The 125897-nt window shown below is 37.0% G+C and overlaps 1 protein-coding gene across 1 annotated transcript; it reads left to right on the forward strand.

The window, feature by feature from the left end:
* Nucleotides 1-2462: 2462 nt before the first annotated feature.
* Nucleotides 2463-112352, forward strand: LOC131545870 (complement C3-like). The gene is made up of 41 exons (XM_058785070.1): nt 2463-2618; nt 2696-2891; nt 3037-3205; nt 14841-14914; nt 15006-15094; nt 17846-17928; nt 18021-18108; nt 18364-18466; nt 21263-21383; nt 21476-21591; nt 21826-21972; nt 22116-22319; nt 22461-22652; nt 22738-22890; nt 22985-23114; nt 27690-27761; nt 27968-28165; nt 32715-32829; nt 41067-41155; nt 41261-41403; nt 41811-42017; nt 42157-42217; nt 49643-49726; nt 54202-54405; nt 54571-54646; nt 54797-54956; nt 81717-81812; nt 83261-83417; nt 87784-87947; nt 91297-91455; nt 92627-92686; nt 92770-92860; nt 95081-95126; nt 95561-95651; nt 95796-95885; nt 102744-102849; nt 103737-103826; nt 106158-106238; nt 107221-107304; nt 107467-107602; nt 112007-112352. Exons 1-41 carry the CDS (start codon nt 2545-2547, stop codon nt 112146-112148), a joined length of 4941 nt encoding a protein of 1646 aa, XP_058641053.1. The 5' UTR covers nt 2463-2544; the 3' UTR covers nt 112149-112352.
* The last annotated feature ends 13545 nt before the right edge of the window (nt 112353-125897 follow it).

Consider the following 125897-nt stretch of genomic DNA (forward strand, 5'->3'; position numbering starts at 1 on the left):
GTCCACCCTGTGGGACGCCTACCTTTACTTCACTATTTTACAATTAAATCCTAATCTAATCATGACAAACTATATATCGTTGGAAAGGTCTAAGACTCCTAAATAGGTATTTTACCACTTTTTCTGTTAAAAAATTATGTAGGAAAAGTAATAGATTAATTTATGACCAGAGGTGTCAAATCCAGGGTCAGAAAGTAAAAGTCCTGCCATGTGTTTATTCCACCCATGAACTCAGCAGCTGATTTCACCAGAGGAGGAACCAAGTCATTCCTTTCAAGTCACAAGCAAGTTTTGAGTCAAATCCCAAGACCTCAACGAGTTGAGGTAATTAAGAGATAATTGAGATACTAATTAAATGTTGATTGTGCATTAGTGATGAACACCTGCTGTTATTGAGAATTACAGAGGATCAGATGTTGATGTTTTATTGGTTAAAATGATGCCACCATCATGGAGATCAGTGTTTGCTTTAGTTGGGCTCTTGACCCTTTTAGTAACTGAGAATGGATTGTTTTTAAGCAATTGCAATATTGCTTCACAACAAACATTTGCACATTGCTGAGTTAAAAGCTTGAGGAAGCAGATGAGCTTACACTTTTGGCTTTTATGTCACTTGAATGAACATTATGAAGGTGTTTCTCTTTGGTTTATTTACTGACGTTCAGCTGTTACAGAACTGCAGGAATTTACTATTAAACAAATGCCATCGTAATATTAAATATTGGAAAAAAATAAGAATTATATTGCTCAGGCTTTTAGACATGAACACTTATCATACGATCCTCAACAGTGGTGGCAATAATTATTCATACTGTAGTGTTACCCAGCATGCATTGCAGCATGAAGCATTTTGTTGATTGTCACCATTGTTGAGATTCATACGCTGGTTCTTGATGTCTGTGTGTGTCTGAGTAGGACTGGAGTTTAAATATTTAAATGCATTAGATTTAAAATTCTTTCTCTATAACTGCTACAGCAGTAAATTCATGTTGTATGTTGTAAAAAATGTTGTATGTGTATATATATATATATATACACAGTATATTGGATGCAAACAGGTAAGCACCTGATGATTACCTCATCATATGAAAACAACTAACAGTTGCTCACCGCACAGCACTGATCTCTCCGCTTTACAACAGCACATGCATTGCTACAGAGAGATCTAACACAGGAGTCAAGGGTCAAGAGCCCAACTAAAGCAAACACTGATCTACATGATGGTGGTATCATTTTAACCAATAAAACATCAACATCTGATCCTCTGTGATTCACAGTAACAGCAGGTGTTCATCACTAATGCACAATCATCATTTAATTAGTCTCTCAATTATCTCTTAATTACCTCAACTCATTGAGGTCTTGGGATTTGACTCGAAACTTGCTTGTGACTTGAAAGGAATGAGTTGGTTCCTCCTCTGGTGAAATCAGCTGCTGAGTTCATGGGTGGAATAAACACATGGCAGGACTTTTACTTTCTGACCCTGGATTTGACACCTCTGTTTATGACAAGAGTGCACCTGAAAAAAATCTACATCATGACATGAATTCTGACCTTTGTCACAGAAAGTCTTCTTAGTTGCCTTTTTCTCTATCACGAATTAGAAATCATAAGAAATTATTTATCAGTAGAAAACTTAAAATTTCAAAATTCATCCTTTGAAACCCATTTTAAAATCAGACATTGCATTACCATGTAAATGGTACATTAAAATCATGTTACAAAATATTTTCATTCATGAATTATAAAAAATTAAGTTTGGATAGTGCACTATAATGTCTCTGTTCAAAACTGTGGGTGACAGTTAAGGGGTTAAGAGTTCAGTAATATCTATAATTATTTGTTTCCATCCTGTTTTATTTATTAATTTATTTACTCCAATTTAAGGACCTATAACCCAGCAAAACATTCACAAGAAACTTGTGGGCCGGATTTGTCCAGGGTCAATTTTTAACCAGTCCAGCCCTATAGCCTATATATGCTGTTCACTAATTATTTCAACCCTTACAAGATCAACAGAGCTGCTGCCAATTTACCAAAGGTTGAATTTACACAGTTGGTTTTTGCAGGTCATTTATGGGAAATCTGAATTGGACTGCCATGTACTCTTCAAATCATGTTGTGATTTCTATGAATCTCCTGTTTGGTTCGTAAAACTGAACTCAATTTTACTGACAGCAGCTTTATTTCTACATTAGACACTTAACAAGTATGAATTTGTGTGTTTGATTCTGCATTCTTGATGATATGAGTCAATGGGAAGAATCACAGTTCCTATTTATAAAATGTATGAAAATAAAAGCAGTTATTTGTTGCCTAAATATTACTTGCTATTTTTTAATTCTACATCGGTGAACTGAAGCAACAAATTATTATTATTATTTTTTTTTTTAAATATGTGTTGGTGATTCCAAATGGTATGAAATGCAAACAAACAGACTGAGAGAGCGATCAGTTTGGACTCTGATGGTGGTGGCGGGGGGTATAAATCTGAGCTGCTGCAGGTTCACAGATGCTCACAGGAAGAGACACAGACAGACAGGATGGACATGAAGCTGCTGTTTCTGACTGTTGTTCTTCTCTCCTCACCGCTCCTCACACTATCCACACAACCGCTGTGAGTATCAAACACACTATTTGTTAATGGAGGCACTAATAGATCTGTTCTCAAACGCTCTGATTTGATCTCCTCAGGTATATTCTATCAGCTCCTAATTTGCTGAGGGTGGGTTCCTCAGAGAATGTGCTTGTGGAGGCTCAGGATTACTCTGAAGGAAACCTGAATGTGAGGATCATAGTAAAAAACCATCCAAAGAAGAACCTGGAGATACTGTCTAAAACAGTGACACTGACTGCAGACAACAATTTCCAGGTCCTTACAGATATAAAGGTGATGCCACTTTGAAATACTTTGTCCTTATGTAAGCATATCAGAGGGAAAATTTCATATTTACGTTATTTTTATAATTTTACATTATATTTACAATTAATTTTGCTTTTATCCATGTTGCATTTTATTATTTACTGTTGTTCAGATTCCAATTGATAAGGAGTTTTTCTCTGACGATCCTCTGGAGAAGCAGTATGTGTATCTACAAGCTGAGTTTCCATCCACCACTCTGGAGAAAGTGGTCATGCTCTCATTTCATTCTGGATATATATTTGTACAAACAGACAAGCCCATCTACACACCTGATAGCACAGGTATGATTAAGTACTGAAAACAAGACACATATAGAGTGCATTAATGCACAATGTGAACTTTAAACATGTTACATCAGCATGACATCATTCTGTATATTATTAAGTTGGCTTGAGAAATCCAACTTACTGATCTGCTATTTAAGCTTCTTCTTCTGAGCCTTCAGACTGGTCTGACTCGGAGTGCTATATCTTTTTTAACTGATCCGATTTATGGTTTCCGTAAACCAGACTATCAAATCCACCTAAAATCCCATAGACTTTCATTGAGGGCGTGAAAACTTTTATACAATAAGACTTATTGTGTATTTAAGCTGTCTATTGCTATAGCAAAGCTTAATAACTCCCTACTAAAATAAACAAAAAAAAAACAAAAAAAAACAGCTAGAACCAGCCTAAGCTGGTTGGCTACTTTGGATGGTCTCCCAGGCTGGTTTTAAAGTGGTTTTGGCTAGTGATGGGCAGATGAAGCCTCATGAAGCTTTATGAAGCTTTTCAGCTTTTCAGCCAAGTGGTTCACAAAAGGGTTAATTTCTGGAGGCTTCATTTGCTCATAATACCACTTGGTGGCCAAAGAGTGTAAAACAAGCAGATATATTACAGACAGAGGTGTAAAGTCCAGGGGTCAGAAAGTAAAAGTCCTGCCATATGTTTATTCCACCCATGAACTCAGCAGCTGATTTCACCAGAGGAGGAACCAATTCATTCCTGTCAAGTCACAAACGAGTCCCGAGTCAAATCTCAAGTCCTCAAAGAGTTAAATTTAATGAGATAATTAAGAGACTAATTAAATGATGATTGTGCACTAGTGATGAACACCTGCTGTTACTGAGAATTACAGAGGATCAGATGTTGATGTTTTATTGGTTAAAATGATACCACCATCATGGAGATCAGTGTTTGCTTTAGTTGGGCTCTTGACCCTTGATTTATTGTGTTAAATTTCTCTCTGTAACAATGCATATGTTGTTATAAAGCAGAGAGATCAGTGCTGTGAGCTTTTATCACCTGCTTTTATATGGTGAGGTAGCAGGCGTTTACATCCGTAACAGGTTTTTTTTATTATTATGTTCAAGTAACCTACCTTATAAAACCACAGCATGCAATGAAAGCATTAATAGCTATGTTGAATTGATTTTAAATCTGTGTTATGCACAGATTGAATTCAATTTTTACTATTTAGACACATACAAACATCAATAACCAGCATATGCATCTCAACAATGGTGACAATCAACAAAATGCTTCATGCTGCAATGCATGCTGGCTAACACCATAGTAAAAACTTCCATCATGCACTGCAGCATGAATAATTATTGTCACTACTGTTGAGGATGGTATGATAAGTGTTCATATCTAAAAGCCTGAGCTATACAGTTCTTCTTTTTTCAAGTATTTAAGCATTACGGTGACATTTGTTTAATAGGACTTTTTTGCTGTCCAGTAATGGTTGAATATCAACCAATAAACCAATGAGAAACACCTTTGTGATGTTTATTCAAGTGATTTAAAAGCAGAAAGCTCATCTGCTGTTTATAAGCTTTAAATTCAGCAATGTACAAATACACAAATGCTTGTTGCGAAACAATATTGCAGTTGCTTAAAAGCAAACCACTCTCAGTTATTAACCTTTTGAGCGGAATGGTCCCACATATGGGATTTTCATTCCCGTGGGATTTAGAACGTTCGGTGGCGTCGCATAATTGCCAAATTCAAACTGCGTTTTCGCGCTTTGTCTGACGCTGAGATGCCGCTGCACTGAGACACCCCTCGCTGCAGACTGTAGCGCGGTGACGTCAGGTATGTGTTTACCGCGCATGCGCAAAGTGACATATGGTATGTCTATGGCACGCATGCGCATTGTGTGTGTAATTTGCATTACGTGGTGACGGTAGGTGTTTTCGCGTCGTGCGTGACGTAACACGTCATAAAAACGCATGTGCATACTTAACAGAATACTCTAATAAAATGTAAAAGTATTAAGAATGCTAAGGTGGAAAAAAAAATAAAACAATAAAATGTAATACAGCACATATACATGATTTTAACCTTGTCTCATCTCAGGTAAAATGATACGGAATTACAGAGTTTATTCTGTAATATCTGTGTAGTATATTTATTAACATTCTGTTGCACTTTTCTTCACTGTGTATATTGTAATATTACCCTTTAACGGCGCCTTATATATTTCTTATTAGGCTAGTCAACATTACAAAAGATTTCAGTCGTCACCTCTAGTCGCGCAGATGGTAAAACGCGTGGATTTCACATTTTGACGCGATCGACCCAGGTTCGAATCCGCCTTTTAGCAAAGTTTTTTCTCCCTTTTCAAATTTCAAATCACATCAAAAAAGCATTTATTTTCAATAAAAATTAAGGAAATAATCAAAAAGTTGTGAGGGAGGGCTTTATTGTCCCAATAAGGTGATATACATTTAATAATTTGAATTAAAATTATAATTTACACTCAATAAGTTATTATTGCATACTGTTTTATATTGTAGTACAATACTGAGGTGCAGATAATTACCACTGTTTGCAATAAGTAGTTTAAATAGCAGAAAATCCTGCTATCACTTAGTGCAAATAGCTGCTGCCTTTCTTATTTTAAACTGTCCTCTATCATGGTTCTTGTTTATTTATTTATTTAGTATAGTTTTGGACATTTTTCTTTTGCTTTGGCAATTCTGCATGTGAAATATTTAAGCCAATAAAGTAGTTTTAAATTCAGTTGACTACATACAGTATATTTTCAGTGTCTGCATCCTATTTTATGCATGGTGCCTCCAAAAAACCAAACTGATAACAGTGATCTTTTTTTTTTATTATTATTTCAAAGAACAAAACATAAAATATAATTGTATATACAAATATAGATTAAGACCATAGACTATAAACATGACACATGAGAAAGAAAAAAAAATTGCATCTACTCATTCTGAAATTCACCTCCATCACTGATAAAACAATCAACCAAGCAGTAGCCCTCAAATTCTTTGAATGAATAAAACCCACACAGGACTCCCCTCCTGTCATTCCTGACATACCTAGGTGTGCAGTCTTTAAATACAGTATCTCACTGCACCGTAGGCACTGGGTCATTGAATACGGCACCCGGCACTCCTGTCTATATTGTGCAGAAAATGCACTCCAGTTCACAACACCTAATTTACATAAAAGAACAAACAATATTAAATAATTTTGAAGAAAGGCAAAAGAGCCATACAAGGAAAATATTTTAAATGTATTTTTAAATATTATAGGATGGTGTTAGAAAAAGAGTGTTGTTTGCTTTGTCTGTAAAGTACCTAAGAGGTTTAATTTATAATCAGCATTAACCAACTAAATTAAAAAAGTTTGTCAAGTCAAAATTTAGGTTGGATTGGCTTGAGAAAGCATAGCCTGAAACAATTTGAAAGTTTTACAGTTGAGGGCAATACAGTCTATCAGGAAAACAAACAAACAAACAAAAAAAAAACAGACAGTTGAGATGAGACAGACAGAAAGATGAGAAGAGAGACAGACACTTAAATACGTTTTACAGTATTCGCTACATGTTAAGGAGTTAAAGAACTATCTGTCTAGACATATGAAGTGGGCCTCTTCTCTGAATTTCGTCTCTCTGAACATGAAAGTAAATTTAAGAGGTAACACTTCCTCAAACATACACATTTTTTTCTTTCGAAAAAAGTTTTATTGTCACCATTTTCATTTTGAACATTTTTCACACATTTCTTTTCATTTTTTCAACACACATTTAAAAAAACAAAAAAACAAGCAGGAACAAATACACATGGTTTAAAAGAAAAATACAATTTTGCTAAAAACAAACAATTAAAACCATTGTGTGTCTTGTTAAAATGTCCATTTTGTGTGTGTGTGTGTTAAAAGGTGTGAGTATCTCAAAAGTAAAAGGCAGTTTAAAACAAGCATCTCATTTTTTGTAATAAAAACCAAGTCCAGTTCTAAAACACAATAAAAAATACCAATTAAATGACTTTAAAAGTCATCTGTTGTGCAAGACCGGGGGTGAGTCCTTATCAATCTGTCTTCACCCCGCTCTCCAGAACAGGCGTGTGAGATGTTGTTTTATGGGCTCAGCGGAGACCCCCTCTCCTCCGGCCCGCCGGCCCGCTGTTCCCGTAGCCAGAGTGGTGAGGGTGCATCTACGGGCAGCCAGGAGCAGTGGCGCCCGGGACCTTTCCCGTGGGACCCCGGCCCCCTCCTCCGAATATCGCCGTCCGGTACCCCTGCAGCATTGTTGTTACCTTTAGCTCGCTCGCATGCATGGAGGAGTACCGTAACGCGCTTCCCCACCAGCCCAGATGGCATCCTTGATGACGTTGAGGGTGAGCCAGAGCGAGGTAAATTCCTGTGCTGTCAAGTCCTTCAAGCCCCGGCCCACCCCAAGGATGGCGAGCTGGTACCCTAACTGGGCCCCACCCGCTGGTAGGCACGGGAAAAACAGGGGGCCGGTCTTGGCCCACAGGGCCCGCGCAGCGCCACACTCCCAGAGCAGGTGGTGGACGGTCTCTGGGGAGTTGCACCCGGACCGAGGGCAGGTCGCGTTTTGGCCATGCCTCTGGAGTGCATAACCGCCCTGACCGGGAGGATCTCATGAGCCACCATCCACGACAAGTCCTTGTGCCTGTTCTGGAGAGCGGGGTGAGAAGCGTTCCTCCAAACTTGTTTGGCCTCACCTAGTGTGAGGCCTGGAACTGGACTCACCGGTTCCCGATCCTGCACAAGAGAGACGAGATTCTTGTGGTTAGTTAAAATGGTGACCTCTTCTCTTTCTAAAAGGTATTTCTTTAAAAACTTTTTGATAAAACAATATTCTTTTGGCAGATTAAAAGACACTTGTGTTTTCAGGTCAACAGGTAAAATCTTTAAGGTTCTTAAATAAGACCCCATCCAAAACCGTGTCATGGCTGCCGTCTTGTTATTTTTGGATGGGGTCACAGCATACTTTATGTGGAGGGCGGTGAAGCGGCTGCCTAAAAACAGGTGGGGGTCTGGGAGGCCTTTTCCTCCATTCTCCGGTTTTCTCTTCACGACTTCTCGCTTTAGGCGCTCCCACTTGGACCCCCACAGGAAGTAAAACACCGCCCTCTCCAGCTGTGCCAGGAATCTCAGGGGTGGACTAAAAACAGAACAAACAAGTGACATTAGAGGTAAAATCACGGATTTAAAAATTAAAACCTTGCCCTCAAACGTCAGCTGTCTCAGTCCCCAAAACCCCAGTCTTTGCCTAGCTTTCCCTAACATGTCAGTCCAGTTTCCCCGTCCTCCACCCTCTTGGTCAAATTTTACACCTAAAACCTTAAAATCATTGTCTTTAAAAGCCAAGTTGAGTCCACCTGTGTCCACGTCTCCCCACGGCCCGAAGAGCTGGGCCTCGGACTTGTTCCTGTTAAGTTTGGCGCCTGAGGCCCGACCGTACCAGTCAGTCAAGTCCATTGCTCTTCGTATAGATAAAAAGTCCGTGGCTAAAAGGGTTACGTCGTCCATATATAAAACACAAGTGGCTGTCAGTCCGCCCGTCCCAGGAACGTGAAGTCCTTTGATCCATTTGTCCCTTCTCAAGATCTGTGCCAGTGGCTCGATACAAGCCACGTACAGAAGAGGAGATAACGGACACCCCTGACGGACACCGCTGTTGATATTTACAGCCTTGGAAAGATGCCCATTTACAAGGATTTTGCTGACTATGCCCTCATACAGCAGTCCCACCCAGACTATAAACCTCTCTGGAAACCCCATTTTTTGCAGTACCTGAAAAAGGTACTGGTGCGAGACTCGGTCAAATGCTTTTTCAAAGTCTAAATTTAGGACTATTAGCCGAATATTTCTGTCTCTCGCATAACAGATGGTGTCTCTAATCAGCACTAGGCTGTCTGTTATCTTTCTTCCGGGCACAGCGCAAGCTTGATCCGCGTGGATCACGTCCTCTAAAACAGTCGACATCTGTGTCGCTAAAATCTTACTAAAAAGCTTGCAGTCCAGATTTAAAAGTGTAATTGGTCTCCAATTTTTTAAGTCAGTCCTGTCCCCTTTATTGTACAGTAGAGACACTATCCCTATCCTAAAACTGTCCGGCAGTCTGTCAACAGTCTCAAAGTCTTTAAAAATGGCCAATAACTCATGTGATAAAATATCCCAGAATGTAAGATAAAACTCTAGGGGGAGTCCATCCGCTCCTGGGGACTTCCCCCGTTTAAAACCTTTAAGAGCTTTATACATTTCTAAAATGGTAAAATCTTGGGATAAAAGCGTGTTTTGACTATTGACTGTCTTGGCTAAAAAGTTTAAAACTTCCCTTGCCGTGTCCTCGTGCACCTCTTTTTGGCTGTACAACTCTTCATAAAATCCTTCTACTTCTTTTAAAATCTCTTCTGTTGTACTTACTTCCCTCCCTCCTACCTTAACCTTAGTTACTGCCCCTCCCCTTGTTATTATCTTTTTAAAAATGTATCTTGTGCACTTTTCACCTTCCTCTATTTCTCTTTCTTTACTTCTCATAATGATGCCTTTCATTAGGATGTTGGATAAAGCTGACATTTCTTTTTTTAGTTCTTTAATTTCTCCGCTAAAATCAAACCCATTGTTTAAAAGATTAAAATACCTCTGTAGACGCTTCTGCAGCCCCATCATGTGATTTTTTTCTTTTTTCTTTTTTTCCCTCCCTATCTTACTAAAAAACTCTTTTGTCCGTCCTTTAACCATTTCCCACCATAGTGCTCGTGTCTCATAGAAGTCCTGGAGAGTTTGCCATTGGCTAAACTGCTCCCTGTATTCTCTAACTACCTCCTCATCTTCTAACAGGGAGCAGTTTAGCTTCCACAAACCTCCACCTACCGTCACACCCGCAGGAAGTGATAGAGTGCAGGACAGCATGGAGTGATCTGAAAAAAAGAGAGGGGTTAATCTAGCATCGGTTGGCGGGAAGTCACGTGTAAAAATATAGTCGATTCGAGAGGGTCTGGTACCATCGCCACTAAACCAGGTGTAGCCCTCCTCTCTTTGATGCAGTGTTCTAAAACAGTCCACTAATTTAAAATCCTTGACTAAATTTTGTAATAAAACCGATGTTTTGTCTATTTTAAAATCCTCCCCTACCCTCTTCCTGTCTTTTTTAGATAAAACACAATTAAAATCACCTGCCACCACTAGGGGAGCCCTACCTAGCATGTGGGGCTGCAGGTCTTCTAAAAGTTCATACCTCTGTTCTTTCTCAGTAAAACCATATACATTAAGAACATTAAAGTCTTTTCCTAAAAAGGTCAGGTTTACTAAAATTGCCCACCTGTCTCTCACCACTGTGCTCCCCTTTACCAAGATATGGGGGTTGTTAATTAAAATAGCAAGACCGTCATTTCTGTTAAAATTTGACCCACTCCAAAAGGAAGGGCCTTGGGTCCACATCTCCTCCCACTTCCTGTAATTTTTTAAAAAGGGTAAAACACACTCCTGCAATAAAAACACATCTGCTTCAACAGTTTTTAAAAAGGATAAACATACACATACACATGGTTACAACAACCAGAGGAAAAAAAAAAAAAAACATCTAACACAGAAGTCAAGGGTCAAGAGCCCAACTAAAACAGACACTGATCTCTAACATGGTTACTTCAATTGAAACAATAAATCAACATCTAAACCTTAGTTAATTCTTAATAAGATCTTCTGTAGATGTCTGACTGAAATATGTTCAGAGTATTCATAATTGTTAGTTTTAAAAACTTAAATGTTTTAAGGCAATCGGTTTACGCAAACGGTTTGTTACCCTAACTTGTTGGGTTTTACAGTGATGAACTGTTGCCTAATAACAATAGAGTTAATGTTACTCAATTTTTATAAGTAATTAGTTATGTAATTTAATGAAAAATATTAGGTAGACATTACCTAATTTCTTTTAGTTTGCCATAGCTGTACTCTTTACTCAATACATAGGATAGAATCTACTCAAACAAAGTAAGTGCAAATTGTTACCTCAATTTTATTGAGTAAATATAGTGGATCACTTTTTACAGTGTAGTTAATGTATTAATTAACATGAACTAACAATGAATAATACATTTGTTACAGTATCTATTAATTTTGATAATTTTAATGAAAAAGATGACAAATATACATACATACATACATACACACACACACATATATATATATATATATTTATTATTTTGTTGTCAACCAAATTTCTGTGAATTGGTTGTTAACTGAATGGTTTATTCAGTTAACAACCAATTCACAGAAATTTGGTTGACAACAAAATAATAAATTCAAAAAAACAAATCTACAAAAAAAAAATACTAAGATTTAAAGCAATGGACTCATAAACAAAGCAAAACACAATAAGCAAAAGATAATTCAAATTATATAACGTTATACCACTCGAAAAAGGAACCAGATCAAAATAATGACTGCTGGATGGTTGAGTCACTTGATCCCCCTAAGCGAGAGCAACGGAGGCCATCGTAGCGGATCCGCGGCACGCTCGACCACCAGACAGCCGATACCAGTGTCCAGCTTTAAATAAACACCATACCATAGCAGTACGTGATTGCAGTTCGCGGCAGATTACGCATCCATTCCTGCAGTCAAGCCAGTAAAGTACCGCGAGACGAGGGTCCGTAACGTGACGGTATGCGGCACTACTGAGCAACAATCAGTGGTATAACAGTCGGCATATGCGAAGACAGCCACAAAAGCTCCGTCAAGAAACCCACTGCAATGTTTCTCCCCCGGTCTGTAACTAGAAAGATAGATACAAATTTAAAGTGCTCAATCCAGACCCTTAGTGCAGCAAATAATAAATAACAACCTACCGGTTTAAATGGCTTGCAAGGCACAGGACATTCAAATTCCAGGACGCAAAAGCAATCGGGTACCACATGCGCTGCACCGCAGGCTTCCTCAGTCCACACTAGAAAAATATGCGAGCCCAAATAAGTACGTAAAACCTAGTTTGATTCAAAGTGTTCAGGAATACAGCCGCGACTGCAGCTCCTTACCAAACAAACACTCCCGCGACACACCGGAAATAGATGACGTCACCCGTGACGATGAGACGCACATTCCTACCACATCTATGGCTATCTTTATGGGCCACGTAAAATAAGGCACGCCCCAAAGAGAGATTATCATCATTGGCTACAAATACATTTAGAGTTAGTAAAATACACTCAGATGTTTATGGAAGTAGCAATAACAATCCATTCAAATATATTTTTAAGACGTGTTTTATTAATATCAAATACACATAGTGTAAGTAACTATAAAGTTCACTCTATTCTTCTCCCATTTCACCCGCCACTTACATGTATTTGGCGAGAAATTGATGAATTTACATGATCTAAATCGGACTGACAGGACTCTGAACTGCAGCGCGAACAAACATGGCGGCGCCCATCTCGCATTACAGATCACGAACAAGATCATTTAGAACTGTTTTTAAACGATAAAACACACTCATTTGCACATATTTGTGAATCGGAATATCAGATAGTTGATTACATGGTAAGCAAGTTTATGAATATTTTGAATAAAAAAGGAAAAACGAAATAAAAGCGATCCATCTGTCATACAGTGTTATTGTGGCCGCGGTGTGTCACGTGACAATCATGACGCGTCGCCATGGAAACATTAAGGGGAAAAGTTCTAAAATAACGGTCGCCTAAAAAAAACTCACTCTGGGGGGACCGCTAGAATATTTTAAACTCCCCACTGAAAAAGTTAAAAGGGTCAAGAACCCAACTAAAGCAAACACTGCCATGATGGTGGTATCATTTTAACCAATAAAACATCAACATCTGATCCTCTGTAATTTTCACTAATGCACAATCATCATTTAATTAGTCAATTAATTATCTCATTAACTTTAACTCTTTGAGGACTTGAGATTTGACTTGTAAGGAATGACTAGGTTCCTCATCTGGTGAAATCAGCTGCTGAGTTCATGAGTGGAACAAAAATATGGCAGGACTTTTACTTTCTGATCCCTGGACTTTACACCTCTGTCTGTAATATATCTGCTTGTTTTACACACACTCTTTGGCCACCAGGTGGTATTGTGAGCAAATGAAGCCTCCAGAAATTAACCCTTTTGTGAACCACTTGGCTGAAAAGCTGAAAAGCTTCATGAGGCTTCATCTGCCCATCGCTAGTTTTGGCTACTTTTTTTGATTTTCAGGCTGGTCTTAGCTGCAAGCTGGGAGACATGTTAAAATACCAACCTAAACTTAAACCAGCTATTTTCAGCTTAAACCAGCTAATACTAAACAACCAGCCTAGGCTGGTTTTAGCTGTTTTTTGCTAAATCAGCTGTTTTTAACTGAATTAGCATAGAAACATGCTAATAATGCTAACAACATGCTCGTAACATGCTAATCATGCTAGCAACATCCTAGTAACATGCTAATCATGCTAACAACATGCTAACCCAGTCAACAATTTGATCTCACAGTGATGTCACCATGAGCTCACAGGATACTCGTGATGAGGTCACAATGTGAGGTAACAGTGAGCTAAAAGTGTAACCTCACAGCGCCCTCACTGTGAGCTCATACTAATGTGAGGTCAAAGTGCACTCACTGCACAGAGACTAGGTACCCTGCATGCATTGCAGCATGAAGCTTTTGATTGTCACCATTGTTGAGATTCATACACTGATTCTTGATGTCTCTCTTTGTTTTTAAATGACAGTATTTCAAAGTGTTTGTCTTATCATGCTTTTAAAATTCTTCATAAATGATTATGACACAGCTGGGTCCTATACTGTATAATTACAGAGCTGTTATTAACAACTTTAGATTAATAACACTTCACAAAGACTGTTATAAAGTCAAGGGTCAAGAGCCCAACTAAAGCAAACACTACTCACCACGATGGTAACGTCAAACAAAACAATAAAACATCATCTAAATCTCTGTTAATTCTCAATAAGCACTTTTGTAGATGTCTGACAGAAATAAGAAACCCACTCATCTTTTTGAGTTCACAACGAGTTCATATATTACTCACACTGTGAGTATCACCGTATGAGAATGATGTGATGTCACTGTGATCATCACGTGATCTCACGTGTTGACTGGGATGTTAACAACATGCTAGTAACATGCTGATCACGCTAAAAACATGCTAATAACTTGTTAATAATGCTAGAAACATGCTAATAACATGATAATCATGCTAAAACATGCTAACAACATGTTAAATCATGTAAGCGATGTGCTAAATCAGTGGTTCTCAACTCCAGTCCTCGAGACCCACTGCTCTGCACATTTTGTGTGTATCTTATCTGACACACTCATTGCAGTTCATGGATCTCTCTCCTAACGAGCTGATGATCTAAATCAGGTGTGTTAAAGGAGACATGCAAAAAGTGCAGAGCAGTGGGTCCCAAGGACTGGAGTTGAGAACCACTGTGCTAAATCATGCTAGCAACATGCTATCAACATCAACTTTTACAACTGCTTCAAACTTTCAGGCTAGACTTTCTCAAGCCAGCTCAATGTTTGTTCTCAAACTTTACTCATCTAGTTAAACTGACTGCTGCTTTTATCAGGGTTTGTATACTTGCAGAAAATAAAACCATCAGAACTCAGTAGTTTTAGCAGTTTTACGTCTTTTGCAGTTCAGTACAGAATTTTCTCTCTGATGCCCGATATGACACCACTCGATCAGTATGGAATCACAGTGGAAATCAAGGTAAATACTCTTATTTGCAAATGCACATACAGCATCATTGCACTGACAGTCTTAGCAGTTACAGTGTTAATGCTGATTTCTGTTCCTTAAGAATCCACAAGGCATCACAGTTTCATCAGAGAAGATATTTCCAGTCAAAGGGATTAAGTCCGGACACTACGCCATCCCTGATGTTACCAGGTGTGTAAAATACTATCAGGACTGAAGCTACACAACTTGAGTAAACTGACCGAACCTATATTATTCAGGACAACACCTACACTGTAAAAAATTGCTGTAAAATTTACAGTAACTTACTGGCAATTTTGGTTGCCAGTAAGACTGTAAAATTTACAAGAGTACTGTAAATCAATAATTACAATTGTACTATAAAAATATAGCAAACTCTTGCATGCTGTAAAATTGTTATGATGGTGTGTAAACATTTGGTAAACTTATTTCATTTGATTCTACTAAGAAGGAACATTTCTTAATATAAAACTGCAAACACTTAATTTGTAATAGCAAAGTTATTAAAAACATGACTTTAACTCAAATCGTTGCAGTTTATCATCAGCTGTAGCACACATGCATGTGGTAAATCACTTAAAGAGATCATTACTGTATCAGCAACTCTACAGTTACTGTCTTTAAATAAAGCAGCAGAACATCAGTGTTTGTGGCTCATCATTGACTGAAGCACAGGCTCTACTCTCCACCGCAATGGTGACTCACGAAACTAAATTAAACTAACAGATCTCTCTTGTGCAAAATAATACAGTTCAGTTAAATATTTACTCTCCTTATAGATAACACCTGCTGTTAACAAGCAGAATCACTGAATGAAAGAGAAACAAGAACTACAACTGACTTCAGCCACAGCCTTAGATGAACTCAACTGAAATACAAGACATCATTAAATCTCTGAAGGTCTGATTAAACAACTCCACAAACAGCATTACCAGCTTCACACATTACAATTAGACTTTATCTCTGTCATATGTCTATAAAAATTATTAATTATTGAGAATTAACAGAAGTTTAGTTTTTATTGAAAACATTTATTTTGACCTCACCATTGTGGCGGTCAGGGTTTGCTTTACTTGGGCTCTTGACCATCAAATTTTAGTCTTAGCTTTTTTTCTGGCTGCTGTAACTGTGTTTGTAAAGCGCATTTGTTATAGCATAAAAAGCAAGAAAAATTTGTGATTACGTGTTTTTGATTGATTATTGATAATGATATAATCCTTATCTAGAGGCCTGATTCGCTGATCTCATTCAGAGGCTGATCTTTAAAAACATGGTGTGGATATCTGTTTTTTGTGTTTGTGTGTGTTTACAATTGAATGAGACAAACTGCTAATGAAAAATTTTAAAGATGTCTTATGCACAAAACATTTAGTACTACGGCAGCAGCAGCTAGACACACACAGACATCAAGAATCAGCGTATGAATCTCAACAACGGTGACAATCAACAAAATAAACAGATCAACTCTGAACATCACAAAACATGCTACTAAAACTCAACACAAAAAAATAAAAAATAAAAGCACATAGTAAGAATTAAAGACAATAAGTGGACAATTCAGCGGCATAATTTATTCATGCCGCAATGCATGCTGGGTACCCAGCATGAATTGCAGCATTAAGCTTTTGATTGTCACCATTGTTGAGATTCATACACTGATTCTTGATGTCTGTGTGTGTCTAATTGCTGCTGTAGTACTAAAAGTTTTGTGGATAAGACATTTTTACATTTTTCAGTAGCAGTTTGTCGTCTCATTCAGGGTTATGTAGCAGCTGTAAACACCAAACTAACAAATAAAAGAATCCACATCATGTCTTTAAAGATCAGCCTCTGAATGAGATCAGTGAATCAAGCCACTAGATAATGATTACATCATTATCAATAATCAATCAAAAGCACGTAATCACACATTTTCCTAGCTTTTCATGCTATAACAAACATGCTTTACAAACACAATTACAGCAGCCAGACAAAAACTAAGATTAAAACTTGATGGTCAAGAGCCCAACTAAAGCAAACCCTGACCGCCACAATGGTGAGGTCAAACGAAACGTTTTCAATAAAACAAATAAACTTCTGTTAATTCTTAAATAATTTTTATAGACATATGACAGAAATAAAGTCAAATTGTAATGTGTGAAGCTGGTAATGCTGTTTGTGGAGTTGTTTAATCAGATCTTGAGAGATTTAATGATGTCTTGTATTTCAGTTGAGTTCATCTAAGGCTGTGACTGAAGTCAGATGTAGTTCTTGTTTCTCTTTCATTCAGTGATTCTGCTTGTTAACAGCAGGTGTTATCTATAAGGAGAGTAAATATTTAACTGAACTGTATTATTTTGCACAAGAGAGATCTATTAGTTTAATTTAGTTTTGTGGATCACCATTGTGGTGGAGAGTAGAGCCTGTGCTTCAGTCAATGATAAGCCACAAGCACTGATGTTTTGCTGCTTTATTTAAAGACAGTAACTGTAGAGTTGTTGATACAGTGACGATCTCTTTGTTAAGTGCTTTACCACATGCATGTGTGCTATAGCTGATGATAAACTGCAACGATTTGAGTTAAAGTCATATTTTTAGTAACGTTACTATTACAAATTAAGTGTTTGCAGTTTTATATTAAGAAATGTCCCTTCTTCGTAGAATCAAATGAAATAAGGTTACCAAGTGTTTACACACCATCATAACAATTTTACAGCATGCAAGAGTTTGCTGTATTTTTACAGTACAATTGTAATTATTGATTTACAGTACTCTTGTAAATTTACAGTCTTACTGGCAACCAAAATTGCCAGTAAGTTACTGTAAATTTTACAGCAATTTTTTACAGTGTAGTACAATATTACCCTATTCACGGACTGTTATCATATGTTTTAATGTCATGAAATCAGATGTGCATATGTTTCTGGGTGTGTTCTATGTCAGTCTTGGGGTCTGGAAGGTGGTCACACGGTTCTCAAACACTCCTCAGAAGACGTTTACTGCAGACTTTGAGATCAAAGAATATGGTAAGACCTGAGTCAACAAACTGTGTTGTGAAAGAATACGATAACAAGTCAAAGACTGTATTTACTTATTTGCGTGTCTGGTTTGGTTTTAGTGCTTCCAACATTTGAAGTGAAGTTAAAGCCCAGTAAGTCATTCTTCTATGTGGGTGATGACAGTCTGAAAGTCGACATTGAAGTCAAGTAAGACAAAATATATGATTCTTAATTTTATTCAAAATCTTTCATGTGTGAACACACTGATATGACTGAATCAGTCTGACATCATTGGGTTAGTTGAATTTAATGGTCAGATTGAAGTTAAATGGCTCCTTTCCTTCTTCTGTGGAACTGAAAAGGTCCAAGCTGCACTTTTTCTATGTAATGAAGTGGATGTGGATCAGGGACAGCCGTCGTTACCATTAAGTTTTACAGCAGAAACTGAATGTGGTTTTATAGGTATCTGTTTGGACAGAAGGTGGATGGAAATGCGTTTGTGGTGTTTGGTGTGATGCACAGTGAGAAAAAAACAAGTATTCCTACATCTCTGCAAAAAGTTCAGGTGAGAGACATTAAACGTCTTACAAGTGGGATCAATATCATTTCAGGGGAGGACAGTTTAAAGGTGCCTAATGTAATTCGTTTGACTGTACTAAATCATAAAACCACATAATACATTTGCAGATATTTAGGAAACAAGCAAAATTCACATTCTGGTTTCTCCGAAAAACAATGCTACAGCCAGTTATTCTAGTCATTTTACTACCCAAGTGATTTGAGTCTGAAGAGGAGGGGACGGGAGAAACACAGGGTTTCAGTGGGGTCTTAAAAAGTCTTAAATTTTGTTGTATCAAATTTAAGGCCTTAAAAAGTCTTAAATTGTTCAAGAAAGTCTTAATTATGGTTTCAAGAGGTCTAAAATTTGGGGACGGAAAGACGAGAATTGCGATATGGCTGAATGTGATGATTAAACTTCAAAAGGCTATGATTTCATGAAATAAACATGAGCGCTGTAAGTTCAAAGTCTGGTGCTGCGCTGCTTTGTCTACTGCCTTTACCAGGAAAACTGTTATATTTGTGCCAAACGCGACACCTGCTGGCAGAGAATGAATCAGTTAACATAGGTTATACTAGTGCGCATACGAGTGCCTTCTTTCACTGCACGATTCTTTTGAAATGCATTTAGAATGATCACATAATTTATGATATGGGGGCAGAAAATGTATAGCCTATATTTATATCATTTCATATAGTTAATATCAGACGAAGAGTGCTGTTTTTTCTCCAAAAGTCAGCATGATTACAAATGTGACCTTGTTTATTGAACTGTTCCATAAAATCAATAAGTCAATATTAAGAGACTTACATTTTAGACACCATACTGCTTGCTTTTGCACTATTTTGCCAACAAAAATAATTCCAAACACAGCACTGTTTTTGCGTCACTGAGCAATATGCGGTGTTTCGTTCCTGAATGAATCAACCGTTTAAATGATTCAGTTCAATCGCAATGACTCACCAGAGGTGGAAAGTCCAGGGGCCAAAGAGTAAAAGTCCTGCCATATTTTTGTTCCACCCATGAACTCAGCAGCTGATTTCACCAGAGGAGGAACCAAGACATTTCTTTCAAGTCACAAATGAGTCTCAAGTCAAATCCCAAGTCCTCAAAGAGTTAAAGTTAATGATATAATTAATTGACTAATTAAATGATGATTGAGCATTAGTGATGAACACCTGATGTTAACATTCAACATCACTGAAGAAAAGAGAAACACAAGAAATACAACTGACTTCAGCCACAGCACTGGATGAAATTAACTGGAAGGAAAAAAAGAACAAAACAAATATTGCCATAATAATTGTGGTCAGTATTTGTTTTAGTTGGGCTCTTGATCCTTTTAATAATTAAAACAAAAATTGCTTCTAACCAATTGCAATACTGTTTCACAGCAAACATTTGTGCAGTGCTGAATCAAACCTTGAAGTAGCAGATTAGCTTATGCGTTTGATGAACGAAAGCTCTCGGTTTAAATATTTTTTTGGGGGGTTTATTAACTACATTTGATTATTAAAGAAAAAACTCTTAAGCAAATACCAACACATTGTTTCAATATTGAAAGGAAAAAAAAAAGAACTCGTGTTCAATATTAGGCTTTTAGACATGAACCTTTATCATATGATCCTCAACAGTGGTGAAAATAATTATTCATCATTCCTTTCCAGTCACAAGCAAGTCTCTTGTCAAATTCCAAGTCCTCAAAGAGTTAAAGTTAATGAGATAATAAAGTGACTGATTAAATGATGATTGTGCATTAGTGATGGACACCTGCTGTTATTGAGAATTACAGAGGATCAGATGTTGATGTTTTATTGGTTAAAATGATGCCACCATCATGTAGATCAGTGTTTGCTTTAGTTGGGCTCTTGACCCTTGACTTCTGCGTTAGATCTTTCTCTGTAACAATGCATGTGGTGTTATAAAACAAAATGATCTGTTTTGTACAGTGATCAGATGGTCACCATGAGCTTGTTTGATTATATTCTAAATAACTTTTGTTTCATTGAAACGTTTAGGTTTTGCATAATTAACCATGTGAAACTACAGCATGTAAGCAAAGCGTTTCTCTAATAGTTACAGTGAATTAATTTTAAATCTATTTAACGCATATCACTTTTTTTTCTTTATTGAAGCATTATGCCAGCATCTCTTTAATATGACTTTTTTCAGTTCTGTAAATGAGAGACAAACCAAACCTAAAAAACCAAAGAGAAAAATACTAAAAGCAGAGAGATCAAAACCAAGAATGTTCATTCATGAGTTACAAGCAGAAAGCAAAAGTCAATCTGCAATTTCAAGGTTTGATTCAGCATTACACAAATATTTGCTAAGAAACAATTGCAATTGCTTAAATGCAATTTGAGTTACTAAAAGGCTCAAGAGCCCAACTAAAGCAAACACTGGCCACAATTATGGTGGCAATGTTTTTTTTTTTTTGTTTTGTTTTGTTTTTCCAGTTGATTTCATCCAGTGCTGTGGCTGAAGTCAGTTGTAGTTCTTGTGTTTCTCTTTTCTTCAGCGATGTTGATTGTTAACATCAGGTGTTCATCACTAATGCAAAATTATCATTTAATTAATCACTTAATTAGCTCATTATCTTTAACTCTTTGAGGACTTAGAATTTGACTCGAGACTTGCTTGTGACTTGAAAGGAATGACTTTGGTTCCTCCTCTGCTGAGTTCATGGGTGGAACAAAAATATGGCAGGACTTTTACTTTCTGACCCCTGGACTACCCACCTCTGACCATCACTACTTTTTAATGCATCTTGTAGACTGATTTTAATGTCTATATGAATAGGTCATGAAAGGAGAGGGTACTGCAGAACTGACCAACCAGATGATCACTAAGACCTTTCCAAACATTAACCAGCTGGTTGGACAATCAATCTATGTTTCTGTCAGTGTTTTAACAGAAAGTGGTAAGACTCAACAGATACTGTACATCTGTATACACATGATTGAATGCATGTGTGTGATTGTATGTGAGAAGCTAATCGTTTGTGTGTTTCAGGAAGTGAAATGGTGGAAGCAGAAAGGAGAGGGATTCAGATCGTGACGTCACCGTACACCATCCACTTCAAAAAAACACCACACTTCTTCAAACCTGGAATGCCCTTCAGTGTCTCGGTAGCTGATTTTACACATTAAACTCTATACTGTAAAAGGAAGTGGCACTCATGTGCAAGACACTGAAAAGCAGCGAGATGCGAGTGTTGTTTGCATATAAAAACAGTTAATAAGCAGCACAGTCAAATGTCTTTTACAGTTTTACAGTTAAAGTCCCTGTTAACTAGAGAGTTAAGAATTGTTTTAGAAAATGTGGAACAATTTCATTAATTTTTGGTCTGGGTTCTATAAAAGGTCTATTTAACAAATCCTGACCAAACGCCTGCTAAAAATGTGGAAGTGGAAGTCAATCCTGGAGGGATCAAAGGTCGAACAAAACCCAATGGCATTGCAAAGGTTACAGTCAACACTCAGGAAGAATATTCCACACTGGAGATCACTGTAAGACCTGCCATCTCAACTCCACTAATGTTCAGTCGGTTTCACTGGTGATCTAGTGGAAAATAGATCAGTTAACAGTTGTTGAATAAGCAGTGGAGATAATCGTACACAGCACATCAGAAAACAACGTATTTATTTTCCAGGCAAAGACCAAAGATTCACAATTAAACGATGAACAGCAGGCAGTGAAAAAGATGACGGTTCAGGCCTACGAGACCAAAGGTGGCTCCAAAAACTACCTGCACGTTAGCGTTGATGCTGCAGAGCTTCAGATCGGTGATTCAACGACAGTGAATCTAAACACTGGACAAAGTACAGGATTCAAAGATCAAGACTACACATACATGGTAAAGATAATGGTTATTTCTTATTCAGCTGCTCCACATATATATTAATTTATTTTGTCAGTATTTGATCACTACACTCAGCTTGTGTTTGAAACCATATAGATGTCATATATACTGGTAACTCATCTGTCTCATTTTCAGATCTTGAGTAAAGGTCAGATTGTAAAAGTTGGCAGGTTTAAGCGAAAAGGACAATCTCTAGTGGCTCTGCCTGTGATTGTAACCAAAGACATGGTGCCGTCCTTCCGCTTTGTGGCTTATTATCATGTGGGCTCGTCTGAGGTGGTGTCTGATTCAGTCTGGGTTGACGTGAAGGACACGTGCATGGGAACGGTGGGTCATCTATCACAAAAAACAGTTGATGTGCCAAGCAACTAGATCTGTTTTTCTGACACAGCATCTCTTGTTTTAATAACAGCTCCAGATTAAGGTGAAGGACCAGATGCATATCTATGGTACAGGAGATGAGGTCAAGCTGCAGATAACTGGAGATCCTGGTGCTAAAGTTGGTCTGGTGGTGGTTGACAAGGCTGTCCATATCCTTAACAAGAACAGACTCGCTCAAACTCAGGTGAAGGATCTTCATCAGACTTCATAGAAAAAAACAGTTCATGACCGTTTATGGCATAAAATGTACATAACTGATGTCTTTTTTGTGCTTCTAGATCTGGGAGAGCATAGAGAAGCATGATATCGGCTGTACAGCAGGAGGTGGAAGGGACAGTATGGGGGTTTTCACTGATGCAGGTCTGATGTTTGAGTCCAACACTGCAGGAGGCACCAACACCAGAACAGGTTTTTTGTGGTTGTTGTTGTTTTTCATTTTTTTCAGCTAATGGGCATTTTTATTATATTATTACCATTATAAATATTATTATTTTAGTTTTATTTATTTATTCCGTGCCAGCATGCGTGTGACATCGGGACACTCATTTATCATTTATCATCACTTGTCTGTTATCTGTCTACTAGTTTCACTCTGTCACTGGTCAAGCGTGCTGTTTGAGTTAAATAAACAGAAATATCTGATCATCCTTCATAATGCAATCGCTATTTACATCTCAGACCATATGTAAACACTTGCATTACCAAGGAAACGACTGACGCATTTGAATTACAAGCTCCGTTATCAGCCCCACAGTGGAGAATGAAACCATATCTGTGCTGCCTGGCCTGGATCGGCACAGAATGGAACGGTCAAGCAACAAGAAGAGTTCGGACCAACAGTGGAAAAATGGTTTTGGAGAATGAGGGTTTGTGCCTCATTGTGAAAGACAATACACTCTTGTGAGTGAACTGAGGTAGGGAGGCGCAGTTCCAGTTTTTAAAGTCACCAAAACCTTAAATATTATTCTGGACACTGGAAGCTAGTGGAGTAAGATCAGGATGGTGTAATTTGGGTCCTCTTTGTCTAAATCAGGGGTTGGGAAGTTCGGTCCTTGAGAACCACTGTCCTGCAGAGTTTAGCTCCAACCCTGGAAGGAAAAAAACCTGCCTACAGCCTTAGTAATCCTGAAGACAATCGGCTTGTTTGAGATGAGCAAAATCTGCGCAGAACCGATCACTGTGAAATGCATGCCGGTTAAAAAAAGTGTCTGAGTTACGTCCGCCTTGCTGACGTGTGCCAAAAAACTCTTGCGACGGTGAGGCGGCTGTGTCGGATTGAGCAGTCACGTGAAGTTGCTCTCCACTGACTGCGCTGATCAAAAGCATGATGGGAAACGACTGACTGACGACACAGCTTAATGCTCATTGGTTCAGACAACCGTGATGCTGCGTTCTCTTCTAAAATGTTTTATTTTTTTTAATGTGATTTCATGCTATTATGTATTTAAATTGTGCATGAATATTCCCAAACACTATGACAGTGCGATCTCTTTGTGAGGTATGTGATTGTTATCATATTTTCTATAAAAATCTAAAATACATGTTTGAATTAAAATAAAAATGGATGATAAATACGCATTTCGTATGGAATTAAATAGCAAGCACTTTGAGTGTCTTGTTCATCATATTTATATTCATATAAAAGCAACAGAACTGAAATTATATCATGTTTATCAGCAGCGCAGCATATGAGTGAGAATAATGTGATATCTGCCTTTGATCTCATTGGTATCTGTTCCACTTCGAGAGATCAGAACTGTCTGTCTTGACTGCGCTTATTTCACTCCTCCCCTCACTGCAGCTGCCTACTCTCGCCTATATTTCAGGCAAGGCGAGGCGCATCTCAAACAAGCCTATTGTTCAGGTGTGTTTGATTAGGGTTGGAGCTAAACTCTGCAGGATAGCAGCTCTCTAGGACCGAACTTACCTACCCCTGGGCTAATTGAAGACCAGACCTGCTGAGTAAAGTTTGTGAACAAACTTTGAGATTGGCTTGAGAAAGCCTACACTGTTAACCCTTGCTGTAGATAAATGGCCAAATTCTGACAGTAACATACTATTTTCTATTAAAACAGAAAAATACTGTAGAAAACATTGCATTCTGGGTAATGTTTCGAGAAAAACATTTTTCGAGAAAACAGCCTACAGTAATATACTGTGAATTAGAAGAGCTCAAAGTAGACACTCAGAGGCAGTGTTCAAAATCACACCCTATACCTCCATTCACTATTCCCTAAAGTTAAAGTTAACTATATAATTCATTGATTAATTAAATAATGAATGAACACCTGATGTTAACATTTAACTTTCATACGTCTGATGAATGAACGTTCTTGGTTTAAATATTTTTGGTTTTAGTATTCCTCTCTTTGGGTTATTAACTACATTTGACTATTAAAAAAATAAATAAATCAAACTCCTATCAAGCAAATACGACCGTATCGCATTAATACTGAGAATTTTTTTTGTTTTTAATATTACTAAAATTTTAAGTGACTATTAGAGAAAGACTTTGCTTGCATGAAGTAGTATCACAGGATTTATTACGAAAAACCTAAACACAAATGAAGCAAACAAACAAAAGTTATTTTGGATATAATCAAAAAAGCTTATGATGACTAACTGACTACTGTAAAACACTGATCACTCTGCTTTACAACATCACATGCATTGCTACAGACAGAGAACTAAAACAAAAATCAAGGGTCAAGAGCCCAACTAAAGCAAACACTGATCTACATGATGGTGGCATCATTTTAACCAATAAAACATCAACATCTGATCCTCTGTAATTCTCAATAACAGCAGGTGTTCATCACTAATGCACAATCATCATTTAATTAGTCTCTTAATTATCTCATTAACTTTAACTTTTTGAGGACTTGGGATATGACTTGAAGACTTGCTTGTGACTTGAAAGGAATGACTTGGTTCCTCCTCTGGTGAAATCAGCTGCTGAGTTCATGGGTGGAACAAAAATATGGCAGGACTTTTACTCTTTGGCCCCTGGACTACCCACCTCTGCTCTTCAGACTCTATGGGTGTTTCTCAATATGCGTTCTTCAGCGATCTTGCGTCCTTGTGTTCTCGTTCTACGTCATCATTAACCGTCGAAGTTCAGTTCCAATTTTCAAGAACGCAAGTACAGAGGACGCATGAAAGTTCCCGGATGTGTTCTTGATATCGAGGATGCATCGAGTGCAGACTTGAGAGAATCGAGCGGTTAGAAATCCCAGAAGACGCTGTGGGCGGCCGCTGTACGGAAGCCTGTAAGCTTTAAACTCGCTCTCACAAATACTTGACGGCTCTTGAATTTGAAACATTTAAACATTTATTGTTTTGTTTTGCTTAATTTTAATAAAGTGGTAAGATCCGGAGAAAGTCTGCAGTATTTTTATTGGCATATTAGAATGAATCTTAACATAGTCATAGTTTAAAATATAATGCTGTAAAATAAAACAATATACAATTATATGAAAATAATATTTATATTAGCATTAAATGTTTTAATATGTTATGACATTTGTTTGTAATGTTATGTTATATTTATTATTCATTGGCCGCTGCTTATGCTGTGACTATGCGGTCAGTTAAGCAAGAACGCAGTACATCTCAATTCTCATAAGGATGCTGTTCTGTGTCCTCGCGTCCTTCCGAGTTCGTTCTTCCAAGGAAGCTTGGCAAGACCAGTCTCCACGAGAACACAACTCCGTTCTCTGCGTTCTTGGAACTGAGAAACAGCCTATGTCAGGGATCCTCAAATCTGGACCATGAGATCCACTTTCCTGCAGAGTTTAGCTGTAACTCTAATCAAACACACCTGAACACGCTAATCATTGTCTTCAGGATCATTAGAAAATCACAGACAGGTGAGTTTGATCAGGATTGGAGCTAAACTCTGCAGGAAAGTGGATCTCCAGGGTAAGATTTGAGGAACCCTGCTCTATGTTGATTATGGTTTCAATAATAATAAACATACATTTGCATAAAGCAAATTATAGTATTAAAAACTTGAAAAGTATTAACCTCTTAACTGTCACCGTCCACCCTGTGGGACGCCTACCTTTACTTCACTATTTTACAATTAAATCCTAATCTAATCATGACAAACTATATATCGTTGGAAAGGTCTAAGACTCCTAAATAGGTATTTTACCACTTCTTCTGTTAAAAAATTATGTAGGAAAAGTAATAGATTAATTTATGACCAGAGGTGTCAAATCCAGGGTCAGAAAGTAAAAGTCCTGCCATGTGTTTATTCCACCCATGAACTCAGCAGCTGATTTCACCAGAGGAGGAACCAAGTCATTCCTTTCAAGTCACAAGCAAGTTTCGAGTCAAATCCCAAGACCTCAACGAGTTGAGGTAATTAAGAGATAATTGAGAGACTAATTAAATGTTGATTGTGCATTAGTGATGAACACCTGCTGTTATTGAGAATTACAGAGGATCAGATGTTGATGTTTTATTGGTTAAAATGATGCCACCATCATGGAGATCAGTGTTTGCTTGACTTTTACTTTCTGACCCCTGGATTGTCCGCCTCTGCCTAATGTATGTATGTATGTATGTATGTATGTATGTATGTATGTATGTATGTATGTATGTATGTATGTATGTATGTATGTATGTATGTATGTATGTATGTATGTATGTATGTATGTATGTATGTATGTATAATTAAAATTTGTTCTGCACCATGACAGAAAGATTGCTGCTTTGGTTAAACCTAGTAAAATAAAAAAATTAAAATAAATAAATAAATAAACTGGCATTTTTATGCAATACCAAATCATAGAGGTAAACACTCAAAAAATTAAAAAAATAAATAAGGACATTTAAAAAATGGTCAAACAACCAACTTTACAGTTGACCACCGTTTTGGGATACATTTGATTAGGTTTAATACATAAATATGAGTACTTTAAACTCTGTAAGTGATTTTTACAGTATGCTAATTTATTCAAATTAATTGTCCTCTAGTGCCTGAATGTCTCATCCCTACAAAGAGAAAACGAAGATCTGAGAGTCTCCTGCAGATCACTAGTACACTGGGTGAGAAGCTGGACTTTACTCAGATTTTACTCTTACAGTCCAAATCAGAAAGGATTTTCAGGGCATTTTTGCTGTGTTAAAGATCCTGAAACTTTATCTTTTTAGGTCACTGTTCACATTTTAAGGAACTTTGCTTTTCCACTCAATAGTTTTCCTCATGTTCTTCTAACTCCCCTCATTGCTCTGCACTAACATTGTCTTCTCAGCTGGTAAATACTCCAGTGAACTGAAGCAGTGCTGCACTGATGGAATGAGGAGTAATAAATTTGGCTACACGTGTGAACGGCGAGCCACCTACATCGTAGATGGGCCAGAGTGTGTCAAGGTCTTCCTGCACTGCTGCAACGAGATGAAAACCCACAAAGACACGAAGACCGAAGAGGAGGAGCTGATTCTGGCTCGTAGTAAGTAATTTCACAGATTAAGATTGTCTCAGTAATTATGTCACACGGTAGAATCATACTGCTATGACCATACCAGTATGATCATACCAGAGCAGTAAACAAAGACCATCAGGGGAACTGCATATTTTGTATGACTCCCTCATTAATGCACCTCATTCAACTCATCAGTTCATTAGTAGAGTCTAAAAGACTTAGGCTGTGTTCCACTTTGCTTTTAGACATGCACTCGCAAACTTCCGTACGCACTTCCCCTTGGGGGAATCCCCACTGCCATTTTGAAGTACGTTCCACTTCATGAAGTGGACAAGGGAAGTTTATATGGACAGATTTTGACCGAGGGAGCGATTCTACTTCATATGCACACTTAAGGTCACTCCATAGACCACAATGCAACTCGAATGTGACATCACTACAGATTGTGTTTAATTTATCCCCACCCCATATATATATATATATATATATATATATATATATATATTAGTGATGCGTGGATGACGGTTATATCCGCGGATAATCTGCAGGTCAGGTAATAAAAAAAAAGCATTCTGATTATTTGCGGGTGGATAAGATAAATCATTAATGATGCAAATATTAACTACATTTTCTAAGTTAAAATTGAATTGAATAAACTGTAAATTCACATATTAAAGTTATTCAACAAAACATTACTTAGTCAAGAGCAGTGAGGGATTTCCTCTGTCTTTTGTTGTTTGATTAACATTAATGACAGACGGCACAGCTTTAGTAGGCTCCTGTCACAAGACCTATTTCATGGATCCAATAGGCTACTTATACACATTTGTTTTCTTTCGCAACCGTTTACTTTAACTTAAGACAAAACTGACTGAGATTATGAGGATACTTGACAGGAGGACCATTTTGATGTCATTTTGTGTGTATTTGGCCACTTAAGTGCAACAAGATTTGCTTGCAAACTCAATTTGGTACTCGCAGAGCGTTTTTTGGATGTGACTGCAACACACAGAAAAGCGCTTCTGGAGAGTGCGAGTACCGAGTGGCTTAAAAAGACGTGAAAATTATACGTTTTTGTGACGATGTCACATTTGACATTTCCAAAAGATCAATGCGTGTAGTGGGCACTCAAAAAATATCAAAATATAATCATCACCACCTGATGACTTTTGTTATTTGTTTCTCTAACTGTTATAATTCAGTTATAGCAGCCAGACAATAAATAATATTAAAAAGTCAAGGGTCAAGAGCCCAACTAAAGTAAACACTGACCACTATAATGGTTACTTAAAAATTGTGATTTTCTTCTTTAGTGATTTTGCTTATTAACATCAGGTGTCTTCAATAATGGTCAATCATCACTCAATGAATCTCTTAATTACCTCATTAACTTTAAAGGGGTGGTTTACTGTTTTTTTTCTAGGCTTGATTGTGTTTATGGGGTGCAGTCTAACATGTGTTCATGCTTCGTTTTTTTAAAAACGCATTATTTTTCATATAATTTACCTTTATTCCACACCGCTCTGTCCCTTCTCTGACAAACGCCTCGATTATTTCCGTTTTTATGAAGCCCCTCCCTCAGATATACGTGATGGGCTCTGATTGGTTAGTTGGCTCAGTGTGTTGTGATTCACTAAACCGCCGAACGTGCGTCTAAATGTCCCGCCCCTTCAGCTCAGCTGCATGTGTTCCAGTTGTATTGTAAACAATGGCGTCGTCTATATTGCTTATCAATTTGAGCCCGATTGAGACGCAGAGGATATTAGTGAAGAGGATCGCACAGAACCTGTGCAAGCACGGCTCTTAATGGTATGTTTGTTTGTTTGTTGTCTACGTTTAGATACGCTGTTATTATGCTACTGCTCATGTTAGCTTTTAATATACGGTTTTATTCTGATTAAAGCTTTAATACAGTACCGCAACCGCACACCCGTCGATGTATAACGCTTCTCATAGCTATGTGAAAATGTATAATTGGAACAGTTTGTTGCAGCTGATCTGACGATCTGAATGAGAGAGAGAGAGAGAGAGAGATATGCAGAGCAGGGCGACGCGAGGAACAGTATTAAGAGGCTGTTTTAGAACATCGATTTTGAAACTTGTGATTGTGAATCCATTAGAATCGTTAGAAGACAGAATCGCGATTCATATATGAATAGATTTTTACGTGCACCCCTAGTTTTCTCTTCCTCTTCTCTAAAGCAGCGCAGCATGGCCCCGCCCCCTTCTTACATGTTCCCGAGGGCGGGGTTTATCTGGGTCCGTGACGTGTAAGACCCGGGAAGTAGTTCGTTGTAGTCCCTTACCAGCCGTTTTTGTAGGCATTAAACTTCCAGAATTTTAAAAGACGATATCTCTGTTTGCATTGAACTTTCAGCGCTGCAACTTTGGAGATACTGTTTATGCTCAAACAGCAACATTGCACACTACCTAGTCAACACGTGAGATCACGCGATGATCACAGTGATATCACATCATTCTCATACGGTGATCTTCACAGTGTGAGTAATATATGAGCTCATTGTGAATTCAAAATGTTGAGCAGGTTGAGAGGAGGCAGCTCAAATATCAGTCGCTGGGGGACATTCTACTTCCTGTTTCTCAACACTATCACAGAGATATCACAGTGCTCTCACATGATGAGCTCATGAGTGCACGCCCAGCTAACAGCTTTCTGTTATAAGAACCTTCTCCAAACATACAACTGACTTCCAGACACAGCCTTCGATGAAATCAACTGAAATAAAAGAAGACATTAATCTCTCATGATCTCAGCAGATAATGATTAAACAACTCCACAAACAGCATCACCTGCTCCACTCATTACTAACCAGACTGACTTTATTTCTGATATCTGCAAAAGCGCTTATTGAGAATTAGATGTTTTATTGTTTCGTTTGATGTTACCATCAACGTGATTAGTGTTTGCTTTAGTTGGGCTCTTGACCCTTGACTTTATAACATTATATTTTTTTTGGGCTGCTGTAACTGTGTTTGTAAAGCACATTTGTTATGGCAAGAAAAAACAAAAAAACACTGCAACAAGATGATATTGTTTTGTTGTTGAGTATAACAACAAAATAATCACCTGGATTCAGTACGCAGTCTTTGTGAAGTGTTATTAATCTGAACGCTTTAATTATAACAGCTTTTTGATTATACAGTATAGGGTCATGCAGTGTAATAATTTATGAATAATTTTAAAAGCATAAGTCACAAACATTTTGAACTATGGTGTCATTTAAAAACAAAGAGAGACATCAAGAATTGGTTTATGAATCTCAACAATGGTGACAGTCAAAAGCTTCATGCTGCAGTGCATGCTGGGTACCTAGTCTCTGTGCAGTGAGTGCACTTTGACCTCACATTAGTATGAGCACACAGTGAGGGCGCTGTGAGGTTACACTTTTAGCTCACTGTTACCTCAATTTGTGACCTCATCACGAGTATCCTGTGAGCTCATGGTGACATCACTGTAAGTTCAAATTGTTGACTGGGTAACTATCCTTAAAAAAGTGAAATTGCAATAAACCACCCCTTTAACACTGCTTCAGTGTTACTTTTAACACTCTGTAGTGTGGACCCATATAAACACTCAACAGTGTCAATTTAACACCACTTCAGTTTTACTTTTAACACTCTGTAGTGTGGACACATATAGACACTTGGCAGTGTTAATTTAACACTGGGGATGAGGGAGACATACAAAATGTGCAGTGGTTGGGGTCCCCAGGACATGTTTGAGAAGCACTGCTCTAGGCTGATTCCTGGAGTGCATGATCACACTGGTATCACTAGAGCTGCGTTCACGCTTTGACGGACACTCAGACAGAGGGGAATTACTAGAAAACAGTAATTGTGATAATAGTAAAAATAGATAGTCATTGGAGAATGAAGATGAATATAAATATTGGTTAATATAAATTCTGAAGATGAACACAAATATGATTGATGACATGGCTGTGGAGTTCAAACATTTTTCAGCTGTAGCAACTCCTATTGCCAGAGTTTGACTCAACTTGGTGTGTGTCCTCAGGATGGCCTGTTGACTATGTGTATCAAGTTTTGTTTAGTTTGGACATTGCATTTAGCAGATACTGTATTGGTGAATTCGTAAAATTGTGTGATGATTGTCTGACTATTTAATTTTCACAGTGCTTTGCAATCTTCATATGAATTGGACCAATAGTCTAGGAGGACTATTTTTCAGAAAGTACATTTTTCAGAAATTTCTAAATGGTGGAAAACATTTTCAGGGTGCAATGGAATCATACACTGTGGGCAAGTCAGGGCTTGACTCCAGGATTCAGAGAAAATAGAATTTTGGTTCTAGTGTTCATAGTTCCAGAGTTGTGAACTAAAATGCAAATGTACTTATAGTGCCACCTAGACTTATGGCCTTTTGATGTCTACACACTTTTAGAGAAGAAAAATAATGATTGTCAAAACAATACATACACAATAGGGTTCAGTACCTTTGGTGTTTGGACCCCTAATAATCTGACTTAATGTGATTATCTGATGTGTCCTTTTGCTCTAAAAGTCTATATTTTTATTTTTTTATCTATTACAACAGGTGAAGATGAAGACGACGAATATATAGACTCTGATGAGATTGTGTCACGTACGCAGTTCCCTGAGAGTTGGCTTTGGGAGGAGGTTTATCTACCCACTTGCACAGGAAAACACTGGTAAGTAAGAGTGTGTGTTTCTTTAAACAACAGTATTGTATTGAGCTAAATCAAGTCAGTCTTTGTTGGTGAGATGAAGCATGCCCAGTCAACACGCGAGATCACGCGATGATCACAGTGACATCACACCATTCTCATATGGTGATACTCACCTGTTTTATTTAGCTGTGCGTGTTGTTAAATCAGTATGGTGACGCTTTAAAACAGTGAGACGTATGGTGCAGCCTAGGCCAGAGACCCAGCCCACCCACACGGCACACTTACTATTATTATTATTTTTTTTTTTCCCCCTCATTTTCCTTTCACCTCCTTATATACATACATACATATTAGTGGTCTGCATAGATTAATTTTTTTAATCTAGATTAATCTCACTGTAATCTTGGAATTAATCTAGATTAATCTAGATTAAAATGGCTCATTTGAATTCTGCCAATGTGATAGATGTGACCAGCAAAGGAAAAATATCACAGAGGCAGCAGACTATGGCAAATGCTTAAGGGTTTATTTTCCCCAAAATAAGATCACAAAAGTAACGCAAATGTTAATCTACATGAAATCAACCAAAGAATAATGAAAGAAAAACAAACCAAAAAAAAACAAATAAACAAAAACTTATACAATAAACTTGGATCACTGCGTTTGCCTCTTTAACAAAATACAGAGGTCTAGGGACTACAGGACCTGTTCTCACAAAGAACTCTCACTCACTCACTCACTACAAACACAGCTAACAAACTTATACATTGGTGGCCAGCACCAATTAACAAAAAAAGGAGAAAACATACACATAATGGCCATTACACAGAATAAACAAATATGAAAACAGCAAATATACGCACACAGAAAACACTTCAAACATCATATAACACTAATTACTTCACTTTATAATTGTACTTCCTATATATATACACAAAAGGAGGAGAAACAGTCCTTGGAGTCCCCCTAAGTAACAACACGCATGGTTGTGGCCCAATCGTTGGCTGGAACTGTATATATACGTCCGAAGTTTCCGCTCAAACCCCTTTTGATGGTGCACCAGCTTATGAGACTTGGCCATAACAAACAAGCAAAGAAATGGTAAGAGTAAACAAACTATTCGTTAAAGAGTGTGCGCACTTAACTCCAAACGAAAGTCTAAATAAAGTCTATTGAACCAATACAATGTTATTATGTCTTCTTTGCTATAACAACTTTAGTTAAATACATAAACCAAACTGACCTGCCTGAGGCTCTGTGGTGACCCACCACACACTCCCCCACTTCTTGTTTCATGCCGGCAGGCGAGAAAGAAAGTCTGCCATCACATTATCTCGACCTGGGACATGCTGCATGGAAAATTGATAGGGCTGGATGGACAAATACCAGCGAGTAATTCTGGAATTCGAATCTTTCATACGGTCCATCCATTGTAGTGCTTTATGGTCAGTCTCTAGCACAAACTCACGTCCCAGCAGATAATACTTAAGAGTATCAAGGGCCCATTTCATGGCCAAACATTCTTTTTCAATCGTGGAGTATCGAACTTCTCTGGGGAACAACTTGCGACTGATATAAGCTACAGGATGGCGATCTTCTTGTGCCCCCTGGAGCAGTACCGCTCCTACTCCCACATCGGAGGCATCAGTTTGCAGTATAAAGGGCCTTTCAAAATCAGGACAACACAGAACTGGTCCTTGACACAGGGTATTCTTAATATCCTGAAAAGCCCGCGCTGTCTCCTCTGGCCACCGAATCTGGTTTGGATAATTTTTCCGTGTCAAATCAGTAAGTACAGCTGCCCTAACCGAAAAATTGGGTACAAACCTCCTGTACCAATTTGCCATTCCAAGGAAAGATCTTAGCTGAGACTTTGTCTGTGGCAGGGGACAATTCTGTATCGCCTGGACTCTTTGAACTTGAGGTTTGAAAACCCCGTGACCGATAACATACCCCAAATACTCAGTTTCCGCTCTTGCAAAGGAACACTTGGACGGATTGATGGTGAGCCCAGCTGATCTAATATGATTAATAACCACTTCCAAATGTTGCAGGTGCTCTTCCCAGGTCGAACTGTAGACGACAATGTCATCCAAGTAAGCAGCTGTAAAGTTAGTCACACCAGAAAGTACCTGATCGATGAGCCGCTGGAATGTTGCAGCAGCCCCGTGAAGACCAAAGGGCATCTTACAAAAATGGTAAAGACCCCAAGGGGTCCGGAACGCTGTCAGCTCCCGGGACCTTGCACTCAACGGGACTTGCAAATAGCCTTTAGCTAAATCAATAGTAGTTAAATAGTGGGCCTTACCCAAACGGTCAATAAGGTCCTCAATTCTTGGAGTTGGATAAGAGTCAAACTTTGACACAGAGTTGAGATATCTAAAGTCGATGCAGAATCGCAGACTGCCATCCTTTTTGGGCACTAACACTACTGGGCTGCACCATTCACTTTTTGATGGTTCTACAATATTCATGGCTAACATTTCATCCAACTCCTTCCACAAAGCTTCCAAGAGGCGCTCAGGTATCCTATAACTCATACGCCTTGGGCAAACCCCTTCTCGGAGCACGATGTCATGCTCAACCAAGTCGGTGTGTCCTGGACTCTTCTGGAAAACTTGAGGATCACACAGCCTCTGAATTTCAAACTGTTGACTTTGGGACAGATGACTCAGAGACACGCTAGTAAAAGCTGAAACAGGTAGATACTGGGTCTCCACTTCTTCCTCATCCTCTACCTTCCGAATCAGGAACACCCCTGCTGCATCTCTTGTTCTAGCAAACCACTCTTTGAGATCAGATCTCTTTCGTAGATCAGAATAAATTCAGTACTAGTAGTAAACAACTAGCAGTCATCAAGAAGCAAACATAATATGGTGGTAATTCGTGGTGTCGTGGTAATTAATAGGCTAATTAAAATTACATAACGTAGCCTAACGTTACCTAAAGCGAAGGAGTGAAGTTCCCAGCTGGCATCGATGAGGTGTACAGTAACGCCGAGGTAGTTATCGTTGGGCCGGCAGCTGGTGGCAATCCACTGAGCGAGGAGATTAGTTAGCTTGGCTGATAGAGCTGTGCTAACGGGCTTGCCTTGGTTGCACTCAAACATATTAGTTTGACGACGACTCTTCCCCTCCGCTACATCAGTGCTTGGCATCAGTACTGATATTCTGCCCATAATGGATAGTGGTAAATTCATCCAGCGCTGAAGATCATCATTTATTGTTTTGAGTAATGGGGTGAAATTAAGACTAACCAGCTCTGACAGCCTGGGGGAAATATTAATGCCTAAATATGTGATGTGATTGGTGCATAGAGGGATAGGTGATGTCTGGGATGTCACATCCAAGCTATTGTGATTTAACGAAAGAACAGAAGATTTACTCCAGTTGACTGAGTATTCAGAAATGTGAGAAAATGAATCAATAAGTTTAATTGTCTCATGTAATGATGTTGAGGGATCTTGTAAATATAGTAATATGTCGTCTGCATAAAGTCTGATTTTGTGCTGTATGTTTAATGTTTGGACTCCTTTAATGTAGCTGTTTTGGCGGATGGCTGCTGCTAACGGTTCGATACAAATGGTGAATAATGAGGGAGAGAGTGGGCATCCTTGTCTAGTCCCCCGGTGCAGTGTGAAGCTACGTGGTGTTAGTCCATTAGTGATGACAGTGGCTGAAGGTGATGTATATAGAATTTTAATCCAATTAATGAATGACTCCCCAAAACCAAACCTCTCTAATGTGGAAAACAGGAATTTCCAGTTGACCCTGTCAAAAGCTTTTTCTGCATCCAGAGTGACTATGATGGCTTTTGCTTTTTGAATTGAATAGTACATTAAGTTAAATAATCTGCGTGTATTGGTGGATGCTAGTCTACCTTTAATGAAACTGGTTTGATCTGGGTGTATTATAGATGGTGTGACCTTTTCTATTCTATGAGATAAAACTTTGGCGATGATTTTAATGTCAGCATTGATCAGAGAAATGGGAGGGTAGCTTGATGGTAATTTTGGATCTTTATTGGGTTTGAGAAGAAGTGAAATTGTGACAGTATTCATATTAGCTGGGAGTTTTAATTTATGTTGTGACTCATTTAACATTCTGATGAATAGTGGTGATAAAGTGGACCAAAAGTGTTCGTAAAACTCAGCGGGGAATCCATCAGGACCTGGTGCTTTATTATTAGGCATGTGTTGTAGTGCTGTAAGAAGTTCAGGTTGTGTGATGGGTGATTCTAGGCTGTTTCTTTGGTGTTCATTGAGTTGTGGCAGATTGATACTGTTGAGAAATGAGTTGATGTCATTTTGATTTGGGTCTTTTTCTGATGAGTATAATTTGCTATAAAAATTTTGAAAAATGTGGTTAATTTCTTCCGGTGAGTTGGTGGGTTTTCCTGCTGGGTCTGTAATAACTGAAATTGTTGCTTTTTCCTTGTTTTGTTTGATTTGATTTGCCAAGTATTTACCAGATTTATTACTATGATGAAATTCTTCTTCTCTCGAATTGAGTATGTTTATTGATTATTGCATTTAATTTAAGTTTATATTCTCTTAATTTATTTTGGGTTTCTTCTGTTGGGTTATTAATATTGATGTATTGAAGTTGTTTAATTTTCTGTTCCAATTCTATTTCTTGTTATTTTTCCTTCTTTCTTTTGTAAACGGAGTATGAGATTATTTTCCCTCGTAGTACTGTTTCCCACAGAAGAGAGGGAGACAATCCAGGGGTGTCATTCATTTCTAGAAAGAATGCCCACTCTCTTTTAAAATATTTGTCGAAATCTGGGTCTTTCAAAAGAGATATGTTAAAACGCCATCTGGTAGCAGGTTTATGAGGTTCACTTCTGTTCCGTTTTAATGTTACTGGAGCATGGTCACTAATGACAATTGGATGAATCTTTGATTTCGGAAATGTTTGATATAATAGAATTACTGGTGAGAAAAAAATCAATGCGGGAATATAAGTGATAGACTGGTGAGAAAAACGAGTATTCTTTAGCATTTGGGTGTTGTAATCGCCAGCTATCGCCAAGACCAAAATCACTCATGAACTGTTTTATGGTTTCTGCAGATTGCCACATGCGTTTATTACTTAAACTAGATATATCTATTGCTGGGTTGAGAACTGTATTAAAATCACCTGCTATTATGACTGGACAATTAGAAAGATTTGAAATAGAGGAAAAGAAGTTTTGAAAAAAAGATGGGTCATCTGTGTTTGGGCCGTATAGATTACCAATTGTAACTGGGCTATTATCGATTGAAATGTTTATAATAATAAAACGTCCCTCGGGGTCTATAACAGTGCTATTATGAATAAATGAGATGTTTTTACTTATTAAAATGCAAACTCCTCTTTGTTTTGTATTATATTGAGCTGAGAAAAAATTATTGTATTTTGATGATTTAATTTTATCTTGATCTGCATCTGATAGATGTGTTTCTTGCAAAAGGCATATGTCCGCATGTAGTTTATTTAAATGATTCATGACTTTGACCTTCTCTGCCTGAGAACCAATTCCACGAACATTCCAGGTTAGAAAATTGATAGGAGACATGTTATGGAAGGGAAATTAATATTTCTGTATGAATGTATGAGTGCCGTGTATGTATAGGCGTGAGTGTATATATCCATGGAGTTATGACTGTATGTACATGTGTGTGCATAACATGTTAATGTTGTTGGCAGATGAACAAAACTGAAGAAACACAAATGACAGTGTGTATGAGGCAAAACAACAACAATACAAGGAACATTAAATACTGACATAATGTGAAACAATGATATTATGTTGGGGGTGAGACCAAGGTGCAACATGAGAGCTAATTTCATGAATTAAAATGTGGTAAAGAGAGAGAGAGAGACCGAGAGAGAGAGGAACTGGAGAGCTAGTAAAGGATAAATTCATGAACAACAGTTACTTATTAGGAAATGAGAATGAAGAGTTCAGAAGAGCCAGGGGGTAATGTCTTTATCGCGGTATAACTGTCCATTTATGTAAAGTTTGTCCACAGTGATGATTGCCTTTTTTCCTTCATTCATCATTTGTTTTCGGATAGGGAAGAGATGTTTTCGATGCTTGAGAATGTCCTTTGGATATTGATTGTTGAGTCCATAGTTTGTGCCTTTGAGTTGTCTGCCTTGCCTCTGAACCAGTTCTTTTTGTTCATAATGTTCGAATTTTGCGATGATTGGACGTGGGCGGTTGTTACTGTTCTGGGATCTGATCCGATGCACGCGGTGAAAAGTGATATCCTGTACGGTTTCGACTGGTAATTTGAGCTGTTTTATCGTGAAGTCCTTAACTGATTGATCGGAGTCGTCTGGGGTTTGTTCCGGAATGCCTGTGAAAACTAAATTGTCCCTCATGCTTCGCGATTGTAAGTCCAGAATGTTCTCTTTTATGGCTTTGTTTTGTGTGACAACGGAGGTGAGTTGATCGGTAAGAGAGTGAACGGAGTCCTTTAAAAAATTATTTTCTTTGGTGAGAGTGTCTATCTGTTCTTGGCTGAATTCTAAGGTGTGCCGTAGTTCTTGAAAGTCCTTGTGTATTACTTCTATTAGAGCGATCCTTGCATCAAGTCCGGAAAGTTTATTTTCAATGGAGAGTAGAATGTGGCTTACCTCTGTGCAGCACGGCGGTTTAGGTGATGTGGATGGTGTTGTACCTGTGCTGGATAGTGAATTGGGATGGGGTCTTTTGGAGTTTGGAGTGAGATTGCCTTTACTTTTTTTTTTGTCGTCTGGTTTGTCCTTGTTCATGGTGCTGTAGAGTCTGTTATAATGCGTGTCGATATAATCCTCAAGGTAATCCAGGTTGCAAAGCGTTATAGTCCAGTTTTGAAACGGAAGGAGAAAAAAAACAAAAACAAATGCAAAACGAGAGAAGAAAAAGAGATGCCCCGTACAGCAGCAGAGGACTATTATTTTGCTGAACGAACTGAGGATGACGTCACGGGCTCAGATTTGGTTGGCCAATCGGCGGGAAGTGGCGTGTCATGAGCACCCACAAGGGGAAAACTAATTTTGAAGTTGTTTATCCGTTTTCTACCCGTGAACCAAAAAAAAATCTATTTTTTTAATTTTTTTGAACAAATGAAAAAACGAAAAAACGACCGTTTTCTGGTTTCTGCTTATTTAATTTCAAATTGAAAAACAAGTGATCAAAACGTACACAGACCTTGACCCTTGACTTTATAACATTATATTTTTTGGTGCTGCTGTAGCTGTGTTTGAAAAGCACATTTGTTATGGCAAGGAAAACCAAAAAGAGACTGCAACCAGGTGACATTGGTTTGTTACTGATGCTAACAGCGCAACCATCACCTAGATTCAATCTGATCTCACAGAATTCCGTGTAATGACCACGGACTTAATTAACCCCGAATCTGTGGTGGCATCACGGAATCGCCGAAAATTCCGTGATGGGTTCACAGAAGGCATCAGCCGTGGTCCATGCACGGATTCACTGGTTCAACACCAGCGCTGCATCGGACCACGTAAAAAGAGTGACTTCCGATGCAGTTATACTTTCACTGGAGTACCTGACCCCACCCCTACCCTAAACCTACCCAGTTCTGAACAATAATGATAACGATAAATTATCGCGTCGGCATATTTAAAGTGTTGAACCAGTGGATCCGTGCGTGGAGCACGGCTGATGCCTGTCACTGACTTACATTGGTATCACTTCTGTGAGCCCATCACGGATTTTTTTCTGTGAGCCCATCACGGAATTTTCGGCGATTCTGTGATGCCACCACAGATTCGGAGGTTAATTAAGTCCGTAAACATTACACGGAATTCTGTGAGATCATGTTGCTAGATTCAGTATGCAGTCTTTGTGAGGAGTTATTAATCTGAAGTTTTTATAATAGCTCTGTGATTATACAGAATAATAGTGTCATAATAGTTTCTGAAAGATTTTAAGAGCATGATAAGACACAAACATTTCATACTACTGTGTCATTTAAACACAAAGAGAGACATCAAGAATCAGTGTATGAATCTCAACAATCAAAAGCTTCATGCTGCAATGCATGCTGGGTACCTAGTCTCTGTGCAGTGAGTGCACTTTGACCTCACATTAGTATGAGCACACAGTGAGGGCGCTGTGAGGTTACACTTTTAGCTCACTGTTACCTCGCATTGTGACCTCATCACGAGTGTCCTGTGAGCTCATGGTGACATCACTGAGAGATCAAATTGTTGACTGGGTGTTGGTGCTTTTTCATCTGTCTCTTCATCATATTCCAGTGAAACAACATCATTCACAAAGGAGGTCTTCTTGAAAGACTCTATCACTACCTGGCAGATCTTGGCTGTCAGTCTGTCACCAACACTTGGTAAGGTGAAGCTGCAAACCCAGAATACATGCTCTGAAAAACAACATCATAATAATCCAGGATCTGCTACCTTAAATCTTTCTGTGTCTGTGTTCCTCCTCAAAGGCATCTGTGTGGCAGAACCTGAGGAGATAGTCGTTTTTAAGAGCTTTTTCATTGACCTCAAGATGCCTTACTCAGCTGTGCGCGGTGAACAACTGGAAATCAAGGCCATTATTCACAACTACACCCCAATGGATCTAAAGAAGGTAGATCAGATTTGATATTGAAAATGCTTTCAGAATTTATCATATAAATTAAAACCAAGTGCACAGTAGTGAGCAGTTATGTCAAATAATTTACTAATGACAACATACAGTACATGGATCCTAAGGTTTTTTAGTTGCTGACTCAAACTGAAAATAAGTGTGAGGTACTGTCCTGTGCTAAAACAGAAATCATCATCACACATTTCATATTCAGTTCAAATTCATGTACTTTGTAGGAAGTTTCCTCTAGATTAGGGATGTCAAACTCAGGGTACTGAGTTGTAGCTTAACTCTGCATAACAGTGGCCCTCCAGGAAATGAGTTAGACAACCCTGTTCTAGATATTTGTTTATTTTGGCGATATTAGCTTATTAGCGATTTGTGTCTTACTGTACTGTTTTAACCAGGTGCGTGTGGACTTTATGGAGACCGAAGATGTTTGCAGCTCTGCTAGTAAGAAAGGCAAATACAGAACAACAGTATCTGTTGAAAAAGGCTCCAGTGTGGCGGTTTCATATGTGATTATTCCCATGACTTTGGAAAGTCATTATATTGAGGTGAAAGCAGCAGCATATGACTACTCTGATGGATTGAGAAAGACACTGAAGGTGGTGGTACGTCTGATGAGAATTCTGTCACTTTAAGCACTTCTGTTGCAATTGATTTGGTTATGTGTTAATATAATGACAATAGTTTGTCATATAGATTAACTAAAGCACTACAGGTAGTTATCTCCCTCTCTTTCTCTTTCAGTCTGAGGGTGTGCGGTCTGAACTTCACAGTACAACCTTGGAGCTCAATCCTGCTAAGAATGGTGAGATGAACCACACGATAACATTAGCTGTGTTACACTTCCATTATACAAAATTACACATATTATACTTCCAACACTGTAAAATCCAGTAGTTTACCTTACTTAGATATAATTAGGGTTACACTTTATTTCTATAGTCCAGTTTAGACATTCTGCTAATCATAAGTAACTTATGTGTCAACTAATTATCATTAATTAGCAACTACATGTCTACTAACTCTCAGTAGGGTAGGTTTAGGGTTAGTAGAATAAGTTGACATATAATTGCAAAGTTTCTCATACTCAATATGTTGTATGTTGTGGACCCATCAAAATAAAGTGTTAGAAGATATTAAGCAGACAGTCTACTAATACTCTAATGACTGCTACCAAGCCAACAAACTTATGTGGGGTCCAGATGGGTGGCACCTGGGCTATCTAACTGGGCCCCAGCCAGTTTCAGTCATCGTACAGTAACCAGCAACAACCACCAATTCCTCTTCTCATCGGAGACATGCGATGCAGTGCTAAACAGTCTCTCGCTGACGGTGCTTGTCCCAGCCAACATACTTATGTGTGGCCCAGATGGGTGGCACCTGGGCTATCTAACTGGGCCCCAGCCAGTTTTGTCCGCGGGTTCCATGAGGGCCCCACATGGGTCAGCCCAGATGAAACAATGAAATGAACTCTGCTCAGTATACATACTACAGAGTGCTAAAAATAAGACTGAAGCAGCACTGCAGTTCATTAGATAATTAAGTGATTAAACTAGTACTGATTGAGCATTAGTGACGAACACCTGCTTAAGAAAAAAGAGACGAGCAGAAACACAACAACTACTATTGACTTCCAGCCACAGCCTGCAAAACAACTGCAAATAAAAGACATTAAATCTCTGAAGATCGCGCGTAGATTCCTGATGAATTCCTTTAGGAGTGAAATCTTCGTCATTCCAGCCATGGGTTGATTAGTCCGAAGTGAATCGACAAAGTTACTAAACTTAAAACTACCAGAAGCTCGGACTCCCCCCGGAAGGGGAGTCGTGAGGTTTCCAAGGTGATAACCCAGTCAACACGTGAGATCACGTGATGATCACAGTGACATCACATCATTCTTATACGGTGATCCTCACAGTGTGAGTAATATATGAGCTCATTGTGAACTCAAAAAGATGAGCGGGGTTCTTATTTCTGTCAGACATCTACAAAAGTGCTTACTGAGAATTAACAGATTTAGATGATGATGTTTTATTGTTTTGTGGTGATTAGTGTTTGCTTTAGTTGGGCTCTTGACCCTTGACTTTATAGCATTATATTTTTTGGGGCTGCTGTAACTGTGTTTGTAAAGCACATTTGTTATGGCAAGGAAAGCCAAAAAGAGACTGCAACCAGATGATATTGGTTTGTTACTGATGATAACAGCGCAACCATCATCTAGAGTCAGTATGCAGTCTTTGTGAGGAGTTATTAATCTAAAGTTGTTAATAACAGCTCTGTAATTATTCAGTATAGGACCCAGCAGTGTCATAATCATTTATGAAGGATTTTAACAGCATAAGTCACACACATTTTGAACTACTGTGTCATTAAGCACAAAGACAGACATCAAGAATCAGTGTATGAATCTCAACAATGGTGACAGTCAAAAGCTTCATGCTGCAATGCATGCTGGGTACCTAGTCTCTGTGCAGTGAGTGCACTTTGACCTCACATTAGTATGAGCACACAGTGAGGGCGCTGTGAGGTTACACTTTTAGCTCACTGTTACCTCGCATTGTGACCTCATCACGAGTATCCTGTGAGCTCATGGTGAGATCACTGTGATATCAAATTGTTGACTGGGAAGTGTGTCTCCAGGGCCCCGAAAGTAAAGAGAAGACTTGCCTTTTCGGTGTGGGAGAAGTTTTATCTGTTTTCCCTGTAACACCCATTTTGGTTAGTTTGACCAATAACAAGGCACATAGTTTCAGCGGGAAAGTGTTTCTTTGTCCCACTTGACACCTCATTTGCATGTTTGATGACTGATCTGGAGACTGGTGTAATATTCCCCACAGTACAGTAAAAATAGTGTGATGCATTTCACGATCACATAGTGTACATCATTGTGTGAGGAATAAAGAGCAGATCATTTTGATATCAAGAAAGAGACATCTAAAAGGTATTAAACCAGAGATACATTCATACACCTGAATATGAGTGTTTAGAGCTTACTAATACAAATAATGAGTGGTAACTAGGCTAATATAATAAGGAAACATACAAACAACACATGCATATACCAGATACATTTGTAACTGATTAATTATGGTCTAAATAAAGAAAATGCCTCTATGTGTGTGTTATGTATCTTGTAATCGTGGGGTAGTCCACTGGTCAGCCAGGCCTGGTACCGAGGGTCATTTAGTTCTCTTGGAATGTGTTTGAAGTCCGATGGAGAGACAAGATAGTCGATCTGTTTAGCATCTTTTTGACAGTGGGGGGGACAACCCTTGGCAATTAGCACCCATATAACGGTAGAATGTGGAGCCAGGCTGTGAATTATATGCAAATGTCAAAAGGCTAAAAGGGTCTTTTAAGACATAAAGTCCCAACGACCATCAAGGATCATAAGCAGATGTTACATACGATTTTGAAGTTGGAGGAGAAAAGTGTTGGGAGTTTTTAGACATACCCTGTCTTGAACTGTTGTACACAGACAAAGTACGCATGCGCCTCGCAGAGCTAGACAAGACGAGCATTTGTGGTTAAAAGGTGTATAATTTTATTTTATTTTTTTAAAGAAAATTACCGATGGTTTCACTATTTTATTTATTTAATTCATTATTTGACAGGGACAATAGACAGTCAGAAAACTGCCCCAGAATTAGCTACAGAGCTAAATTTCATCTGCTGTCCCTTGGCAGGAAGATACAAATGTGACAAAAACATCAATATAATACCTTTTACAATAAAATCCCCCCAAAATTTAACAGAAAAAAAAAAAAAACATATAATCCCACATAAAAACTACAATCCAAATTTATACAAATTTATACAAAATATAAGTATTTACATATGTAGACCCCTGTGAGTACTACAAAGTACTACAAAGCATCATCCTAAATTTTACAACTCCCCAAAGTTTCATTCAAAATACAGAAATACTCAATGGTCACATACCTGACTCGTCTTTAACCATATTTTTAAATGTAGCTTAAATTGTGCTAAGGTAGAACACTGTCTTATATTAATTGGTAAATTATTCCAGTTATTAACAGCCCTTACAGAAAAAGCTGAACGACCAAAACCAGTAACTCTAAAATTCACTGTACAATCACCTCTAGACGAGGCTCTAGTTTGTCTTATATTTTCAGTACAAGAGAAAACAAATTCCTTCAAGGGTGAAGGTGCAAGATTGTTAACAATTTTGTACATTAAACAACAATTATAAAACATAATAAAATTATCAAAAGTAAAAAATTTGTACTTGTTAACAATCAAACAATGATGATACCTATTAGGTTTCTTGTCGAATACTTTTAAAGCACGTTTATACAGAGTATATAAAGGTTTGAGAGTAGATTTTCCTGCTTGCGACCATGAAGTAATACAATAAGAAAAATGAGAAAAGATCAAAGAATTCAAAAAGACTCTTGAAGCTTCTATTGAAAGTTGACTCCTTATAAATTTAAAATTTCTAAGTTGAGGTGTCACTGCACAGACTATTTTTCGAACATGTTTTTCAAATGTTAGATGAGAATCCAAAATAACTCCGAGATACTTAAAATCTGATACAATTTGTAATTTTTCACCATTAACTAATATATCTGGTTGGACCTCCTCCTTCTTTTTAATTTTAAAATACATACATGCACTTTTACGAATGTTTAATGTTAAGCAGCACTGAGTAAACCAATCTAAAAATTTTGTCATTGCAATAGATAATTTTTGGGCCACCTTTTCTTTTGTTTTATCGTGTACATAAATCACAGTATCATCTGCGTACATTTGAATATGTACATCAGGACAAACATCTGGAAAATCATTCAGATACAAACTAAAGAGTAATGGCCCTAGGGTTGACCCCTGAGGAACTCCTGTGGGACAATCTCTTAAAGAAGATATACATGTATTAATTCGGGTACACTGTTTCCTTGATGTAAGATAAGACTCAATCCATTTTATTGTATCTTCCAAAAAATTAAAATGTGATAATTTAGATAATAAAATATTGTGATTTAGTGTATCGAATTCCTTTTGTAAATAAAGGAACACAGCACCCACAACCCCACCCTTATCTAATTTTGACCGAATTTGCTCAATAAAATAACATACAGCAGTTTCAGTCGAATGCTGTTTACGAAACCCAAATTGCATAGGACATAATAAATTATTTTGTGTATCTACGAAATTCACAATTTGCTCAGTTACTACTTTTTCTACTATTTTAGACACTACTGATAAAATTGAAATCGGCCTATAATTTACCACATTAGTTGGATCACCTGTCTTAAAAACTGGGGTAACTAACCCCATTTTCCAACAACTTGGGAATATAGATTGTTTATCTAGATAAGTTGTGACTGATAAATTATTTGCGACTGAAGAAAGAGAGACATGAACATCTTGGATGACATGGGGGTGAGTAAATTATCAGGAAATTTTTATTCTGAAAGTGAAGTAATTCTTTTAAAAACTGTTGCTGTCATGTACTCTGTACTGTAGCATGCAAGATACGTTTTGCTTGTTGTAGTTGTTAAGTTGTGTGTGTTGTGTTCGCTCCGCGCACTTTGTAGGTCTCCGGCTAACAGCAAAATAAGTTAGCTCGCAATTGTCTAGAAATGTGTCGATGAATAGTGATAGTTTATCGTTATTATTTGGAGTTCTGATAAAGAATAGAGCAATACTTTGGTGTACAAACTGCAGTGCTTTATCAATACGTTTCTGCACTGGGCTAACGCATATATACCATGGCTGCTTGGGTGTTTACCACTGAGCTGTGGGCTAAGTAATGGTGATGGGCATTCCGTTATTGACATGCGCTACACGCAGTAGACCAATCACAACAGACTGGGTCATCGGACCAATCACCGCAGATTAGCGTCATGCAAAGGCATGCCATTCATTTGGAAAAATGAATCGTTGAGCGAACCGTTTGGGAGTCGTGAGCAAAAAAGGAAAAAAATAAATGCATATTTTAAGACAATGAAAGTGTTTTTTGACCTTGCATGCATGTCACCCTGTTGTTGGGGACTCCCAAAACCAAAATATGAACCTTTCATACCATAAGAGTGAATACTTTTCACTCATTTCCTCCATGTCTGCAGTTATCGTTCACTAGTTGCATTCACTCGTTTCCCATAGTCATTTTGAATGTTGAATTTTCAATACACCTGAAATATTTGAGAGAACATCACATAAGCTGACTTCATAAATTGATGTTGTTTGTCCTAAATTATTATTATTGTTTTTTTTTTTAACTCACCGTTATAGTGCTTAGTGTTCCCTTTGGTTGAGCACTTGGAACTTTGTATATTGCTACAATTTTCTTTTTATTGATGCAGCAATTTATCATGAAATCGGAGTTTTTGATGTCAAGAGAAGAAACTATTAATTTAATTAATTTATGTTCTAATTAAATCATTAGTATATTTTTTGTGTTTGTTAGTGATTTTTTTACAATATCATTATTTTTCATAAACACCTTAAAGATTTTAAACAGGTTAATATAATTCTTTAATGTTTGTAGTAGGGGTGTGTGATATATATTGTCTGTGATAATATCGTAATTGTGGTTTTAACGATGTGCAATTTGACATTGTTGAGTATTTTGCAAAAACCAAACAAAACACCCCTACAGAGAGCATGCTTACATTACGTGAAGTCTAGACTAGAGCGCGTGCGCATTTAGAGTGTGTTCTTTCACTGCCTGTTTCAGTCTAATAAAATGCATTAAGAATGATCACAGAATTCAAGATATGAGGGCAGAAAATGTGTATATATATATATATATATATATATATATATATATATATAATTTCATATAGTTACAATCACACGAAGAGTGGCGTTTTTTGTTAAAAAATAAGCATGATTGTGATATTGATTTTATACAACAGTTAAATAAGCAATAAGTTAATATTAAGAGACTTATGTTTTAGACACAATATTGCATGTTTTTGCTCCATTTCGCCAACAAAAAATAATTCCAAACAGCTACAGCACTGTTTTTTGTGTCTCTGAGCAAACATGATGATGTTTAGTTCCTGAATTAATCAACCATTAAATGATTCGGTTCAGTCACAATGACTCACTTGTTAACAGTGACTTGCTGCCACCTACTGGCGATTTTAATTTCACTTTCAAAGTATCAGTTCATTTTAAAATAATTTCAAATATCAGTATTTAATGTTTTATGTTTAAAATATCAAAACATTATGCATTTGTAACTGCAGATTAAAGCACTCCATGTCCTAAGCAGTGTGTAAATACATCTAAATGCCACTTCAGATGCAACTTCTGCAAAGAGTAATTTTGTTGATACTGCTTCATTTGTTTGTTAACAGCCTAAATGTCTTATTATTCTAATTGACTGATTAAATGTAACAATTTGATTCAAATTATGCATACTTTTAGAAAAAAACTGCCTTTGTTAAAGGTACAGTTGGCCATAAAAAGTACAAATCAACTTAAACTTATATGACAAGATTCATTTCTATCACTGATGTGAACTGAACACACATAATATAAAGAATATCAAAACCTGCAACTGTCCACAGTAGTCAGATATCAGCACAAAATCACACTTGACAAAATATCGTCTAATTGTCGTTATCGAAAACACCCCCCCAAAAATTGAAATAATGCTTTTTTTTTTTTTTCTCAATATCACACACTCCTAGTTTGTAGTAATATGCTTGCGTCACACACAGACTTCAACATTCAGCACGCGAATCACAACAATGGTAACAATTCAATTTTATTTATTTTTATTAATTGTAACAATAACCATTTTATTTGCTCTTTTTGTTGTGCTACTACTGACACAGGACGGCAAATAAAATTGGCAAATAAAAACAACAACAGTAAAACAAAGCAGCTGCATAATTTATTCATGCTGCAATGCACTCTGGGAGTCAATAATTCTGAGTAATTTAGTGATGGCCAGATGAAGCCTCATGAAGCTTTTCAGATTTCAGCCAAGTGGTTCACAAGAGGGTTCATTTCTGGAGGCTTCATTTACTCACAATACCACCTGATGGCCAAAGAGTGTAAAACAAGCAGATATATTACAATATGGAAGAAAAAAAAAGGTATATGAATATCATTATAGTTCCAGCCAATCAAGAGATCATGATCAACTTCTGCTCTGTCCTTTATCAATACTCATCAAAACTGTACAAAATATGACTCATGACTCCTCCTCTAACTTGCTATTCTTCTCTGTTTCTCATCTCAAATGGAACAGGAGAAAAACCTTTAGTTCTTAAAGCTGACATACCAGCTGACTGGGTTCCAGGCACACCTGCTAACAAGTACATCTCAATTACTGGTAAGGAAAAATATGTTTTGAAGAATATGTAGTGATTATTTCTTTGAAGTTGTATGCATTATTTATTTAAAGAGAGAAGCCTCTATCTACAGTCATCTGATTACATGTCTATATTCTTCCATATCCACAACAATTATTTTTTAGTACTTGTATAAAAACAGTACCGCAGTGCTGGGGCTGGTTTGTAATAATTTCAGTGACTTTTTTTTTCTCCACTTCTTTTACCTTAATCTTTTCATTGAGCAGATGGCAATTAGATAGCATTTGAACACATTACAAAACAGATTTAAATGAACCCAGGACACATTGTGATCACAGACCACATTCAGAGGTGGTCAAGAACTGAATCATACCACATTCAACTAAGCAGGGCTCAACAGTGACTACGTTTACATGGACATCAGTAATCTAATTATTTACCTTATTGTACATGTTATAGTACATATATCGATTAATGGATTGCTTCATTACGTCACCACACGACGCCATCCGACGTCCCCTCCAGAATTTCACGTATAAACATATAGTTCATCTTTGTGATGATGCCATATACAGTTTTGGGTGTTTCATTTTCAATTTTATGAAAGCTTCAAGGACAGTTAATTATTTGTACGTGCATACAGATGACAGCTGTGTTGAAGCTATTTTATATGCCATCAAACGGTTGACCACTGCCGTCAAGTCAAGTCACCTTTATTTACATAGCGCTTTTAACAATACAGATTGTTAAGAAAGCACTTAACAGTATCAAAGTGGAGGATAGAGTGTCAGTAAAAAATAATGATAAGATTAAACACTCAATTTTCAGTTAAAGGCATTTCATTATTGAATTCAGAGATGTCATTGTCTAGCTCAGTTTAGTTTAAATAGTATCTGTGCAAGAAATTATAAAATTATAAAATTCTAGCGCTTCTTGCACTAGAAATTAAGTGCCCCCAACTGAGCAAGCCAGAGGCGACAGCGGCAAGGAACCAGAACTCCCTCTGTGACAGAATGGAGAAAAAAACCTTGGGAAAAACCAGTCTCAGTCAGGGGGCCAGTTCTCCTCTGACCAGACGAAAACGGCAGTTCAATTCCAACTGCAGCCATGCCAGATTGTGTAAAGGGCTTTTCTGATTCCCGTGGTCTTGTCCCGATGGAGCATTTTAATTTATAATTTAATATATTTGTTATATTTGTGTTTTATCCTGTTGTGTGTGTATCCTGTCGCAAAATGCGGCGAAAAGTCCTGCACGACGGTAATAGTTTGATTAAGGTGTTTACATGTCTGTACTGCACTTCGATAATGCGACTAAAATAGGAATACTCCACATTAGCGGTCTTCACGAGTCCAAAAATTCGACCCACCCCAACTGGTATTTTATTTGAAAGTGGGACTCGAACCCGTATAGACCTGAGAAATGCCTTAAATGTACTACCCGGACCCGAACTCAGCTGGGAAGACACAGACCTGACGGCACAAATGCTATAAACAAGTCTATAAAAGTATTTTATTGCTATAAAAGTCAATAAACAAGTTGTGGAAACAAACAAAACTTTTTGCCTTAATTACTGTAAGTAGCCCTCTCCCTGACTGCGATGCACGTAATCCTCCTAGCCAATAAATGTCCATCCATGTTAGACTGGTCCTCTCTTTTGTCAACTGAAAAAGCCGTCTTAATTCACTCATTATTCCAGCTTTAAAAGTCTACTTGCTGTCACGGAGACGGTTGACTAATGCAACTTCGCAGTTTTTTTTTTCTCAACTCAAGTCAACTTCGACTATTGTGTTTACGCTAGTGATGGTGAAATGAAGCTTCATGAAGCATTAAGCTTTTCAGCCAAGTGATTCAAAAAAGGGTTAATTTCTGGAGGCTTCATTTGCTCACAATACCACCTGGTGGCCAAAGAGTGTAAAACAAGCAGATATATTACAGACAGCGTTGGATAGTCCAGGGGTCAGAAAGTAAAAGTCCTGCCATCAAATCCCGACTTGAGACTCGTTTGTGACTTGAAAGGAATGACTTGGTTCCTCCTCTGGTGAAATCAGCTGCTGAGTTCATGGGTGGAATAAACACATGGCAGGACTTTCAGTCCTCAAAGAGTTCAAGTTAATGAGATAATTAAGTGACTAATTAAATGATGATTGTGCATTAGTGATGAACACCTGCTGTTATTGAGAATTAAAGAGAAAGCGGCTTACAATAAAGGTGAAATACATGAAAAATAAGGCCGTTTTTAACAAACAAAACACGAAGACATGTTATATTGCACCCTATAAACACAATCAAGCAAAGAAAAAAAGCAATAAACCTCCCATTTAAAAAAATTTTTTGGATGTAACTAGGCCAATGCCTGACGATTATTTCTTCATGTAAAAGCATCTAATAGCTGCTCACTGTACAGCAATTATCACTTTGCTTTACAACACCACATATATTACTACAAAGAGAGATCTAACACAGGATGTCAAGGGTCAAGAGCCCAACTAAAACAAACACTGACCTCCCAGATAGTGGCAACATTTTAACCAATAAAACATCAACATCTGATCCTCTGTAATTCTCAATAACAGCAGGTGTTCATCACTAATGCACAATCATCATTTAATTAGTCACTTGATTATCTCATTAACTTTAACTCTTTGAGGACTTGGGATTTGACTCGAAACTTGCTTGTGACTTGAAAGGAATGACTTGGTTCCTCCTCTGGTGAAATCAGCTGCTGAGTTCATGGGTGGAATAAACATATGGCAGACTTTTACTTTCTGACCCTGGATTGTCCGTCTCTGCATTTTGCACAGTCTTTTTTGGAATTGGGGTTGCATATTGCAGTGGTTTTCAATCCTGTTCCTCAGGACCCACTGCTCTGCACATTTTGCATGTCTTCCTTATCTGACACACTCATTTGAGTTCATGGAGCTCTTTCCTAATGAGCTGATGATCTGAATCAGGTGTGTAAATTAGGGAGACATGCAAAAAGTGCAGAGCTGTGGGTCCCCAGGAACAAGTTTGAAAACCACTGGTATATTGCACATTGAGCTTAAATGCGTGGTTATTTACATAAAAAATGACACCAACACTTTAGTCCAGGGATGCCCAGTTCTGCTTCCGGAGGGCCAACGTCCTGCAGAGTTTAGCTCCAACTATCTTCACCGCTTTTGCTAGTGAGTCTGAAGACCTTGATTAGCTGGTCCAGGTGTATTTAATTAGGGCTGCATGGAGCTAAAGGCTGTTTCTCAAATGGAAGGCTGCATCCTCTGGCGGTCGCATTTGTAGGCTGCATACGTCACAAAGAAGATCTTATTTTAGTATATTAATGGTTATAAATTTTACCATTGTTCTTACTTAAGTGTAAATTGTTGTAATATGCTTTTGACTCGCAAATGTAATGCTCAGTTAACTGAAATAAACCAGGCTTGATGACGTATGCAGTCTACAAATGCGACGTCCGGAGGATTCAGCCTTCCGTTTGAGAAACGGCCAAACTCTGAAGGACAGTGGCCCTCCAGGAACAGGTTTGTTCCAAATGATCGGCCAACGATCGGAATCAGCTGATAATCACTTCCTTTCATTTTACACGTGGTTACAAGGTGTGTGCCAAACTACTTTATTAAATATCTCCCCACCATTCAGCATTAATAATTGCTACTGTTCAATCTGCATACATGTGATGCTGTCCTTCCACTCTCTACTAAAATCTTCCCTCACACCAGAGCACGTTCTCCTTATTAAAGTGAAAGATTGCCTGATATCACAAACACAACAACAAACTGGTCTTATAAATAAAGCAACTGCAGTTATTGTGCTTTGGATAAGAGATAATATTCTAAAAAAATAATGCTTAAAACTGTTGTCAGGATATTGCCTTTTCTAGTATTTTTGAAAGAAAAGGGAGATTTGAGATCGGTCTTTAGTTAACTAATTCTTTAGAATCAAGTTGTGTTCTTTTAATGAGAGGCTTAATAAAAGCCAGCTTGAAGGTTTTTGGGACATATCCTAATGACAATGATGAATTAATAGGAAGAAGAAAATATATGAAAATATATCTTTCAGTGGCTTGTTTCAGATGATTTAACAAGTTTATACAATTCTTCCTCTCCTATCCACCTTTGTCTGAACGTGGACGTCTCGCCCGACTGGAGGAATGATTTACATTTCCGGTCTCTCGTGTTTTCCAAGCCGATAATATAATGTTAAACCTATGAAAATGGTGTTAAAAAGCACATGGAACCATAGTTTCATCACTTTGTTGCAATGACCATCATTTTGCAAGTAACTCACCTGTCACAGTTTTAACGGTTGATGACATGAAGCAAACGGATGGCCTCCAAAAGAATATCCAGATCCACTACAGGGACAGATTACAGGGACATTAAAGTCTAAAAACATTAACAACTGCTTGAGCTGTCAGTTAAAATCATAGTGTTAACAGTGTTGCATAAAGGACAGCTTGTCCTAACATTTCCCATCTGCATTCCTCTTTTATTCCTCCAGGTGAAGAGATCAGTCAGACAGTCGAGCAGGCCATCAGTGGAGACTTCATGGGTAGCCTTATTATCCAACCCAGTGGATGTGGAGAGCAGAACATGATCAGTATGACTCTACCTGTAATTGCCACTCATTATCTGGACAGCACTAATCAGTGGGATGCTGTTGGCATGAAGCGCCGTAATGAAGCCATTAACCATATCAGCACAGGTCAGCACAATACAGCAGATATAAAGAATCTGAAATAAAATTAAAAGGCACACTCAAAGATGTTCTCCCGAATGTGGAATTTAAATGTAATGTTTACATTTCAAATTGTTTCAAAAGCTGAAATAAATACGTAGATGATACAGTAAAGATTCTTTCTATATTAAGGTTATCAAGGTCAGCTGAAATACCGGAAACAAGATGGCTCTTACTCTATCTGGGAAACAACGCCAAGCAGCACATGGTAAAATATTTTCTTTTCAAAGCATTTAAAAAAAAAAAAATTGTATGCCCATTTTCTCCTGACATATGTTATTATTAATTTTTTTTTTTCTGATTAGTAGAAGCAAATTATTACTTGTTGCTAATTTGAACTTGTTTCTGTCTATTAAAGGTTGACAGCATATGTGGCCAAAGTCTTCGCAATGGCCAGTAACTTAATTCCTATAGAGGATAATGTGCTCTGCAGCGCCCTCAAGTGGCTGATTCTCCACAAGCAACTGCCAGACGGCTCCTTTAAAGAGGACAGAATTGTTAGTGATAGAAAGATGATGGTAAGTTGAATGTGGCTGTGACTGACTGCATTTAAAATCATCTGTGGAGGAGAGATTGCAGTGACCTGATATTTGATATTTTGATAATAAAAAATGTTTGTACATTAACCACAAATACATTAACAATGAACATTATTATTTATTATAAAATGTTGCTTACATTTATGTAATAATTACAGTTATATATACTTTTGAATTATGAACCAGAGATACATTAGTAATGCCAATACCTATGGAAGCATATGTGTAGCAAAATTCAATTTGCAATGCAATATGTAAAATGACAATTTATTTCTTTATTTAAATTTACATTTTCCCATACCATATGTGCAACATTTGGTGCAAAATGAAAATTCAATTATATAATTAAAATTTGCCATTTTCTACACTAGTTTGAATATCCAAATTAAAAACATATTTTAAAGCTTTATAAGTTGTAAAATTTAAATTTATTACCCAAATTGATTAGATATGTTTAACGTGTCCAAGCAAAAACTGTAGCAAAATTATCATTTAAATTCTGTTTTTACTAAATGCATTTAGACTTGGGGGTAGGACACTTGGAACTGCATTTTCATCGTGATACTGCGTGATAATTGTAGCAAAATGCAGTGAGAGTTTCAAAATGCATTCTGAGCCAAAGGTGCAGCCACTTACATATATGACGTTTCAATTGCATTTTCATTAAATACCCCGCGATAAATATAGTCATTGTGGATTTGAAAATGCATTCCAAGCTGGGCGCGCTCTCTAGCTGTCAATCATTACATCAAGGCGGGGCTCGGCAACAGGACGATACACTCAAAAAAATGATTTGGTCTAATTTGCGCCAGTGTTCATATGTTTCCACACTACAGACTGTTCAAGTAGAATTGAAGCAGTGCTGGAGTTAAGGAGATAATTATGTGATGATTGATCATTAATGATGAACACCTGCTGTTATCAAGAAGAATCACCGAAGGAAAGAGAAACACAAGAACTACAACTGACTTCAGCCACAGCTGAAGATGAAATCAACTGAAAAAAAAGAAGACATTAAATCTCTCAAGATCTGATTAAACAGCATCAGACTGACCAGATTGACTTTATTTCTGTCAGACTTCTAGAGAAGCTCTTATTGAGAATTAACAGAGGTTTAGATGCTTTATTGTTTTGTTTGAAATCACCATCAAAGAGACCAGTGTTTCCTTTTGTTGGGCTCTGGGCTCTTGACCCTTGACATGTTGGTGGTAATATTATACTGGTTGCTTTAATTGTGTGTTTATATAGAACACACTTCGTTTAGCCAGCAAAGCTCAGAAAAAAAAAAAAAAAAAGAGTTGTGGGCAAATGATCCACTGATCTCATTTCAAGTCCAACATCTGATTGTATGGATGTAGTACTGCTTTAGATTTTTTATATAGCTTCAGATGTAGTAGTCTTGTAAAATCAGAAAATTTAAATAATTTACAAATCACTTTGTGCTCAAAAACTTTTCATCTGTAACAATGCAAAGATCACAGACATCAAGAATCAGCGTATGAATCTCAACAATGGTGACAGTCAACAAAATGCTTCATGTTGCAATGCATGCTGGGTACCAGCATAGTACAAGACTCTCCCATGTATCCCAGCATGCATTGCAGCATGAATAAACAACGCAGCTGAATTGTCTGATTATTTTCTTTTATTCTTACTATTTTATTTTACGTATGCTGTTATAGTTGTGACTTTTAGTAGCTTGTTTTGTGATGTTCAGAGTTTTATCTGAATATTTTCTTGACTGTCACCATTGTTGAGATTCATACACTGATTCTTGATGTCTGTGGTCTTTGTATTGATACAGATGAAAACTTTATGTGCACAAGGTGATTTGTCAATTATTCAAATTATCTGATATTTACAATACTGCAAAATATGAAGCTACGAAAAAATCTAAAACAGTATAATGTCTATATAATCAGAAATTGGACTTGAAATGAGGTCAGTGACCAGTGACAAGATCTACCCACAACTCTTTTTCACTCGGCTTCGCTGGTTAAGCTAAGTGTGTTTTAAATGATCACACAATTAAAGCAACCAGCGTAATATTAACGCCAAAATGTCAAGGGTCAAGAGCCCAACAAAAGGAAACACTGGTCTCTTTGATGGTGATTTCAAACAAAACAATAAAGCATCTAAACCTCTGTTAATTCTCAATAAGAGCTTCTCTAGAAGTCTGACAGAAATAAAGTCAATCTGGTCAGTCTGATGCTGTTTAATCAGATCTTGAGAGATTTAATGTCTTCATTTTTTTCAGTTGATTTCATCTTCAGCTGTGGCTGAAGTCAGTTGTAGTTCTTGTGTTTCTCTTTCCTTCGGTGATTCTTCTTGATAACAGCAGGTGTTCATCATTAATGATCAATCATCACATAATTATCTCCTTAACTCCAGCACTGCTTCAATTCTACTTGAACACTCTGTAGTGTGGAAACACATGAACACTGGCGCAAATTAGACCAAATCATTTTTTTGAGTGTAGGTCAATATTCATCATTAACCAAACGCTTTTCACCTGCATGAACATCTCTCACCGTTTACACTCGGATTGATGCACACAAGCAAACAGACAGTGCTATTCTACACTTATTTACGGTAAACACGGACCACAAGTTATTTTGTTGACCGTGTTTACTTTTTAAACCGAGTAAAGGGACATGGAATGACAGACCCATGGACTTTATTTACAAGTGACAGGTAAGTGCTTTATTATTTGATGAGTATTGTATCGCACATTGTTATGGAGGTGTACGTGGTGCGTTGATAATATTGTGGTGTGGTGTGGTGTGGTGTGTGGATGTCCAGCATTTGTACAGTTTTGCTGCTTTGGTCGCGTCTTCATTTTGGAGTGATGTGAATGTGCATAGTGACCCAGCTAACAGGGAAAGTTCTCAGAAATTGGCTAACATTCTCTCAAGGTTCTCTCAAGGTTATAAACAAACATTCCTCCAGTATATAACGTAATATAGCGTTGGTTCAAAGTTATTTGGTTTTTTATAATGTTCTCAAATGGTTGATAAATAATGATTGTGCATTAGTGATGAAGATCTGCTGTTATTGAGAATTACAGAGGATCAGATGTTGATGTTTTATTGGTTAAAATGATGCCACCATCATGGAGATTAGTGTTTGCTTTAGTTGGGCTCTTGACCCTTGACTTCCTGTGTTAGATCTTTTTCTGTAACGCTGCATGTGTTGTAAAGCAGAGAGAGATCAGTGCTGTGGCGTGAGCAACTGTTAGTTGTTATCACATGATGAGCTGTTTACACCCAATGTGTGTCTATACAATTTTTTTTTTATTTATATGTTCAGATTTTTTGTACATTTACAGCTGTTATAGTGAATTAATTTTAAATATATGTAAAGCATAAAAAATATATAAGCTCCAGTACTATTTAGACACACACAGACATCAAGAACCAGCATATGAATCTCAACAATGGTGACAATCAACAAAATGCTTCATGCTGCAATGCATGCTGGGTAACACCATAGTAAAAACTCCCATCATGCACTGCAGTATGAATAATTATTGTCACCACTGTTGAGGATAGTATTATAAGTGTTTATGTCTAAAAGCATGAGCAGACAAACTCTTCATATTTCCAACATTTAAGCATTATGGCGGCATTTGTTTAATAATAAATTTCTGCAGTTCTGTAATAGCTGACTGTCAGTCAATAAACCAAAGAGAGACACCTTCACAATGTTCATTCAAGTGACATAAAAGCCAAAAGTGTAAGCTCATCAAACGTGCAAATGTTTGTTGTGAAGCAATATTGCAATTGCTTAAAAGCAACCCACCTTCAGTTAAAAGGGCCAAGAGCCCAACTAAAGCAAACACTGATCTCCAAGATGGTGGCATCGTTTAAAATCTAACTAATACAAGTAAAGGGTTGTAACTAGGTTAATATAATAGGGGAATATACATACAACACATGCATATAGCAGACCTTTTACTTTCTGTCCCCTGGACTATCCACCACTGTCTGTAATGTATCTGCTTGTTTTATACTCTTTGGCCACCAGGTGGTATTGTAAGCAAATGAAGCCTCGAGAAATTAACCCTTTTGTGAACCACTTGGCTGAAAAGCTTAAAGCTTCATGAAGCGTCATCTCGACATCACTAGAAAATGGCAAATTTAAATTATATAATTGAATTTTCATTTTCATTTTGCACTAAATGTTGCACACATGTATGGGAAAATTTATTTTTAAATACAGAAATAAATTGCCATTTTACATATTGCATTGCCATTTTGCATATTACATAGCAAATTGAATTTTGCTACACATATGCTTCCATATGGTCCGTGTATCATCTGATCATTTGTTTTTTGATTTAATATTGATAGTAGAGAAATGAGAAAACGGCGCCTATTTTCGTTTGTTCAGAGAAGCGCAAAAACAAGATTTTGGCTCGATTCTCATTTTTTGGTTCACGGGGTAGAAAACGGATAAACGACTTCAAAATTCGTTTTCCCCTTGTGGGCGGTCATGACACGGCCCTTTCTGCCGATTGGTCAACCAAATCTGAACCCGTGACGTCATCAGTCTTTCCTCTGTTCCGTTCAAGAAAATAATAGTCCTCTGCTGCTGTATCAGTATACCGATTCTTAAACTGTACGGGGCAGGTCGTAGATCGGGCTTTCTTCTGTGCAAACTAAGCGTTTTACAGAAATATTTATTTCAGAAATTTTAATCAGCACCTAGCCTGTTTTATTTAGCTGTGCAGAGTTAAATCAGTGTGAAGCTGCACTGTGCAGAGTGGATGAGAAGCACAGAAAAAAAAAAAAAAAAAGACACCAACAGGTTTTGCTGTATTGGAAAAGATTATATAATCACACCTTCATTCCACACAGAACCCCAATATAGAACAACAGGCTATTTAGGCTATATATCTATGCACTCTTGGTTGGCTTGAAAGGGGTGTTTGGTTAGGCTAGTTCTTCACTTATTGAATGAGGAGTTTGTTATCCTTCAGTGACTTGTGTTCTAAATAGCTACTGAACGTAAACAATTTAAGCACGTTATAAATGCCATTCCAAAAAGTTTTATAAATCTATTTATAAACCGATACAAAACTTTTGTTTACATGCCAGATGGATCATGTGAACTCTCATCACTTCTCTTTAATGGTAACGACCTCAAAGCTTCCCAACAAACGTATTCGTTCTTGGTTGTCTATAGACTGGGCTTGCTTCTGTGTAGATATAAATTCTATTCTTTGCATCAGCTGGGCATGGCTGGGTATGATATGACAGCTGTTATACCCTACCCTGCTTAATTGTTTGTTTAATTAAGTAAATAATTACTTAATTCATTTCAAAATAAATATTTTAAACACTAATACGAAAAGGAAAGAATACAATTGGGTGTAATAGGCCTACGTTCACACAAGAAACTGTCATTATGACTGACAACGGAGAACAGAGATATTAAATTACATACTCTCCTGAGTTTTATAATGTAGTCTTGTATGTTATTAAAATTGATTAGAATTTGTATCTCAAAATATGCGCTCGTGCGCGGCGCGAGCTGCTGCCCACTCGCACATAGGAATGTGAGATTTTAAGAAAAGTTAAAACTTGCCATTTTGGTTGTTTCTCACCAAACCCATATGATATACCCTCAGAACGCTTGGAATATACAGCACAAGTTATTTTACGACAGATTTGCACCCGCTTCAAAAAGAAAAGAGAAAAAAAAGAGAGCATTCTCTGCCATTAAATGGGCAAGTGCGAGCGGGATATTGTGTGTGTGTGTGTGTGTGTGTGTGTGTGTGTTTCGAAAAAAGAAGGTAGCTATAGCCTTAAGGATTTAGAACAGGTGAGTTGCCCTAGTTCACACAGTTCCAATACACTGCGATGGGTTAAATCAATAAGCAGACACACGGGACTACAGTCAAGCACAGACCAGTATTGCAGTGCACATGAAATATGCAGCAGTCATTTTAAAGCAGTTTATTTAATTAATATTGAGTATTAATTTATGTTCACTTGTATTTTTTTTTCCTCAACAGGGGAAATAACTAAATACTCTATTTTATTTTTTTATTTTTTTGTGTACATTCAAAATAACTACAAAATGTCATGCCTTTGAAAAATAAAGAGAACAACAGCATGCAACACTTTTGGGCGTCTTGGTCTCCCTGAACATCTTTCTGTTGCAGGCCACCACACGAACCAATCAACAGTGATACTTGACTCGCCTACTTTTAAAAGTCTACATTTAGATTATTTGGCCTTAAATGCATCATATAAGTCACTTTGGAAAAAAAAGTACTAAAAAAAAAAAGTGCCTATACAGTCTGAAAAATATGGTAGGCTATAGCAAATTATTTCGCGGATCACTTTAAGAACCGCTGGTCTACACAGAAAAAAGCCTTGTCTAGAGACTGCCTCGGCATGAGTTGTGTCGAGCTATTCATTAGTCTGCTTGTTTGATGAGAAAAAGAGGAAATGTAGTTGCAATAAAACGGTTATAAATCCGTACACCTGCAGCAGCCGAGGACTACTATTCTGCAGCGCGGAACTGCAGAAGTACTGATGACGGTTTAATTCCCCCCCACATGTAGACATCGAATATTTAAGCTGTTTATTCATTTTTCTATGCCTGAACAAAAAACGAAAAATTAAGCTGAATTCTCCTTTTCTCCTTTTTTTTTGAACAAACGAAAAAACGAAAATAGGCGCCGTTTTCTCATTTTTCTACTATCAATATTAAATAAAAAAACGAATGATCAGATGATACAGGGACCGTCCGTGTACCTTCGGATAATTCATTTTTTCATTTTTTTCTTTAAAACGGGAAAACGAATAAATCAGTGGATTATCGCATAATTAAACCTTCTCCTGGGCATAATAAACGAATTTCAGGTGTTTTCTCGGTCCGTGTACCTTCGGATAATTCGTTTTTTATTTAATATTGAAATCTGAAAAATGAAAAAAACGCCACATTCTTCGTTTTTCATTTGTTCAAACAAAACGAAAAATCAAGAATTCGGCTTCAGTTTTCGTTTTTACGTTCAGGGACAGAAAAGGGATAAACTACTTGAATATTCGATCTCTACAAGTGGGCGGAGTGAAACGCCCCTCTCCGCTGATTGGTCAACCAAACATTACAACATAATAATAGTCCTTAAAAATAATAATAATAGTCCTCTGCTTCTACAGATTCTTAACATGTTTATTTCTGCTACATTTGGTCTCTTTCTCTTCATCAAACAGCAAGATTAACCAATGGCTTGACACAAACCGTGCGAGGCAGAACCTTTCAGTCCTCTGGCACACCGCCTGTTTTATTATATAGCCACCTATCAAAATTTGTGTGGCAAAGCCGCTGACGCACTGCAGCGCTGGGAAAATGTATTGTAGTGAAGCGCAGACCAGTATCAATGTATGTGAACGTACACAGAGTCATAACTTTTGTTTTAGACAATACGCTACGTTTTGGACAATGGAGGAACCTAAATAATATGACAGATATGACAAGATATGACTTTGTGTAATTTACCTTCACATCACATCTATTAGCTATTTTTCTATTTTGAGTTTTATTCACAGAGCACTTTATAGCAAATCATATTGTTATCCCACTGGCATGGGACTATTTGTTCCTCCATGGTGCTGTTTTAGTGAAATGTGAATTTGACGTCATGATTTGAAGGTGAACTCGGTGCTCACACCTCATGTTTGCGGCTAAATGCAAATTATCATAATTGACGGACAGCTATGCCCCTGAAAAGACATCAGCACTCCGGCTGTTGATGTTAATAACGTGTTTTAATGTCGGTAATAATTTCACCACCATCAACGCATCTAATATTCTCGCATCTAATAAGTTTCCATGTTCCCTTACTAAAATTAGCCATGGTTTTAACACGAATAAATACATTTATAGTGGTCTGCGCTAATACAATCTCCCGCGCTGCAGTGCGTTGTATGGGAAGCCAAACAACCAAAAAAATTGAATTTGAAAATCTGGAATCTGATGGTGCAAAAAAAAAAAAAAAAAATCTAAATATTGAGAAAATCGCTTTTGTCCAAATGAAGTTCTTAGCATATATTACTAATCAAAAATTAAGTTTTGATTTATTTGGGGATTTACAAAATATCTTCATGGATGATCTTTACTTACAGTAATATCCTAATGATTTTTGGAATAAAAGAAAAATTGACAATTTTGACCCATACAATGTTGGCTATTGCTGCAAACATACCCTTGCTTTTTGTGGTCCAGGGAATTTTTTTATTTTATTTTATTTTTTTTTTTGGTCTCTAAAGACCAGGGAACATCCAAGGTAATGTTCTTTAACTTTAACAGTGCAATTTTATATAATGGATACGTTTGTCAGGCTTTTCTCTACGCTACATATTAAATAAATAAATAAATAAAATTTAATTAATTGATTTAAAACAAACTCTTTTCAAAATTGTAAATTGTATGTAAATTCAATATGATGTATTTTGAAGTTTGCACTGCATTTATTTTAGGGTTATTAACTTAATACTGATCTTCATTATGTTAACGTGCAGGGAAAAATACGAACTTCTTATGTTCGCTGCGCTGTCAGTTCGGTGGCGCTTAGCAAACACGTCCTCCCTGCGCTGTAGAGTCGGTCGTGCCGCTCGGTCCATTGAGCCTATGACAGGACAGCGCGCAAACTCTTTAAGATCGCACTGTTTCTCCCACTTTTGGGTTGTTTGGCTTCCCATACGTTGCGCAGTTTTGCCACACAGATTTTAATAGGTGCCCTACTAAAAAACAAAAACAATAGAAGCCCATTAGAAACCATCACAGAAATTCCAGTGGTTTACATTAAAATACCATTATGAACCATTAGCTTTTTCCAGTAAAACCATTACAAAATTCCTTTTGTAGTGTGTTTTGGGCATTTTCAATAGGATTTAACATCCCACCAATAGAATCTATCACATACCAGTAGACACCACTATAGTTTCCATTAACACCAATACAATTCCCATCATAACCATTAAATCCATTACATTTTCTATTGTGTTTTGGGCAGGGTTCTATTGTTTTTTCAGCAGGGTGGTTAGCTATAATAAATCAGGCGGCCGTGCCAAAGATGTAGGCTAGTAGGTAGTTGTGTGTGCAGGTACGAATTAAATTAATATTTATGAGATTTCAGGGTAGGTTGCAGAATTTAAGCCTACACAAAAGAAATCTCTGTCTAGGCTCTGCCTCGGTATTGTTTGTGTCAAGCCATTCCTTAATCTGGCTGTTTGTTGAAGAGAAAGAGATCAAATGTAGTAGAAATAAACACTTTAAGAATACATAGTAGCGGAGGACTTTTATTATGTTTTTATGACTATTATTATGTTGTAATGTTTGGTAGACCAATCAGCGGAGAGGGGCGTTTCACTCCGCCCACTTGTAGAGATCGAATATTCAAGTAGTTTATCCCTTTTCTGTCCCTGAAAGTAAAAACGAAAAATGAAGCCGAATTCTTGATTTTTCGTTTTGTTTGAACAAATGAAAAACGAAAAAGGTGGCGTTTTTTTTCATTTTTCAGATTTCAATATTAAATCAAAAAACGAATTATCCGAAGGTACACGGACCTTTCTCACACTTTTAATTTTGTGTTTGTCACACTCCGTTCAAATGCATCAAATGAAAATACAATAAAACCAAAACGAAAAAAATTAAGCTTTTTGATTCACAAATCCGTTTTGGTGTACTTGAAGTTCCCCGTCGCTTTGGCTCAGGGTCGTTTCAGCTATCTTTTTGTCATCTTATAATATTTACTATATATTTAGGTATTGATCACATGATTGATTTGAAGGTTTGGAAGGCTTTGCTGACTCTGCTGTATATGTATGAAATATTCAAATAAATGTAAAAAGTAAATATGCCTCTAACAAGTATATTTTTCTTGTCGTGCAGCTTCTCAATCTATATATAGGCTATACATGGAGCGATTGTATAATATATACAATCAGTGGCGCCTGCAGGTGTGGCTGTATGCACTGTGCATAAAATGAGCACTGACCTGAGATTTGCCCCGCAAACATTCAGCAGTAAATTATAGACCAGTCGTTTGTCCCGCATTTCTGTCGACTGAACCAACATTGCCATTAATTATGAATTTATCAGTCTTTTGCACGCCAAAGTCAACTTCTGCATATAAATATTGAATATAAAAGTAAATTTCTGTGTATAAATATTACGCCAAATAGAAACAGAAAATCGTAGACATACTATACGCATTTTCATGAGATCGGGTTAGACTAAAACAATTAATTTGTAGCCTATTTTACAAATGAGAATTTTAAAGATGTTTTTAAAGCATGTGCTGCATGGATTTTTTTTTTTTATAAAAAAGGTCAATAAATAATTCACATATCAGACAAAATTGCCTTGCAGCAAATCCTTTAAATTTTAAGGTATTCAGAACAGAGCAACATAAAAATCAGAAAATGTAAACATCTATGCAATTCTAGGACAAAGTTTTACATATTATACGGCATTATGTGTTATTTTTTTAATTATATACAATTAATAAAACACAAATTATAATTGGGCCTGTTTTAGGCTTTTCCTTATTTTTATATTTTAGATGGTGATGAAAAAATTACTAGCCATCTCTTCATTGGACGCGCCTTTAGAGAGAAATGCATCTTTACAGATTACATAATGTAAGAGTTTTTGTTTTCGATTTGAATTATTATTTCGTTTTACAGTAGCAATTTAAAACTTTCTATAAATATATATTTTTATCATGTCTGTGGGGCAATTAGTTGAGTTTCGGTTCATCATTGTGAAGCGCTCCTGCTCAAAACTGAGACGGCATTAAGCGAATCCTCTGTTTTCCTATTTATTTTTAAAAAAGTACATTTTGTTGATATTGTGAATGCACACAAATAAAAGTAGACCCTTTACAGTTCCAAATGATGTATTACGGTAACACTTTACAATAAGGTTCATTAGTTAACTACACTGTAAAAAATTGCTGTAAAATTTACAGTAACTTACTGGCAATTTTGGTTGCCAGTAAGACTGTAAATTTACAAGAGTACTGTAAATCAATAATTACAATTGTACTGTAAAAATACAGCAAACTCTGCATGCTGTAAAATTGTTATGATGGTGTGTAAACATTTCGTAAACTTATTTCATTTGATTCTACTAAGAAGGAACATTTCTTAATATAAAACTGCAAACACTTAATTTGTAATAGTAAAGTTACTAAAAACATGACTTTAACTCAAATCGTTGCAGTTTATCATCAGCTATAGCACACATGCATGTGGTAAAACACTTAAAGAGAACATCACTGTATCAGCAACTCTACAGTTACTGTCTTTAAATAAAGCAGCAGAACATCAGAAACTGTGGCTCATCATTGACTGAAGCAAAGGCTCTACTCTCCACCACAATGGTGACCCACAAAACTAAATTAGATCTCTCTTGTGCAAAATAATACAGTTCAGTTAAATATTTACTCTCCTTATAGATAACACCTGCTGTTAACAAGCATAATCACTGAATGAAAGAGAAACAAGAACTACAACTGACTTCAGCCACAGCCTTAGATGAACTCAACTCAAATACAAGACATCATTAAATCTCTCAAGATCTGATTAAACAACTCCACAAACAGCATTACCAGCTTCACACATTACAATTTGACTTTATCTCTGTCATATGTCTATAAAAATTATTTGAGAATTAACAGAAGTTTATTTGTTTTATTGAAAACGTTTCGTTTGACCTCACCATTGTGGCGATCAGGGTTTGCTTTAGTTGGGCTCTTGACCATCAAATTTTAATCTTAGTTTTTTTCTGGCTGCTGTAATTGTGTTTGTAAAGCACGTTTGTTATAGCATGAAAAGCCAGGAAAATGTGTGATTACGTGCTTTTGATTGATTATTGATAATGATGTAATCATTATCTAGTGGCTTGATTCATGATCTCATGATCATTCAGAGGCTGATCTTTAAAGACATGGTGTGGATTCTTTTATTTGTTAGTTTGGTGTTTACAGCCGCTACATAACCCTGAATGAGATGACAAACTGCTACTGAAAAATGTAAAAAAAATGTCTTATGCACAAAACTTTTAGTTCTACGGCAACAATTAGACACACACAGACATCAAGAATCAGCGTATGAATCTCAACAATGGTTACAATCAAAAGCTTAATGCTGCAATTCATGCTGGGTACCAGCACAATACAAAACTCACCCATGAATCCCAGCATGCATTGCGGCATGAATAAATTATGCCGCTGAATTGTCCACTTATTGTCTTTAATTCTTACTATGTGCTTTTATTTTTTATTTTTTTGTGTTGAGTTTTAGTAATATGTTTTGTGATGTTCAGAGTTGATCTGTTTATTTATTTTGTTGATTGTCACCGTTGTTGAGATTCATACGCTGATTCTTGATGTCTGTGTGTGTCTAGCTGTTGCCGTAGTACTAAAAGTTTTGTGCATAAGACATCTTTAAAATTTTTCATTAGCAGTTTGTTGTCTCATTCAAGGTCATATAGCGATTGTAAACACACACAAACACACAAAAAAAATATCCACACCATGTTTTTAAAGATCAGCCTCTGAATGAGTTCAGTGAATCAGGCCACTAGATAATGGTTATATCATTATCAAAAATCAATCAAAAGCATAACAAAAAACATAAACACAAATTTTTCTGGCTTTTCATGTTATAACATATGTGCTTTTCAAACACAACTACAGCAGCCAGAAAAAAGCTAAGACTAAAAATCAATGGTCAAGAGCCCAAGTAAAGCAAACCCTGACCGCCACAATGGTGAGGTCAAACTAAATGTTTTCAATAAAACAACTAAACTTCTGTTAATTCTCAAATAATTTTTATAGACATATGACAGAAATAAAGTCTAATTGTAATGTGTGAAGCTGGTAATGCCGTTTGTGGAGTTGTTTAATCAGATCTTGAGAGATTTAATGATGTCTTGTACTTCAGTTGAGTTCATCTAAGGCTGTGACTGAAGTCAGTTGTAGTTCTTGTTTCTCTTTCATTCAGTGATTATGCTTGTTAACAGCAGGTTTTATCTATAAGGAGAGTAAATATTTAACTGAACTGTATTATTTTGCACAAGAGAGATCTAATTTAGTTTTGTGGGTCACCATTGTGGTGGAGGGTAGAGCCTGTGCTTCAGTCAATGATGAGCCATGAACACTGATGTTCTACTGCTTTATTTAAAGACAGTAACTGTAGAATTGCTGATACAGTGATGATCTCTTTAAGTGATTTACCACATGCATGTGTGCTATAGCTGATGATAAACTGCAACAATTTGAGTTAAAGTCATGTTTTTAGTAACTTTACTGTTACAAATTAAGTTTTTGCAGTTTTATATTAAGAAATGTTCCTTCTTAGTAGAATCAAATGAAATAAGTTTACCAAATGTTTACACACCATCATAACAATTTTACAGCATGCAAGAGTTTGCTGTATTTTTACAGTACAATTGTAATTATTGATTTACAGTACTCTTGTAAATTTACAGTCTTGCTGGCAACCAAAATTGCCAGTAAGTTACTGTAAATTTTACAGCAATTTTTTACAGTGTACATTAGTTAACATTAACTAATAATAAATTGCACTTATACAGGGTTTATTAATCCTTGTTAATGTTAATTTCAACATTTACTAATACATTATTAAAATCTTGTTAACATTAGTTAATGCACTGTGAACTAACATGAACTAACAATGAACATCTGTATTTTTATTAACTAACGTTAGCGAAGATTAGTAAATACAGTAACAAATGTATTGCTCATGGTTAGTTCATGTTAATACATTAACTAATGTTTAACTAATGAACCTTATTGTAAAGTGTTACCAGTATTACTCTTACATTTCTGAGCAAAAATTACGGCGCATTTAAGAAAAAATGCAAGTGATCGTGCTGGAGCCTCCATGTCCTGTAAAGTGCTCTTCAGCTTCCACTCTTCACACAAACTGCTGTGCTGGATATGCGTCAGCGCAAATTTATCTAGGTTAAACTTTAAACTAACATTGTGATGAACTGTTTTATATCTATATATTTTATTTTAGGCAAGTCGTGAAGATTTGAGAAGGCTAAATTGATCAAACCTTTCTGCCTCACTGCTGCCACTGCCATTACTTAAAAAAAAACCCTTACATTTAATGAACAAAAAAAATGCTCCAAACGTTTTTCTAACTTTATAAAAAATACAAATAAAAACTAAACGAAATATAATCACCTTTCCATTACATTCAAAACGGAACTAGTTTCTAGTTTAGCTGAAACAAGCTGGTTTGGGAGAAGGAGAAAACGGGCTCAGGTCGGACTCGGGCTGGTAATTCTGTTAAGCTGCCACCACTTTGGCCACTCAAACGCTCCTCTTCACCGTGCATTAGGACGATATAGACACACTGTCACGAATCATGATATGCTGTTGGAAGAAGCACGAGGGAAACCTGGAGTACAATCAATAGTCTTTAATACACAGGAGAACCATATAATTGTAGCCATTGTGTTATAGAGAAAAATATTTATTTCATAATGTGATTTTCCCCCACTATTGTATTTTATTTTATTTTATTTTTTACTTCAATTAAAGGTTAGATTTTTTTTTGGAAATTTTTTAATGAAAGATCAAATGAATAAACAATGCAGACTTGTTTTCACAGCCTTCTTTGATCATATATACCAAGGGTATGAATAATTTTGAGTACAACTGTATATTTTATGATATTGTATAGGCTGTTATATTCATTTGGGGGAAAAAAAAAAAAACTAAAACAGAATTTAGAGAAATCTAATTATTTCTAGATACATTAATAAAGGTAAGTTAATGGTAAGTTAATATTTACATTTACATTTACATTTAGTCATTTTGCAGATGCTTTTATCCAAAGCGACTTACAATTGGGGAATACATGAAGCGATTCATCTTGAAGAGGCAATCCGACAAACGAAGTGCTTGTAACACCAAGTCTCAGGCATTGTTTAAATAAGTACAAGCTAGCAAGGGAAGGAATAAATAAGGGGAAAAAAAAAAAAAAAAAAATATATATATATATATATATATATTTTTTTTTTATGAGTAAGGTGTAGTCAAGTAGTGTTGAAAGAAATGAGTTTTCAGCTGTTGCTTGATGACTGACAGGGATCCAGTACTCCGAATATGGGTGGGAAGATCATTCCACCAGCCAAGAATGGTGAACGAGAATGTTCTGGAGAGTGATTTTGAGCCTCTTTGTTATGGTACCACGAAGCGTCGCTCACTAGCAGATCTCAGACTTCTGGAGGGGATGTAGATTCTTAATAGTGAGTGCATGTAGGCGGGTGCTGAGCCTGTGGTTGTTCTATAAGCAAGCATCATTGTCTTGAACTTGATGAGAGCTGCGATTGGTAGCCAATGCAATGAGATAAATAGAGGTGTGACATGGGCTCTTTTGGGTTCCTTGAAGACCAGTCGTGCCGCCGCATTCTGAATCATTTGTAGAGGTTTGACTGTGTTTGATGGAAGTCCAGCCAGAAGAGCATTGCAGTAGTCCAGCCTAGAAATGACAAGGGCCTGGACAAGAAGTTGTGCAGCATGCTCCGTCAGAAAGGGCCTGATCTCTCCGATGTTGTGTAGTGCAAACCTGCAAGATCGGGCAGTCTTTGCAATGTGGTCTTTGAAGGTCAGCTGGTCATCAAAGATTACACCAAGATTTCTGACCGAAGTTGATGGGGTAATTGTTGATGAACCTAACTGGATCGTGATGTCATGCTGTAGAGTCGGAGCGGCGGGAAAGACAAGAAGCTCAGTCTTTGCCAGGTTGAGCTGAAGGTGATGTTCTTTCATCCAAGCCGAGATGTCCGCCAGGCAACCTGAGATCCTTGCAGCTACCGTTGGATCATCTGGTTGAAAGGAGAGATAGAGCTGTGTGTCATCAGCATAGCAGTGGTAGGAGAATCCATGTGCCTGTATGATGGGACCCAGTGATGTAGTGTATGTGGAGAAGAGGAGGGGTCCAAGAACCGATCACTGAGGAACTCCAGTGACCAGTGTATGTGCTTTGGATACCTCCCCTCCCCAGGCCACCCTGAAAGACCTACCAGTGAGATAGGATTCAAACCAGCGAAGTGGAATTCCAGCGATGGCCAGTGATGAGAGGGTGGAGAGGAGTATCTGATGATTGACAGTGTCAAACGCGGCAGATAGATCCAGCAGAATGAGGACTGATGATTTGGAATGGGCTTTTGCAATTCGCAGGGCTTCAGTGACCGAGAGAAGTGCAGTCTCAGTTGAATGGCCACTCCTGAAACCTGACTGTTTAGCGTCCAGTTTGTTGTTCTGTGAAAGAAACAATGAGACCTGGTTGAAGACAACACGTTCAAGTGTTTTTGCTATGAATGGAAGGAGAGAGACAGGTCTATAGTTTTCTATAAGAGAAGCGTTTAATGTAGGTTTTTTGAGCAGCGGGGTTACCCGAGCCTGCTTGAACGCAGTGGGGAAGTTGCCTGTGAGGAGGGATGTGTTGATGATGTGTGTGAGTGCCGGTAAGAGCGTGGGAGAGATTGCTTGCAGAAGGTGTGAGGGGATTGGGTCAAGAGGACATGTTGTAGGATGGTTGGAGAGGAGAAGTTTGGATACTTCAGCCTCCGTCAGGGGACAGAAGGAGAAGATGGGAGTTTTAGCAGTGGATGTGGTTGGTTGGGGGTCCTGTGTGCGTGGAGGTGAGAACTGATCACTGATCGATCTAGTTTTGTCTGTAAAAAAAGTTGCAAAGTCATCAGCTGTAATAGAAATGGTGGGAGGTGGTGGAGGGGGACAGAGGAGAGAATAAAATGTTCTGAAGAGATTACGCATGTCTGGAGCGCTGTTGATCTTGTTGTGGAAATGTGAGGATTTGGCAGTGTGGACATCAGCAGAGAAAGATGAGAGCAGAGACTGATACCAACTCAGGTCCGACGGGTTGTTTGATTTGTGCCATTTTCTTTCTGCCGCTCTGAGTTTAGTTCGATGTTCACGAAGAACATCGGATAACCAGGGGTTAGAAGGGGCAGCCCGTGCTGACCTAGAGGAGAGAGGACATATGTCGTCTAGGCAAGAAGTTAAGGTAGAGCATAAACTTTCAGTAGCTGCGTTTACATCCAGAGATGAGAAATGGGTAGGTGAGGGAAGAGAGGAGGATACTACAGAGGAAAGATGGGAAGGAGAAAGGGAGCATAGGTTTCGTCTAAAAGTAGATTTAGATTTAGATTTAGATTTAGTCATTTAGCAGACGCTTTTATCCAAAGCGACTTACAATTGGGGAATACATAGAGCGATTAATCTTGAAGAGGCAATCAGACATACGAAGTGCTTGCAACACCAAGTCTCAGGCATTGTTCAAATAAATACAAACTACCAAAGGAAGGAATAAGTAAAGATAATTTTTTTTTTTTTTTTTTTTTTTTTAAGTTTAGGATGAAGTCAAGTACTGTCGAAAGAGATGAGTTTTCAGTTGTTGCTTGAAGATTGACAGGGATCCAGCATTCCGGATAGAGGTGGGAAGATCGTTCCACCAGCCAGGAATGGTGAATGAGAATGATCTAGAGAGTGATTTTGCGCCTCTCTGTGATGGTATCACGAGGCCGCTCACTAGCAGATCTCAGATTTCTGGAGGGATGTAGTTTGTTAATAGAGTGCAAGTAAACGGGTGCTGAGCCAGTGGTTGTTCTATATGCAAGCATCAGTGTCTTGAACTTGATGCGAGCCGTGATTGGTAGCCAGTGCAGGGAGATAAAGAGAGGTGTAACATGGGCTCTTTTGGGCTCATTGAAGACCAGTCGTGCCGCTGCATTCTGAATCATTTGTAGAGGTTTGACTGTGTTAGACGGAAGTCCAGCCAGAAGAGCATTGCAATAGTCCAGCCTAGAAATGACAAGGGCCTGGACAAGAAGTTGTGCAGCATGCTCTGTCAGAAAGGGCCTGATCTTTCTGATGTTATATAGTGCAAACCTGCAAGATCGAGCAGTTTTTGTAATGTGGTCTTTGAAGGTCAGCTGATCATCAAAGATTACACCAAGATTTCTGACCGAAGTTGATGGGGTTATTGTTGATAAAAGTAACCGGTAGTGGGGTTGGTGGCACACGGGTAGCAAAATGTAGTGTAAATGTAATGAAGAAATGGTCTGAGATATGTAGCGGTTGTACCAGAATGTTATCAGCAGTACAATTGCGTGTGTAAATTAAATCAAGTTGGTTGCCTGATTTGTGCGTGCTAGTAGTGGTAAGGCGTTTGAGATCAAATGAAGCTAGGAGTGAGTGGAAGTCTGTAGCATAAGGCTTGTCTAGGTGAATGTTGAAATCACCAAAGACTAAGAGTGGAGTGCCATCCTCCACGAAAGAGGATAACAACCCATCCAGCTTCTCTAGGAAGGTGGCTAGAATTTGTCCAGGGGAACGGTAGATTACCACAATCTGGATTTTTATGGGAGCTGATACAGTAATGGCATGAGATTCAAAAGAGTTGTAATTGCATAGGGTAGAGCGGGTTGAGTATTTCCAATTGATTGAAACGAGCAGGCCAGTACCCCCACCCCGGCCAACTTGACGCGAAGTGTGAGAGAAAGAGAAATTAGTAGAGAGAGCAGCTGGGGTTGCTGAGTCTTCTGGACGAATCCAGGTCTCAGTCAAGCCCAAGATGCTGAGAGTGGATTTTAAAGAAAAGGCAGAAATGAAGTCAGCTTTGTTGACGGCTGACTGACAATTCCAGAGACCCACAGAGAAAGCCAGAGGTGTAGTGGAAGATGTAGAGATAGGGCGTAGGTTAGCAGGATTACGTTGCCTTGACTTATGTGTTAGATGGTTTTTTTTTTTCTTTGGTTGTTGTAACCATGTGTTCCTCGAACATATTTGTTACAGCTCGAAACCCAGAGGAAATGATCGGTAGTTGGTTGTCATATATTTATAATGACAATCATCTGTAAGTGAACTGATCTCATTGAGAGTAAGTGCAGACTTGTTGTGTGTCTAATCTCTGGTTAAATGAATGTTGCATTGATTACAGTAAAAGTGTTTGTTACAGTGTTAACAAAGGAGTTTCTAAACAGTTTGTCCACAAAAAGTTTCAATCTATGGCAGAAATTGGACTCACACAGACATCAAGAATCAGCTTATGAACCTCAACAATGGTGACCATTAAAAGAAAATAAAAATCATGCTGCAATGCATGCTGGGAGCCATGGATGAGTTTTGTACTATGCTAGTACCCAGCATGATTTTTCTTTTCTTTTAATGGTCACCATTGTTGAGGTTCACAAGCTGATTCTTGATGTCTGTGTGAGTCCACTTACTGCCATAGATTGAAACTTTTTGTGGACAAACTGTTTAGAAACTCCTTTGTTAACTGACTGTCACATAAACACTTTTACTATAAGCAATGCAACATTCACTTAACCAGAGATTAGACACACAACAAGTCTGTGCTCACTTTCAATGAGATCAGTTCACTTACAGATGATTGTCATTATAAACATATGACAACCAACTACCGATCATTTTCTCTGGGTTTTGATCTGTAACAAATATGCTCGAGAAACACATGGTTACAACAACCAAAGAGAAAAAAAACCCATCTAACACAGAAGTCAAGGGTCAAGAGCCCAACTAAAGCAGACACTGATCTCTAACATGGTTACTTCAATTGAAACAATAAATCAACATCTAAACCTTAGTTAATTCTCAATAAGATGTTCTGTAGATGTCTGACTGAAATAAGTTCAGAGCACTCATAATTGTTAGTTTTAAAACCTTAAATGTTTTAAGGCAATCGGTTTACTCAAACGGTTTGTTACCCTAACTTGTTGGGTTTTACAGCGATGAACTGTTGCCTACTAACAATAGAGTTAATGTTACTAAATTTTTATAAGTAATTAGTTATGTAATTTAATGAAAAATATTAGGTAGACATTACTTAATTTCTTTTAGTTTGTCATAGCTGTAAAATTTAGGTACTCTTTACTCAATATATAGGATAGAATCTACTCAAAAAAATTAAGTGCAAATTGTTACCTCAATTTTATTGAGTAAATATAGTGGATTACTCAATTTTATTGAGTAAATATAGTGAATCGTTTTTTACAGTGAGGAAAGCAGAGTGTGTGAGGAAGGAAAAAAATATACTTAAGTGTGTAGCTCGGTGTCGTTGCTTGGTTAAAGTCGCACAGGAAAAAGTCGCAGGTCTTTACACTCCTCGGTCTTCACACGAGGAGGCTGAACACGACGGCTGAACTAGGGATTCAAATCGAAACTAACACTTCACACTTAAGTGCAGCAAAGGAGTTTAAGCTAAAGGGGCAGTTATTATAATGACCAGTAAGTGCAATCAAAAATATAAAGCACAACGAAAAAGCAGAATAGAAATAGGTAGGAAACAGAGTATTCTTTCCTAGCAGTAAGTAATTAATTTAAACAGCAGAACTAAGAACAAGTAGTAAAACACTTACACTCTGCCTTCCGTCTCTTCTGGTGACTAATCGGCTTCTCCCGGGGTCTAACAGTTCCCGAACAGTTTAAATACTTTTTACAGTCGCTGTGGTCGCTTTTAATTAGCACAAACACCAGCCAATCGCAGGGCAATGGCTCAAATCGAAACTAACACTTCGCACTTAAGTGCAGCAAAGGAGTTTAAGCTAAAGGGGCAGTTATTATAATGACCAGTAAGTGCAATCAAAAATATAAAGCACAACGAAAAAGCAGAATAGAAATAGGTAGGAAACGGAGTATTCTTTCCTAGCAGTCAGTAATTAATTTAAACAGCAGAACTAAGAACAAGTAGTAAAACACTTACACTCTGCCGTCCGTCTCTTCTGGTGACTAATCGGCTTCTTATAATATTTTATAAAAACAATAATTATGCAAGCTAATGATGTAGTTGAGTAATTTTGCAGTAATTTTTACCTTTAAAATAGGTAAAGTACCACATATCTTCAAAAGCATCATAAAATGTTTTGTATTATACAATCGCTCTATGTATAGCCTCCCAGTCAACACGTGAGATCACGCGATGATCACAGTGACATCACACCATTCTCATACGGTGATACTCACAGTGTGAGTAATATATGAGCTCATTGTGAATTCAAAATGTTGAGCAGGTTGAGAGGAGGCAGTTCAAATATCAGTCGCTGGGGGACATTCTACTTCCTGTTTCTCAACACTATCACAGTGATATCACAGTGCTCTCACATGATGAGCTCATGAGTGCACGTCCAGCTAACAGATTTCTGTTATAAGAACTTTCTCCAAACATACAACTGACTTCCAGACACAGCCTTCGATGAAATCAACTTAAATAAACAAATCCACAGCTTCACTCATTATTCACTCATGATGTTTTATTGTTTTGTTTGATGTTACCATCATAGTGATTAGTGTTTGCTTTAGTTGGGCTCTTGACCCTTTACTTTATAACATTATATTTTTTGGGGCTGCTGTAACTGTGTTTGTAAAGCACATTTGTTATGGCAAGGAAACCCAAAAAGAGACTGCAACCAGGTGATGTTGGTTTGTTATTGATGATAACAACACAGTCATCACCTAGATTCCATATGCAGTCTTGGGAAGTTGTGGCCTAATGATTAGAGAGTAGGTAGGCCTACACCAAAACGGATTTGTGAATCAAAAAACTTAATTTTTCGTTTTGGTTTTATTGTATTTTCACTTGATGCATTTGAACGGAGTGTGATGAACACAAAATTAAAATTGTAATAAAAACACCTAACATTTGTTTATTATGCCCAGGAGAAGGTTTAAATGTGCGATAAACCACTGATTTATTCGTTTTCCCGTTTTAAAGAAAAAAACGAAAAAACGAATTATCCGAAGGTACACGGACCCCATATATAACAGGGGTTCTGAACTTTCCTGCAGAGTTTAGCTCCAACCTTGATCAAACTCACCTGCCTGTAACTTTCTAGTGACCCTGAATACCTTGATTAGCTTGTTCAGGTGTGTTTGATTAGGGTTGGTGCTAAACTCTGCAGGAAAGTGGACCTCGAGGGCCAGAGAGAGAACCCCAGGCCTATGTCGCTATCTTAAAATATTTTAAAGTCCTCCATAGATTCAGTTGCTGTCCACTGATTAATAACCTTAATAAACACACAGTAAAACCTCCAGTGTTAAATCAACACTCCCAGTGTATATATAATCCACACTCAGAGTGTTAAAAAAGTAACACTGAAGCAGTGTTAAAGTTAATGAGATAATTAGTTTAGTAATTGAGTGATGATTGAACATTAATGAAGAACACCTGCTGTTAACAAACTGAATCATTGAAAGAAAGTAAACAAGAACAGAAAAAAGAGACGAGACGAGCAGAAATACAAGAACTACAACTGACTTCAGCCACAGCCTTTGATGAAATCAACACAAGATAAAAGAAGACATTAAATCTCTCATGATCTCAGCAGAGGATGATTAATAAACAACTCCACAAACAGCATCACCAGCTTCACACGTTACTAACCAGATTGACTTTAATGTTGATGTTTTAGTTTCATTTGAATTACCATTATCGAGGTCAGTGTTTGCTTTAGTTGGGCTCTTGACCCTTGACTTAAAACTTTACAAATCTTTTGGCTGCCATAGCTGTGTTTGTCTAGACATGTTAGTTATGGTAAGTGGGTGTTGATGGTCAGACTTCAATAAAGAAATCACCAACATCTAGTGACTGTCATAATTGATTTCATTCAGAGCGTAGTCATTGATTGGTTAAAATTTTTGGTTTTATTCATGTAAAATGTATAGCTTGATTCATCAGTTTCAAGATTAATCTGAGAGACTTTGAAAAATAAATCAGCACTAGAGACTTTAGACTGCATTATCATACACCAAGACTCAGCATATGAATATCAACAATGGTGACAATCAACAAATTCAGATAAAAAGATCATCTGTGAACATTACAAAACACGCTACTAAAAGTAAAAAAAAAAGCAAAACAAAAGGAAATGGTAAGAATAAAAGAAAATACTAAGACAGCTGCATAATTTATTCATGTCGCATTGCATGCTGGGAGCCATGGATGAGTTTTGATTGGTGCTCCCAGAATGCAATGCAACATGGAGCTTTATGTTGATTGTCACCATTGTTGAGATTCATATGCTGATTTTTGAAGTCTGTTTGATGAAGAAAAGTAAACTTTCAGTGCAGAATAAGTTTCAAAAGTCTTTTAGATTAATATTGAAACTGCAAGACGTTAAACTACGCATATCGTAAGCTAAGATAACAAAGTTAACTAATAAATCTATCAGTAACTATACAAATTACATCAGTTCCTCAAGCCACTATATGCTGATTTCATCTTTATTGAAACATAACCAGCTAATTTTCTCTTGGCTTTTTTTTCTTTTTTGCCATAACTAACATGTCTAAACAAACACGCTGTTATGGCAGCCAAAGAAATTATAATGTTTTAAGTCAAGGGTCAAGAGCCCAACTAAAGCAAACGCTGACCTCGATAATGGTAATTCAAACAAAACTAAAACATCAACATCTAAAGTCAGTCTGGTTAGTAACATGTGAAGCTGGTGATGCTGTTTGTGGAGTTGTTTATTAATCATCCTCTGCTGAGATCATGAGAGATTTAATGTCTTCTTTTATCTTGTGTTGATTTCATCAAAGGCTGTGGCTGAAGTCAGTTGTAGTTCTTGTATTTCTGCTCGTCTCGTCTCTTTTTTCTGTTCTTGTTTACTTTCTTTCAATGATTCAGTTTGTTAACAGCAGGTGTTCTTCATTAATGTTCAATCATCACTCAATTACTAAACTAATTATCTCATTAACTTTAACACTGCTTCAGTGTTACTTTTTTAACACTCTGAGTGTGGATTATATATACACTGGGAGTGTTGATTTAACACTGGGGGTTTTACTGTGCAAGGACTAGGGATGCAACGATTATAGATTTTGTTGGTACGATTATAGTCTGAGGAATAATAATGGTTTCACGATTATTATGCATTTATTCATTTCACAACATAAAATCTCATAAACACTCTTTAGATATTAAAGTGTTATTTATTGCTGCCTTTTGAAACAGAAATAACACAGTAACCAATAATACAGCACAAAATAATAATACTAAAGAAAAAAAAAAGTTCATCTCTCCTATTGGAATTAAAAAAGGTGACCTCTGCTCTGTAAATATCCATGTCAGTATTTCCCTTTTGAAAATAAATGTATTTGGTGTTTTCATTTCATTCTTTCTACATTTCTTTTGGACCTGAGGTACAGAACTTGGAAAGATGGTGAAAAATAAATTGACTTATGAATAATACTATAACAGGGATGATAAATCACAATATTAATGAAGTATTATTAATATATGACTAATATTAACTTTATTTATCCCACAGAGGACACTGTTACTAATGAGGGGAATAAACTAAACTATTATTGTAATCAACTGTCATCAATACTTATTCATTTAAATAACTGTCACAGTTTTGAACAGAGACATTATAGTGCACTATCCAAACTTAATTTTTATAATTCATGAATGAAAATATTTTGTAACATGATTTTAATGTACCATTTACATGGTAATGCAATGTCTGATTTTAAAATGGGTTTCAAAGGATGAATTTTGAAATTTTAAGTTTTCTACTGATAAATAATTTCTTATGATTTCTAATTCGTGATAGAGAAAAAGGCAACTAAGAAGACTTTCTGTGACAAAGGTCAGAATTCATGTCATGATGTAGATTTTTTTCAGGTGCACTCTTGTCATAAACAGAGGTGTCAAATCCAGGGTCAGAAAGTAAAAGTCCTGCCATGTGTTTATTCCACCCATGAACTCAGCAGCTGATTTCACCAGAGGAGGAACCAACTCATTCCTTTCAAGTCACAAGCAAGTTTCGAGTCAAATCCCAAGACCTCAACGAGTTGAGGTAATTAAGAGATAATTGAGAGACTAATTAAATGATGATTGTGCATTAGTGATGAACACCTGCTGTTACTGTGAATCACAGAGGATCAGATGTTGATGTTTTATTGGTTAAAATGATACCACCATCATGTAGATCAGTGTTTGCTTTAGTTGGGCTCTTGACCCTTGACTCCTGTGTTAGATCTCTCTGTAGCAATGCATGTGCTGTTGTAAAGCGGAGAGATCAGTGCTGTGCAGTGAGCAACTGTTAGTTGTTTTCATATGATGAGGTAATCATCAGGTGCTTACCTGTTTGCATCCAATATACTGTGTGTATATATATATACACATACATTTTTATTTTTTTTAATTTATGTTCTGCTTTTGAATAAACAACTCTGTGAAACCACAGTGCAATGAATTTACTGCTGTAGTAGTTATAGAGAAAGAATTTTAAATCTAATGCATTTAAATATTTAAACTCCAGTCCTACTCAGACACACACAGACATCAAGAACCAGCGTATGAATCTCAACAATGGTGACAATCAACAAAATGCTTCATGCTGCAATGCATGCTGGGTAACACCACAGTATGAATAATTATTGTCACCACTGTTGAGGATCGTATGATAAGTGTTCATGTCTAAAAGCCTGAGCAATATAATTCTTAATTTTTCCAATATTTAATATTACGATGGCATTTGTTTAATAGTAAATTCCTGCAGTTCTGTAACAGCTGAACGTCAGTAAATAAACCAAAGAGAGACACCTTCATGATGTTCATTCAAGTGACATAAAAGCCAAAAGTGTAAGCTCATCTGCTTCCTCAAGCTTTTAATTCAGCAATGTGCAAATGTTTGTTGTGAAGCAATATTGCAATTGCTTAAAAGCAATCCATTCTCAGTTACTAAAAGGGTCAAGAGCCCAACTAAAGCAAACACTGATCTCCATGATGGTGGCATCATTTTAACCAATAAAACATCAACATCTGATCCTCTGTAATTCTCAATAACAGCAGGTGTTCATCACTAATGCACAATCAACATTTAATTAGTCTCTCAATTATCTCTTAATTACCTCAACTCGTTGAGGTCTTGGGATTTGACTCGAAACTTGCTTGTGACTTGAAAGGAATGAGTTGGTTCCTCCTCTGGTGAAATCAGCTGCTGAGTTCATGGGTGGAATAAACACATGGCAGGACTTTACTTTCTGACCCTGGATTTGACACCTCTGGTCATAAATTAATCTATTACTTTTCCTACATAATTTTTTAACAGAAAAGTGGTAAAATACCTATTTAGGAGTCTTAGACCTTTCCAACGATATATAGTTTGTCATGATTAGATTAGGATTTAATTGTAAAATAGTGAAGTAAAGGTAGGCGTCCCACAGGGTGGACGGTGACAGTTAAGAGGTTAATTAAGCTTCACACGTTTGTTTTCATACTATTTAATCTCAGAAGTAGCTAAACGTGCTAATCACATGTTACGTGATTGATTTGTGCACAGCCAGAACATGTTTTGTGATAATCTTTGTATTCTCTTAACAGGGTGGTTGTTGCAAGAGTCAGAAATTTAAAATGGTCCACACATAAACAGTGATTCTCTGGTTAAAAGGATCATTTTGGTTCCTCTGTCATAGTTAAAGTAATCCATGTGCCAAAGAGGCATTAAGATAATTCACCCTAGTGTAACTTTGCTGCTCTTTCAAGTCATTCCATACAACAGAAACACTGTGTAAAGTTTGATTAATTAAGTGCTTTTAAATTAATATTGTTAATAACATTATGAGACTACATGCTGCTATTATGAAACACATGTTTTTGTGATAATCTGTTTATTTGTGCTTTATTCCAGGGTGGTGTACAGGGCAGAGATGCCGGTGCCTCTCTAACAGCCTTTGTCTTGATTGCCATGCAAGAGGGCAGAGAGATCTGTGCTGGATCAGTTGGTGTAGGTACACCTCTTACATCATTTTGTTCAGAGGCGGACAATCCAGGGTCAGAAAGTAAAAGTCCTGCCATGTGTTTATTCCACCCATGAACTCTGCAGCTGATTTCACCAGAGGAGGAACCAAGTCATTCCTTTCAAGTCACAAGCAAGTCTCAAGTCAAATCCCAAGTCCTCAAAGAGTTAAAGTTAATGAGATAATTAAGTGTCTAATTAAATTATGATTGTGCATTAATGATGAACACCTGCTATTATTGAGAATCACAGAGGATCAGATGTTGATGTTTTATTGGTTAAAAGGATGCCACCATCATGGAGAGCAGTGTTTGCTTTAGTTGGGCTCTTGACCCTTTTAATAACTCAAAGTAATTTGCTTTTAAGCAAGTGCAATATTGTTTCACAACAAACATTTGTGCATTGCTGAATCAAGAGCTTGATGTAGCAGTTTAGTTTACACTTTCTGCTTTTAAATCATTTAAATGAGCATCATGAAGGTGTCTCGCTTTGGTTTATTGAGTGATATTCAGCTATTACTGAATTTCAGGAAAAAAGTCCTACCAAACAAATGCTACTGTAGTGATTACATATGAGGAAGAACAGCATCAGCTCAGGCTTTTGACATGAACACTTATCATATGATCCTCAACTGGTGACAATAATAATTCATACTGCAGTGCATGATGGGAGTTTTACTATGGTCTTACCCAGCATACATTGCAGCATGAAGAATTTTGTTGGTTGTCACCATTGTTGAGATTCATATTCTGGTTCATTATGTCTGCATCGCCTAAATAGCAGAAGAGTTTAAGTGTTTATATGCATTAAATACAGTCGATTTCAAATGAATTCATCATAACTATTAGAACAACAAGTTTCTTGCACGCTATTTCACAAGATTGATTTTTCAAAACCTAAACATACAACACAAAGAATAAGAAAACAAACAATCAGTACAGCTGTAAAAGCATGGTTTCTCATTGTGCAGCCCTGATCTCTTTACTTTACAGCAACACATGTAATGCTGCAAAGAGAGATCTAACACAGGAGTCAAAGGCCAAGAGCCCAACTAAAGCACACACTGATCTCCATGATGGTGGCATCATTTTAACCATTAAAACATTAATATCTGATCCTCTGTAATTCTCAATAACAGCAGGTGTTCATCACTAATGCACAATCATAATTTAATTAGACACTTAATTATCTCATTAACTTTAACTCTTTGAGGACTTGGGATTTGACTTGAGACTTGCTTGTGACTTGAAAGGAATGAGTTGGTTCCTCCTCTGGTGAAATCAGCTGCAGAGTTCATGGGTGGAATAAACACATGGCAGGACTTTTACTTTCTGACCCCTGGATTGTCCGCCTCTGATTTTGTTTGCCAAAACATTAAGAATGAACAGGTGCTTTTTTCCACTCTTCCTCATAACATCATATACACACTTTTATAGAGTCTGCATGACAGTATCAGGAGGGCTGTTTCTTTCTTGGAAGGTCAACTTCCACGACTGACCAATCCTTACGCTGTTGCGATAACGTCCTATGCCATGGCCAATGCTGACAAATTCAATAAAGACATCTTGATGAGACACTCCACCCAAGGAGAAGGTCAGTCACACCAACATCAAAAACTGTACAGCATGGCAGAGGTGAAGGACTCGGGGTTCCCACGCGTCCTGGAAACCTGGGAAATTTATGACTAATTTTCTATTCCTGGAAAACACATGGAAAATGACAGAAAATGTCCCGGAAAAACTTGTAGTTGTCCTGGAAAATTATTATTTAAAAAAAAATTTAATTGTGTTTTCCTTTAGTCAAGAATGAACAGTTCACCACTGGCCCAAAAGAATTAATATTAGTAGTAGAGTGCATGGAAGTTCGCGCCAGCGTGCATAAGAAAACACACAAGCGAGTCGTTTTGAAACATCAAGACAAATATAATTACAACTTGAAACACAATACTTTCTTTACTGAGGTGAAAATGTTCTGAGATAGTTCTGTTCTGAGACAGTCAGTATTATACAGCCTAGAACAGGGGTTCCCAAACACGTTCCTGGAGCCTCCCCAACACTGCACATTTTGCATGTCTCCTTTATCAATCACAGCTGATTCAACTCATCAGCTCATTAGTAGCAACTCCAAGACCTGAAATGGGTGTGACAGACAAAGGAGACATGCAAAATCAACACTCCCAGTGTATATATAATCCACACTCAGAGTGTTAAAAAAGTAACACTGAAGCAGTGTTAAAGTTAATGAGATAATTAGTTTAGTAATTGAGTGATGATTGAACATTAATGAAGAACACCTGCTGTTTACAAACTGAATCACTGAAAGAAAGAGAAAGAAGAGCAGAAAAAAGAGACGAGGCGAGCAGAAATACAAGAACTACAACTGACTTCAGCCATAGCCTTCGACATCACACCATTCTCATACGGTGATCCTCACAGTGTGAGTAATATATGAGCTCATTGTGAACTCAAAAAGATGAGCGGGGTTCTTATTTCTGTCAGACATCTACAAAAGCGCTTATTGAGAATTTACATATTTAGATGATGATCTTTTGTTGTTTTGTTTGACGTTACCATCGTGGTGAGTAGTGTTTGCTTTAGTTGGGCTCTTGACCCTTGACTTTATAACATTATATTTTTGGGGCTGCTGTAACTGTGTTTGTAAAGCACATTTGTTATGGCAAGGAAAACCAAAAAGAGACTGCAACCAGGTGATGTTGGTTTGCTAGTCATGATAACACAGTCATCACCTAGATTCAATATGCAGTCTTTGTGAGGTTTTATTAATCTAAAGTTTCTAAATATAATAGCTCTGTGATTAAACCGTATAAGATCCAGCAGTCTCATAATCAGTTATGAAGGGTTATAAAACCATAAGACACAAACATTATTAACTACCCTATCATTCAAACACAAAGAGAGACATCAAGAGTCAGTGTATGAATCTCAACAATGGTGACAATCAAAAGCTTTATGCTGCAATGCATGCTGGGTACCTAGTCTCTGTACAGTGAGTGCACTTTGACCTCACATTAGTATGAGCACACAGTGAGGGCGCTGTGAGGTTACACTTTTAGCTCACTGTTACCTCACATTGTGACCTCATCACGAGTATCCTGTGAGCTCATGGTGACGTCACTGTGAGATCAAATTGTTGACTGGGTTGGCAATATGTATCCAAGTATGTCATGCCAATTAAGCAATATGAAATTGAAATTGAAAATTGAGAGAGAGAGTTAAGCTAAGTTAAGCAGTACCTGATATATGGTTATGTTCTGTACAGAACAGAACATCCTGATTGACATTGGTCTGCAGAAAAAACAGCAACGGCTGAATGAAAATGCAAATTCACTTTTTAAAAGTGGGTGCGGAACAGCAAAGCCATTTCCCCAGTAATATCAAAGATCTCTTTAGCCTAACTTCACTATAGTTTGCCAACATACAAGCTAGCAATATGTTGTTTAGCAAACTTTATTAAACGTGCAAACAAAATTCATAAATAATACAAATTTACAAAATAATTATAAACTCTACTTGTCTCAATCTGTACCACTTCTATACTGTGTACATGTGACGTCAGACTGAGGGAAACGCTAAACTTCCACCTGAGTCCGTTTTTTCCTGATGCCTTTTTGTCTGAGGCCATTTTGCTCGATGCCTAATTGTACGAGTTCAGACACCTGACATTGTTTTTCCTGAGACCCGAAGCCTTTTAGTCTGAGGCATGATGCCTTTTTGTATGTGACTGAGGTCTGAGGATTTCCTAAAATGTACACTGTACATTATATTTTATTGTGATTTTTAAATGGGTTTAATATTTATATATGCGGCCTTGGAAAACGGTCTAATGCGTTTCATGGATTCTCCTCCGTGGAATGTGCCACTTCTGGTATTTTGCCGATTACTCGACTTGGGCAAAATCCCAGCCAACAATCTTATGTGGGGCCCAGATGGGTGGCACCTGGGCTATCTAACTGGGCCCCAGCCAGTTTTGTCCGCGGGTTCCATGAGGGCCCCACATGGGTCAGCCCAGATGAAACAATGAAATGAACTCTGCTCAGTATGCATACTACAGAGTGCTAAAAATAAGACTGAAGCAGCACTGCAGTTCATTAGATAATTAAGTGATTAAACTAGTACGGATTGAGCATTAGTGACAAACACCTGCTAAAGAAAAAAGAGACGAGCAGAAACACAACAGCTACTATTGACTTCCAGCCACAGCCTGCAAAACAACTGCTAATAAAAGACATTAAATCTCTGAAGATCTCAGCAGAGGAGGATTAAACAACTCCACAAACAGCATTACTAGCATCATTATTACTAACCAGACTGACGTTATTTCTGTCAGACTTCTACAAAAGTTTTTGAGAATTACACAATTAGACTTCTATAAAGAAATCACCAGCATTTAGTGATTTCTGTAACTGATTTCATTCAGAGCATGTCATTGATTGATTACTTTTTTTTATTTTGATCGCATAAAACGTAAAGCTTCATCCATCAGTTTTAAGATTAATTTGAAAGACTTTTAAAAGTAAATCAGCACTAAAAAGTCCAAACTGCATTATCATACAGGCATCAAGACTCAGCGTATGAATCTCAACAATGGTGATAATCAACATATTCAGATAAAAAGATCATCTGTGAACATCACAAAAGACGCTACTAAAAGTCACAACAAAATAGCAAAACAAAAGGAAATAGTAAGAATAAAAGAAAATACTAAGACAGCTGCATAATTTATTCATGTCGCATTGCATGCTGGGAGCCATGGATGAGTTTTGATTGGTGCTCCCAGAATGCACTGCAACATGGAGCTTTATGTTGATTGTCACCATTGTTGAGATTCATATGCTGATTCTTGAAGTCTGTTTGATGAAGAAAAGTAAACTTCCAGTGCAGAATAAGTTTCAAGTCTTTTAGATTAATATTAAAACTGTCAGGTCTTAAACTACACAATCTCAAAATTAATTAATAAATCTACCACTTGTGACTATTCTCAGAGTAAAACCAGTTATTCAAGACACTATACACTGATTATGTCTTTAGTAACATAACCAACTCCGGATCACATTTTCACTTGGCTTTTTTTCTTTGCGCCATAACTAACATGTCTAAATAAACACGCAGTTACAGTAGCCAAAGTAATTGTAAAGTTTTAAGTCAAGGGTCAAGAGCCCAACTAAAGCAAACACTGACCTCGATAATGGTAATTCAAACAAAACTAAAACATCAAAATCTAAAGTCAATCTAGTTAGTAACGTGTGACGCTGGTGATGCTGTTTATGGAGTTGTTTAATCATCCTCTGCTGAGATCTTGAGAGATTTAATTGCTTTTATCTAGTGTTGATTTCATCTGAGGCTGTGGCTGAAGTCAGTTGTAGTTCTTGTATTTCTGCTCATCTCGTCTCTTTTTTCTGTTCTTCTTTCTCTTTCTTTCAGTGATTCAGTTTGTTAACAGCAGGTGTTCTTCATTAATGCTCAATCATCACTCAATTACTAAACTAATTATCTCATTAACTTTAACACTGCTTCAGTGTTACTTTTTTAACACTCTGAGTGTGGATTATATATACACTGGGAGTGTTGATTTAACACTGGAGGTTTTATTGTGTATGTATCAGTCGGAAATTATCAGTGGCCTTGGCCAAAAATGCCACCATAATTATTCAAAATGCATCCAAAATTCAAGATATGGTGGCAGAAACGGTCCTAGTATAGTACGGTCCTTTTTTTTTTTTTTCTTAGCACTGTGACTTGAGACTTACTTGAGATTTGATGGTAGGAAATTGAGACTTGTGACTTGACTCCACCTCTGCAACATGGAACAACAAAACAAACCATAGTGAAAATTATGAAAGGATTTTGTAAGTTTTGCAGTGTCATTTTATGCTGCTTCCACTCTGTGCTCCAGCTCCGTCTACATACCTGTTTCTAATCCTGTTTTGTGTTTGAAACAGCGGGTCGGTCCTGGACTGTCCCTGGACAGTATTATCCCTCAGTAGAGGCGACAGCTTATGCTGTGCTGGCGCTTGTGAAGGACAAAGACTTCGATACAGCAGGAGAGGCAGTGCACTGGCTGGCCAAACAACAGTCTCACTATGGAGGATCTGGCACCACACAGGTACACTAACACCTCATCATTTGACAGTAATTTGACCTCAAGTTGGGATAAGCATGCACTGTAAATGTTGCAACGACCTCATTTTTATAGTGTAAAATCATATTCTGACTGAGTTAAGATTCTACTCTTATTAAAATGAGTATTATACATTTGTAGATTTACATTTACATTTAGTCAATTAGCAGACACTTTTATCCAAAGTGACTTACAAATGATGACAATCAAAACCAACAAAAGAGCAATAATATGTAAGTGCTGTGACAAGTCTCAGTTAGCCAATACATACACAGTACATGTAGCAAGGTTTTTTTTTTTTTTTTTTTTTTTTTAATAAATAAAAAGAAAACAAGTAGATAGAATAGAACTAGAATAGAGAGTGCTAGAGTTCGAGGGTCAAATGAAGACTTTGCAAGATGTGTTTTTAGCTGATTCTTGAAGGACTCAGTTGCTCCGATTGAGTTGGGCAGGTCATTCCACCAGGATGGAACATTTAATTTAAAAGTCCGTGAAAGTGATTTTGTGCTTCTTTGGGATGGTACAATAAAGCGACGTTCACTTGCACACTGTAAAAAGTTGCTGTAAAAAAACGGCTATATTCTGCCAGTAACATCCTGTTTTTTCATTACAACAGTAAAATCCCGTTAAAAACAATGAATTCTGGGTAATATTTGTTGTTTTCGAGAAAGTAGCCTTCTGCAGTCCTGTGAAGTAACAGCGCTCAGAGGCTGTGTTTCAAATCACACCCTATGCCCTCATTCACTATGCCCTACATGAGTTTACTAATATAGTCCACCTCACAGAGAGAATGAACACTAATGAGTGAATTCAGCCAATGATGAACAGCTGTTGTGAACAAGCAGAATCACTGAAGAAAAGAGAAAAATGAAACTACAACTGACTTCAGACACAGCCTTAGATGAAATCAACTGAAATAAAACAGCAGAGGATGATTAAACAACTCCACAAACAGCATCACCAAACCTCACACATCACAGTCTGACTTTATTTTTGACATATATCTACAAACTTACTTGAGAATTAATAGACATTTAGATGCTTTATTGAAAACGTTTTGCATGACCTCACCATTATGGCGATCAGCGTTTGCTTTAGTTGGGCTCTTGACCCTTGACTTTGTAATGCTAGATTTTTTTGTTGTTGTTGTTGCTATAACAGTGTTTGTAAAATATATTTGTTGCAAGAGAAACCAAAAAAAAATTTTGTTGGACTGTAATCATTATGAAGCGGCTTTCACTAATCTCATCCAGTCTTTAATGAAGTGGTGGGTGTGTTTTTTTTTTTTTTTTTTCTTTCATGTTATTCATGACACGTGTTATATGATACTGCAAAACAACAATCTATTATGGCAAACTATAAAACTTCTTATGCACAAGACTTTCAGTACAATGGCATAATTCAGACACATACAGACATCAAGAATCAACATATGAATCTCAACAATGGTGAGTCAAAAGCTTCATGCTGCAATGCATACTGGGTACCATGACTCCCAGCATGCATTGCGACATGAATAAATTATGCCACTGAATTGTCCACTTATTTTCTCTAATTCTTTCAATGTGCTTTTATAATTGCTTTTGTTTTGTGTTGAGTTATATTAGCATGTTTTGTGATGTTCAGAGTTGATCTGTTTATTTATTTTGGTTGATTAGTCGCCATTGTTGAGATTCATACGCTGATTCTCGATGTGTGTGTTTCATAGCACTTTAGAGCTCTTATTTTTTTTTAATTGTCAGTACTCTTTTTAACACTCTTACATAAACTAGAGCAAAAGCGTGAGCAGGCTGTTATTAAATCATCACTTTGGTTACAGAAGAGACACTGGAACAAATCAGTGAATATGGTGTTGAATAATGGTTACGTTATTAGCGAAACATAACTAACAATATTATAGTTTTTGTTTTGGTTCTCTTTGCCATAATAAACGTGTTTTAAAACACGTGTACACCAACCAAAAAAAAGTTGATTTCAAAAAGTCAAGGGTCAAGAGCCCAACTAAAGCTAACACTGATCTCCATCATGGTACTTTATATAATAAAAAAAAAAAAACCTTGCATTTCTCTGAACGTCTGACAGAAATAGCATCAGTCTGGTTAGTAATGTGTGAAGTAATGCTGTTTTGGGAGTTGTTTAATCAGATCTTGAGAGATTTAATGTCTTCTTTATTTCAGTTGATTTCATCTAAGGCTGTGGATGAAGTCAGTTGTAGTTCTTGTGTTTCACTTTCTTCAGTGATTCTGCTTGTTAACAGCAGCTGTTCATCACTAATCCACAATTATCATTTAATTAATCACATAATTGTCTCATTAACTTCAGCACTGATTCAGTGTCACTCTAACACTCTGTAGTGTGCACACATTATAAGTGTTCATTTAAAACTGAGGATTTTGTTGTGGGGTTTAAAGGGTTAAAGATGTAAGATAAAAAAAACAGCATGAAATGTAATTTAACAGTAATAAACTGTAATTAATTTACGGCAACAAACTGTAGAAAAACAGTTACTTACTGGCAACTGTGCTGCCAGTAGATTACCGTTAATTCAAAGAAAAAACAGCAATTTACTGTAAAACATAACAGTCAGATTAACCAAACGAAAAAAAGTTATTTTTACTGAAATATTAGTGAAGGTCCACAGAAAACAGTTATGCAAAGTCATGAACTGATAAGGAGAGTAAATATTAAACTGAACTGTATTAATGTGTTTTTGTACAAGAGAGATCTGTTTAATTTTTGTTTTGTAAAGTTTTGTGAGTCACCATTGTGCTGGAGAGTAGAGCATGTGCTTCAGTCAATGATAAGCCACAAACACTGACGTTCTGCTGCTTTATTTAAAGTAACTGTGCAGTTGCTTAAGCAGCGATGATCTTTTTGTTAAGTACTCCAGCATATACATGTGCTATAGCTGATGATAAACTGCAATGATTTGAGTTAAAGACATGTTTTTAGTTATTTAAAGTGTTTGCAGTTTTATGCTAAGAAATATGTATTCTCAGTGGTCTCAAATTATATAAGTTCACATTACTAATACCGTATGGATACTAATATTTGAAACTTGAACTGTTTGAAGCAATTTGAGCAGGGTTAATTTCCGTGGTAGTATAACAGTAACATGCTGTAAAAATGAAGAGCTGTAAATTAACAGTACATTACTGGCAACTGCTGCCAGTAAACACATTAAACACAAATGCACAAAAGCTGATATAGCGATGCTTTTAGTAAAAGAATTGGTCCAATTTATTAAAAGTTTCAAAAAGCTTTGTTTCTTCCATAATTGTGATTTAGTAGCACTCCGAATGCCTGTCTGTGAATGCTTTTCTGTCTTTTCTAGGTGACCATGATGGTGTTCCAGGCCGTGGCAGAGTATCGCATGCAGGTGAAGGATAACCAAAACTTCAATCTGGATGTGGAGCTGTCGGTGTCAGGAAGAAAGAGATCTGACAAATGGACCATTCAAAGAAAAAATGTTCATCTTACACGGTCAGGCAAGGTGAGTATCTCATTAAAACTGTTCAAAATGTTTCAAGCTCAATATTTCAATTGAATTGTTATTTTTTTATTATTGTATTATGGGAGCGCTGTTGTTTGTCATTCATCATTTTTAATTGTCTATGTTCACGTTAATTGTCTAGCATTGTGTTTGGCAGTGATGGGAATAACGGCGTTATAAATAAACGGCGTTACTAACGGCGTTATTTTTTTCAGTAACGAGTAATCAAACGAATTACTGTTTCCCCCGTTACAACGCTGTTACTGTCACTGACAATAAAATGTGGCGTTACTATATTATATTATTAGAATTAAATTTTTCAGTTCATCTGAATGGTGTAGCTGTATTTGACGTACCATAAACTCTAGTGTGAAGGCGCACGACTCGCCGTCGCTTTCTCTCACATACACGCACGCAAAGAAAGATACAGAGTGAGAGAGTCTTTCATAACATGCAGAATTGACGCGCTACATGTAAACGATATTCTTTGTTTGGAATTCTTCAGCTTTTAAGAACTGCCGGGTTCTCTGGTAGTGGCCAGAACTAATGAGCAAACGACAATCTCATTGGCTGGCGCTCACCTATTAACGTCCCTGTTTTGATTTCAGCAAATCAATTCGAGCGAACGCAGACAACGTGATTAATATTCATGAACCCAGCAGCTCATTAATCCTTAGTGCGTTTTATATTGATGACAAACATGCATTCATACTTGGTTATTCTAATTACTAAAGTTCTATCATCATATAATATAATATTAAATTATCATAATATTATATTATAATGCTTGACAGACTGATACTAAGTGTCAGTAGATAAATAGTGTAGATTAATGTACAATGTTTTATAATAATAATTTATTCTTTTTAGTGTCCATTTCATTAATTTAACATATTTAATATTGGGGGCATCCAAAGTTATTTGACATTTGAACATTTTTTTAAAAGTAACGCAATAGTTACTTTCCCTGGTAATTAGTTACTTTTATAATGATGTAACTCAGTTACTAACTCAGTTACTATTTGTGAGAAGTAACTAGTAACTATAACTAATTACTTTTTTAAAGTAACGTGCCCAACACTGCTGTTTGGTCAATGAAATCTTCAGGTATCTCTATTGCTTCATGGATTTGATTATTCTGATGACGAGTATGTCTGTGTTCACACAACAGGTGGACTTAAACAAGGACTTCAATGTAACTGCAAGAGGAACTGGAACAGCCACTCTCTCGGTGAGTGTTCATGAGTGTTTATACAGTCAACAGCAAGATTAAAGTGTGTGAACATCTAAACTGAGACGTGCTGCTGTTTTCAGGTTCTGACGCTGTACTACGCCAGACCTGCTGAGAAGAAGTCTGACTGTAAATCATTTGATCTGACTGTTAAAATGGAAAAAGAACCCGAAAGTAAGATTGAGTTTCTGCCCTTTCTGTGGCACTTTCCATACATTAAAGTTTTACACACTGCACTTAACCCACACATACTTCACTGGTACGCTCAAAAAAATGATTTGGTCTAAATTGTTCCAGTGTTCATGTGTTTCCACACTACAGAGTGTTCAAGTAGAATTGAAGCAGTGCTGGAGTTAAGGAGATAATTATGTGATGATTGATCATTAATGATGAACACCTGCTGTTATCAAGAAGAATCACCGAAGGAAAGAGAAACACAAGAACTACAACTGACTTCAGCCACAGCTGAAGATGAAATCAACTGAAAAAAAGAAGACATTAAATCTCTCAAGATCTGATTAAACAGCATCAGACTGACCAGATTGACTTTATTTCTGTCAGACTTCTAGAGAAGCTCTTATTGAGAATTAACAGAGGTTTAGATGCTTTATTGTTTTGTTTGAAATCACCATCAAAGAGACCAGTGTTTGCTTTTGTTGGGCTCTGGGCTCTTGACCCTTGACATTTTGATGTTAATATTATACTGGCTACTTTAATTGTGTGTTTATATAGAACACACTTCGTTTAGCCAGCAAAGCTAAAAAAAATAAATAAATTGTGGGCAAATGATCCACCGATCTCATTTCAAGTCCAACATCTGATTGTATGGATGTAGTACTGCTTTAGATTTTTTTATATAGCTTCAGATGTAGTAGTCTTGTAAAATCAGATAATTTAAATAATTTACAAGTCACTTTGTGCTCAAAAAGTTTTCATCTGTAACAATGCAAAGATCGCAGACTTTATTCTTACTATTTTATTTTAAGTATGCTGTTATAGTTGTGACTTTTAGTAGCTTGTTTTGTGATAGTCAAGAAAATATTCAGATAAAACTCTGAACGTCACCATTGTTGAGATTCATACACTGATTCTTGATGTCTGTGGTCTTTGTATTGCTACAGATGAGAACTTTATGTGCACAAGGTGATTTGTCAATTATTCAAATGATCTGATATTTACAATACTGCAAGATATGAAGCTACGAAAAAATCTAAAACAGTATAATGTCTATATAATCAGAAATTGGACTTGAAATGAGGTCAGTGACCAGTGACAAGATCTACCCACAACTCTTTTTCACTTGGCTTCGCTGGTTAAGCTAAGTGTGTTTTAAATGATCACACAATTAAAGCAACCAGCGTAATATTAACACCAAAATGTCAAGGGTCAAGAGCCCAACAAAACGAAACACTGGTCTCTTTGATGGTGATTTCAAACAAAACAATAATGCATCTAAACCTCTGTTAATTCTCAATAAGAGCTTCTCTAGAAGTCTGACAGAAATAAAGTCAATCTGGTCAGTCTGATGCTGTTTAATCAGATCTTGAGAGATTTAATGTCTTCTTTTTTTTCAGTTGATTTCATCTTCAGCTGTGGCTGAAGTCAGTTGTAGTTCTTGTGTTTCTCTTTCCTTCGGTGATTCTTCTTGATAACAGCAGGTGTTCATCATTAATGATCAATCATCACATAATTATCTCCTTAACTCCAGCACTGCTTCAATTCTACTTGAACACTCTGTAGTGTGGAAACACATGAACACTGGAACAATTTAGACCAAATAATTTTTTTGAGTGTAAATTACTGTTGAGAGATCATGTGTGAACAGGACCTTTTAAAAAATACCGGTAAATCAGTTCTGCCAAATTAACGGCTCTGCAGTGTATTGCATGCTATAGTAACTGCAGTACTATTAGTAATTATTATGTGCCTCATGTTTTTAAAATCAAACACTTGTTCTGTGTGATCTCCTTATGCCTGTCACTCAGAAGTAAAAAAAAAAAAACTTATCAGTTTGGACAGATCATGAAACTAAAATGCTTCTCCTCATCCAGGTGGATGAAGAAAACAGTGCAGCTTTAAACTGTAATTTTCAATAATTGACCTCTCAAAGTGTACCGTTTTTTTGGCATTGGATGGTATGTTACTGGTAAAAAAAAAAAGATGGAATGCTGTTGCTTGTGTGAACAGCACATTTGTGTATTTACCAGTAAAGTCATTCTTACAGTAATTTTATGGTAATTTACCAGGATTGTGCGAAAGGGGCTAATGACTCTAGTTGTTAACTCTGGGTTTAATACCTCTATGTACTACTTTTTAATTTGGATTATTACCATTTTATTTTTATATTCCTCCAATCAAGGGAAGACCTGACAAAATACTTTTGTTTCCCTGTAGGAAAAAAAGGAACCATTGCAAGCTACAACTTCATTATGGGTTTCTTGTATGTAAACACATTCTAACAAGTTTATTTTTATGTTAAGAAATCATGTGCTCATTTAGGCTGTTTTCACACTTGGTTTGATTAATTGGTCGGAGCCCAAATTTGATCCTGCCTCAGTTTTCCCACATTGGCGGTATGTTTACATTATAAACATGAGTACTAGTAACAGCTGGTTGCCATTGTAACTAAATAATGACTCTAACAGAGACTCCAGTTTCACTGCATTCTGATGCAGATGCAACTCGCTTTACAAAGACAGTTTATTCGGAGACGAGCAGCTCTGTGTTACTACAATATAATAATTCTGAGATCAAACGGACTTCGGTTTACACCAAAAGCTCTAGTGTGAAAGCAGTTTTAAACACAGACTAAAAACAAGGTGCAAAACTACAAAGCCTGTTAATGAAATCTGCTCTTGCTCTCCATCTTCACAGCTACAAAAACAAAGAAACTGATGCCACCATGACTATTCTGGACATTGGCTTACCGACTGGATTTGATGTTGAAGAACATGATCTTAAAGCGGTATTGTGATGATAAACTGATGCAGTGATGATTCACATCTGTATATAGAAGAGGAATCTTAACACACATCTGCAGACAGGACATAAAGAATTATGATCATATCATGTATTGATGGTTTTTGTTTTCTTATGTTCTTGTCCTCAGTTGTCTTCAGGGAAGGAGAAATACATTCAGAAATATGAAAAGAATAAAGTTCTTTCAGAGCGAGGATCCCTCATCCTCTACTTAAATAAGGTACTGTATGTCAGCAAACTGTGGTGCCTGATCATTTTAAAAAATATTTTTTAATTTGATTTAATTTGATTATTATTATATGTTTTGCTTACTATCAAAATATTATTGAATTCTTGATTCTGATTGGCTGACAGATGTTCCCCAGTGCTCATTTACCCTTCTAAGCTATTTGTGATTTTGTCAACACTTGCTAGCTCTACAAAAAAAAAAAAAAAAAAAAAAACAATAAAATAAAAATGGAATGATATCTGGTTATATGGTAGTGTGAAAAAAATTCACACTCTGGAGACCCCACATTGAAATGAATGGGGAAACTATAAAATACACAAAAATGAAGTGGCAACCCTTCCACATATCCACAATGCAGAAAGCTTGCGCTCACACACACACACACACACACACAAAATGCCCCCCCTCCCCAAATCCCCCACAGAAATCAATGAAAGACTATAAAAATACAGATTTTTTGTTCTATATTTTGTCGGAAATGTCAGTTACATTTGCAGAAAACACACAAAAAATTAAGGTGTGAAACCACAGCACATCCACATGACCCAAACCCACAAAACCCATTTATTAATTTGGCAGACACTTTTATCCAAAGCAACTTGTTGAGGAATACAACAAGCCATCTACCATAAGCTGTACAATAAGCACAAGAAGTGCCCATTATACAAGGTTTCAGTCATCATGAAAAAAAAAAAAAAAACATTCAAAGGAATGAAAAAAGTGAGATGACATGAGTCTCTTACATTATTTGTCAAATAAAAATCAGCTACAATTACACACAGAGAAATGATGGAGTGACACTGCTACACATCCATGATGGAGAACAAATGTAAACACCTTGTGGTTCCATGTCACTGCATAGTCACCTTTTGTGTACATTGCAGACTGCATATCAGAATCATTACATCACATTACATTGTAAACAGGAGAGAATTAATTGCAAATTCAATATATAGATCGAGCCTATGACTTTCAGCTGTGCAAAACAGAACACAGTTTTCGTAGTGTAAATCCAGATATCACACGAATCACAATTTTTATGCAAATATATGAATTACATTTTTTTCCTACAAAAGTTGTTTTAAATTTTATTTTTACGGCTTCCGGTTTCACGATGTAGTGAGAGGTCGCACATTGTCTGTGCTCTGACTTTTTTTGCTTAGTTTGTGTTAATTGCAGCAGTCATTTCTTATATTCGGCACGGTAAAGTGTCTTTAGTGATGAGGGAGCGGAGTGAATGCAGGAATGGGTAAGACTACTAAACCTGGCAGTGCTAAAAATCAAGAAACTTCAGGTAAAGACTTCGAGGCGTCTGATATAGCGGCGGCACCTGCTCCTTTAACAGCAGAGTTGCTCGTGTCAGAGCTTGAGAAGTCAAGGCGAAGTCTAACAGAGGAATTTACTGCTTTGCTGAACTCTTCCTTGTCTCCTTTACAAACATCTTTGGATAGCATTCACAGCACTTTGGCCTCTCATACTGCCACTATTTCGATGATGGTAACGGCCCTTACTCATCACAGCAGCAGGATTACGGAGTTGGAGAACGAAGTCACTTCGTCGAAGGCCAAGTTAACAGTGGCGTCTGATTTAAACGCAACGCTCTGTTCTGCTGTGGATGATTTGGTGTCCCGATCGAAACGTCAGAATCTACGGGTGGTAGGCTTTCCAGAGGGGATTGAGGGCAGGAATCCAAGAGAATTCATGATTGACTTTTTCTTCGAAACCATGAAAGATGTCCTGTCAGCACCCTCCTGAAATTGATCATGCTCACCAGTTTGGCGCCCAAGCCCCGGCAAGGCGATCGACCGCGGCAATTCATCGTCAGATTCATAGGTTTCTGGACAAAGATACTGTACTGCGCTGGGCCAAGGAACACAAAGAGATCTCCTATCAAGGTCACTCCATAAAGATCTACGAGGACTTCAGTGCGGGTGTTGCCAGAAAGCGCGCCGCTTTCAACAAAGTTAAGTCAAGTCCGTACAAGAAGGGAATACGCTTCGGCATGATCTACCCAGCTCACCTGCGCATCACCCATAATGGTGAGCGTATCTTTGACACCCCGGAGTCGGCTGAATGTTACTTTCAAGATCACATTCAAGATGGATAATGTGTAATGGCGTTGCCTTTATTAGTGGGCAGTGACAGACAATTTCACAAACTGAGTTTCTATGCCTTATCCTGTATTCTTTATTTGCAATGGTTAGTGTGGCTCATAGTTGAATTAATATGCGCTCTTTCTTACTCACAAGGACTGCACTTTTTGGATTGTTTTTGTTTCCCGGACTTAAATGGACAGTAATTATTTTTGTTTTATTATTATTATTTTTATTGCTCTTATTATTATTATTATTATTATTATTAGCATCACTTTTATTATTAGTACTGTTCATTATCGGAGTGGACTTCACTACATGGATTTCCGGCTGTATAACAGTTTGTTCCTGCAACTCGTGCTGGTTTTTATGGCGAGTTTAGGATGGATGTTCTTTTGTTCTGTTGGTTTTAGGGTTGTTAACATCTGTTTGGAGGAGAACAGTTACTTACATAATTGTGTTTTGTTTTTTTTCCTTTAGTTTGCAGAGGTCGCTTTGCCTGATTGATTTAGTTTTTTCTGCACCATAGGAATGGCTGTTTTCAACATGGGGCCAAGTAGTAGAGGGTTTTCTGTTAATTTGGTTAGTTGGAATGTTCGAGGTTTAGGGGGACCAATTAAACGTTCTAGAGGTTTTTTTTTTTTTTTTTCTCATCTTAAAAATTTGAATTCTGACATCATTTTTCTTCAGGAAACACATCTGCGTGTTATAGATCACATCAGATTAAGGAAACCCTGGATAGGCCAGGTGTTTCACTCTAACTTCAACAGCAGAGCCAGAGGTACTGCTACGGTTATGCATAAACAAGTTAATTTCTCTCCATCACAGATCATTGCAGACCCTGACGGTCATTATTGTTATTGTTGTTGGCAATCTCTTTCACACGTCAGTTGTGTTAGTAAATATTTATGCCCCAAACTGGGATAATCCCATATTTTTCACTTCCCTTTTTTCATCTATTCCAAATTTAAACTCATTACCTTGTGAGGCGATTTCAATTGTGTTATAGACCAATTATAAGCTTGATCGGTCAAATCCAAAAACTTAAGAGCAAACAGCTATGGCTAAGGCAGTGTCAGTATTCATGGATCAGGTCGGATGTATTGACCCATGGCGCTGTCTTAACCCATCAAAAAAGGAATATTCTTTTTTTTCCCAATGTTCATCATTCTTACTTGCGCATTGATTATTTTTTCTTAGATAAAGCACTCTTGCCTTTGGTTAGTTCTTCTGAATACTCCGCTATAGTCATTTGTGATCATGCTCCACACTGTCTCAACTTAAATTTTACTTGTACAGGTCGGGCAAATCAGTGGAGGTTTGATTCAGGATTATTATCAGACAAACAATTCTGTGAGTATATTAGTAGTAATATTGATGTGTTTGAGACAAATAAATCAGAAGCAGTGTCCCCTTCTTTATTATGGGAAACATTCAAAGTGGTAATCCGAGGTCACATTATTTCATATACTGGTCATAAGTACAAGCAAAGGAAACAAAAGTTACAAGACCTGATTAATTCCATTATCAAGATTGATAGGCAGCTTCTTAACAATCCTACTCCCGAGTTACGTGCTAAGAAGTTGGAGTTAAAAACAGAATTTGATTTGCTTAGTACAAAGAATGCTGAATTTATGTTACGAAGAACTAAAGCAACTTATTATGAGTTTGGAGACAAAGCCGGTCGATTACAAGCATCCCAGCTTAAGGGACTAGCTGCTTCTCGCTTAATTACAGGTGTATTATTTTTCTGGCTCATTGACTAAGAATCCATCTGACATCAATTATGTTTTTTCTCTTACTATTCCAATCTCTATAAATCAGAACCTCCTGAAGACGATTCTAGTATGCATTGCTTCTTAGACAGTCTAGATATTCCTCACATTGATGCAGCTGTAGCCTTGGATCTTGATAAGCCTTTAGAGCTGGATGAGATTTTGAAATGTCTTCAGTTTATGCAAAGTGGTAGGGCAGCAGGTCCAGACGGCTTTCCAGTTAATTTCTACAAAAAGGTTTGCCAAACATCTGGCCTCTATTTCACTAATACTCAAGCGGGACAAAACCCAGATGAATGTGGCAGTTGGAGGCCTATCAGTCCGTTAAATTCGGATGTGAAACTATTAGGCAAGGTGCTGGCTTACCGTCTGGATCCCTGTCTTCCTAAAATAATCTCTGAAGATCAAACCGGTTTCATCAGGGGGCGACAATTATCATCAAATATTCGAAGACTTTTAAATATAATTTTTTCTCCACCTACTTCTTCCACAAGTGAAATAGTCATCTCATCAGATGCAGAAAAGGCCTTCGACCGTGTCGAGTGGAATTATTTATTCACTATATTAGAAAGATTTGATTTTGGCCCCCTTTTTACGTCATGGATGCACCTTCTGTACACTGCTCCAGTTGCCAGTATGAGAACAAACTTTTTGTGTTCCCAATATTTCCCCCTGACAAGAGTCACTCGTCAGGGCTGTCCCCTTTCTCCGCTCTTGTTTGCTTTAGCAATGAAATCACTTTCCACTGCTTTGAAAAATTCCTTGCTTTTTCAGGTATTGTTAGGGGAGGGATAGAGCATCGCGTTTCTCTTTATGCTGATGACCTCTTGCTCTATGTCTCGAGCCCAGCTGGCTCAGTCTCAGAGCTTTTGCATGTGCTTAACACCTTTTGGATCCTTTTCTGGATACAAGCTTAACATAAATAAAAGCGTATGTTTCCCAGTAAATGACTTAGCTAAACAAATTCCAGCTGCTATTTAATTTATCCTCCACAAAGTTTTGTTACTTGGAAGTATTTCACATTCCTTTGATCTGTTATATCAACATAATTTTTCTAAATTACTGACTCAAGTTAAATCTGATTTGTAACGTTGGGATAAGTTACCTCTTACTCTTTTTGGTAGAATCTAGTCAATTCAAATGAATATCTTACCTAGGTTTTTGTTTCTTTTCGGACCCTCCCAGTGTTTTTTACCTAAGTCCTTTTTCAAGCTTTTGGATGGGGCTATTTCTTCTTATATATGGCAGGGCAGGCCTCTTCGGTTAAGCAAGGCATATCTCCAGAGACATAAAAAAGATGGGGGTCTTGGTCTACCAAACTTTTTGATTTATTATTGGGCAGCAAATATTAGTAAAATTCACAGCTGGTATAACTCTCCCAATATAGATTGGTGTAGATTAGAAGCACAGTCTTGCTCTACATCTTCGCTTTCTGCCTTGGTGTGTGCTCCTTTGTCTAGTCGCTCCTCAAAGTACACTAGTAACCCAGTTGTTTGTACTTCTCTCAGGATTTGGAGGCAATTCAGACAACATTTTAAACTTGCTGCTGCATCTGTATTTGGCCCTATTTATAGTAATCATCTATTCCTGCCTTCAACTTTAGATTCTGCTTATGTTCTATGGAAAAACAGAGGCCTTTTACATTTTTCTGATTTATTCATTGATGGAGTTTTTGCAACTTTTTCTGATCTTGCAGAGAAATTCAGTATTTCACAGTCTAACTTGTTTCGTTTTTTTTTTTTCAAGTTCGTAATTTTGCTCGTTCCCTTTGTCCTTCTTTTCCAGACTTGTCTGAATCTTCTTTATATGAGAAGTGCTTAATTCAGAATCATGGCTCTATATCCACTTTATATAATTTAATTTTTCCTTATACTTTGCCCTTTTCCTCCCGGTTTAAACATCAATGGGAGATAGAACTTGGACATAGTTTGGAGCAAGAATGGTGGGAATTGGCTGTTGACAGGGTTAATTCCTCCTCTTCTTGTGCAAGACTGAGTCTGATTCAGTTTAAGGTTCTTCATAGAATTCATCTCACAAATGTAAAATTAAGTAACCTATTTCCAGGAATGGATGTTATTTGTAATAGGTGTTCTCTGGCTCCTGCTGATCATACCCACATGTTTTTTTTCTTGTCCAAAGTTGGAAGATTTTTGGTATTCCTTTTTTGATACTTTTTCTAACACTTTCAATATTTACCTTGAACCGTGTCCTTTGATTGCTATTTTTGGTGCACCGGCGGTTTTGGATGAACTTTCAAGAAAGTATGCTAATGTTTTAGCTTTTGCCTCACTGATAGCTCAGAGACAGATTTTATTGCACTGCAAGTCTTCTAAACCTCCTCCCACATTCTCGTGGTTAGAAGATTTGATGTCTTTTCTATACATCGAAAAAATTAAGTTCACATTAAGAGGTTCCACTGACAAATTTTACAAAAACTGGGATCCTCTACTTAATTTTATCTAGAATATACCAAATATCTTTGATTTGTAAGGTGTGTTGTGTTTTTTTTTTTTTTTTAACCTATGGATATCTGCTTTTTTTTCTTTTTTTTTCATTATACTTCAATGGATAATTATTTAGTTGCATTGACCTTTTTTTTTGTTGTTGTTGTTGCATTGATTTTTTATTTTTTTGGGGGGTACTTCCTTGTTTTATTCTCCTCCTTTGGGAGGGGGGGTCCTTTGGGGGGTTTGTGGGGCAAGGGCTCACTAAGGTTTTGACTGTTTATGTTCACCCTTAGTACTGTTAAAAAAAAAAAAAAAAAACGTGTAAATTGATATTGCATTATCCTTTGTATACTCCAAAAAATAAATAATAATAAAAAAATAAATATGTATGTGTGTGTGTGTGTGTGTATATATATATATATATATATATATATATATATATATACATACATATACATATATTTACTTATTTATTATTTGTCGCTTGTGCAAATAATGTGGGCAGCTTACACTGTGCAATTTATGTCTCAATAGGTTTCTCATAAAGAGACAGAAACAATTGCTTTCAGAATGCACCAGACGCATAATGTGGGTCAGCTACAACCTGCTGCAGTCACAATATATGAATATTACTCACCAGGTGAGCTTTTGGTGCATGTACACACACACACACAAACACGTTGGCATATGTTGCTTACAGGGACTCTCCATAGTCATAATGGTTTTTATACTGTACAAACTGTATATTCTATCCCAGTGGTTCTCAACCCTTTTTTCTCCAAGGCCCCCCTCCTCTCCGAGTCAATACTGCAAGGCCCCCCAACCTTTCCTATTCACAAAAGCCTTTGTATTCTAGTGTTATTACTTTTCAATTCCATGTAATTATTTTTAAATAAAAATTCAAGTGATTTAAACATTCAGCGAGCATCCGTTATAAAACACTCGCTGTACATTAATTTTGACAACTATGTAAATATACTGAACTGTCTTCGTGCAGAAATATGATGTTGTAGTGTTCATACACGATTAGTTTGCGCATTAATAATAACGGACACATGCACATCTAATGCACAACTCCTGTATGTCACTGTAATCGTGATTACAATCATCATCCATCAAAATTTTACCAGTGCGACACTCGCTTGCTTTATCTGGCCGGGAGTTGTAGTTTGCGTATCATATACTCATGCAGCGGTCCGGAGTTTTGAGTCGCTGTTCAGTCTGTATTTCACACAGCGCGATGAGAAATGCCTTGAGCTGCTCTGAAAAACAGAATACGTACAAGAGAGGTGGTGCTGTTATTTATCATTATTATTATTATTATTATTAAACATATTAATCTTAAAATAAATGAATTGAATATACTTTAAGTTATTGAACTTAAAGTGTATTGAACCCCCCAACCCTCCAAACCCGCGCAGATCACTCCCCGGTTGAGAACCACTATTCTTTCCCCTAACCCTACACCTAAACCTTCTTTTTAATCGGATGACCTCCTTGCATTAAAATTTGTATGTATTTATTTAGATGCACGCTGTACAAAGTTCTACCACCCCGACAGGGAAGATGGCGCTCTATACAGACTGTGTAAAGGAGACCTGTGCCAGTGTGCAGAAGGTATCATCACTCACAAATAATGGTGTAAAGAGACCATCTCCTGTACTGTTGCAGTGTTTTATTTAAATCATCACATCTAGAAACCAGCTGGAATAATAATTTATCTGGTCTTTAGGATTCACAGTATTCATACTACTTCCTCCTTTTGTTTGCATAGTTAATCAAATTTAGCTTCAAAAGAGTATTGAAGAACCTGTTTCATGATAATGGCCTCTTTACATGGAAAAAGTTAAACATTGTTATTTTCATCATTTATATGAATGATGGGGAGAAGGGTCTGGCTGCAGACTTGCACTCTCAGACACTTGCGCTTCCACAAGTGACGTCACTTGCAGTCTTTATTTATTTATTTTTTATTATTGTTTTTGTTTGAATCTCTCAACAACAAAAAAGAAACTAAATTACAATGTCACTTGCAATCGTCACTTGCACTCTCCGCTATCTGTGACGTCACTTGCAGTCGACACAAATCGTGCGTGTTGCCAATGGAGACAAGACGCTGTGGTGGTGATAAAATTATTAAAACGAATTTAGTACTATATAACGTACAGGGTCCTGCAAGAAAAAGAAAAGACCTGCAAATCTGTGGCCACAGAACAGCAGAATATGAACGCAATGCGCAAAGTCTCTCGTTAAGCATTTTCCTCCCGTAGAAAAACATAAACACTTAATATGGCTTAGTAATGTATTAAGACAGTGCTATTAAAATATCAAATTCAATATTCAGTTTATTAATATAATGAATATGTATATAGTGTTTTCCTCCCATACTGCAAAATATGGCAAAATGTGGCATAATAGACTAAGATGATAAAGACCAAACTCAATATGCTCCTCTTCATTATTAAAACATACATAACTAATATTTACAGGCAAGCAGGTAAGCCCAGAATAAACGCAGCACGCAAAGTTTTGTGTTTGTCTTTATCTTAGTCCATTATTATGCCACATTAAGCGTTTTGCTGTATGGGAGGACAAGTGAAAGTTTGTGCATTGTGTTCATGGCCATCTGCTTGCCTTGTAGTACATTAAATAATATATCGAATTTGAATTTTTAATTGCACTTAATGTATCTTAATACATTAAGCCATATTAAGTGTTTATGTTTTTCTACAGGAGAAAAATGCTTAACGAGAGACTTTGCGCATTGCGTTCATATTCTGCTGTTCTGTGGCCACGGATTTGCGGGTCTCGTCTTTTTTTTTTTGCAGGACCCTGTACGTTACCTAGTCAACAATTTGATCTCACAGTGATGTCACCATGATCTCACAGGATACTCGTGATGAGGTCACAATGTGAGGTAACAGTGAGCTAAAAGTGTAACCTCACAGCGCCCTCACTGTGTGCTCATACTAATGTGAGGTCAAAGTGCACTCACTGTACAGAGACTAGGTACCCAGCATGCATTGCAGCATGAAGCTTTTGATTGTCACCATTGTTGAGATTCATACACTGATTCTTGATGTCTCTCTTTGTGTTTAAATGACATAGTAGTACGAAATGTTTGTTTTATCATACTTTTAAATGATTATGACACTGCTGGGTCCTATACTGTATAATCACAGAGCTATTATAAAAACTTTAAATTAATAACTTCTCACAAAGACAAACCAATATCACCTGGTTGCAGTCTCTTTTTGGTTTTCCTTGCCATAAGAAATGTACTTTACAAACACAGTTACAGCAGCCCCAAAAAATATAATGTTATAAAATCAAGGGTCAAGAGCCCAACTAAAGCAAACACTAATCACCACGATGGTAACGTCAAACAAAACAATAAAACATCATCATCTAAATCTGTTAATTCTCAATAAGCGCTTTTGTAGATGTCTGACAGAAATAAGAAGCCCACTCATCTTTTTGAGTTCACAATGAGCTCATATATTACTCACACTGTGAGTATCACCGTATGAGAATGGTGTGATGTCACTGTGATCATCGCGTGATCTCACGTGTTGACTGGGTATAGTACTAAATTAGTTTTAATCATTTAATCACAACCGCAGCATCTTGTCTCCATTATCAACACACGTGATTTGTGTCGATTGCAGGTGATGTCGCAGATAGCGGGGAGTGCCAATGTTATTTAGTTTATTTTTTCTTTTCTTCACCACCTGGCTACTGTTGTAAAATGTTGAGAGATTCAAACAAAAAAATAAATAAATAGAACAAAATAAAAAATAAAGACTGCAAGTGACGTCACATGCAGAAGCGCAAGTATCTGAAAGTGCAAGTGCAAGTCTGCAGCGAGACCCTATTGGAGGAAAGTGCGTGTGTGTGAAATTACAAGTGTATATGCGTGTGTATGACACTTAACTTCTCTGAACACAGAAAACTGCACTTTCCAGATGAAAAACAATACCAGTGAAGAGGAGCGTTTAAATAAAGCCTGTGAAGGTGGAATGGATTATGGTAAATGGATTGTTCATAACTGTCATACTTCAAGAAATTAAGATGCATTATTTACTCACTCTCATTGTTTCATGTTGCTCTTTTCATAGTGAACAAGCTTGCACTTCCAAAAAATAACAAAAATCATATATACAACCACAAAATATAAATCATAGACATATTACAAAAAAAAAAAAGTCGGGGCACTGCTATTTGCAAAACCAGAACAGATTTCATGTAATCTGACGCTCTTTTCATTGTGACCATGTTAAGTTCCAAAAATGGCAAACAAGTCTCCTGAAGCCAAATGTGAAGAACAGACCCAAATTTAAGTCTTCACTGTACATCTCCCTCTCCAATGAGCTGTGAAAGATATGGTAGGCGATTTTGGAGAGGTTAGCAATAGCAAGCTAGCTTTGAGAGCATAAGATCCCCCCCTCCCTGCAAATCACTCTCCAAAGCCACGCCTCCTTCAAAACACATGAACGTGCACAGGCAGACCAGAGAGATGAGAGACGGCGTTGGTGGAGGCTTTAATGCAACGCTGTCAGATCATGTCTCATTCACCGTGAGAAAACATTACAGTACAAAGCACATAATATTACAGTAATAAAGCCTTCCATTCTCGCTCGGTCTGCAATAGCGTAATGGAACGCGCTGATGACGTATCAATGCAAACAGGGTGCACGGAGGTATGTAAATACATATATTGACAGGCAGGCAGCATAACAAAAACATTTTTGAACCAGATCACTTACCCTGCCTTTGACTAATTCACCTGCAGTGGTTCTTTAGTGAGCGGTGAAATCACACAAATGCTTTTTGTTTTGTTTAGTTTTTTTACAGAATTTTGTTTTAAATGTCATTTCTTTGGGAAATATCTTAGTTTGTGTTCTTCAGAAGAAGGTAAGTCATTTATTTAACCCTTGTAAGAATGCAATAAAAATGTTTGGCCTGAGCCTTATAGTCCTACATCCAGATAACAATATAATACGTTTAACAGTTTATAAAGCCACAGTGGTGGGGATGGATCTGAAACAGTACTCTGACATCTACGACATGAAGGTGGATCAGGTACTAAAAGAAGGTACGGTTCATTATTCCCTCCATGTTTCTCCGCTGATCATGAAATGCATTTGAAATGTTTCTGATTCCTGTTAAATACAGTTGTCTTTCTCCAATAATGCTCTACACAAGGCTAAATTGCACTGCAGTAGAAGTGTTTCCTAAACGCTGTTCTGTCTTCTAGGCACTGATGAGGGTGTTGAGGGGAAAGTGATAAAAGTTTTGGCTCGCCCAAGTTGCAGAGAACATTTAGCACTGGTAAAAGGCAAGCCATACCTCATCATGGGCAAATCTGTTGACCTGCCAAAGCTCGAAGGAAGGTAGGTGTCCACTGTGTGTCTGCAAATAGCAGGATTTGCCTGAGATTTATGCATTTAAAGTCTGTAGAGTGTTTTTCATGGCTCAATTACGTGACGGTTGTTTTCTATCATAATGCATTTTAGTAACGAAGAATAGACACTTGATTAAAATAAGATACAAAACACAAATCCTCTATGATGAACATATTTTAAAGTAAGTTAATTCTGGTCATGTATGTGTTGGTTAAAGTCAAAAATGTGTGCTGTAATTGTCTAGAGATTAACCCTAAAACAGGCAACGTCTACCACAAGATACATACTCTTTAGTCTCTTATAGGAGGCACGACATTGGCGTAGCCAGAATTTTAATTTTGGGGGGGCCCATCTTAAAATGAGGGGGCCGCTCTATATTACATGTAGGCTATAATGTCAATATTAAATGTGCTCATTTTCAAGTGTTTGTGCGGCGTGTGGAAGCTGAATAGCAGCGCGCTTATAGTTAAAGCCTGGTTTATACTCGCGTCCACACGAGCACGCAGCTCAAGTTACTGCCAGAGGAACACTCAAACTGATTTAATTTAATTTTTTAATTTTTTCATTATATTTATTGTGATTAACCTCCCATTCTTGTTCACAGTATAATGACATTCAATCGTTGCACGCAATCACAGAGAATATAACTCGATATCATAAGACTTGTTTTTAATTATCGTCTATGGGCTGGATATATTTCTTTATTAAAATCATAAAGTCAGTGCATGAAAAATGTGAGCATTATATTTAATGCAACAAGTTTGCCTTAAACCTTTAATTTAATCTTTCTATACAGCAGTCGTGAATAATGTTTTAAGCTTTGGCGAATTCTAATGCTTTTTAATGTGATATGTTGTTTGTATAGTTTTCTCGCTGTTCTGTAATGAAATAAGGTGATCAGACAGTGATGAATTGCCTATCACTGAAAAAAGTGATCCACTATATTTACTCAATAAAACTGAGTAATCCACTATATTTACTCAATAAAATTGAGGTAACAATTTGCACTCACTTTGTTTGCGTAAATTCTATCCTATATATTGAGTAAAGAGTACCTAAATTTTACAGCTATGACAAACTAAAAGAAATTAAGTAATGTCTACCTAATATTTTTCATTAAATTACATAACTAATTACTTATAAAAATTGAGTAACATTAACTCTATTGTTAGTAGGCAACAGTTCATCGCTGTAAAACCCAACAAGTTAGGGTAACAAACCGTTTGAGTAAACCGATTGCCTTATAATTGTTAGTTTTAAAAACTTAAATGTTTTGAGTGCTCTGAACTTATTTCAGTCAGACATCTACAGAAGATCTTATTGAGAATTAACTAAGGTTTAGATGTTGATTTATTGTTTCAATTGAAGTAACCATTTTAGAGATCAGTGTCTGTTTTAGTTGGGCTCTTGACCCTTGACTTCTGTGTTAGATGTTCTTTTTTTTTTTCTCTCTCTTTCTCTGGTTGTTGTAACCATGTGTTCCTCAAACATATTTGTTACAGCTCAAAAGCCCAGAGGAGATGATCGGTATTTGGTTGTCATATATTTATTTTGACAATCATCTGTAAGTGAACTGATCTCATTGAGAGTGAGTTGTGTCTAATCTCTGGTTAAGTGAATGTTGTATTGATTATAGTAAAAGTGTTTCTGTGACAGTCAGTTAACAAAGGAGTTTCAAACAGTTTGTCCACAAAAAGTTTCAATCTATGGCAGCAACTGGACTCACACAGATTTTTATTTTCTTTTATTGGTCACCATTGTTGAGGTTCACAAGCTGATTCTTGATGTCTGTGTGAGTCTAATTGCTGCCATAGATTAAAACTTTTTGTGGACAAACTGTTTGGAAAGTCCTTTATATTAACTGACTATCACAGAAACAGTGGCTCTCAGAATCGCTTTTACTATAATCAATATGTTCGTTCAATCAGAAATTAGATACGATGAGTCTATGTTAAATCTCTATGAGATCAGCTCACTAATAGATGATCGTCATTATAAATATATAACAACCAACTACTGATCATTTCCTCTGGGCTTTTGAGTTATAACAAACATGTTCTAAGAACACATGATTACAACAACAAGAGAAAAAGAAGAAACAGAACTACTAACACAGAAGTCAAGGGTCAAGAGCCCAACTAAAGCAGACACTGATCTCTAACATGGTTACTTCAATTGAAACAATAAATCAACATCTAAACCTTAGTTAATTCTCAATAAGATCTTCTGTAGATGTCTGACTGAAATAAGTTCAGTGCACTCATAATTGTTAGATTTAAAAACTTTTAAGTTTTTAACTTTTAAAAGTTTTAAGACAATAAGTTTCATCAAATGGTTTGAGTTATCCTAACTTGGGTTTATAAGGCAATCGGTTTACTCAAACGGTTTGAGTTACTGTGACTTGTTGGGCATATATCTTATTTAGTGAACTCAACTGAAATAAGTTCAGAGTACTCATAACTATTAGTTTTAAAAAACTTAAACAGTTTGAGGAAACTTATTGTCTTAAAATATTTGAGTTAACCTACACAGTAAAACCTCCAGTGTTAAATCAACACTCCCAGTGTATATATAATCCACACTCAGAGTGTTAAAAAAGTAACACTGAAGCAGTGTTAAAGTTAATGAGATAATTAGTTTAGTAATTGAGTGATGATTGAGCATTAATGAAGAACACCTGCTGTTAACAAACTGAATCACTGAAAGAAAGAGAAAGAACAGAAAAAAAGAGACGAGATGAGCAGAAAAACGAGAACTACAACTGACTTCAGCCACAGCCTTAGATGAAATCAACACAAGATAAAAGAAGAAATTAAATCTCTCACGATCTCAGCAGAGGATTATTAAACAACTCCCTAAACAGCATCACCTGCTTCACACGTTACTAACCAGATTGACTTTAGATGTTGATGCTTTAGTTTTGTTTAAATTACCATTATCGAGGTCAGTGTTTGCTTTAGTTGGGCTTTCGACCCTTGACTTAAAACATTACAATTTTTTTGGCTGTTAATTTCCCACCCCTGAGGATAAAGATGAGACCGTTAAAAAATTTAAAAATACAAAAAATGTTTATGCCTCAATTTTAGGACACACTGTAAAACCCAACAAGTTAGGTTAATTCAAATGTTTTATGGCAATCAGTTGCCTCAAATGGTTTAAGTTTCATAAAACTAATAGTTATGAGTACTCTGAACTTATTTCGGTTGAGTTCACTAAATCAGATATATGCCCGACAAGTCACGGTAACCCTAAAAGTTTGAGTAAACCAATTGCCTTAAAAACCCAAGTTAGGATAACTCAAACCATTTGAGGCAACTGATTGTCCTAAAACATTTAAGTTTTTTAAACTAACAATTATGAGTGCTCTGAACTTATTTCAGTTGAGTTCACTAAAATAAGATATACATTGCAGTTAAGTAATTAAGTGATTAATTAAGTGCTGATTGAGTATTAGTGATGAACACCTGCTGTTAACAAACAGAATCACTGAAGAAAAGAGAAACACAAGAACAACAACTGACTTCAGCCATAACCTTAGATGAAATCAACTGAAATAAAATACTTTAAATCTCTCAAAATCTGATTAAACAACCCCACAAACAGCATCACCAACTCCACTTATTAATAACCAGACTGACTTTATTTCTGTCAGACATCTACAGAAGATCTTATTGAGAATTAACTAAGGTTTAGATGTTGATTTATTGTTTCATTTGAAGTAACCATGTTAGAGATCAGTGTCTGCTTTAGTTGGGCTCTTGACCGTTGATTTCTGTGTTAGTTGTTTTTTTCCTTCTTTCCTTGTTTTTTTTGGCTGTTGTAACTATGTGTTCTTTAAACGTATTTGTTACAGCTCAAAAGCCCAGAGAAAATGATCAGTAGTTGGTTGTTATATATCTTTGATAACAATCATCTATTAGTGAACTGCTCTCATTGAGAGTGAATATAGACTCGTTGTATGTCTAGTCTCTGATTGAATGGATGTTGTATTGATCATAGTAAAAGTGATTTTAAGAGTCAGTGGTTACAGAAGTATAAATGAAAGCCGACGCACAGCTTACGGCGTAGAGGCTACGGCGTAGGTCCGACGCAGAAGTATAAATTGGGCTTTAGGCATGTATGATGATATATCACAACTTCTTTTTAAAATACATGTTTTGCTCAAGTGAAACTGAAAGTGTATTGAATGTTTATCAAAATATATAAAAAACAACATGAATAGAAATATTTTTTTAAAAGAGTTTTCCTTTTTATCACCTTGAACATCCTTTTTTTTTTTTTTTTTTTTTATTGATCCTTACACCTCAAATTACGCATGTGCTTCAAAAATGCATATAGTGTAGCTAAGTCGGTCATTATGTCTGTTTTGACTTCACTTTATGTTGTTTTTAGTCTGCAGTACATTTTTGGAGAACAGACCTGGGTTGAATACTGGCCTACAAGAGAGGAAAGCCAAATTAAAGAACACAGGGATCGATACATCGGCATCACTGAGCTCCAGCACAGCCTCCTCATTTATGGATGTGCTACATAATTATATAAAACCTATTCGTTGATTACAAAAAAATAAATAAACATGAATCTATAGCATGCTATCATTAAATCTTAAATAATATTGTTTGAGACAAAATCCTTTGTTGTAATTTTGTAAAAAATGGTGACTGAATGAAACTTGTAAATGTTCATTTTAGACTCCTGACTAATTAATAATGGTGTTATAAACAGTGCCTTGCAAGAACATTCTCATTATTCTGATGTTTTATTCTGAATCACAAATCCAGCATTATAATTAGTTTTGTGTGATATTTTGAATCTGTACAATAATTTTAATAGTCATAAGAGACTTATGAAAATGATTATTTTTGGATATCTGAATAACTAATCTGAATCAAATTTGTGTAAATAAAGGCTAAACATTATGCAAAAATGGGGGGGGGCCCTACTCCCGACAGGTTTTGGGAAAAGTTGAATTCATCAACTGTTACCGATCGTCATCGATAAACTGGGGAGGCCAAAGTCCGGCAAGGCGATAATTGTGGATGCGTAGATTTACTTCACATAATCTGCAAAAGTCGTTCACAGCCATCTTCATTCCGGTATTTTGCTCGATGGTTTTGTTTTCGCCGCATACCTGTGTTTACAGTGGAAGTTCGAGGCGACTGAGCCAGTGAATAACATACGTCATAACCAACCGTTATGTGATTGGCTTACGGGTACACCAATGATTTTAAACTTCAGACAAGCACCCCCCCCACGAGAAAGTAAATGCTTGTCAATTATGCCCTTCCAGACTCTGTCTACGAAGCAAAGCGAAGTAGCAGAGTTTGGTATTACCAGGCTAGGATTTGATGTGGATGACAAAAGGTCTTGTTTTCAATGATGCAGTGATGTCTCCCATGACTAAATTACTCTGTTCTAGATCTAGAACATTCAAGAAGGAAAACCTCACGATTATTGTGCATGTGGAATGTCTCAGATCTAGATGCTTATAGAGAGAAGGGGAATTTAACACACATCACACATACAAAATATAATGCATTTTGATCATATAATATAGGCTATTGAATTTTATATATATTTTTTTTTAATTGCCCTTAGTTGCCCAAAGGGAAGGAAGGAGAAAGTTGGACATTCAGAAATATAAGTTGTACAAAGGGCTCTCACAAATGTTAAATGCAGGGGCACCAGCAGCAGAACTTGACACAGTAAACAGAATGGTTTATGGCACAAATCACCACATTAACTTGTTCCGACACACAATTTTTCATTAGATTAGCAAATAATCACAGACCCCTCTGTGACTGACCACAGACCCCTGGTTACCATGGCAACCAGGACACCTCAGCTGAACTTTATGAAAGTGAAGTGACATACGGCCAAGTATGGTGACCCATACTCGGAATTTGTGCTCTGCATTTAACCCATCCAACATGCACACACACAGCAGTGAACACACACACGGAGCAGTGGGCAGCCATTTACGCTGCGGCGCCCGGGGAGCAGTTGGGGGTTCGGTGCCTTGCTCAAGGGCACCTCAGTTGTGGTATTGAGGGTGGCGAGAGGACATTCACAGGACGAATGAGAGAGAACGCTGGACATTCACTCCCCCCACCTACAATTCCTGCCTGCCCGAGACTCGAACTCAAACTCGCAACCTTTGGATTACAAGTCCGACTCTCTAACCATTAGGCCACAACTTCCCCCTTATGACCTAAAAGTATGTAGAGAGAATCTTTCCCCTACTCAATTCTCTCTAAAACAGAAACATACTGCTTTAGGAAATGACTTCTTTCATTAATTCATAGACATATTTTACTTTGACCTTCCTATCACATATACTCAGGTCATTGTGTATATTATTACTGTTCTTGTATATTGTCTTTTGTATTGTATACTGTTTTATACATGCTTATGATAGAACCACTCGTTCACACAACCTTAACTGTACCATGTTTGGTCTCTACGAACTCGTCATCGGATGATCTAATCGAGAGTGTATATTAAATGTTTATACCAATGCAACATATTAGTGTTCTAAGAATCTTTAGTAGTTTTCGCATCAACCCCAGTCAAATATGCAAAATACCATGGTCTAAGACAAAGAGTCGTAAATTTTCCCTCCAAAAGTGAAAGTCACCTTTGGTTCTTTGACCCCCGAGGGGTGTGACCTCCATAGGGTTTAAAAGGCCTGACTTCAGTGACCCGCCTAGTTTTTGCATTTTAGTCTCTTCACTCATCTTTCATCCCCTCTCCATCTTCTGGTTGCTAAGTCCCAGGGCCGGCACTACCGTGCCTGGCAGGCCTCGTCACAGGCCACTCTGCGGTTCTTTTAAGATACTGAGAAGATGAGGATGTAAGCTAGAAGTCTTCTGTACCTTAAGTTTGAGCCAAACTTCGGCCTTGACTTTCCATTCATCCAAGATCCTAGGATCTCATCTGATGTCTCTCTTAGTTCTCTCATCACCTTCATCTGGGAGAAAACTCTCCCAATCACCACCGAGCCAGAATAACATCTTTTGGAGTTCATCACCCTTCAAACCCGGAAGAACTTGAAGAACTCCAACACCACCAAACCTTTAAACCATCAGAACTTTCATCCAAGACTGCATCCGGACACTCGTTCAACGACCAAGGCAATGCAAGTATTGTACATTTAACTAAACGAAACAGGTTTAGTATAAGCGTTAGACCCGTTGTAAAACGGCACAGATGGTTTTTAACTCAGGTGGTTCTGACTCATTTTCCATAACTGCATTCTCTGGTTTCTCTTATGGCTTCATTCATTTAGCTCCCCTTTTGTATGTACACGTGAGTGTATGTTTGTTTGTTAGACTAGTTTGTGTTAGTGTTTAGTTAATAAAACTCTTGTGCACAAACTACATGAGTTTCTGATTCTGCCTTGCAAATTAATGTCCCTTTACGATTTTGATCCTTACCCAGTCAACAATTTGATCTCACAGTGATGTCACCATGAGCTCACAGGATACTCGTGATGAGGTCACAATGTGAGGTAACAGTGAGCTAAAAGTGTAACCTCACAGCGCCCTCACTGTGTGCTCATACTAATGTGAGGTCAAAGTGCACTCACTGTACAGAGACTAGGTACCCAGCATGTATTGCAGCATGAAGCTTTTGATTGTCACCATTGTTGAGATTCATACACTGATTATTGATGTCTCTCTTTGTTTTCAAATGACACAGTACTTCAAAATGTTCGTGTTTTATCATGCTTTTAAAATTTTTCATAAGCTATTATTAAAAACTTTACATTATTAACTCCTCACAGAGACCGCATACTGAATCTAGGTGATGGTTGCACTGTTATCATCAGTAACAAACCAATATCACCTGGTTGCAGTCTCTTTTTGGTTTTCCTTGCCATAACAAATGCGCTTTACAAACACAGTTACAGCAGCCCCAAAAAATATATTGTTATAAAATCAAGGGTCAAGAGCCCAACTAAAGCAAACACTAATCACCACGATGGTAACGTCAAACAAAACAATAAAACATCATCATCTAAATCTGTTAATTCTCAATAAGTGCTTTTGTAGATGTCTGACAGAAATAAGAACCCCGCACATCTTTTCGAGTTCACAATGATCTCATATATTACTCTCACTGTGAGGATAACCGTATGAGAATGGTGTGATGTCACTGTGATCATCACGTGATCTCATGTGTTGACTGGGTATGACATGCTCTTATGCATTAATATTTAGGAAAGTATTTTCTGTGGCCATGAACATATCCTTTCTTTAGAGTTGATATGAACTTACACTGAATCCCAGCCAATGAACTTATGTGGGGCCCAGATGGGTGTCCTCAGTTTCCATGAGGGCCCCACATGGGTCAGCCCAGATGAAACAATGAAATGAACACTGCTCAGTATGCATACTACAGAGTGTTAAAAATAAGACTGAAGCAGCACTGCAGTTCATTAGATAATTAAGTGATTAATCTAGTACTGATTGAGCATTAGTGACAAACACCTGCTTAAGAAAAAAGAGACGAGCAGAAACACAACAACTACTATTGACTTCCAGCCACAGCCTGCAAAACAACTGCAAATAAAAGACATTAAATCTCTCAAGAACTCAGCAGAGGATTAAACAACTCCACAAACAGCATTACTAGCTTCACTTATTACTAACGTTATTTCTGTCAGAATTCTACAAAAGTTTTTGAGAATTACAGAGGAACAGATGTTGGTTTTATTGAAAAGTATATTTGTCACCATTATGGAGAATAGCGTTTGTTTTAGTTGGGTGGTTGGCCCTTAAAACTTCAGTTTTTCTCTGGCTGTTTTAACTGTGTTTGTTATGGCAAGACAAGCAAGAAAAACTGTGGTGATCAAGGTATAATCATTGAGTAATGGCCTGATTCTAGAGACTGATTTCTAATAGTACAGATGATGTAATAATAATTTCACATTAATAACACTTAACATGTGAGTGTGCGCATCTATATTCAACAGTGCAGAAGAATATTAAAATATATCTTTCACAATACGCTTTGAGCTCCTGCCTCACAAACACACACAGACATTAAGAATCAATGTATGAATCTCATCAACGGTGACATGATTCATGCTGCAATGCATTCTGGGTGCAGCACACAAAAGTCATCCATGGCTCCCAGCATGCATTACAGCATAAATTGTGTCACCGTTGTTGAGATTCATACACTGATTATTGATGTCTGTGTGTCTGAAAGAGTTGACAGCTAAGAATCTAAACTCAGATCTGTTTTTTTTTTCCTCAGCGTTAGTAATGTGAAAATTTAATTTGTTGATCATAAGCCATTTCCATACAGTGATGAGACTCTATGAGAGAGACTACTTTATAATGATGAAATCTACATGACTATCAACAAACAACCATCATCGGCTGATCACCTTTGCTTTTAGATGTATTTGCACACAAGGTGTTTTCTAAATATATTGTGGCAAAGAAAACAAACATATAGAGTAGCATACACAATAGCATAAGAGTCAAGAGCTCTATTAAAGCAAACGTTATTCACCATAACGGTGACTTCAAACCAAACTCTTACTTTCAATAAAACATCAACATCTGAACCTCTGTATTTTTCAATAAGATCTTCTCTAGACGTCTGACAGAAATAACATCAGTCTGGTTAGTAATAATGATGCTAGTAATGCTGTTTGTGGAGTTGTTTAATCCTCCTCTGCTGAGATCTTCAGAGATTTAATGTCTTTTATTAGCAGTTGTTTTGCAGGCTGTGGCTGGAAGTCAATAGTAGTTGTTTTGTTTCTGCTCGTCTTTTTTCTTAAGCAGATGTTCGTCACTAATGCTCAATCAGTACTAGATAATCACTTAATTATCTAATGAACTGCAGTGCTGCTCCAGTCTTATTTTCAAGTACTCCTCGCTGCAGACTGTAGCGCGGTGACGTCGGGTACCTAAATGTGTTTACCGCGCATGCGCAAAGTGACGTATGGTATGTCTATAAAACGCATGTGCAGTAGTGCGGTGACGTCACGTACCTACGTTACCTATGTATTTACCGTAAATACACAGGTTCAATAATAGTTCATTCACTTACGGAACATTTACTTACTTTTGTTTTCTTAAAAATGTGCATTTGTGTTGGTGTGTGTGTATGTATGTATGTTTCTCATATTTGTCATCTTTTTCATTAACTAACATTATCAAAAATTAATAGATACTGTAACAAATGTATTGTTCATTGTTAGTTCATGTTAATTAATACATTAACTAGTGTTAACCAATGACACCTTATTGTAAAGTGTTACCTCTTAAATTTACCTTCATGTTCAAATGACTTTTTAGGGACATTATCAGTGAGACGAAATTCAGAGAAGAGGCCCACTTCATATGTCAAGACAGATCGTTCTTTAACTCCTTAACATGTAGTGAATACTGTAAAAAGTATTTGAGTGTCTGTCTCTCTTCTCGTCTTTCTGTCTGTCTCATCTCAACTATCTGTTTTTTTTTTTTTCCCTGATAGACTGTATTGCCCTCAACTGTAAAACTTTCAAATTGTTTCAGGCTATGCTTTCTCAAGCCAAGCCAACCTAAATTTTGACTTGACAAACTTTTTTAATTTAGTTGGTTAATGCTGATTATAAATTAAATCTCTTAGGTACTTTACAGACAAAGCAAACAACACTCTTTTTCTAACACCATCCTATAATATTTAAAAATACATTTAAAATATTTTCCTTGTATGGCTTTTTTGCCTTTAATATTGTTTGTTCTTTTATGTAAATTAGGTGTTGTGAACTGGAGTGCATTTTCTGCACAATACAGACAGGAGTGCCGGGTGCCGTATTCACAGACCCAGTGCCTACGGTGCAGTGAGATACTGTATTTAAAGACTGCACACCTAGGTATGTCAGGAATGGCAGGAGGGGAGTCCTGTGTGGGTTTTATTCATTCAAAGAATTTGAGGGCTACTGCTCGGTTGATTGTTTTATCAGTGATAGAGGTGAATTTCAGAATGAGTAGATGCAATTTTTCCTTAATTTTTATTGAAAATAAATGCTTTTTTGATGCGATTTGAAATTTGAAAAGGGAGAAAAAAACTTTGCTAAAAGGCGGATTCGAACCTGTGTTGATCGCGTCAAAATGTGAAAAACACACGTTTTACCATCTGCGCCACTAGAGTTGGTGATTGATGTTATCTTTTGTAATGTTGACTAGCCTAATAAGAAATATATAAGACGCCATTAAAGGGTAATATTACAATATACACAGTGAAGTAAATAAAATACTACACAGATATTACAGAATAAATAAGAATAAACTCTGTAATTCCATATCATTTCACCTGAGATGTGACATGGTTAAAATCATGGATATGTGCTGTATTACATTTTATTGTTTTATTTTTTTTTCCACCTTAGCGTTCTTAATACTTTTACATTTTATTAGAGTATTCTGTATGCGCATGCGTTTTTACTCACTCTGTAGTATGTATACTGAGCAGTGTTCATTTCATTGTTTCCTCTGGGCTGACCCATGTAGGGCCCTCATGGAAACAGAGGACAAAACTGGCTGGGGCCCAGTTAGACGGCCCAGGTGCCGCCCATCTGGGCCCCACATAAGTTTGCTGTCTGGGATGTTCACTGGACGAGCAGATTAGTTGATGGCAATTTAATTCTGCTACAGTTACTACTGGCAGCTGCTGTAAATAATTGTAATTATTTATATGCATTTCCCTTTTGAGATGATTTGCTACAACGCACATTGGCTTTCTTCTTGTGACATCATTAACAACTAGTTGTTCAGTTCAGTTCCGTACACACTGGATGTCAGGCCAAGATGGCGCTGTTCCGAGCAGACGTGATGCGCTCTTAATCCTCAGACATCATCGAGATTTGCATGCAATAAGTTGAGGAAAACTACTTTCTCTTTTCATTTCATGTCAACAATTTTTTAGGGACTAATATTGACTTTGTTTGAAAACTCGGTCATATGGGCAAACGCAAAGCGAAACATCACTCCGAGGCAAGCATGGAGAAAAATATCGTGCCATCCCAATTATTCGCCCCGTGATTATTCCTGATGATGCAATGCTGACAGATTTAACCAGTGACTCAGTTGACACTGTTGATCCAGATCCAAATCTTTGGCAACTCCATTACCGTGCAAAGCCCAGCGCCAAAAAGAGGAAAGACTAACGTTACATCTCCTGAATGTGACCTCAACAAGGTTATGGTTTGCCATTCAGTCTCTTTCCGCAAAATGTGAAGGTCCATAGGTTCTATGGAGACAACGGTGAGAAACACTGACCAGGCCATTACTTTTCTGAATGAATCAGTGGAAAAACTCAAAGATACCACCAACCATAACGAGAGAATTTCAGCGCTGGAAAAGAAGATGTTAGACTTGAAAGAAGAAAACAAACAACTCAAACTTCAGCTGCTGAAGGCGAATAGCTATCGACAAAGATGGGGCCTGAGACTGCAAAGGATAAAGGAGGAAGATCAACAAGAAAATACTCGGGATCTGGTGATCAAAGTCCTTGGCAAGATCTCCCCCAAAATTGTTGGGAAATTACCGGAGGTGGTGGATTCGGTGCACAGAACTGGAAAGAGGAAGGACGGTAATTCAGCAAGAGGTATATGTAGTGGACTTCGCCTCTCGCTACAAAGAACTCCATGACACCACTGGCTTTGGTGGACCACGTCTGCAGTTTATTAAAGACAGGACAGGGATCAACGCCACACAAACACACTCTCAGTTCTTTGGTCTGTCTCGCTCAAGTCCAAAGCTGTTCTGACTATATTTAACAATAAACACTTTCTACATACAGCGTCTTGTTTTCTTTCAACATGCATCAGACATAACATATAACACAACCTTAGACAAATTCAATAAGGTAAATGTATCCTCAATATAATAGAATGTTCAATATATTATATTTCTACACATATCATTTCATACTTTGAAAATACAGAAAATCATTTCAATCTAACATTAAAATTAAATATGATCGTATAGTGGTAATTATTTTGTTGCAATTACATACCTGCAGTTTATTAAAGACAGGACAGGGATCAACGCCACACAAACACACACACTCTCAGTTCTTTGGTCTGTGAGAGTTGCGAGAAGAAAGAAAAGTGAACCCCTGTCCCCATTAGCACTGTAACTGCAGCTGATAAATGACTCAAAAGATAGTACATGGCTACAAAAATACAATTTAAGACATAAAATGACAATATACTTTTGACAAATTTAACTTCATGATGTTTTAAGAACATAATCCACTTTTTTTTTGTCTTATTTAAGAACCAAAGTTACCAGAAAAATACCCCGCAATTAAAAATGGCGCTGGCAGTAACATGAACCAACGCATTAACAGCTCATTAACACAAAACTCTAAAAATACTGTAAAATAACGCTAAATTAACACACCATTCGACTCAATCCAGCATCAAAACATGTCATCCACTGATATCAATCAAAATTTTAACTCAATCTGATATATTTTAACACCATGTCACGGAGCACATTTGCAAAGTACCTGTCTCGCTCAAGTCAAAGCTGTTCTGACGAGAGCGGGACACGATAGTAGTGATGGGTCGTTCTTGAACGATTCGTTCATTTTGAACGAATCTTTAATGTGACTCGGGAAGAACGAGTCGTCTCAGGGAGTGATTCGTTCAGTCGCGCATGCGCAACATCCTATAGGTTCTGCACTGAATTAGTTCATCTTAGTTCGGGTTTGGAGTCGTTCGTTCATCACGTGACAGCCTCATACACTAACCAAATGCAGTCAGAGCCAGAAAGAGAATTGATTCGTTCACCTCCCGAGTCATCGGGTTTGAGTCGTTCGTTCTTTTGTCACGTGACGTGACAGCTTTGGGCAGAGAAAGTAGTTAATTTACAACCTTCCTTACAAACGGGTGCATAGTCATTATTATTATTATTTAATCGTACAGTTATGTGATGCATTTCTGGTCTCAAATTATTCCTTTTAATTTCTGTCACGATGGTTCTTTTCCATAATACTGAATGTAGTAATAAAGATAATAAAGAGTTGGTTATGCTTTAATTTAATTGTATTTATTTTTTTGGAGTCTAATCTTCATAAAATACAATACCTTGTTGTATTTATGTCTTTTGAGTTAACCCTTTAGATTAGACTATAGTGTTACTGACTATACTTTTGTAACATATGACACTTTAGACATTAACACTGTGTACACACTCTTGAATTGTTTTTTTATTGTTTATTTTTGTGCCAGAAAAAGCTTTAGCAAAGAGGATAACTATTCCAAAATGAATTAAAACAATTTAAATAAAAAATACAAGAAAATTTAAATGTACTAAAGCCACAGAGCCAGATCATAACCTTAATATTTTAAACTAACATTAATCATTCATATTCAAAATGTTATTTGCTTTCACTTTATGTCATTGTGTCCTTTTTGACCAATCTTCTTATACAAATATTAGACCAATATGTCAAGTCTGCCTAGGAAAAACAATTATACCAGCAAAGTCAAAATTGGAGTAAAAATGAACAAACTATAAGTGCTTTGTAATTTTAGGCTTGGATTTTTTTATTATATAGTTATATTATATGTTTATTGATAGACAAAGACAGTGAAAGGACAAATCAATCAATATTTTATGTATAACAGGGTTTTATTTATTTATAAAATAACACAGCTCCTCAAGAAACAGTAACAAAAACATAGTAACAGAAATGAACAGACCATTTTTATTTCTAGGAAAATGCTTATTACACATATTTTCATAATTTTATGATAATTCTTAAATATGATACAACATACAAAAAAATACAGTTTTACTTTATAGTATTTTACTGATCCGGCAAGTGGTCACGTGACAAAGAACGAACGACTGAAACCCGATGACTCGGGAGGTGAACTAATCAATTCTCTTTCCGGCTCTGACTGCATTGGTTTAGCTTATGGGGCTGTCACGTGATGAATGAACGACTCAAACCCGAATGCTTGTCAGATAAGAGGTGAGCTAATCAAGACCCAGGTAAACGATGAATTAATCTTTTCTGTTTCTTATAGCATTATAGTTTGTAGTGTGATCAACGTTTGCATAAGTAGTAGATGTGTTAGGGAAGTAGCACGTAACATTTTAATTATATTTTGCTAAAATGAACGAAATGACTCGAAAAAAGATTCGTTCATTTTGCTGAACGAGACAGGTCCGAGTCAGTAAAATGATCCGAACTTCCCATCACTACAAGATAGGGCAATTCGACCAGAGGAAGTGACATCACACAACCTAAAACTCAATACATTATTTTAAACAAAAAACACATAGCTTCCATATACTCTTATAAGGTTACTAAGAATGTTATGTAAAGAGAGACATGAAAATTAAAAATAAAATAATTACAATTTATTTCTTGGAAAAACTGAAAAAGTTTGCTGGAATGGTAAAACTCAAAACAGCACACATAATCATTAAATTCAGCATGCGTAACTTTCGTGATATCGTTTGGAGGGATGCGAGAGGCTCAAAATTCCTGGAGGAAGCCCGTTTAAAAGAAGACCTATCACTTGAAGAAAGAGCGGTGCGGGCCAAGGCCTGGTCTTTGGTCAAGAAAGCCAGAGGAGAAGGCGACAAGAGAGCATCATTCGTCGGTGCCTTTGCTTATATCGAAGGTAAAACAGTTAATAGTAAACACTGAGTGAAAAAGGACACACACTGACATTTTATTTCTGATGCTTTCTTTGGACGATTTATGGTCCCTAACAACTTAAAATGCGGCTAATATTTGTTGACATCTTGTTGCATGTGTAAGATGCCAGTGGGTCTGTCTGTTTTCATTGTAATCGAGTGGCTTGTCATACCCGTATTTGGAAGAGTGTAAAAGATTCGCTGGGCTTCTGTTCCAAGGCAATGAAGCAGTGTAGCACTCTTTCTAGTATCAGGCCAGTCATCTCCCTCTGCATGAATTGCCAACAGATAGTTTTCAAACATCTGTATCCATGTACTGAACGGAATTGCAGGTTCCCCCGGGCATTGCAAATATGTCGGAGAAAGATTAACTGCCATCCTCGTCGCCAATTTGCTGTGTCACCAGCATAAATCAGAAAAGAACACGCGTATCCAGTGGCGGTTTTAGGCATGGGCGAACGGGGCAGGCGCCCGGGGCGGCATGTTTTCATGACACGTGGGGGGCGGCACAAGCACTTGGAAAAAAAAATCATCTGCGCCGCTAAGCGGTTTTCTATTATATATCATATTATCTATCATATAACTGTGCGGGGAATTGGCAAATTGGCGCCCCTGCTTGTTGAGAAGGTACCGAGCACAGAAGCTGTGTGAGAAGTGGAAAGGGGAGGGGGTGCGGCCGCGGGGGACAGTTCACCTCTCCCAAATTAGTGGGACAAGTGGGCTAAAGTCAGTCACACCCAGGGGCGCGGGAAGTGTTTTTTTCATGTGGGCAACTGTTTAATTGTTGGGAATATAAAAAAAAAAAAAAAACCGGAGTGTCTATTAGTGCAAATAGCTATGTTGCTGGCAGAGGCTATTTAGATTAACTCCACCCACAAATGTATGATTGGGATAGTCAAATATGCAAAAGACGGTTACTAGTTGTCAGATTCAGTGGTGCGGATGGTAAAATTTGTGTTACACTTCTTTCGACACGATCGACCGGGGTTCGAATCTGCCTTTTGGCGAACTTTTTTTCTCCCTTTTTAAATTTCAAATCACATCAGAAAAGCATTTATTTTTTAATAAAAATGAAGGAAATAATCAAAGAGTTGAACATAAAGTATCGGGTAGGGTTAGGGTAGGTGTAGAGAGTGCTTTTGTCCCAATAAGGTGGCATCCATTTAATAATTAGAAATAAAATTAAAAAATTACACTCAATAAGTTATTGCATACTATTTTATAATGTATTACAATGCAGAAGTGCAGATAATTACCACTATTTTAGCAATAAGTAATGTTTTTCTCTAATAATGTTTTTATTTTATTTTAACATAGAATAATCTAAAGCTATCTGCACTGTGTAAATAACATATCACTAAAGAATACTGCTATTTTCACTTTGTGGTTTAGTCTTGACTTCTGGTCGTGAGTGACAGTGTTGGGGGATGGGAAATCTGTTGATTGTCGAGTGCCAAATAAACACAGAGTGTTTATTATGTATATAGAGTATATTTATTTAAGTTCTGATAACTTATTCTGTTTTGTGCAGAATTGTGTTTTTCATGTTGAAGAATTTGTGCAATTGAGAAATATAAGCTTGTCTTACACTTATATTATTATAGTAAAACTGTTTGTGCAAAATGTTTTAGCAAAAAAACCTAAAAAAATTTTCTCGAAGGGGGGGGTGGGGGGGGGGGGCGCTCAGAGGGGGTCTCGCCCGGGGAGTAATTCAATGTAGAACCGCCACTGCGCGTATCTTTATACGTTAATCTGTTTACTGAATGAGGATCATGGCTGGATCGTCTGGGACGCAAAGGCAGCTATTTCCACCTTTTGACCACAAGATGTCGTTAGTGTGCATCGTTTTGAAAAGCTTCGAGTAATGAACCTTTTTACGATACAGTTGAGAGGAAGCCTCGGTGCATCGCAAAGCTTCATTTTTACATCACTACAAAACATCCCGCAGTCCATGTTCGGTCACCATAAACTTTATTTATGGCATTTACTCCACAACCACAACACGAATTTACCGTGCTCACCAACAACACCTTTCACCGCGTCACTTCCGGTGTGTGGTACATTCCCTTTCCGTGAAGAATCTGTCATTGTAAATTTGTTTCGTCCTTGGTAAAAGTGTTTTTCCCATGTAATTGTGTTTTATGATATGTAAAAATGTTTTCCAAAATGTAAATTTGTCTCGAGCTTCGTAAAAGTGTTTCACACTTCCCTTACAAAAATTACCTGTGGTATTACATGTGGTAAAACATTAAAAGTACTACACAAAAATTGTGTGGTAATTATGTGGTATTGTGTTGTTTTTTGGGACGCTTTACCACAGCATTTTTGTTGTACTGTATGTAATATATCTGTGATATTCCTGTGGTACTACTGTCATATTTCTGCAGTAATACCTGGCTTTCCTGTAATAGTCCTGTGGTCCTTTTGTAATATTTTTGTGGTATTCCTGTAATAATTTTGCAGGGTTTTTTATGGTAACACTTAATTTGCTATGATATTATTGCAAGAAAACCATAGTTTTTCTGTCATAAACCTGTGGTATTACTAGTATACTTGTCATAATCTTAAAAATGTTACAAATACAAAAATGTGACACACCATACTACATCTGCCATATT

This window comes from Onychostoma macrolepis, chromosome 01 (genome assembly GCF_012432095.1).
Source record: "Onychostoma macrolepis isolate SWU-2019 chromosome 01, ASM1243209v1, whole genome shotgun sequence".
Classification (NCBI taxonomy): Eukaryota; Metazoa; Chordata; class Actinopteri; order Cypriniformes; family Cyprinidae; genus Onychostoma; species Onychostoma macrolepis.

What these genes read in the sequence shown, in the direction of transcription:
- LOC131545870 (XM_058785070.1), top strand. Translation starts at nt 2,545, where the DNA reads ATGGACATGAAGCTGCTGTTTCTGACTGTTGTTCTTCTCTCCTCACCG. An exon ending in CTGGAACAGCCACTCTCTCG is followed by an intron (nt 92,687 to 92,769) that starts GTGAGTGTTCAT and finishes TGCTGTTTTCAG; the next exon opens with GTTCTGACGCTGTACTACGC. An exon ending in TGAAGGTGGAATGGATTATG is followed by an intron (nt 106,239 to 107,220) that starts GTAAATGGATTG and finishes TACGTTTAACAG; the next exon opens with TTTATAAAGCCACAGTGGTG.